Source organism: Schistocerca serialis, chromosome 1, assembly GCF_023864345.2.
Source record: "Schistocerca serialis cubense isolate TAMUIC-IGC-003099 chromosome 1, iqSchSeri2.2, whole genome shotgun sequence".
Lineage (NCBI taxonomy): Eukaryota > Metazoa > Arthropoda > Insecta > Orthoptera > Acrididae > Schistocerca > Schistocerca serialis.
This window is the reverse complement of record NC_064638.1, coordinates 138,484,855-138,608,380: the sequence shown is the minus strand read 5'-3', so window position 1 is coordinate 138,608,380 and position 123,526 is coordinate 138,484,855. Positions and strand designations below refer to the sequence as shown.

Genomic DNA, 123,526 nt, shown 5'->3' with positions numbered 1-123,526 from the left:
TATAGAGGGAATTAGTGAAGTTCGGTGGAAGGAGGAACAAGACTTTTGGTCAGGTGATTACGGGGTTATAAATACAAAATCAAATAGGGGTAATGCCGGAGTAGGTTTAATAATGAATAAAAAAATAGGAGTGCAGGTTAGCTACTACAAACAGCATAGTGAATGCATTATTGTGGCCAAGATAGACACAAAGCCCATGCCTACTACGGTAGTACAAGTTTATATGCCAACTAGCTCTGCAGATGATGAAGAAATAGATGAAATGTATGACGAGATAAAAGAAATTATTCAGGTAGTGAAGGGAGATGAAAATTTAATAGTCATGGGTGACTGGAATTCGTCAGTAGGAAATGGGAGAGAAGGAAACATAGTAGGTGAATATGGATTGGGGGGAAGGAATGAAAGAGGAAGCCGCTTTGTAGAATTTTGCACAGAGCATAACTTAATCATAGCTAACACTTGGTTCAAGAATCATAAAAGAAGGTTGTATACCTGGAAGAATCCTGGAGATACTAAAAGGTATCAGATAGATTATATAATGGTAAGACAGAGATTTAGGAACCAGGTTTTAAATTGTAGGACATTTCCTGGGGCAGATGTGGATTCTGACCACAATATATTGGTTATGAACTGCAGATTGAAACTGAAGAAACTGCAAAAAGGTGGGAATTTAAGGAGATGGAACCTGGATAAACTGAAAGAACCAGAGGTTGTAGAGAGTTTCAGGGAGAGCATAAGGGAACAATTGACAGGAATGGGGGAAATAAATACAGTAGAAGAAGAATGGGTAGCTCTGAGGGATGAAGTAGTGAAGGCAGCAGACGAACAAGTAGGTAAAAAGACGAGGGCTAATAGAAATCCTTGGGTAACAGAAGAAATATTGAATTTAATTGATGAAAGGAGAAAATATAAAAATGCAGTAAATGAAGCAGGCAAAAAGGAATACAAACGTCTCAAAAATGACATCGACAGGAAGTGCAAAATGGCTAAGCAGGGATGGCTGGAGGACAAATGTAAGGATGTAGAGGCTTGTCTCACTAGGAGTAAGATAGATACTGCCTACAGGAAAATTAAAGAGACCTTTGGAGAGAAGAGAACCACTTGTATGAATATCAAGAGCTCAGATGTCAACCCAGTTATAAGCAAAGAAGGGAAGGCAGAAAGGTGGAAGGAGTATATAGAGGGTTTATACAAGGACGATGTACTTGAGGACAATATTATGGAAATGGAAGAGGATGTAGATGAAGACGAAATGGGAGATAAGATACTGCGTGAAGAGTTTGACAGAGCACTGAAAGACCTGAGTCGAAACAAGGCCCCGGGAGTAGACAACATTCCATTAGAACTACTGATGGCCTCGGGAGAGCCAGTCATGACAAAACTCTACCATTTGGTGAGCACGATGTATGAGACAGGCGAAATACCCTCAGACTTCAAGAAGAATATAATAATTCCAATCCCAAAGAAAGCAGGTGTTGACAGATGTGAAAATTACCGAACTGTCGGTTTAATAAGTCACAGCTGCAAAATACTAACACGAATTCTTTACAGACGAATGGAAAAACTGGTAGAAGCCGACCTCGGGGAAGATCAGTTTGGATTCCATAGAAATGTTGGAACACGTGAGGCAATACTGACCTTACGACTTATCTTAGAAGAAAGATTAAGAAAAGGCAAACCTACGTTTCTAGCATTTGTAGACTTAGAGAAAGCTTTTGACAATGTTAACTGGAATACTCTCTTTCAAATTCTGAAGGTGGCAGGGGTAAAATACAGGGAGCGAAAGGCTATTTACAATTTGTACAGAAACCAGATGGCAGTTATAAGAGTCGAGGGGCATGAAAGGGAAGCAGTGGTTGGGAAAGGAGTGAGACAGGGTTGTAGCCTCTCCCTGATGTTATTCAATCTGTATATTGAGCAAGCAGTAAAGGAAACAAAAGAAAAATTCGGAGTAGGTATTCAAATTCATGGACAAGAAGTAAAAACTTTGAGGTTCGCCGATGACATTGTAATTCTGTCAGAGACAGCAAAGGACTTGGAAGAGCAGTTGAACGGAATGGACAGTGTCTTGAAAGGAGGATATAAGATGAACATCAACAAAAGCAAAACGAGGATAATGGAATGTAGTCAAATTAAGTCGGGTGATGCTGAGGGAATTAGATTAGGAAATCAGACACTTAAAGTAGTAAAGGAGTTTTGCTATTTACGGAGTAAAATAACTGATGATGGTTGAAGTAGAGAGGATATAAAATGTAGACTGGCAATGGCAAGGAAATCGTTTCTCAAGAAGAGAAATTTGTTAACATCGAGTATAGATTTAAGTGTCAGAAAGTCGTTTCTGGAAGTATTTGTATGGAGTGTAGCCATGTATGGGAGTGAAACATGGACGATAACTAGTTTGGACAAGAAGAGAATAGAAGCTTTCGAAATGTGGTGCTACAGAAGAATGCTGAAGATAAGGTGGGTAGATCACGTAACTAATGAGGCGGTATTGAATAGGATTGGGGCGAAGAGAAGTTTGTGGCACAACTTGACTAGAAGAAGGGATCGGTTTGTAGGACATGTTTTGAGGCATCAAGGGATCACAAATTTAGCATTGGAGGGTACCGTGGAGGGTAAAAATCGTAGAGGGAGACCAAGAGATGAATACACTAAGCAGATTCAGAAGGATGTAGGTTGCAGTAGGTACTGGGAGATGAAGAAGCTTGCACAGGATAGAGTAGCATGGAGAGCTGCATCAAACCAGTCTCAGGACTGAAGACCACAACAACAACAACTGAAATAGACCAAAATAAGCTCTTTCTGTATTGGCAACGTCAAGGAATGTGTAATAGGAACATTAGAGATAAGCAAAATTTACATACCTGGATCCCAGTATTCTGATGCATACCAGCAACTTGTTATAAGACTGTGATTCATACAGTATAAGGAAATTATTTTTTCATCCAGTATTATGGCTGTGAAATACACTGTTCATCCTAAACTCACTGTTGTTGTTGTTGTTGTTGTTGTTGTTGTTGTTAGCCACCAGTACCACTACAGAGTATATGTATTGGCATGTAAGTGTGTGAATCATTAGACACCAAAAGAGCCATCTACAAAATGTTCATGTTGCACTCTTCTGTAGAATAAATACTTGTTCATCTTAGCTGCATTGCACCAAGGTACTGATGACTAAAAGTCTGCTGGCAATCCTATCTGCCAATGAATGCAAAGAAAGAAGTTTCTAAGTACAAAGCAGGCAGAATGGAGCATCTTGTTAACTTATCTTCATGATTGTGTCACTATGACTTGTTATCGATCTGGAGGCAAGGTGTCTCATCTGGTGTGTACCCATTCATATCTATACTTCTTACAACTGCAAGTTATCTGTTTGGAACTCTGTAATGTGAATATTTGTAAAATTAAGCTGTTTGCTGTGAACCAGTTATGAGCTTGCTACATTACCCTCCTGGTTATATCAGCAACAACTCACCATGGCACAGAATGTGTCTGTAGTTTCGCAAGTGAGACACATTTTTCTCTGTAAAATCAAGGCTACATACTAGCCATTTATGCAGCAAAGCTCTTTATATATATATATATATATATATATATATATAAAAAAAACAAAGATGAGGTGACTTAACGAACGAAAGCGCTGGCAGGTCGATAGACACACAAAGAAACACAAACATACACACAAAATTCAAGCTTTCGCAACAAACTGTTGCCTCATCAGGAAAGAGGGAAGGAGAGGGGAAGACGAAAGGAAGTGGGTTTTAAGGGAGAGGGTAAGGAGTCATTCCAATCCCGGGAGCGGAAAGACTTACCTTAGGGGGAAAAAAGGACAGGTATACACTCGCACTCATGCACATATCCATCCACACATACAGACACAAGCAGACATATTTAAAAGACAAAGAGTTTGGGCAGAGATGTCAGTCGAGGTAGAAGTGTAGAGGCAAAGAAGTTGTTGAAAGACAGGTGAGGTATGAGTGGCGGCAACTTGAAATTAGCGGAGATTGAGGCCTGGCGGATGACGAGAAGAGAGGATATACTGAAGGGTAAGTTCCCATCTCCGGAGTTCGGATAGGTTGGTGTTGGTGGGAAGTAGCCAGATAACCCGGACGGTGTAACACTGTGCCAAGATGTGCTGGCTGTGCACCAAGGCATGTTTAGCCACAGGGTGATCCTCATTACCAACAAACACTGTCTGCCTGTGTCCATTCATGCGAATGGACAGTTTGTTGCTGGTCATTCCCACATAGAATGCATCACAGTGTAGGCAGGTCAGTTGGTAAATCACGTGGGTGCTTTCACACGTGGCTCTGCCTTTGATCGTGTACACCTTCCGGGTTACAGGACTGGAGTAGGTGGTGGTGTGAGGGTGCATGGGACAGGTTTTGCATCGGGGGCGGTTACAAGGATAGGAGCCAGAGGGTAGGGAAGGTGGTTTGGGGATTTCATAGGGATGAACTAACAGGTTACGAAGGTTAGGTGGGCGGCGGAAAGACACTCTTGGCGGAGTGGGGAGGATTTCATGAAGGATGGATCTCATTTCAGGGCAGGATTTGAGGAAGTCGTATCCCTGCTGGAGAGCCACATTCAGAGTCTGGTCCAGTCCGGGAAAGTATCCTGTCACAAGTGGGGCACTTTTGTGGTTCTTCTGTGGGGGATTCTGGGTTTGAGGGGATGAGGAAATGGCTCTGGTTATTTGCTTCTGTACCAGGTCGGGAGGGTAGTTGCGGGATGCGAAAGCTGTTGTCAGGTTGTTGGTGTAATGATTTAGGGATTCCGGACTGGAGCAGATTCGTTTGCCACGAAGACCTAGGCTGTAGGGAAGGGACCGTTTGATGTGGAATGGGTGGCAGCTGTCATAATGGAGGTACTGTTGCTTGTTGGTGGGTTTGATGTGGACGGACGTGTGAAGTTGGCCATTGGACAGGTGGAGGTCAACGTCAAGGAAAGTGGCATGGGATTTGGAGTAGGACCAGGTGAATCTGATGGAACCAAAGGAGTTGAGGTTGGAGAGGAAATTCTGGAGTTCTTCTTCACTGTGAGTCCAGATCATGAAGATGTCATCAATAAATCTGTACCAAACTTTGGGTTGGCAGACTTGGGTAACCAAGAAGGCTTCCTCTAAGCGACCCATGAATAGGTTGGCGTACGAGGGGGCCATCCTGGTACCCATGGCTGTTCCCTTTAATTGTTGGTATGTCTGGCCTTCAAAAGTGAAGAAGTTGTGGGTCAGGATGAAGCTGGCTAAGGTAATGAGGAAAGAGGTTTTAGGTAGGGTGGCAGGTGGTCGGCGTGAAAGGAAATGCTCCATCGCAGCGAGGCCCTGGACGTGCGGAATATTTGTGTATAAGGACATGGCATCAATGGTTACAAGGATGGTTTCCGGGGGTAACAGATTTGGTAAGGATTCCAGGCGTTCAAGGAAGTGGTTGGTGTCTTTGATGAAGGATGGGAGACTGCATGTAATGGGTTGAAGGTGTTGATCTACGTAGGCAGAGATACGTTCTGTGGGGGCTTGGTAACCAGCTACAATGGGGCGGCCGGGATGATTGGGTTTGTGGATTTTAGGAAGAAGGTAGAAGCTAGGGGTGCGGGGTGTCGGTGGGGTCAGGAGGTTGATGGAGTCAGGTGAAAGGTTTTGCAGGGGGCCTAAGGTTCTGAGGATTCCTTGAAGCTCTGCCTGGACATCGGGGATGGGGTTACCTTGGTAAACTTTGTATGTGGTGTTGTCTGAAAGCTGACGCAGTCCCTCAGCCACATACTCCCGGCGATCAAGTACCACGGTCGTGGAACCCTTGCCCGCCGGAAGAATGACGATGGATCGGTCAGCCTTCAGATCACGGATAGCCTGGGCTTCAGCAGTGGTGATGTTGGGTGTAGGATTAAGGTTTTTTAAGAAGGATTGAGATGCAAGGCTGGAAGTCAGGAATTCCTGGAAGGTTTGGAGAGGGTGATTTTGAGGAAGAGGAGGTGGGTCCCGCTGTGACGGAGGACGGAACTGTTCCAGGCAGGGTTCAATTTGGATGGTGTCTTGGGTAGTCAGATCATTAGGAGTAGGATTAGGATCATTTTTCTTCGTGGCAAAGTGATACTTCCAGCAGAGAGTACGAGTGTAGGACAGTAAATCTTTGACGAGGGCTGTCTGGTTGAATCTGGGAGTGGGGCTGAAGGTGAGGCCTTTGGATAGGACAGAGGTTTCGGATTGGGAGAGAGGTTTGGAGGAAAGGTTAACTACTGAATTAGGGTGTTGTGGTTCCAGATTGTGTTGATCGGAATTTTGAGGTCTTGGAGGGAGTGGAGCTGGAAGTGGGAGATTGAGTAGATGGGAAAGACTGGGTTTGTGTGCAATGAGAGGAGGTTGAGGTTTGCTGGAAAGGTTGTGAAGGGTGAGTGAGTTGCCTTGCCGGAGGTGGGAAACCAGGAGATTGGATAGTTTTTTGTAGAACAGCATGCCACCCTCCACCTCAAAAAACTATCCAATCTCCTGGTTTCCCACCTCCGGAAAGGCAACTCACTCACCCTTCACAACCTTTCCAGCAAACCTCAACCTCCTCTCATTTCACACAAACCCAGTCTTTCCCATCTACTCAATCTCCCACTTCCAGCTCCACTCCCTCCAAGACCTCAAAATTCCGATCAACACAATCTGGAACCACAACACCCTAATTCAGTAGTTAACCTTTCCTCCAAACCTCTCTCCCAATCCGAAACCTCTGTCCTATCCAAAGGCCTCACCTTCAGCCCCACTCCCAGATTCAACCAGACAGCCCTCGTCAAAGATTTACTGTCCTACACTCGTACTCTCTGCTGGAAGTATCACTTTGCCACGAAGAAAAATGATCCTAATCCTACTCCTAATGATCCGACTACCCAAGACACCATCCAAATTGAACCCTGCCTGGAACAGTTCCGTCCTCCGTCACAGCGGGACCCACCTCCTCTTCCTCAAAATCACCCTCTCCAAACCTTCCAGGAATTCCTGACTTCCAGCCTTGCATCTCAATCCTTCTTAAAAAACCTTAATCCTACACCCAACATCACCACTGCTGAAGCCCAGGCTATCCGTGATCTGAAGGCTGACCGATCCATCGTCATTCTTCCGGCGGGCAAGGGTTCCACGACCGTGGTACTTGATCGCCGGGAGTATGTGGCTGAGGGACTGCGTCAGCTTTCAGACAACACCACATACAAAGTTTGCCAAGGTAACCCCATCCCCGATGTCCAGGCGGAGCTTCAAGGAATCCTCAGAACCTTAGGCCCCCTGCAAAACCTTTCACCTGACACCATCAACCTCCTGACCCCACCGACACCCCGCACCCCTAGCTTCTACCTTCTTCCTAAAATCCACAAACCCAATCATCCCGGCCGCCCCATTGTAGCTGGTTACCAAGCCCCCACAGAACGTATCTCTGCCTACGTAGATCAACACCTTCAACCCATTACATGCAGTCTCCCATCCTTCATCAAAGACACCAGCCACTTCCTTGAACGCCTGGAATCCTTACCGAATCTGTTACCTCCAGAAACCATCCTTGTAACCATTGATGCCATGTCCTTATACACAAATATTCCGCACGTCCAGGGCCTCGCTGCGATGGAGCATTTCCTTTCACGCCGACCACCTGCCACCCTACCTAAAACCTCTTTCCTCATTACCTTAGCCAGCTTCATCCTGACCCACAACTTCTTCACTTTTGAAGGCCAGACATACCAACAATTAAAGGGAACAGCCATGGGTACCAGGATGGCCCCCTCGTACGCCAACCTATTCATGGGTCGCTTAGAGGAAGCCTTCTTGGTTACCCAAGTCTGCCAACCCAAAGTTTGGTACAGATTTATTGATGACATCTTCATGATCTGGACTCACAGTGAAGAAGAACTCCAGAATTTCCTCTCCAACCTCAACTCCTTTGGTTCCATCAGATTCACCTGGTCCTACTCCAAATCCCATGCCACTTTCCTTGACGTTGACCTCCACCTGTCCAATGGCCAACTTCACACGTCCGTCCACATCAAACCCACCAACAAGCAACAGTACCTCCATTATGACAGCTGCCACCCATTCCACATCAAACGGTCCCTTCCCTACAGCCTAGGTCTTCGTGGCAAACGAATCTGCTCCAGTCCGGAATCCCTAAATCATTACACCAACAACCTGACAACAGCTTTCGCATCCCGCAACTACCCTCCCGACCTGGTACAGAAGCAAATAACCAGAGCCATTTCCTCATCCCCTCAAACCCAGAATCCCCCACAGAAGAACCACAAAAGTGCCCCACTTGTGACAGGATACTTTCCCGGACTGGACCAGACTCTGAATGTGGCTCTCCAGCAGGGATACGACTTCCTCAAATCCTGCCCTGAAATGAGATCCATCCTTCATGAAATCCTCCCCACTCCGCCAAGAGTGTCTTTCCGCCGCCCACCTAACCTTCGTAACCTGTTAGTTCATCCCTATGAAATCCCCAAACCACCTTCCCTACCCTCTGGCTCCTATCCTTGTAACCGCCCCCGATGCAAAACCTGTCCCATGCACCCTCACACCACCACCTACTCCAGTCCTGTAACCCGGAAGGTGTACACGATCAAAGGCAGAGCCACGTGTGAAAGCACCCACGTGATTTACCAACTGACCTGCCTACACTGTGATGCATTCTATGTGGGAATGACCAGCAACAAACTGTCCATTCGCATGAATGGACACAGGCAGACAGTGTTTGTTGGTAATGAGGATCACCCTGTGGCTAAACATGCCTTGGTGCACAGCCAGCACATCTTGGCACAGTGTTACACCGTCCGGGTTATCTGGCTACTTCCCACCAACACCAACCTATCCGAACTCCGGAGATGGGAACTTGCCCTTCAGTATATCCTCTCTTCTCGTCATCCGCCAGGCCTCAATCTCCGCTAATTTCAAGTTGCCGCCACTCATACCTCACCTGTCTTTCAACAACTTCTTTGCCTCTACACTTCTACCTCGACTGACATCTCTGCCCAAACTCTTTGTCTTTTAAATATGTCTGCTTGTGTCTGTATGTGTGGATGGATATGTGCATGAGTGCGAGTGTATACCTGTCCTTTTTTCCCCCTAAGGTAAGTCTTTCCGCTCCCGGGATTGGAATGACTCCTTACCCTCTCCCTTAAAACCCACTTCCTTTTGTCTTCCCCTCTCCTTCCCTCTTTCCTGATGAGGCAACAGTTTGTTGCGAAAGCTTGAATTTTGTGTGTATGTTTGTGTTTCTTTGTGTGTCTATCGACCTGCCAGCGCTTTCGTTCGGTAAGTCACCTCATCTTTGTTTTTATATATAATTTTTCCCACGTGGAATGTTTCCCTCTATTTTTATATATATATATATATATATATATATATATATATATATATATATATATATATATATATATATATATATATATATAATGATTTCACTTTGGTAAACTACTTTCTATTGTTTAAACTGACTAGTGTAGCTGAGACTGTATGTATGATTTTGGAAAACTATACTTTTCTTAGTTTACCATGATTAATGGAAATTCTTTATTGCTGCTATTTGATCATCATTGGACTCTCAACTCTTTCATGAAAGACACTTCATACATCAGTGACTGATAATTTATTTCTAAATATATGTCATATTCTTGTTGGGAACAAATCAAAGCATAACAACAGTAATTCAAAGTGCCCTTAATCAGAACTAACCAAAATGCAATCAGTATAGAAATATCCTCATAGTGACTTCGCAGTCATTCGTATTAAGACTTGTTAACACACTCTTATGCCTGATTAATGAAATTTAAAACATTTGCTTTTGGGGCCAATCCACAGTCAGAGCTGCTATCTTTTATGTTTCCAAGTCATATTATTTTACAGCACTCAAAGAGTTGTAAAATGCAGTCTCATTTAGGTCTATTGCTTGGGACATTATTCCACTTTTTGTGTATGTAGCCACTCTCATTTCTTTATATGAAATCTAAAGTAAAGTAATGTGATTTATCTATGTTCAGTTCCCACTGAATATAAAAATATGGATGTGAAAGGCAGATATTAAAAATGTATCACTGTGGTGGAAAACTAAGTATGAAGAATTAGGAAACAGCACACCTTATAAAGGTCTATAAGGTCACTGAAATCAGTGCATACTTAAGAAATAAAGAGGGTACAACACAGAGTGAGCTTTGGAGCAGAGTGGTTGCTGATTTTTTTTTTTTTTTTTTGCAGCAAATTCTACATGTTTTTATAATGGGGTGTAAGTTCAATTTATTTGATGCAGGTTTGTATGTCCACACTCAGAATACCTGAAGCACACATTCAGACGCTGGGCTCCAAAATGTTCTGTTTTTGACATTTTAATCAATAAAAGATCATAATAGCACCTGCAGACTTCGTAGTTCTATTAAGTCACCAGTTCAGCTGCAACCTTTCAAGCATAAAACTTTACATTTGAATACTATGTCTGGATAAATTGAATCTAATTCTGTTTGTAAAAATTAATTTCACAGTTGCAAATCATCAAACAGTATAACAGTTTTGCTAAGGATCTGCATATTAATTCTTCTGATTTTAGAAGTATTTCATAGTTGAAAATTTATAAGTGAATATTATACTGTCACTAAAAAAATTAGGAAAAATTTTCGAAACACAAAGTTCTCATAGGACTTCGTAAGTTGTTATGGTGATTTAGTCACTGGTTATCATCGATGATTTAATTGCCATGAAGAATAACAAGAGTCCTACAAGAATGTTGTTTTTAATCTGTTCCTATGACACAATAAGTCAAATTTCATGCTTGAACATGGCACAAATGCTAATGTTGCAATAGTGCATGAAACACTTGCAGCTAAAAGCAAATATGCCGTCATTTAAAAAATTATAGAAGCTGTAGATCCATATTACAAAAGTTAATTATAGTAGAACCAGGGGTGCACTTGAAGTTTTCACATACTGAGACAGCAGTTTTTGATGTAGCTAATCACACAAATGGCAAAGGTTCCAAAATATCAGCTGCGTTATGAGGTGAAGTGCAAATAAAAGATACTTATTGTGTACTAAAATGTAAGTGAAAGTTGTGCTAGGGATTCTTCACATCTTAGGAGATGCAATTTTGGTACCACTCTGTGATTTAACTAAGTGTAACAATGACACAGTTGACTCTTCCATGTTATATTCTGACACACAGCTTTTGTGTACAGGAGCTGACATTTTATTTTTTCCAACTGACAGAGGCACATCCACTCTGCAGGAAGCATCTCAGATTTCTTAGTATTTCTCACTGAAAGTTCAGCTACTTGTTTTAAGTATTGATCATGTAACAAGAGAATTTGAAATAATTTATTTCTAAAGCCAGCTGTTATAAATAGTTCACAATCAACTGTCTTTTAGGTTCATATCCACTGTAACATGAGGTTTAGCTTCAGCATCTTCATGTGCAACAGGTGTAGTATTAACGTCACAGTATCGCTCAAAATAAATGATAAGTTCACAGTGTGGTGTATGTGGGAACATGTCAACAGCAACAGCTCTTACTGGTACTATAGGATCACCCCAGTATGTTTTGGAAGCAGGCCGACTTAATGACAAAAAGTTTTCTCTGGCTGCTTGTGGATCACACGACAGGAATACCATTCGTGTTAATGCCTCTGTCCTGCGAATAAGCTTGATTGCTTTCTGGTCTGAAAACACAAATGAAAGATATTTACTATCATCTACTAACTGGCAATATAAGAATACACACATTCTTACACGAAAACTTCTTACTTAACCCTAAAGCAAAATTTACAAGAAAGAATTAAATGGAATAGATGAAAGCCACCTATGTATTAGTTATTAAAGCAAGGATGATAGTGACAATGGAAAGGGGGGGGGGGGGGGAGCAGTACACACCACATTTTGTGACATGAATGATTTGAGATTCCATACGTCTTGGAAGCTCAAATTTTGCTTCCACAAGTGTGCGTGGCCTATCAATACTGTCTAGTAATTATGTTGTGGTGAGTGAATCATATATACACTTACAATATTTATTCTGGTTCTATATTAGTCTTTGGAATGTGTATTGTGGTGGCAGATCGATCTGTAGCATAACCTAAGGTCTAAGATTGGAAAGTAATAGATTGGTTGTGAGATTATGAAACCAAAATAATTCCACCTCCGAAAATAAGTAGGCACTATTATTTAAATGTAATAATGAACACAACGTAACAGTAGCAGTGGGTCCTGCTAATGTGTGTGTTGACACTGGACAAATCACTTTGCAACCTTACCAGGTAGGTACTTCGATAAACAACGTACTTTCACACTGTATCATCAGAGTCCCCTTTCCAGAAGTAAATGTTATACTTTTTTTAGGAAAAGGATAGACTGCTGCTCACAATAAAGATGAGGTTGAGTTGCAGATGGGTACAATGAAGAGACTGTTAAACATTATAGCTTTTGACCAAAGCCTTCCTCAGAAAAGAAAAGAAAACAAGCACATTCACACAAGCAAGCACACCGAATGTACTTATGATCACTGATCACTGGAAGTTGTGACTGTCATGTGAATAGCAATCTGGAGTGGAGCAGGGAAGGGGGGAGGGAAAAGAAGAGTGCTGTCTGGTAGAGCATGCAGGAACTAGAGGACTAGAGACTGCCAGGTGTAGTTGGGAGGGGGGTGTAGGTACACTGGCAGAGCGAGGCACACAAAGAGGGTGAGGGAATGTGAAAATCGAGGAGATTATTCAATGATTCGGTAGAAACTGTTGGGTGGAGAGTGTGGGAACAATACGTTACTGTCGGTTGAAGCCAGGATAATTTTGGGAGCAGAGAATGTGTTGTAAGATTAACTCCCATCTGGCAGTTCAGGAAAGGTGGTGACGGAGGGGAGGACCCAGATGACCCAGGTTGTGAAGCAGCCACTGAAATCAAGCCTGTTGTGTTCATCTGCATATTGTGCCATGGAGTGGTCTGCTTTGCTATTGGCAACTACCAAACTCCCCCCTTCCCTGCTCCACTCCATATTATTATTCACGTGACAGTCACATTCCATTTGGCATTTTGCTGAAGAAGGCTTTGGCTGAAAGCTATAATGTGTAACAGTCTTTTCATTGTGCCTGTCTGCAACTCAATGAGTCATCTTTAAATTGAGTAGAAATCTATCCTTTTCATATTACTGTTGATATTCCAACCTGGAGTTTCCATTGTTTGTTATACTTCTTTCATTCATAAAGTTATGCTGTGAATATTTATGGCCCTGGTGCTTAATGTTGTCACTGAGCTGATAAAGATTACTTTAAAAGTAAATTTCTTTACCACTTGTTTCAACATTTATGGATATTGGCACAAAGGACAATATATATTCTCCCACATAACACCTTTCTGCATTTAACAGTTACACATTTTTAATATGGGGGCAGGGGGGGGGGGGGGGGGGGGGGAGATAATTGTGCTGGCTTCTGAATATTTATGTTTATTATTTGTAATTATTTATATTTATAATTATATTTACATTACAATTTGTTTATGCTTCACTCTTTACTCATATTTTAAATACTCAGTACAACATTAATATGTGAAAATCTCTTTTCTAAGATTATGTCTTCTTTTCACAGAAAGATCCAATATTTGCTGACTCAATTAAATATTTAATAAAAGTGACTGATATTATAAATACAAATACTTACGTAAGCCAGCACGAGGAGGATCAACAACAGCCAAAAGGTCTTTACAGGTAGCACGACGAATAACTGAAGACAAAATCTCCTCTGCTGCACCTGAGAAGAATTCACAGTTCTCCACAGAATTGATGGATGCATTGGTACGGGCATCTTCCACAGCACGTGTAATCAGCTCTACACCTAGTACTTGCCCACATTTCTAAAAACAGAGCAACAAGTTACAGTTTGTCGCGATTTACAATATACTCAAAATAATTTTGTGTACATGTGTGTGTGCGGGGGGAGGGGGGGGGATTATAGATGGCATACAAATAAATATTAGTATATGTGCCAGAGGGGGGTGAGGAGAGGGTGCAACCACATGGCTCAAAGCCATATTCAAACGGATCTGAAAATTATACTGTGACAAAGCAATATGTAAATTACACTAAATTTTGTCATTGCTTCACAACAAGATAACCCACTTCAAAATGGTCTCAAATTAAAGGCTGGTTGTGGACTTAGATACAGGAAATATCAGCAACTGCAGTGACATTTCATTAATTGAGTATACAGTACTGGAGCAACAGCACAATCTCAACATGGAGAAACTAACACAATGTGATTATGATGATTTCAGATAACGTGCCTCGTGTGCCTCATCACTGATGCTGATCAAATGTGTTCTTCACTTTCTGTGTAAAGTGTTCCACCTGCTGCACAGTAAGAATAAGGCCACATAAAACTATTACTTTACGGAGCCCCTCTTTACAACGTGGTAGCTGTTCTTAAATCAATTGCTCATCAGTGTAATTGTTCATTTTACCAAGAGAATGATACTGAATAGATTAGATGAGACTGATGCCAAGAGTTTTGTCTTCACTTAAATTAATGAAAATAACAAATTTCTGAGGTTTGTAATAGGGTATATAAGACGTATATGTTGCTACAGGCTTGGAATCAATTTCATTATCATGTAAATAAAAAAGCAGATCTAATATAAAAGATTTTCTGATGCAACTGCTTCACGGGTAATTACGTACCTTAGCCAGACAAAGTCCTATAGCTCCTGAACCACAACATACATCCAAAAGAGATGTATCTCTAGAAGGTTGGGCCACCTCTTCTACCGCACCATACAGTACTTCGGCAGCAGCACTGTTCACCTAAAAGGTTACACCCCATTATGAATTTATTTCTACATATATCTTCTGTTAATACAGATTTTTTTTTTTAAAAAAAAAGCACCAAATATGCTGAGAATGATACCTAATACAGATACCAAAATTCAAGTTTTTGGCTCTGCTGACATATTTCTTAAAACCTGAAGACAGAGTGAAGAAAGCAATCACCTAACGATTCCAAATGAGTACAGAGAAAAAAAAATTAAATTAAATGCATGCAGTACCTGTCAGTTTGTGCCATTTACCAAGCTAATGGTGATTTTAATGCAGACTGCTAACTGTATACACACTAAACTTAATTTGGGCACTGATTACTTCATCGTTGAGGACCCCTAATCCACAAACGCACAAGCAGTAATTAAAATTAAGCAAGAACATACTTATATTATAAAACTAATCACACAATTTGTTTCCTTAATTTCATTTTCAATTTGATTTCCGTTTATTTCTTTACAGCCCTTTACAATCTATACTAAATATAATTTACTACTTCTTTCTCAAAAGGGACAAACACATTAAACAGCTGTGTAATGTCTGACTATAAAGTTCCTTTCATATTTGGACTCCCTCCAGCATTTTGAGGTTAGAAATTGTGCTCAGTTGTACTATACTATGTTCTATGTAATTCATATTTATACACAGTCCACTCACATATGTGGGTGTCACCTATATCCAAGGTCAAAGTGCAATTGCGGAGATGTGTACGGGTGAATAGATGTGCAACTGTTGAGCAACTGACCACCTAGATGAACAAAGGGCTATCAACAGTGTCTCCTCAATGACCATTCAGCAAACATTGGTGTGTGTGGACCTCCGCAGTAGGCGCTTGGTTCATGTACTAATGCTGGCTGCTGTTCAGTGGTGACAAAGGCTGGAATTTGCTTGCCAATACCACAACCGGACATCCACTGAGCAACGAAAGGTGGGCTTCTCACGTGAATTCCATTTTATGCCCCACTGGCATGAAATGTCTGAAAGCGAACACACTGTAAGAACCGTCGGAAGGATCCAGGCTGGAAGAGAGAGCGTTATGATCTGGGGAACATTTTCCTGGTATTCCCTGGGTGACCTCTTCATTCTGGAAGGCACAATGGATCAACACCATTACGCATCTATGCTTGGGGACCATGTCCACCCCTACGTGCAGTTTGCTTTTTCTCAACATGATGGCATCTACCAGCTCGCAAGATGAGCTTACCATACTCCTTTGGCCACCAAATTCCCACTGAGAATCTGTGGATCAAATCGATCAGTTTGTTTGCGCCATGGATCCTCTACCAAGAAACCTAGGGCAGCTCATCACAGCACTTGAGTCAGCACAGCTACACGTCGCTGTCGGTACCTTCCAGAATCTAACTGACTCTCTCTTGCAGCGGTCCCCACTGAAAAAAGTGGCAGGTTGTCACATTGATGTGACTAGACAGTGTACATTCTTTAACTCGTTCCACGTCCTAGTGTCTAACACGCACATAAGGAATCTGTGTACAAATAAAATTAATAATAAATAAATCTTAGACTAGCTTCTGAGAGTTTCAACCCCATATCATCTGTTACCTGTATACTGTGGTCTTGGACTATCTCATTAGAAATACATAGTTTTGACTGAACCTTCAGAGTAAAAGGTTATGCTTACATTCACGACGGCCCTCCTGAATAATACAAGACCTCATTTTTCCCTAGTAGCTTTTGAAAAAAACTGTTGTTTACTTTGACAATAAACCAGAGATAAGCTGCTGAAAGAAGACCATAATTATTTTATAACATAATGTAATTGTATTTAAGCTTAATATGAAAGATGGAACATGTTTCAGAGCTAGTGAAATAATAAAAGTTACTAGAGCATTTAGAGTCTTATGTCCCATTGACAATGAGGCCATTTGAGATGAGAGAAAGTTCGAACAGGGTGAGGAACCATCCTGGAATTATATCTAAGTGATTACAGAAAACTTTGTAATCCTAAATCTTGATGATAGGACAGAAATCTGAACCCTGCTCCTCCAGAATGTGAATCCAGTACCCCAACCACGATATCTGCACAATGCAGACAGCTATAAGCATACAATGTGGAACAATAGAAATAATAATAATACACAATAATATGTTATAATTTTGATTATTATTGTATGACCTGAAAGAAGGCTTCTGGTGAAATGCGTAGAGTGACTCCACAGATACTTTCCTCAATATGAGAGGCACCCATCAGGAGCTCTGGTGGAGTGGGATCAGTCCCTGCTTGCCTGTATATAGAAAAATGTAACATAATGTAGACACAAATGCCAGGAAGATTCATTCTTCATTACTATTAAACACAGAAACAAGCAAGCTCCTCATTACCATAAAAATGCAGAAAACGAGCATAGAAAGGAAAGCACTAATACTTGAAAAAATGAGTCCCACTTAGCACCCCTAATCAACTAAGACATAAAAACACAAGGTACACAGTATAGTAGTAAAGGTCCTAAAATCTGATTGATTAAACCAGCCATTTAAGAACTACACTTTAATAAACTGTCTCAAATATTTACTCATTTTTATTGATGCCACAAGCATCTATAAATTGAAGTATGGAAGAATGGTAAAGGACACTCATTTTAGCCACTCAATTTCTTCCTTTTTTATTCATCTTCATAAACATAATCAGCCAGTTAATCTCAAAGAACAATATTCAAATATCTTTGTTCAAGTACAACATCACTAATATTTACTAGTGGCAAAACCATTCACATGCCATGGCCTCACAGTCAGTCCAATTCAGAGGTATATTTATTCTGCCATATAGATTCCAAGGTTTCAGAACAAAACTACGTTTCTGAGCCAAGATTTCCTTTATCTAGAAATTGTGTGTCTCTCGCCATCTGTCAGCACTAATGGTGGTAATTTGGTCTGCAGTTCATTCAATATTCATGTTTTGAGGAGGACACAATGAGATGCTTATTGTGCCTTGAGACTGCACTGTTAAATTAGCTGAAGCACTAGACAAAATATAAATAAGGATCATTCAATATATGTTGCTAATAAAAGTAAGTTAATAGGGAACCCTAAAACAAAACATAACAGAAAGAAATTAAATACCAGCCTGACAATAAAAAAAGCACCCAGGAAACACAGTAGGACATCAGTGTAGCTTTGTACACAAACGCAGCATAGGTTCATATGTTAATGATTAGAGACACAACACTCTGTGACCAATAGAATGGCCATCAGAATGCATTATGGTTGTTTGTGTTTAGTTTTATTACCAAGCTTGGTAAGGATTATAAAGGGGGACGAAAGACACTGATGTCACATACTTGTATAAGTCAGCATTATTTAGCACTTGACAAGAGTTTGAATGGGGCCTCATTGTGGCTCTCCATCTTGTTGGTTGAATGAATCGTGAAATATCCAGACTTTCAGGGCATTCAAATGTTGGACTATTTGGGAAGTTGAGAGCAGGCACATGGACAAGGTTCAGGTTGACCACATGGGAGGATCGGCATATTGTGCACTAAGCACTTCCCAATCCCCTCATATCTGCACCTGCCATCCTAGAATGAGTAACAGGCTCCCTGCAACATTCTTTGTCATCTCGTACCATTGGTCATAGAGTAGCAGCAGCCAGATGGAGAATTACTGTCCCGTGCATGGACAGTTATTAACACTAGGACACAAATGGCTGCATTTCGAGTGGTGTTGGGCCTGGGAAGCATGAACTGCTAATGAATGGCTTTGGATTGTGTTCAGTGTTGAAAAGCAGTTCTGCACTTTCCAGATGACCATCACTGGTGAGTATACCAATAACCTAGAGAAAGGTCCCACGATTCCAATGTTTTGGAGAAGCACAGCCGTGTTACTCTCGGCATTAAGGTATGGAGAGTCAGTGGGTACTTTTAGGTCACTGCTGGTTGTGATTCAGGAAACTGATGGCATAACAGTACATCACAGACATCCTGCATCCTCGTGTGTTACCTCTTGTCTCTATGAACTGTCTGTGCGATGTTAAGGTACTCCTATCATCAGCAATCTGTATTCGACAGAATATGTGTGGGACCAGCTTGGATGTTAACTCCATCCTAGTACCAGTATCCATGATATCAAGGACCAATTACAACAGTTGTAGGCCAGCTTTCCTCAGCAGAGAATAAAATGGCTTTATGACACCTTCTCAAATTAATCAGTGCATGCATCCAAACTGGAGTGGATGCAATGCCATGCTGATAAGTAGGATAGTGCCGCCAAGTTCTTTGAACATTTTATTCAATTTTGTAATTACTGAAATAATATCACATAGCCTTTCAATCTATGAAGTATCATTTCGTCTCCTCCTCCCCTTCCAGATGTTTCGTCATCATCATTATTATTATTATGTCAAGTAGTGTAAACAGAAGTCACTAAAGTAATATTGCTCTGATGGCAGCCTAAAAACGTCTTCATGTATGGCAACAACAAAAACAGTACTAATTTACTTCATAGGCAATGTGTAAATAAATGCTTCTAAAAGTATGTTTTCCACATGAAGCCAAATGTTCATTATTTGATGGAGATTCAAATGCAATCATAGCTGCAGCATGTGCTTATTAGTCTGGGCCCACAGATTGATCATTCAATTCGTTTTTCATGAGGAGCAATGTTTTGTGAAAAGTAAAACAAAAACTGCATGAAGAGAAATTCATGTTGAGCAGTGATAATCAAACAAAAGAACAGAACAAGCCTCTGGAATATTAGTGAGCAAAACAGAAGATGGAGAGAGAAAATATGTTTCAGAACAATCAGCAGAAAATTTTCAGTTGTTAAGGAAGAAGACCAATCTCTATGGCAAGCTGCCTAAATTGGTGGTCCTGATGACAGTGCAGCCTTGTACACTTAAATCAAGTAACAACAATTTTAATTCTTCAAATAAACTTACCTTTTGGAAATCAGTTGAAAGTAAAGTGATGTTACATTGCAATCTTTCCCTCCTCCATGCATGAAAAACTCTTTCAGCTCAGTTTTCACATCGTTCAGCTCATCTGCACTAAGTTGTTGTGGATGCAATCCAACAACAAGCATTAGCTGATCATTTGACATAGACAATCTACATGTCAGCTGCCTCCAATACCCTGATTGGTGTTCTGGTTCAAATACAGGAAGTTTTGATGACCGTACAAATTGCTCAAAAACCTAATGATAACAAAAATACGGATCAGTGTCTCAAAACCAACAAACACATCATTATGAAGTACAATGACCATGTTTCCAACAACAGCAAAGATTAAGTTCACATGGCTTTATGGCTTTCTTGGCTTTTTTCTTTCTTTTTTTTAAAAAAAAAAAAAAAATCATTTCCTCTTCTGATATTCTCTTAGGATGCTAAATAGCTTTACACTTGTAAAAATTCTGCAAATTTAAGGTCTTTGCCTGCAGATCACACCATATAAAACTGACAAAGCTCACACCACAAAAATTTATGCGGTATATTTTGTTCACAATATGCACCTAATGGAGGATTAAGGGAACCAACCAGCAGGCATTCAATCCAGGTGTTCATAACAAGCAGCTATATATAACACTCCTATTGTCAGGAAAGTTCCAGGACAGTTTTCTTTTCTTCTTCTTGTAGTCCCCTTAGCTATCTATACACAGTTGGCAACATTTCAGGAGGTCTTGGGAGCAAGCAGGGAAATTTTCAGCTGTGATGCTTGTAAGCTCATTTGAGCAGCCCATTGGATGCCTGCGATATCTTGATGAAGCTTTCCTTTCAATTGCCTTTTCACTCATGGAAACAAGAAAAAATTGCAAGGCAAGTGGTCAGGGGAATACAGCAGATGTGGGATGGCAATAATAGAATGTTTGGTCAGATACTTGGTAACAGATTAAGCAGTATGGGATCTTGCATTGTCATGAAGTGCGAACAAGTTCTGAAAATGCCACAAATCAGGGAGGTGACATCGGATTGCTTGTCACAAACATTTCAAGAGTTCAATATAAGGAGCTTGGTTCACTTTTGATCTAAAGGAACATACTAATGGTGAACTAATCCTTTATTATCAAAGAATGTGATTAACATTGTCTTTGTTCTCGAATGTTGCCATTTCAATTTTTTCCAGGCTAGTGATCCACAACTCTGACATTCTGCACTTTGATGCCTCATGTGAGGATCATCCCCGTAGCATCAATTTTCATCCCCAACAAATAATCTTTGATAGAAGTGTGGGATCATACCCGGCTCTATAAAGTAGTTCAGCGGAAATTCTATGTTTTTCTTTTCATGTTCATCTGTCAGTACGTGAGTTTAGCATTACGTTTCTGTTTCCCTAAATCTTTGTGTAAAATCTGCACAGCCCTGCCACATAGTGAGTTTGCGCAGAAACATGACCAAGGTCATTTCAAGGAAGCATATGTACCAGGTAACAGAAATAAAAAAACTTGCCCTGCAAATTTTTTGACAAAGGGTATTCATCCCATCTTAAGACATCACTCTGAGGGACAACAAACATAGACAGGCTGCTCATCAACATATACTGTTTGGTGTTCTATAACATGCAATGTAAGAGATTCATCTGGTGTTTGGCAAATAAAATAAAATAAAACAGAATGTGAGAGTGAGCGAGAGAGACAAAATGAAATTAAAAACAGAGCATGTTTTACTACAGAAGAAAAGAGAAGGGAGAAAATTTAGGTGCAAGTTTTACTGTAAACAAGAAAATACTTAAAAAAACACTGATATTTAATTAATCTTGAAAATAATAACAAAACTTACATTAAAAGCAAACAAACATATTCACAGAAAATCCCTGATGTCTATGCAGTAATATTCTCCCATTTCTCTGTGAAAGCTTGACATCTGTGGCAACTGATTCGTAATAATGTCTTTGAATGCAGTCTACTGCTATTATTACACATTATTACAGTCATACTCTTTGGAGGAGATAGAAGAGCTGTCTACAGGAAGTTAAATAAACTCATGAATGACAGAAAATTCCACTATATCATGATGATGGAAGGGTGTGAGGAAAAGTAGGATAAAACAAAAGAATGATCCTTCAGTGGGGAACCTCTGAATATGATGCCAGGAATGACAGAGGTCACACGTTCTATTAGAATTTGCTGAAAACAACAACATGTTTAACATCAACACATTTCTCCAGATGAAAACAAACAGAAGATACATATGGCAGTGACCAAATGACAATAAAAATGAAACTGTAACAATATTATGAAAACGATAGTTGCAACTCATCAAATAGTGGAGATGCTAGATGAGTCACAGATAGGCACAACTGTCGGAAAGTGAGATTTTGGTCAACAAGGCCAAGGACAACACGTACGCACACACGCGCGCGTGCGCGCGCACACACACACACACACACACACACACACACACACACACACACACACACACACACACACACACACACTCTCTCTCTCTCTCTCTCTCTCTCTCTCTCTGTGTCTGTGGTTGCCAACGCCAGACTGAGGGCAGCAGCAGCACCTGATGGGAGAAGCTGCTGGGTGGTGGGGGTTAGGAGGAGGTTGGGGTGGAGAGGGGGAAGGATATTGAGGGAGGGGGAATGAATGGTAAAGTGCTGCTTATGGGAGTATACAGGGATGAGGTGGAGAGAGGACAGGGCAGCTAAATTGGGAGGTTAAATGGATGGTGGGTAGGCGGAGGGGCGGGGGGGGGGGGGGGGGGGGGGGGGGGGAGGGGAGGGGGGGTAGCAGTGAAGGAGAGAAGTAAAAAGACTGTGGGTGCATTGGTGGAACAGAGGGCTGCGTAGTGCTGGAATGAGAACAGGGAAGGGGCCAGATAGGTAAAAACAATTAATGAAGGTTGAGGCCAGGAGGGTTACGGAAACATAGAATATGTTGCAGGGAGACTTGCCACCTGTGCAATTCAGGAAATCTGGTGTTGGTGGGATGGCCTGTGCCATCTGTATCCTTCCCAACACCAGCTTTTCTGAACTGCACAGGTGGGAACTCTCCCTGCAACATATCCTACGTTCTCATAACCCTCCTGGCCTCAACCTTCTTTAGTCACAGTCCTTACCCAACTGGCCCCTTCTCTGTTCCCATTCCACCACTACACAGCCCTCTATTCCACCAACACACTCAGTCTTCTAACTTCTGTCCTCTCCTTTACTGCTACCCCCCCCCCCCCCCCCCCCACTCTCTCTGTCTACCTCTGTCTAACCTCCCAATTGCATCTATCTGCCCTATCCTCTCCCCCCCCCCCCCTCCCTGTATACTCCCACAAACAGCACTTTATTGTCCCCCACCACTTCCCTGGTATCCTTCCCCCTCTCCACACCAGCCTCCTCCTTACTCACACCATCCAGTTGCTTCTTCCATCATGCACTGCTGCTCTCAGTCTGGCCTCAGCAACCAGAGACTGGTCATGCGTGCATGAGTTGCATTTGTGTGTGTGAGTTGGATTTGTGTGCTGCCAATTTCCAAAGAAGGCCTTGTTGGCCAAAAGCTCAGTTTCTGACAGTCTTTTTGTTGAGCCTATCTGTGATTCAGCATTTTCACCATATGGTGAGAAGCAGCTATCCTTTTCATAATACTGTTACATTCCATCCAGGATTTTACATTGTTTAGAAATGAAACTGATTACATTTTATCAAAGAGTACAGGTGTGACGGCCACAAGTCACTTTAGAATTACAAGTGATCAAAGAATTGTACTTCTGCTTCTACTTCTACATCTACATCTATACTCTACAAGTCATCTTATTGTGCGTGGTGGAGGGTACTTAGTGTACCACTGTCACTTTCCCCTTCTTCTGTTCCACTCACAAATGGTTTGCGGAAAGAAAGATTGTTACTAAGCCTCCATGTGAACTCGAATCTCTCAATTTTACATTCATGGTCTTTCCTCGAGATATACGCAGGAGGAATCAATATACTGGTTGAGTCTTTTAGGGACACATACTCTTGGTATTTTAATAGTAAACCACCCCATAATACAGAACGCCTCCCTTGTAGTATCTGCCACTGAAGTTGGCCAAACACTTCCATGTCACTTTCGTACATACTAAATGAGCCTGTAATCAAACACCAAGCTCTTCTTTGGATTTTTTCCATTTCTTTTATCAATCCTATCTTGATATGGATGCCAGACTAATGAGCCATATTCAGACAGTAGTCAAATGAGGGTTTTATGAGATATCTCCCTTGTGGATGTACTTCACTTCCTGACCGTTCTTCCAATGACTCTCTGTATGGCATCTGCCCTACCTGCATTTGGTCAGCCCACTTAAAATAACTAAGTATACAAACTCCTACATGTTTTATGACAGCTTTCAGTGATCGTTCTGCATGTAATCAACCAATAATGAGACTTTCTGCTTATGTGCAATACATTACATTTGATTCTATCGAGGGTAGTTGGTAATCCTTGCACCAAGTTTCAATACCTTGCTGATATCCCTGCATTTCAGTACAAGTTCTTAGTGTTGTGACTTCTTTGATGTAAATGCATCATTTGCAAAAAGCCTTATGGAACTTTAAAAGCTATCCATTAAGTCACTTACATATATTGTGAAAAACAATGGTCTTACAACACTCCATTGAGGTACATGCAAAGTTATTTTTATGTCTGAACATTTCTCCCCTTTGAGAATGACATAATTGTTCTGTTTTCTAGAAACTCTTCAATCCACTCACACTAGCTGGTCTGGTTCCCTACACTCTTATTTAAACAATGGAAAGTCCAGGATGGAACAACAAGTAGAAAAATATAAATTTTCTATTTCAGAAGAAGGCCAGTTGGCTGAAAGCTTAAATGTTAAGCAGTATTTTCACTGTGCCTGTCTGCAACTCAACATCTCTATATGGTGAGTAGCAACACACACTCTTATTTTGTCACTAGGCAGCAGCATGGAACAGCATCGAATGCCTTCTGGAAGTCAAAGACCACGGCATCACCCTGGACTCCTGTATCTGGATGGCTACATCCTGCAGTGGGTGTCAAATTGATAATGATGAAACTATGTATGGATACTTTGGCACCATTAACCTTACTTGTACTTTGAGCATAATTTCAAATATAGCATTAAGAGGACCTAAACAGTGTAACTCAAAGAATAAGATTTGTAATCGCATATAACACTTACCATCTTTTAAGATATCTTTTAAAAACATTTTTATGTATGAACCACAGCTTTAGCTCTCTCACTATTTTTAACTGTATTTTTTTGTTGCAACTGAAATAAACCATGCTAATTCTTTATGTACATCATAGGTACACATTACTCAAAATACAAACAATGCAGAAGGTTTATTTTTTCCTGTAAGTTCTTTACAGTATTATCTATAAAGCAGACTACAGAAAAGATGGTGCTGTCATAAACTGTGGTAAAAAAAGTTTTGAGTATGATTATCAAAAATTTTGGAAATGAATTCAGGGTTTTTCTTCAAAAAAGGATTTTATTTTCAAAGTTAAATCACAAGTGTAGTCTACTATTTAGTTAAGCACGTTTTAAGACAGTATACAGAATTTCAGGTCTCTATCTTTAATAGTATTCAGCCAAAGTGTACCGGAACAAGAAATAATTTAATTTTCGGGAAATTCAAGTTAAAGACAAAACTTCTACATCTACATCTACATGATTACTCTGCAATTCACATTTAAGCTACCATTCCACTCCCGAACAGCGCACGGGATAAACGAACACCTAAATATTTCTGTTCGAGCTCTGATTTCTCTTATTTTATTTTGATGATCATTCCTACCTATGTAGGTTGGGCTCAACAAAATATTTCTGCATTTGGAAGAGAAAGTTGGTGACTGAAATTTCGTAAATAGATCTCGCTGCGACGAAAAATATCTTTGCTTTAATGACTTCCATCCCAACTCGCGTATCATATCTGCCGAACTCTCTCCCCTATTACGTGATAATACAAAACGAGCTGTCCTTTTTTGCACCCTTACGATGTCCTCCGTCAATCCCACCTGGTAAGGATCCCACACCGCGCAGCAATATTCTAACAGAAGACGAATGAGTACAGTGTAAGCTGTCTCTTTAGTGGACTTGTTGCATCTTCTAAGTGTCCTGCCAATGAAACGCAACCTTTGGCTCACCTTCCCCACAATATTATCTATGTGGTCTTTCCAACTGAAGTTGTTCGTAATTTTAACACCCAGGTACTTAGTTGAATTGACAGCCTTGAGAATTGTACTATTTATCGAGTAATCGAATTCCAATGGATTTCTTTTGGAACTCATGTGGATCACCTCACACTTTTCGTTATTTAGCATCAACTGCCACCTGCCACACCATACAGCAATCTTTTCTAAATCGCTTTGCAACTGATGCTGGTCTTCGGATGACCTTACTAGATGGTAAATTACAGCATCATCTGCGAACAACCTAAGAGAACTGCTCAGATTGTCACCCAGGTCATTTATATAGATCAGGAACAGCAGAGGTCCCAGGACGCTTCCCTGGGGAACACCTGATATCACTTCAGTTTTACTCGATGATTTGCCATCTATTACTACAAACTGCGACCTTCCTGACAGGAAATCACGAATCCAGTTGCACAACTGAGATGATACCCCATAGGCCCGCAGCTTGATTAGAAGTCACTTGCGAGGAACGGTGTCAAAAGCTTTCCGGAAATCTAGAAATACGGAATCAACTTGAGATCCCCTGTCGATAACGGCCATTACTTCGTGCCAATAAAGAGCTAGCTGCATTGCACAAGAACGATGTTTTCTGAAACCATGCTGATTACGTATCAACAGATCGTTCCCTTCGAGGTGATTCATGATGTCTGAATACAGTATATGCTCCAAAACCCTACTGCAAACCGACGTCAATGATACAGGTCTGTAGTTCGATGGATTACTCCCACTACCCTTCTTAAACACTGGTGCAACCTGCACAATTTTCCAATCTGTAGGTACAGATCTATTGGTGAGCAAGCGGTTGTATATGATTGCTAAGTAGGGAGCTATTGTATCAGCGTAATCTGAAAGGAACCTAATCGGTATACAATCTGGACCTGAAGACTTGCCCGTATCAAGCGATTTGAGTTGCTTCGCGACCCCTAAGGTATCTACTTCTAAGAAACTCATGCTAGCAGCCGTTTGTGTTTCAAATTCTGGAATATTCCATTCGTCTTCCCTGGTGAAGGAATTTCGGAAAACTGCGTTCAATAACTCCGCTTTAGCGGCACAGTCATCGGTAACAGTACCATCGGCACTGCGCAGCGAAGGTATTGACTGCGTCTTGCCGCTTGTGTACTTTACATACGACCAGAATTTCTTCGGATTTTCTACCATATTTCGAGACAATGTTTTGTTTTGCTTTTCCTATTAAACTTGCATGGCACTAATGCATCCCAGGTCCATATTCATCTTGTTTCCTGTATTGTTCTTTTTCACACTTCTTCTTCTCCTTATTCTTTTTTCTTTGGTGGCTACCATCACTGATTTTTCTGCTTTGAAGAGTCTCCTTCAGTGAATGGCTATTAGAGCTCTGTGGATATTTAGTCCACCATGCACTCCCATCAGTTGACACTGTACCATCATTGAAACAGAGAGCAGCATCTACCACATCTATTTTCAAAGTATTTATTCCCATATATAATTGTTGAAACTTTCATTTGGATTTTGAGTCCTACCATGTAAACATTTTTTTTAATAATCTTGTGTCACTAAGATCCCTATATATAGGTTTTATAGCTTCCATTATAGCAAATGGCAAAGAATGTTTATGATTGTAGGTCTCATCTTGAGTAACAGCTTTCTGGTAACCACATCATGAATCACTGCCAGGTACGCAGAGTGCATGACATGGGTTGTCATCTGTGGAGGATTTATGAAAGAAGGTATCCCATACTGCCTTTTTCATTCCCTCAAGGTCATTTTTATTTTGTCTTATGGCTTGTCCATAATAATACTGCAACCTGTCAATTTCTTCTTTTGTAAGTCAGTCACGTCCACTAATGAACTCACCATAAGTTCTCTTCAAATTCCTCTTCAAGTTCTTTAGTCTTATACCTAACTTTTTTCTAGTCATGACCAAAACATTCCATTTTTCCAATTTTTGTGTCAGCATAAGGTTTGAATTCACAAACTTTTTGGTGCCCTTTTGAGTCTTCATCTCCTGGGTAAGATGTATACATCACACTACATTTCTCCACTGACCTGTGAAATGTCTTCATGACATCATCTGATCCCATCCCTCCACTATAACCATTAAAATTAATCAAACATTTATGATTTCCAGTTCCACTAGTGCAGCCATGACAGTACTTGGCAATAAATTCCACATAAATGATCTTAACACTGTCAAGGATGTAGCTGCCACTACATCATTTAGGGAACAGTGACCTCTTCATTGTCAGGATGCATCCAGGGCTGAGATGTACATGGTATTGCTGTCATTCATGACTACACTTTGCTGAACAGCATTTTTCATATCATTTGGTACTATTTCTAAAGTCTGTAGAATAATTTTATCATACCTGTCAAACCTTGCAGGGGGAGGTTCAAATGGCTCCAAGCACTATGGGACTTAACATCTGAGGTCATCAGTCCCCTAGCCTTGAACTTATTTAAACCTAACTAACCTAAGGACATCACACATACCCATGCCCGAGGCAGGATTCCGACCTGCGACAGTAGCAGCAGCGCAGTTCCAGACTGAAGCGCCTAGAACTGTTCGGCCACAGCGGCCGGCATAGTGGTAGGTAAGTCCATAAGAGCATAGAAAATTTGTGAACTTCTGTAGTCTTTGCCTATAAACCTCATAGCATAATTAAGTTTGTGATATAAACTCTCTGGTTAGTTATGCCATAAGAATAACCACATTCGCTTAAATCACAAAAATTACAAACAATTCTTGATTTTGATGCACTACCTCTTCTAGCATGTATCTCGTCAACAACCTTCACATCACTCTTGTCACATTCCTTACACTGCAAAGCTTTATTTATTAGTTCAGTTAGAGCAGAGAGCTCAACAATAACACAACCCGAATCAATAGTTGGTGTCTCAGTATTATCAGCATTAATACTGTCAAGCCCATTGTCCAAATATTTCAGTTTTAGCTTCGATGTACTTTGAGCAACTGAAGTGTTGTATTACGTTGTGTTTCAGTATTAGAAGAGTTAACCCATTTGGTGAACCAATTTCCATAAAATTTACAGTTTTTAACACTGAACTTCTTAATTCTTCCCATTGCTTTCAAGAAGAATAAGAAACTCATGTATACAATAATGAACTCACGCACACAATTACTTCACTGTAAACAAAGTATTTGTGCCAAAACAACAGCAAGCTATGACTAAACTCTCTGTATAAACAAAAGATAAGCAACTGCAAAGCAGTCACAGGTTAGCCAACTAGTTGTTGTTGTTGTTGTTGTTGTTGCTGTGGTCTTCAGCCCTGAGACTGGTTTGATGCAGCTCTCCATGCTACCCTATCCTGTGCAAGCTTCTTCATCTCCCAGTACTTACTGCAACCTACATGCTTCTGAATCTGCTTAGTGTATTCATCTCTTGGTCTCCCTCTACGATTTTTACCCTCCACGCTGCCCTCCAATGCTAAATTTGTGATCCCTTGATGCCTCAGAACATGTCCTACCAACCAATCCTTTCTTCTAGCGAAGTTGCGCCACAAATTCCTCTTCTCCCCAATTCTATTCAATACCTTCTCATTAGTTATGTGATCTGCCCATCTAATCTTCAGCATTCTTCTGTAGCACCACATTTCAAAAGCTTCTGTTCTCTTCTTGTCCAAACTAGTTATTGTCCATATTTCACTTCCATACATGGCTACACTCCATACAAATACTTTCAGAAACGACTTCCTGACACTTAAATCTATACTCGATGTTGACAAATTTCTCTTCTTCAAAAATGCTTTCCTTGCCATTGACAGTCTACATTTTATATCCTCTCTACTTTGACCATCATCACTTACTTTGCTCCCCAAATAGCAAAACTCCTTTACTACTTTAAGTGTATCATTTCCTAATCTAATTCCCTCAGCATCACTCGATTTAATTCAACTACACTCCATTATCCTCATTTTGCTTTTGTTGATGTTCATCTTATATCCTCCTTTCAAGACACTGTCCATTCTGTTCAACTGCTCTTCCAAGTCCTTTGCTGTCTCTGACAGAATTACAATGTCATCGGCGAACCTCAAAGTTTTTATTTCTTCTCCATGGATTTTAATACCTACTCCGAATCTTTCTTTTGTTTCCTTTACTGCTTGCTCAATATACATATTGAATAACATCGGGGAGAGGCTACAACCCTGTCTCACTCCCTTCCCAACCACTGCTTCCCTTTCATGCCCCTCGACTCTTATAACTGCCATCTGGTTTCTGTAAAAATTGTAAATAGCCTTTCGCTCCCTATATTTTACCACTGCCACCTTTAGAATTTGAAAGCGAGTATTCCAGTCAACATTGACAAAAGCTTTCTCTAAGTCTACAAATGCTAGAAACATAGGTTTGCCTTTCCTTAATCTTTCTTCTAAGATAAGTCGTAAGGTCAGTATTGCCTCACGCGTTCCAATATTTTTACGGAATCCAAACCGATCTTCCCCGAGGCTGGCTTCTACTAGTTTTTCCATTCGTCTGTAAAGAATTCATGTTAGTATTTTGCAGCTGTGACTTATTAAACTGATAGTTCGGTAATTTTCACATCTGTCAACACCTACTTTCTTTGGGATTGGAATTATTGTATTCTTCTTTAAGTCTGAGGGTATTTCGCCTGTCTTATACATCTTGCTCACCAGATGGTAGAGTTTTGTCAGGACTGGCTCTCCCAAGGCCGTCAGTAGTTCTAATGGAATGTTGTCTACTCCCGGGGCCTTGTTTCCACTAAGGTCTTTCAGTGCTCTGTCAAACTCTTCATGCAGTATCATATCTCCTATTTCATCTTCATCTACATTCTCTTCCATTTCCATAATATTGTCCTCAAGTACATTGCCCTTGTATATACCCTCTATATACTCCTTCCACCTTTCTGCTTTCCCTTCTTTGCTTAGAATTTGGTTTCCATCTGAGCTCTTGATATTCATACAAGTGGTTCTCTTTTCTCCAAAGGTCTCTTTAATTTTCCTGTGGGCAGTATCTATCTTACCTCTTAAGGGGCTCCGGAAAGGCTCAAAATCATGAAAAGTTCAATTTTTACTTTTTTGCGTTTTCTGAATCTGCAGACTATTACCTTTTAATAGATATATAATTTATTCAATTCCGAAGACTACAACTATTTTTAAATTTTTTTTGAAATGTGTTCTACATGGGCGTGACCCACTGTGGCACTGTTAAACTGCTGTCAAATGGTGTTATTATTAACGTCCGTGTTTATCAGGTACATTTTAGTGATGTGAGATAAAGTATGTGTTGTGGATAACCTGTGATGGTTCAATATATATCGATGGTGTGATTGTCGATTGTTTCATGTTTATTTACTCTGTCGTTATCTCGAAAATATTCGTAATTAATTCTGTTTCTTGAATCTCTGTTTTGTTGAAGTATAATAATGAGTAAAAGTAAAGTTATTAGAAATCCTCTGAAGGCTTTTAAGAAAAGGAGAAGTGTTGGAAAGCCAAAGGTATGTGTTATTACTGTAAACAATAAAGACGATAACCAAGTGAGTGAACCTAACCTCTCAAGTACACCTGCCCATAGCAGTCAAAGTGGGAAAGAAAATACTTCACAGAAGAAGCTTGGTTCAATGAGTGAAAACTATGAATGTTTTATGGGCGAATCGGATGTGAATGAAATATTTGATATGTCGGTTCTCAAAGGAATTTTTTCAAACTGTGTAAGATGTATTCATTGTAGTGAAGTTGGTCTGGAACTCTCCATAATAAAGCACGTAGGACTTGCTAGTGAAATACAACTGAAATGTGATAAGTGTTCATACATTACCACCTTTTGGAACAGTGTTGCAGTAACTGCAACTGAAGGAAATGGTAGCAAAATCTACGAACACAACAACGAGCGATGCTTGCTTTAGACAAGGAACGCCTTCGGGCTGCAGACAGGGCTGTAAAGAGTCTAGAAATACAAGCAAGAGTAAACAGGAGGAGGAACAAGAGGAAGCTGGAGGAGGAGTTTGCAGAGGATGAAGATAATCCATCCTATGGACCTGGAATGCACTAAAAAGTTAATCCAATCTTTGTCACTCGATTCCCAAAACTTTTATTTTCTCATACTAATTACATGTTTTCTAAGGATCTTCCAAACATATTTGTTTCAAACTTTCAGTAAATGTTACACAGTACCTTTTGCATAATTTAATACAGCCTTTTTCCAAAAAACTATATTTTTGAATATATAAATAAAAAATTGCAAAAAAATGTTGTGAATTTTCATTACAATTGAAAAAAAAATCATCTTTAATAACTGAACTAAAATTTTGTAAAATCCCTATGTTAAGTTGTAGCCCATATTCCAATAAATAAACTGTAAAAAGTTCAACTTCCTACCTCAAATACTTTGTGAGGAAAGATGCAATTTATAAGCGTTATTTTAACATTGCAAGTATAGGGCGTTCCGGAGCCCCTTAAGAGACTATAAAGTCATAAAAATGAAACAAATGAGGGCAAAACTTTATGTTTGGCAGAGCTGACTGTGTGCCATGGGGACACTGGTGCAATGGGGACACTGTGGTGCACGCAGCCACCTTTAAATTCCTCTTATTTTGGCACTTTCTGTGGTCTATTTTCCTGGAAGTAAACTTTTTCTCACTCAGAAAACTACAGACGATTTTTTAAGACATAAATGTAAGAAATTGATTTTTTGACAATTATTCACGTGCAAATCCCTGCAAAGGTGATCTAAAGGAAGTAGTAGCAGCAATAGCCCAGACCCATGTGGAGATTTTACAGTGTCTTGACCAGTCCTGGGTTAATATGGCTGTAAAAGCACACAAGACAAAATCCTGTGATTCCTGGAGCCAAAGGGGGAATATTTTTCAAGTTACAGTCAGGTTACAGATGGAGAGTATAGAAAGGAACTATAGCAGAACAAGACCACAATATATGTAATAGTTTCCAGAAAAAAAATTAATTTGTTTCAATAGAACATTAGGGTGTTTAAAAATGAGACAGATGAACTTCTTGTATGCCTAGAAGATGTGAACAATTTTGAAGTGATAGTTGTTCTGTGCCCCTGAAGACCACATAACCAAACGCATAGAGAAGTTAAATATCAAGTATTGTAGACTAGCATCATTTTCATATAGAGTTAAAATGGAAAAAGGAAGAGTTACAACATATGTAAAAAAAATTAACAGCAAGCCAAAAATACTGAAACAAATAGTTTTTGTTTTGATCAAAACCTAGAAGAATGTGGTTGTTAAGTTGTTGCTGCAGAATATATGTCTGATAATTGTAATAATCTACAGAACCTCTATAAGAAACTTTCAGCCATCTATGACAAATCGAGATACATTATTGAGCTATCTTTCAGACAAGAGGAAACATTTAGTGGTCTGTGGCGATTTCAACGTATATTTTTTAAAAGATACAGATGGGAAAAATGAACTAGAATCTTCATCATTGGGTTGCAATTTAATTTCAACGGTCAATTTTCCAACCTGGGTGTAGCAAGATAGTAGGACACTGACAACATAGACAGGGCTCAGGTTGAAAAAATTACATGTACCCCACTGTTAATGGACTATCCAAGTGTGACGCACACTTAATTGAAACAAACAATAAGGCATCTTACCACCCAAAGGCAGGTTCATACAAAGCAATGAGGCTTATTAAAGAGAACAGGATACGATATTTTAAAAGTAAGTTAAAGGAGGTGGGGGTATATGTAAAAAGAGATGCTAATGTGAAATTCCATTGGTTCCATAGCAAATTTGTGTCAATATTTGTAAGTTGCTTTCCTAAAAAGTTACCCGGGTTATATGTAAAAAGAGATGCTAATGTGAAATTCCATTGGTTCCATAGCAAATTTGTGTCAATATTTGTAAGTTGCTTTCCTAAAAAGTTACCCAAACACACACACACACACACACACACACACACACACACACACGTTAGCTGTGGACAACTGAGGGAATTAAAATCTCACGCAGTTGGTAGATGGAAATTTATATGAAGGTCAGAATACATCAAGATATGACATTACATGCATACTACAAAAAATACTGTGATATTTTACGGAAAATCGATAAAATGTCAAGAAGTATGTGTGTCCTGACAGTAACAAATAATGTGGATAGTAAGATTAAAACTTTATGGGATACTGTAAATGGAAGACAGGAGAGCCATTCAGTATACAAGACACAGCAACAACTAAACTAAATGACAATGTTGTGACTGATAATTCACAAGTTGTGAGTAATTTTAAGAATCACTTTCTAATTGTAATGGCCAAAGCAGTTTAAATGATTTAGTTGAAAGGGTGAGAGAATATATTTAACAATGTCATTCTACAAAACTTTAAGTGCACCAACATCCATCACTGAAATTAATATATGAGGGCTATTCAGAAAGTAGGAAACGTTTTGGCATTTAAAAAAAATAAGTACAAGAAATACATTTTATTATATACGTCTGAAGAGCGACTGACATACTACTTTTCCACATAGTCAGCTAACACATTGAGGTATTTATCATAGTAGTGGACAAGCTTTGAAAGAACTTCATAGTAAAATTCTGTCACCTGAGACTTCAGCCAGTGAGTCACGCCCGCCAGGAGTTCCGTTTTGTCATGAAAGCAAAGCGTTGCAAGCCAGTTCTTTATCTTAGGAAACAAGTGGAAGTTGCTTGGTGCAAGATCAGGGCTGTAGGGTAGATGAGGGAAAATTTCCCATTTTAATGAATTAAGGAGTTCTTTAGAGTGGTTTTCCAAGTGAGATCGGGCATTGTCGTGCAAAAACAAAATTTTGGACATCAGCTTTCTTCGGTATTTGTTTTGAACTGCTCTTCTAAGGCTCCATTATTGTGAAGTGACAGTTTTCACAAATTGTTTCATCAACTTTAGCAACAAGATCGTCAGTCACAATGCTCGGGCATCCACTCTTCTCTTCATCATGAATGTCAGTACGGCCATTTTTAAACCGAATGCACCATTTCCAGACGGAACATTCACTCATTACATTGTTTCCGTACACTTCGCACAGTTCATGATAAATTTCTATAGGTTTTAGGTTCTTTGTCAACAAAAACCATATCACAGACTGCATCTCACAACTGGCAGGATTTTCAGTTGCAGCACACATTTCAAATTCGATTATCAAAGAACCAGACATGCAGAGACATTCCCATTGCCATGGATGGATGCTGACTGAGCTGCCGAGCACACACATACCAAAATATACGCGATCGGCGCTCACCTAGCGGCATCAAACGGAAACATTCCTACTTTGTGAATAGCTCTTATAATAATACAAATTTTAAAAAATGAAAGCTAATGTGGTCTTGATGGAATTTCAAACATAATTCTGAAATGTTGTTCCAACTTAATAAGTAACACCTTTAACGATATATGGAATGCATCACTAGCACTGGGAATGCAACTGTTAAATCGCTTCATTGGGAAGGTGACAAGAAAGACTTAAACAATTATCATACAATTTCCTTGCTGACATCTTGCAAACATAGCTGGTGAGAGAAATGGGGCAGCAGCTAGGAGGAAGGTGTTTGTCCTTACCAGGCTTAGGTGTGGGTATGAGTGGCTTCACACCAGCACCTGGGAAATGTGCCCTCTGCCCAGATGTGGTTGTACGTATGAAGCAGAAAGTGCTTGCCTGCAAGACAAAGGTGCTGCAACATCTGAATGTGAACAATGTCCGGCCCTGGGGCGGAGGACTAAGATGAAGTGAGAGAGTGAGCTAGCTCCTTCATAGCACCCACGATTCTGAGAAGAAAATGGTATCACCCGAGTCTCCTCAACTCGTTACCAATGGAAGGAGGCAGGGTGATAGTGGGTGGAGCTTGAAATCTCCACAAAACAGCAGCCCAGGGTGTTGGAGAGGATCCACTAAGATATCACCTGCTATGATTAGGCTGGAAATTTGGGAATGGACCTTAGTCCCAGAGAACTGTCAGAGGTTGGCCCACACAACAAAACAGGGTGTGGAACTGTTAAAAGAAGTAGTAAAAATGAAATCCAGCTACCTTTTTTGCATTCCTGAAGAATGCAATGACACTGTGCATGCAACTGTTTGTAACAAATGCAGTTTGCCACTGTAAGGTGACAGTTAAAAATGCAGAGAGCATATGTCTGCACGCGAATTGCATTGTGCCATGCCTCACTCCACCGAGGGACCACAACACGGTGCGGTAAACATGAAGTGTGAGGAATGGAATGTTGTACGGCAGTAAGGATGATGTTTGTAAGATATTCTACCTGGTCATCACAACTGGGGAAATGTTGTTCATCGAAGGTCACTAAAGAGGAGCAAAGCCTCCACTCGGCCTTAGAAAGCTGCCATTTGGGTGTGCACATAGGTGGGCTAGGAGTCAGCAAACAGATGGCACACAGAAATGGTTGCGCGAGTACGTGTCAGAGAGAATGGACCACTTGAGATGACGGGCAAGCTGGGCAGTGCAGCAGGAGAGGTCCAAATGGGAATAGGTGTGAGTGGAGTCTGAAAGGAGCGTGGGTGCTCTTGTGTTAAGGCAGATGAGGTTAAGTTGACAGAGGAGGTCAGCCAACAGGGCATCTCTCTGACAGGTTCTGGGCAAACCCCAAGAGGGATGGTGCACATTAAAGTCACCAAGCAGCAGAAGGGGATAATGGAGTTGCCCAATAAGCTGCAGGAAGTCTGCCCTGGTGATACTGAATGCCGGATGGATGTAAACAGTACAAAGGGAAAAGGTGAAGTGAGAAAGGAAAACGCAGACTGCAACAGTTTGAAGTCGTGTAGTCAGGAGATGGTTTGGCTATAAACATCTACCCAGACAAGCAGCATGACTCTCCCATAAGATGTAATGCCATCCTCAGGGGAAAGGTCATAGTGGACCAGAAAGAAATGTGAGAGGTCAAAGCAATTGTGTAGATAAAACTTTGATTCCTGGAAGCAGAGAATAAGTGGACGCTGTGATTTCAAGAGCAGCCATAATTCCTCTTTGTTTGATCTAAGGCCGTGAGTGTTCCATTGGAGGAGAGTCTTGAGAAGGAAATGGGAGGAGGGAAGAAATTAAGGGGTGTCACCTCGGCTGCTGCTGAGTGCTAAGGCTCATAGCTAGAGGGCACAGAGGCTGGAGGATCACCCTCCATGAGATCTACTGAGATGTTGGCATTCTCCCTCGGTTGGTCTGTGGAGTGCAGGGCAGACAAATGGTTCGTGGTGCACACTGGCGACACGGAGATCAGCTGGGTGAATATGTCACGCAGCAACATTGTTGAAGAGGATCTGTGAGTTGCCGAAGAAGAAGACCATTTGCCTTTGATTTCTTGGAGCCTTTCCAGTTGTCAGAGGGAGACGCAGATGTTTTATGGCTGGAGGGACATAAAAAAGCTTTGCGGGAGTATTCCTTCTACCTTTCCCAGCTTGCTGGTTGTGTAGCAGGTAACTTCGTCCCATGAGGCAAAAGTTTGGTAGCTTGTTGCACAGCTGGAGGAGGAGATGGGGATGCTATTGAGACACTGTATGATTTTAAAACTGTGGTGCTGAATTTGAGGTTGCATGTCTGCATGGCCATGTCCTTCGTGGAGTGAAAAGCAGTACTGTAAGTGCTGGATGGTAGAACGCAGGGTTTCCAACTAGCCAACAACTTGCGAGCAACAGGGTAAGGCACTTTTGCCTGCACCCAGATCTCCCGGTCAGCCCACTCATCGAGATACACTGGACAATATCGGAAGGAGGCTGCATGGTCGCCACTGCAGTTGATAAAGCAGGGAGAAGTAGGTGGACAATCGCCGTCGTGAGCATCCCTACCACAGGTTACACATTTGACCGGGTGTTGACAAGACATTTGAGTGGGGTATAATGATGACATTGGTAGCAGCCCATTGGGTTTCTAATGTACAGTCAGATTGTGATAACTTCATAGCGTGATGGAAGCATTACTCAATCAAAAGTGAGAAAAAGAGTGCATGTAGGCACTGAGGATGCATCTACCTTTTTTATCACCCGATGGACTGCAATGACACCCTGATCAGAAAGGTACATTTGAATTTCTGCCGTGGTCGGACCATTGAGCAGCCTAGTCTAAACAACACCATGGGAAGAATTCATTGTTTGATGGGCTTTGACACAAAGAGGATAGCTGTGGAGGAGCAAAGCTGCAAGCAGTTATTGTGTTTGACAATCAGTAGTAGTCTCCAAAAGCAAAGTGACATTGTGTAAACAAGAGCAGAATTTCACAGGGCCGGCAACTGCATCAACACCTTCCTGAATAATAAACAGATTTACCGTAGCAAAGGAATGATTGTCTTCAGTATGTGAAACCACAAGGAACCATGGCGTAGCTGGAAGGGTCTTTGAATTGTGAGCGTCATTCCATTTACGCTTGGCAGACATTGACTGTGAAGAAGGAGATTGGCTCATTGTGAGAAAATCCCTCATGACTGCCAGCATCTCCAATGGCACACTCCTTCCAACTAGGAGCCTCTCCTCAGAGAGTGACGCATCCACTTAGGTCATTGCTCACACCTCCTGAACACCTGAAAGAGGGACCAATTGGCAATTTGGGAAGGTAGCAGCTCAGGCAATTATCCCTCCCTAGGCCTGGCCTGTACCAAGGGATACGTGCAAACCCTATCTGTCAAACCAGGGATGGGAATTACAGATTACCCAGTATATTCGCTACTGAAATTCATCACAAATAATCCGTCACAATTTAAGAATAGCAGTAAGCTCCATGCCTACAACACAGGAGGGAAAAATGACCTTTATTGTTCACTATTAGTGCTGTTACATGTCAGATGCATGGACCAGCCTTCAGGAGCACACAGGGAGGAAGAAGAAAGAGAGGAACCTTAAACGCCAAAGCGGAGGGAGGATAGGAGAAGTAGAATGAAGAAAGTAAAAAGGAATGAAAAACAGTGGAGAGACTTCCAATGTCTGCTACTGAAAATGCAGAACACATTCCCAAAAACATCCCAGACACATCAAAGACTGGGGGCCCGTGGTAGCCAAGCAGGAACCCACCAAAGAATAGCGAGCTCCCTGGGTTGATCATGTAGGTAGTTCTTCAAGGAGTTAGGCATTTTTAGTGCATCATCACAATACCTACATTCGATACTGAAATTAATCACAAATAATCCATCACAATTTAAAAAGAACAGTAAGCTCCATGCCTACAACACAGGAGGGAAAAATGACCTTTATTTTTCACTATTAATGCTGTCAGCAGGTCAGAAAGGAGTTCAATATCCAGAAAAAAGTACTTTGATCATTTTCCCCAAAACATAAAATGTCTGACATGTAGCAAATCAAATTTTACATCTAACCTAAAACCGTTTCTCCTGGACAGCACCTTCTATTCCACAGATGAATTTATATTTAAACACTGATAGAATTTATAAAGAAAAAGGAAACTGTTTTTGAGTGTAGTTGCATGAGTAGAACTAAAATATATTGTGTTCATTAATGTTAATGCTAATCAAATAAACCTATCCTATAAACTGATTCATTGCGCATCATTTCAAAAAATGAATTATTCAAATGATCAAAGGAACACGTAACTAACCAACTAACTCTATTTTTTTATCAGACATGGCATAAACGGGAGACACAAACAACATGGTCAGATTATGTACTGTTGTTTTTTAAAATGTGTGCCCATTCCCTTTTCCACCTGCAGTAGACAGTTTACAATATAAATGGGTATTGCACACTTGACTAGAAGAAATTCTTATTCTGCGCTGCCATCAGAATATCAGCACCCCATCTTTCGCTAGAAAACAGAGCAAATCAGACTTGACAGAGGAATAATTTTCCATCATTCAAGAACACAAAAAACTTGAAATTTTCTAAAAGAGTTTCCTAATTTCATGAAAACCAAAATCATAACACCAAATGACATCTTACCAAGCAAAGTGAAGGGCAAGTTAAGAAATAACATTTTTTTTTTTGGTAATGGAGCAATTACAGTAACCCTCTGGTGTCACGTCAAAAGCTCCAAATGTCAGTCAACAACAACAGATACATAATTTTCCTTACAGATGGAAGTATTCGCATACCACAGAGCAAACAAATTCTGCAGACTTCAATAAGAGATAGAAAATAATTTAAAAATACATTTACCTTTGCAGCAAGCTTCATGCGCTGAGGGATATGTACTAAACTATCAACTGGTCCTACAGCAGTGCTACCCTGAGCATAACTGCTCACTCGGAAGCCAACAGTTCCTTCACCTGTTACAGGGTTTCTGCCTGTTGAAGATGAACAAATCACATTAGCATATTGTCATTGCAGTTATACTGTATTTATGAGGATAATCCCAAAAGTAAGGCCTCCTATTTTTTTATAAGTACAGAGCTCTGTTTGTATGGCAGCTGGTCACACTGTTATGAAGAGTGCTTCACACGCTGTGTGTAAACATGCACATGCTGCACTGAGGCGCTCTGTCTCGGCTTGGCAGCCATTGAGAATGGAGCTTCCGTTGGATGTTGCCGCCAAGTGTGAAATGCACGCAGTTATTTGGTTTTTGAACGCAAAGCACACTGCGCCGACTGAAATCCATCGCCAATTGATGGAAGTGTATGGTGAGTCGTGCATGGATGTCAAAAATGTTTGTAAGTGGTGTAGAGAGTTTGCAGCTGGTTGGACCGAAACTCATGATGAACGAAGGAGCGGAAGACCGTTAACTTCTGAGGAGACGGTGTTGAGCAAAGCATGCGTGAAGATCAGTGGATCACCTTGGATGATCTCTGCACGTTGGTTCCTGAGGTTTCGCAAAGCACCACTCACAGATTTTTAACGGAAACATTGAGCTACCAGAAGATGTGCGCACGATGGGTGCCACGCATCCTGACTGAGGACCACATGTGGCAACGAGTTGACACTTCCTGCACATTTCTTCACCACCTTGCAGCCGAACAGGACAACTTTCTGGACTCAATTGTCATGGGTGATGAAACCTGGGCATACCACTTTACACCTGAGACCAAGCAATGTCAGTGGCAGCATCCTTCTTCACCAAAGCCGCAGAGCTGGCAGTGAGCTAGTATGACATGGGCATACAAAAACTGCCACAGCGTCTACAAAAATGCATCGACAGAAATGATGATTATTTCGAAAAATAGCTAATTTTTCAAGCTGTAAACTAATGTAAACCATTGTAGAAATAAATAGGAGACCTTTCTTTTGGGATTACCCTCGTACTTTCTCACTTTTTAAACTTTTGTGCTATTAGACAATAAATTTCATTAAATTGTATTACATACTGCACATAACTTCTTCCAATTTCAACTTGTGTAAGGATATTCATACCACTAAATATTGTTTACCAGAAATCAGTAAGAACTTTAGATAAACAATACTAACACGGCACAACACAACAACTATAACAAAACAAGACTACAAGCTGTCTGCCTAGAAATTATCATGTACCATCAAAACAAATAATGACAGCAATGAACAAAACACAGAGAGAAAAATGACGGAGTGTGATAAACAGCAGAAAGAACTACAATGGAGACTAACTGCATAGTAAAGAACACTCCAAATAGAAACTATGGGCACATTGTTGTTGTCTTCAATCTGGAGACTGGTTAAATATACCTATCCATGCTACTCTATCCTTGAAAGCCTCTTCACCTACAGATAACTCCTACAGCCTATGTCCAACTGAACCTCCCTACTGTATTCATCTCTTGCTCTCCGTTGACAATTTTTAATTTAAAACCCCACCCACTCACCTACACAAACTTTCCTCTATTACCAAATTGGTGATTCCTTAGTGTCTCACAATGTCTTTATCAACTGATGCCTTCTTTAAATGAAGTTGTGTCATATATTTCTTTTTCCCCCTGATTTGATTTAGTATTTTCTCATTAGCACTCAGTCTACCAATATTATCTACAGCATTCTTTTGTAACACAAGCTACAACTAACTTCTGTTCAAAACTACTCATCATGCACATTTGATTTTCATAAAAAGCTCAAAACCAGACAAATATCCACATAAATACCTTCAGAAAAGACTTCCCAACACTTAAATTGATGCCAGACGTTAAAAAATTCCTCTTTTTTCATAAAAGCTTCCTTGCTACAGCCTGTTGGCATTTTATACTTCGTAACTTTGGTCATTAAACAATAGAAAATCCAGGATGCTATGTAACAATATTATGAAAAGGAAAGTCGCTACTTCCCATATAGCGGAGATGCTGAGTCACAGATAGGGACAACAAAAAGACTGTCACAAATAAATACAGCTTTCAGCCATTAACACCTTCGTCAACAATAGACGTAGACACACACACACACACACACACACACACACACACACACACACACACACACACACACACACACACACGACCGCAGTCTCAGGCAACTGAAACCACACTGTGAACAGCAGCACCAGTGCGTGATGGTAGTGGCGACTGAGGGTAGGTAAGAAGCGGGTTGCCAAACATGACATCTTTCATTTCAATGACTGCTTTACAGCCTGTACCATATGGATCCTTCCCACCAACACCAGATTTTCTGTATTGCGCAGGTGGGAACTCTCCCTACAATACACCTTACGTTCCCGTAACCCTCCTGGCCTCAACCTTCGTTAGTCACTGTTCTCACTCATCCAACCACTTCCCTGTTCCCATTCCAACACTTCACAGCCACCATTCCACCATCACACTCAGTCTTTTTATTTCTCTCCTTTTCCACTACTTGATCTCCCCCCCCTCCCCTCTGATTCCCCACCTCTCTCCTGTCCTCTGTCTAACCTGCAGCACCCCCACCATACTATCTCTCACCCTTCCCGCCCCAGCCCCCTTCTTACCCCCAGCCACTTGCCCCTCCCATCATGCACTGGTGCTGCTGTTCACAGTGCAGTTTCAGTTACCTCAGACTGCGGTCGTGCGAGTGAGATGAGTTGCATTTGCTTGCACGCGCGTTTGTGTGTGTGTCGGGGGGGGGGGGGGGGGGGGGGTGTTGTTGACAAAGCCAAAAAGCTTTATTTATCTGTGACAGTCTTTTTGTTGTGTCTATCTGCGACTCAGCACCTCTGGTATATGGTGAGTAGCAAGTTTCCTTTACATACTTTACATAATATTGTAACTATGTTCAACATCAGTTATTTTGCTGCCCAAAACGCAAAACTTGCTTATTTCTTTTAGTATCTCATTTCCTAACCTAATTCCTTCCAGAGGGAGATCTATATATAGCGCCACTAGGCATGCGTCTAGGGGCAGCAGCTTGACAGGGTAGCATTTTTTTGCACTGTATTTATCTTAACGTTTTACATTTTGAAATAACTGCACTTACAAATATTGTGAAATAACTTGATAGTTTAAACAAGACACAAGAACAAGAGTCAAGAATATTAGGTTTAAAACATCATTAGTTTATCAGGTGACTGAATGGAAATTCAAATGCCCAATTCCCATCTGGAATCATATTTATGAAACTGTTCAATAATATTTTAAAGTAAGCCATCAGAAAAACAATTGACAATCTGAGCTTTGAAATGTTATTATTCTCAGAATGCTGTCAGCTTCTAAGTTCTGTTCACTGAGAATAGGGAAAGAGGTGACAATGAAATTACATTATTCTGCATTGTTTTTTTTTTTTTTTTTTTTTTTTTTTTTTTTTTTTTTTTTTTTTTTTGTCTTAATGATTTTATTTCACAGTACAGTTCGGTCAAGTAATCTAAGCTAGTCACTTGATCACTCTCGTATTTAAAGTAAAAGACTCTGTACATGTGTGCCACATGGTACGATTTTGAACTGTATATTCTTTATTTAAAAACCTATTTTCTTTTGTATTGGTGGACAATTTTGTAAGTGTCTTTAATATGAACAAGACCTACAAAAACAAATGTGCAAAATTAAACGGAGCGTCATGTCAGAAAGTAGCAGAGGAGAAGCAAGAATGAGAAGCTAGTGTTCTAGAAAAAGGTTTGGAAGAGTAGACAAATTTTTCACAAAAAATGTTGCTTTTCGACTTTGAGTTCTAGTAGTACTAATGATAGGTCTAGAACTACAGCTGTAGTGAAAGAAGTAAATGTGAACAAAACAATACCTAAAATGAAGAAAAACAAATTGTTCCTGAATTCAAGTCTCACAAAAACATAAGTGTCGAATCAGACATTACAAAAGAAATAACCTCATTAGTGATGATTCTGCAGAATGGTGTGTTAATGAATCAACAAATGACATTCTTTTACACTGTGGCATTAACCAAAATTGTAACGGTGATTTTTATACATCATGAAGGTCTGTAGGCAGTAAAACCAGAAAACAAAAATTTATTTAATTGTAAACTTTGTGTAGTGACTTATTATACTCTTGTAGCACCAGTGCTATTCTTTGGGCACCAAATTAATTTTTCAGAGGTATGATTGCTACTATAGGAATTTCAGACTGGAGAAATATTTCTAATATTTTATCTCGTCATGAAAATTTACTTGAACATAAAGATTTTGAGTTATTGGGTTTAACAAGGGAAAAATCACTTGAAATAGTAGACACCAGTTCAAGTCATATGTTGAGTCAAAAAGTACTGGTGCAATGTTTTGAAACGGTGTCTGCAGTAGTCAAGAAGCTAACAAGTCATGGACTTCCCCCCCATATATTACATACGAGGGTCATTCAATAAGTAACTCCCCACAACTTTTTTTAAAAGCAATTAATACACACAGACAAATGTCCTTGTTTGTGGTTCACATTCGCTGTTTGACCTGTGTGCCAGTGAAGATGGAAGAGCAATAGTACAGCACCAAAATGATACCTACATACGACTCATGTTACAAGCACCATGCTGTTATTGAATTCCTGTGTGTAGAAAAAGAAACTGTGGTGAATATCCATAAATGTTTGTATGCAGCGTATGGCAATGGGTAAAGAACGTTACAGCCTCAGGAAATGCAGAAACAGAGTTCCATGATCAGCCACGCTATCACTTTGTTTCATTCTAATTACTCCTGGTATTGTTATAATCCCCCCCCATGAACCATGGACCTTGCTGTTGGTGGGGAGGCTTGCGTGCCTCAGCGATACAGATGGCCGTACCGTAGGTGCAACCAAAACGGAGGGGTATCTGTTGAGAGGCCAGACAAACATGTGGTTTCTGAAGAGGGGCAGCAGCCTTTTCAGTAGTTGCAGGGGCAACAGTCTGGATGATTGACTGATCTGGCCTTGTAACATTAACCAAAACGGCCTTGATGTGCTGGTACTGTGAACGGCTGAAAGCAAGGGGAAATTACAGCCGTAATTTTTCCCAAGGACTGTATGATTAAATGATGATGGCATCCTCTTGGGAAAAATATTCCGGAGGTAAAATAGTCCCCCATTCGGATCTCCGGGCGGGAACTACTCAGGAGGACGTCGTTATCAGGAGAAAGAAAACTGGCATTCTACGGATCGGAGCGTGGAATGTCAGATCCCTAATCGGGCAGGTAGGTTAGAAAATTTAAAAAGGGAAATGGATAGGTTAAAGTTAGATATAGTGGGAATTAGTGAAGTTCGGTGGAAGGAGGAACAAGACTTTTGGTCAGGTGATTACAGGGTTATAAATACAAAATCAAATAGGGGTAATGCAGGAGTAGGTTTAATAATGAATAAAAAATAGGAGTGCGGGTTAGCTACTACAAACAGCATAGTGAACGCATTATTGTGGCCAAGATAGACACAAAGCCCATGCCTACTACAGTAGTACAAGTTTATATGCCAACTAGCTCTGCAGATGATGAAGAAACAGATGAAATGTATGACGAGATAAAAGAAATTATTCAGGTAGTGAAGGGAGATGAAAATTTAATAGTCATGGGTGACTGGAATGCGTCAGTAGGAAAAGATAGAGAAGGAAACATAGTAGGTGAATATGGATTTGGGGGAAGGAATGAAAGAGGAAGCCGCCTGGTAGAATTTTGCACAGAGCATAACTTAATCATAGCTAACACTTGGTTCAAGAATCATAAAAGAAAGTTGTATACCTGGAAGAATCCTGGAGATACTAAAAGGTATCAGATAGATTATATAATGGTAAGACAGAGATTTAGGAACCAGGTTTTAAATTGTAAGACATTTCCTGGGGCAGATGTGGATTCTGACCACAATATATTGGTTATGAACTGCAGATTGAAACTGAAGAAACTGCAAAAAGGTGGGAATTTAAGGAGATGGGACCTGGATAAACTGAAAGAACCAGAGGTTGTAGAGAGTTTCAGGGAGAGCATAAGGGAACAATTGACAGGAATGGGGGAAACAAATACAATAGAAGAAGAATGGGTAGCTCTGAGGGATGAAGTAGTGAAGGCAGCAGACGATCAAGTAGGTAAAAAGATGAGGGCTAATAGAAATCCTTGGGTAACAGAACAAATATTGAATTTAATTGATGAAAGGAGAAAATATAAAAATGCAGTAAATGAAGCAGGCAAAAAGGAATACAAACGTCTCAAAAATGATATCGACAGGAAGTGCAAAATGGCTAAGCTGGGATGGCTAGAGGACAAATGTAAGGATGTAGAGGCGTGTCTCACTAGGGGTAAGATAGATACTGCCTACAGGAAAATTAAAGAGACCTTTGGAGAGAAGAGAACCACTTGTATGAATATCAAGAGCTCAGATGGAAACCCAGTTCTAAGCAAAGAAGGGAAGGCAGAAAGGTGGAAGGAGTATATAGAGGGTATATACAAGGGCGATGTACTTGAGGACAATATTATGGAAATGGAAGAGGATGTAGATGAAGACGAAATGGGAGATAAGATACTGCGTGAAGAGTTTGACAGAGCACTGAAAGACCTGAGTCGAAACAAGGCCCCAGGAGTAGACAACATTCCATTAGAACTACTGATGGCCTCGGGAGAGCCAGTCATGACAAAACTCTACCATCTGGTGAGCACGATGTATGAGACAGGCGAAATACCCTCAGACTTCAAGAAGAATATAATAATTCCAATCCCGAAGAAAGCAGGTGTTGACAGATGTGAAAATTACCGAACTATCAGTTTAATAAGTCACAGCTGCAAAATACTAACACGAATTCTTTACAGACGAATGGAAAAACTAGTAGAAGCCAACCTCGGGGAAGATCAGTTTGGATTCCATAGAAATGTTGGAACACGTGAGGCAATACTGACCTTACGACTTATCTTAGAAGAAAGATTAAGAAAAGGCAAACCTACGTTTCTAGCAGCATTTGTAGACTTAGAGAAAGCTTTTGACAATGTTAACTGGAATACTCTCTTTCAAATTCTGAAGGTGGCAGGGGTAAAATACAGGGAGCGAAAGGCTATTTACAATTTGTACAGAAACCAGATGGCAGTTATAAGAGTCGAGGGGCATGAAAGGGAAGCAGTGGTTGGGAAAGGAGTGAGACAGGGTTGTAGCCTCTCCCCGATGTTATTCAATCTGTATATTGAGCAAGCAGTAAAGGAAACAAAAGAAAAATTCCGAGTAGGTATTAAAATTCATGGAGAAGAAGTAAAAACTTTGAGGTTCGCCGATGACATTGTAATTCTGTCAGAGACAGCAAAGGACTTGGAAGAGCAGTTGAACAGAATGGACAGTGTCTTGAAAGGAGGATATAAGATGAACATCAACAAAAGCAAAACGAGGATAATGGAATGTAGTCAAATTAAGTCGGGTGATGCTGAGGGAATTAGATTAGGCAATGAGACACTTAAAGTAGTAAAGGAGTTTTGCTATTTACGGAGTAAAATAACTGATTATGGTCGAAGTAGAGAGGATATAAAATGTAGACTGGCAATGGCAAGGAAAGCGTTTCTGAAGAAGAGAAATTTGTTAACATCGAGTATAGATTTAAGTGTCAGGAAGTCGTTTCTGAAAGTATTTGTATGGAGTGTAGCCATGTATGGAAGTGAAACATGGACGATAACTAGTTTGGACAAGAGGAGAATAGAAGCTTTCGAAATGTGGTGCTACAGAAGAATGCTGAAGATAAGGTGGGTAGATCACGTAACTAATGAGGAGGTATTGAATAGTATTGGGGAGAAGAGAAGTTTGTGGCACAACTTGGCTAGAAGAAGGGATCGGTTGCTAGGACATGTTTTGAGGCATCAAGGGATCACAAATTTAGCATTGGAGGGCACCGTGGAGGGTGAAAATCGTAGAGGGAGACCAAGAGATGAATACACTAAGCAGATTCAGAAGGATGTAGGTTGCAGTAGGTACTGGGAGATGAAGAAGGTTGCACAGGATAGAGTAGCATGGAGAGCTGCATTAAACCAGTCTCAGGACTGAAGACCACAACAACAACATTGTTATAATTAGTTTCATCTGAAGATAATGCAAAGTTAAGAGAGTAAATAGAGTAAAGTTCTTATATAGATGTTTTCAGCTCTGAAAAATGTAACAGCATGTGGTTTCTCCATCACTTACTATACAGCCCACAGGCCTTCAATTTCAATGACCATCGGTGTTCTGCACAAAAGAAATCCTACATGGAGAGTAACAAATACATTGTTCAGTCACCACTTCCTAAAAAACTAGGGTGACATTCCAGTTGTTACCTCCTTTTTTCTGGGGGGAGGGGGGTGGGGTGGGCAGAGGAGGGGGGGGGGGGGGGGAGGATCATACCAGTTTTCTCACACCATCCATTTTCTCTCTATCTATTCATTTTTATAAATGTTGAAGTGCATGGGGAGACAAGTATAGAAGTGCAATCTCATTCTATCCTGAACTATTTATGCTATATGTATTGCAAGCTTGTCCAGCTGGAAACAGATTGCTCCCTCAGAATATACCAGTACTTATCACACTACTTATAATTTGACTACAGTAGGAAGCATCAATCCAACCATGTACCTTCTGAAGCATTCCAAGTTCAAAGAACAAGATTTAACCCCACACTACAACAGACACAAGTCATTGCAAGATGGCCCACAGAGGTTTTTAGATTAGATGTGGACACCTTTCAGCCTATAATTTTATGGGATAACTTATTCCTAAGAAAAATATCAATTCATCAGAATTTTGACACGTAAGATACAATGCAAACAATAGCCAATAAAATCAGTGTTAATATACTGTCTTCTTCAGAGCCACAAATTCCTTTTGTGGCCCATCCTTCTGAAACTGATTCTGAACAATAAAAAGTGCCCAGGGAAAAGATGTAACGTTTTTCAACTGCTCTGCCCTTAACAATGGATACTGTCATGCTGTTTTCACCACTTCATTATTTTGGGATGATTTTGTAACATGCCAAAGCCCATTCCCACATGCCTACAGAATTCTCCAGTTCCCATTATTAACCTATTAGCACCTATGTAGAGCCCTAGCTACCAAGGATGACAAATTACCTTCCTCCATGAGGTACGTGATACAACTGTGATGAATGACTTAATGACACTAGGGCATGGCTCACGAACAGAGTTGCTGGACTCAATGTGAGGTGGTGCATAGATATCTGACCTTGAATCTTGTACCATCATTGTCTGCTATAGAACAAATGATGTGCTTACAGACATAGGTAACTCAACTTTATAGACTGTCATTATATGTCACATGTAGGATAAAGTCCACAAGAAAACCACCACATAATGACATTTCAGTTTGGGTGAATTATTCACATTTGAAAATTTAACACTCTTATCTCTCCAACATTTGTTCATACGCAGGATGATTATAATAGAAGTTCCAGTTTCAAAAAGCAGCAAAAAACAGAACCATGGATTAGAATGATGTCAAATTTGAATGGAATGTTATCTAGCAATAGAGAACATTATGAAAAAAACAAATGCAACAAAAATTTTAGCATTAGATGGTGCCATAATTGGCAGAATACACAAAATAAAAGATGTGAGGTACAGGGCTGTTCCACAGTTTGCTTATGAGGTTCTCAGAATGACTGTCTCAATGCAGGATTGTATGCTGCTGGTAAAGCTCTTTTACAAGAATGATGACTGCACACCAGTAGCTCTGCAGAAGTTCCAGACACTCAAGAAAGCATTGATCCGATGTCTGAAAAGGATCTGGAGAAAATGATTATGAAATTCAACACGACAGGTTCTTCCGAAATGCAGTGTGGCAGAGGGAGGAAAACAACTGATCCATTGTCAGTAGAAGATGTGGCCACAATCTGCGGGGAATTGTCCAAACTTTGGAAATGCTGTGAGCATGGTGCATAAAATACTACAAAATATCCTGCATTGCTATCCATCCAACATTACGCATGTTGCTTCATGCTGATGTTTGCTCTTGAATTTCTTGATTGCATGGAAATGGACAACAAATGGCCAGGGAACATTCTGTGGAGCTCTTTTCCACATTCAAGGTCACGTCAACAGACAGAATTGCAGAATATGGACAACTATGAGGGTCTTTTGTGCATGAACATCATTCCAACAGTGAGGATGTGTGGTAGGATCATTTTTTTGTAACAAGGAGCTGCTCCATACTTTGTACAATGAGTGAAGCAGCTGTTGCAGAGGCATTTTGGAAATGCTAGAATTATCAGCTGTCATTTTCCTATAGCCTGACTGTCCAGATCAACTGATCTTAATCCGTGTGACTTCTGGCTGTGGGGTTATCTGCTCCAATTACAAACATAGCTGAATTGAAGGCACACATTGTCCATCACATTCTGAATGTGACCCCTGACACACTCTGCTGTGGAACATGCTGTTTCTCAATTTAAACTTGTGGCAGAAAACAATGGACAGGGCACCGAACATGTCTTGTGCAAGTTTCACAACAATTAAAAACCTATTTTGCTGTTGCTTTTTATGCAGTTTTCATCCTCAGAACAACAAAAACTAAATTCATTGTTGCTTTTTGTGCAGTTTTTGGTCCTAGGACAATTAAAAACCAATTTCATTGTTGTTTTTTATGCAGTTTTTGGCCCAATTTTTCACATGCGAGTGGTACAGCAATGACTTGGAGGATAGACTTCATACGTAACCGTGCCACAGCTGTTGAATGCCAAACTTGTGTGTTTATACATCATGGTATGCTTGGTTTAATGTGCAATTCTCACCACATATGTTGTATTGTGATTTGTCTGTCATTTGTAGCCAAATCCATTTACGTTATGATGCTTACACTGCTATCCAATATAAGCATCCCCCGATGATGTTTCTCTCTTCTTCTTCAATAACATTCCATTCAAATTCGCTGTCATCCTAAGCAGCAGTTCTCTTTTTACAGTATTTTTGGAGCTATGACTTTAATTATAATCACCCTGTAGATATCCTTTGCAAGAAAAAAAATTTCTGAACATAGTATGCTCATATGATCTGTATCTAATGCCCTATAGTTTGGGAGTTTCGGAGACAAACATACACGGCATCAGGCAGTAGTATCTAACTCCGTGTTTCAAAGTCCCTTCTAATATTCTACATTAATACAACACTTTGTAAAATATTACAAAAGCACAGTTTTACAATTTTTTGAACAAGCAATAAGGGTATACCTCTTGAGGACAATTTTATTAGCATATACTAATCACAAAATAACAGTCTGTTGAGATCAATGACATTTCTCAAGTAAGTTATTTTGAGTATCACTCCTCTCACATATATTATGCCCTGTTGCTCAAAATAAGAGTGTGTTACAATGTGTGACTAACTGTATGAAAATACAGAATTTTTTCTACAAGCAAAACTAGAACATGAAGAGTGTAATGAACAATGTCAACTGCAACAATTCCCTATGGTATTTGATTTCAAGTGCATTATTATTACTATTAAGGCTAGTATACACAATGACATTGGGTTGCACCACTCGTTCTGTGGAATGAGTTGCATGCAAGTGGTTTCATATATGACTGTAGACACAGCAACACTAGTATACACTTCAGTTTCGTTGTTTTGTAGGTCCCCAAGTCGTATCTGAAATGAAAGTTTTGGCATCTGCACATTGCATGAGCTGTGATGAAGTTAAAGCTTGTTGCGTGGAATCGCTGCATAAGGAAAAAAATAAGAAACGTGTTTTGATTCGTGACTGGATGAAGAAAAGACGTCAGCTCGGTTGCTCAGCATCCTTGCTAAAATAATTTGTAATGGAAGATCCAAGAAGTTCTTTTAATTATCTTAGAATGTCACCAGAACTGTACACATTTCTTCTAAATAGAGTTAATTATGCGATAAGGAATAAAGGCATTACAATCGAGAATACTCGGCATGCTATAAGATGCGGTTTTAGTTGGTGATGACGCTTTTTCATTAACACCAACAATTACTGACATTAACAGTAATAATTATTAACATTTACAGCAATAATTATTCAAAGCAGGCCGCATTAAGAAGAGAATGGTTTGCAAACTTCTCTCTTGAAGATGGATCTCAACAGTGGCAATATTTCAAACTTCTAAAATATGTGAATGGGGAGCACTGCAGCGACGTTTTAAAGAGATGAATATTGAATAAAGAATGCAGCTTCTTGAATTTGTATAGCCTTCCCTCCTGTCAACAATACTGCTTAACAAAGAGTTGGCCAAATTGAATGATGGGATTTCAGTCTTGTAGACGAGAGCACTGAGACAGCAAGAATTACACTTGCTTGTATTTTTCTTAATTCGGTTGTATATGTGTTCCTAACTCAATAAATTTTGCCCTGCAGCTCAGATATTGTCAAACCGTCTATGTTATGATCGCATATGACGGTCTCAGCGGCAGCAATATGTTGCTTATTTTTGTAATCAGCATCACTGACATCCCACAAACATCTATCCAAAGCATAGATATCCAAAAACCTAACATCATTATCCATTCCCCACTTCATATTTTAGTTTGTCTACACTCTACGAACACACATAACCTCAAAAACTCATGCAACTAGTGTCGGCAAAGTTGGAACACACCGAAAGTGTTTAGTTTCACTAACGAGTTGCGCAAACGCACAGTGCGCATGCGCAGTGGCCTGTAGTGCAGTTGCCTGCAACCTAGTGTCGTCGTGTAAACTAGGCGCCTTATTGTTATTATTATTATTATTATTATTATTATTGTCATTATAGTTGTAACTACACTGTGACACAGAAGAGTTATCATGTCATTAATAATAATTCTTTCTACACTACTGCGAGGTCATGAGAACAGCATATCTCTCTCTCTCTCTCTATCTCTCTCTCTCTCTCTCTCTCGCTAAACAAGATTCACTCTTTCTCACAGCTTTACTTCCACCAGTACCACTTCCCCGTTTCACATCCCAGTCTGGCACACAATTTTAATCTACCAAAAAGCAAAAAGTATCAAATCAGTGCACACTCTGCTGAAGAGTGAGAATTCACTCTGGAAACAATCCTCGAGGTGGTTGCTAAGCCATGTCTCCATAATATCCTTTCATCCATGAGTGCTAGACCCACAAGGTATGCAGGAGAAGTTCTGTGAAGTTGGAGGGTAGGAGATACTGAACAATGCTTCAATCTTCCAGAAACGGAAGGATACGTACAAAACTGTCATTGAGGATAGATAAAACAAAAGCCAGGGAGGTACCAAAGCAAATCTTGGAAACAGAAGCAATGAATTGAAATATCTGAAAAGGACTGAACTTCTAACTCCACCACATATACACATTTTTCCACTCATGGCTTCCCCTGGACGATACACCGGAAGGGATCGTATCATGACCTCAGGAAGGACTGCACTTGTAAATTACACAACAAGCCATTCCCCAGACAGAGCATATCTCAACCACTAAGCACATTAATGACAGACTGATGAAAGCCTAACTCAGTTGTAACCATATGTAAACAATGTGTGCTCATTAAAGTTATTTTTAAATGGGAATACCTAAAGGAAAATGGGTTAGAACACTGTTGCAGAAACAATGAAACAAACATGCCAAATTTAAACAGATGCAAAAACCCCAAGATTGGTGATCTTTTACAGAAGCTCGAAATGTAGCGTGGACTTCAATGCAAGATGCCTATAACAGTTTCCACAATGAAACTTTGTCTCGAAACCCGGCAGAAAATACAAAGAGATTCTGGTCATATGTGAAGTATGTTAGCGCGGTGGAAAATCCAAAGAGATTCTGGTCGTATGTTAGCAGCAAGAAACAATCAATGCCTTCTCTGCGTGATAGCATTGGAGATACTATCGAAGACAGTGCTGTGAAAGCAGAGCTACTTCCAAAATGCCTTCACAAAAGAAGACAAAGTAACGTAGAAGTAAATATTCTCGGAGTAGTGAAGCAACTTAAATCACTTAATAAAAGCAAGTCTTCTAGTCCAGACAGTATACCAATTAGGTTCCTTTTGGAGTATACTGATGCATTAGCTCCCTACTTAACAATCATATTCAACCGTTCACTTGACGAAAGATCCGTACCCAAGGACTGGAAAGTTGCACAGGTCACACCAATATTCAAGAAAGGTAGTAGGAGTAATCCACTAAATTATAGGCCCATATCGTTAATGTCGATATGCACCAGGATTTTAGATCATATATTGTGTTTGAACATTATGAATTACATCGAAGAAAATGGTCTATTGACACACAGTCAACATGGGTTTAGAAAACATCATTCCTGTGAAACACAACTAGCTCTTAATCCACATGAAGTGTTGAGTGCTATTGACGAGGGATTTCAGATCGATTCTGTATTTCTGGATTTCCGGAAGGCTTTTGACACTGTACCACACAAGCGGCTCGTAGTGAAATTGTGTGCTTATGGAATATCGTCTCAGTTATGTGATTGGATTTGTCATTTCCTGTCAGAGAGGTCACAGTTCATAGTAATTGACGGAAAGTCATCGAGTACAACAGAAGTGATTTCTGGCATTCCCCAAGGTAGGCCCTTTGCTGTTCCTTATCTATATAAATGATTTTGGAGACAATCAGAGCAACTGTCTTTGGTTGTTTCCAAATGAAGCTGGCATTTATCGACAAATAAAGTCATCAGAAGATCAAAACAAACTGCAAAACGATTTAGAAAAGATATCTGAATGGTGCAAAAAGTGGCAGTTGACCGTAAATAATGAAAAGTGTGAGGTCATCCACATGAATGCTAAAAGGAACTCATTAAACTTTCGTTACATGATAGATAAGTCTAATCTAAAAGCCGTAAATTCAACTAAATACCTAGATATTAGAATTACAAACAACTTAAATTGGAAGGAACGCATAGAAAATGTTGTGGGGAAGGCTAACCTAAGACTGCGTTTTATTGGCTGGACACTTAGAAAATGTAACACACCTACTAAGGAGACTGCCTACACAACGCTTGTCCGTCCTCTTTTAGAATACAGCTGCGCAGTGTGGGATCCTCACCAGATAGAGCTGATGGAGTACATCGAAAAAGTTCAAAGAAAGGCAGCACATTTTGTTTTATCATGAAATATGGGAGAGAGTGTCACAGAAATGATACAGGATTTGGGCTGGAAATCATTAGAAGAAAAGCGTTTTTTGTTGCGATGGAATCCTCTCACGTAATTCCAATCACCAACTTTCTCATCCGAATGCGAAAATATTTTGTTGACACCGACCTACATAAGGAGGAATGATCACCACGATAAAATAAGGGAAATCAGAGCTCGTACGGAAAGATATAGGTGTTCATTCTTTCTGCGCGCTATACGAGATTGGAAGAATAGAGAACTGTGAAGGTGGTTTGATGAACCCTCTGCCAGGCACCTGAATGTGATTTGCAGAGTATCCACGTAGATGTAGATGTAGATGAAAGACGATGTGCTTTTAACAAAACTCTATTGAGATAATTTATGGAACTGGAGTTTATTGTTGACTGCAAAGTGACTCTACTGTCACTAACATGCATGTTGTGTAATGGCCACAAGGACAAGATAAGACAAATTAGTGCTTGTCCAGAGTCATACTGGCACGAATTTTACCCTTGCTCCCTTTGCAAATGGAACAGGACAGAGGATGACTAACACTGGTACAAGATACCTCCTGCCACACACTGTAGTGTCTTGTGGAGTATGAATGGAGATGAAAATGCAGATGCAGCACCATTTACTTTGTGCAGCATACTAAAAAATAAGAAAGATTTCTTAAATGCTGAAGCTAACAATTATTTTGGATTCAAAGGGGGAGGACATTCATACATCTACATTCAATGATATGGAAAAAAATTCCTTTGTAGTGATTTCAAGGAATGAGGAATGACAGCAGTCCTATTTGCAGAAACATTCTGTGGCTTGTGGAACTGTATTGACAATTGGCACTGAACATTTCTGTGCACTGAAAAGCTCGTTGGATCATTTTAAATAACAACAGAACCTGTTGTTTCATAGTGTAAGTGGAGAAAGTTAGGCTGTGGATATAGAAAGAGTAACCTATTGCAAGAACATTACAAAATCACTAATAATACAGTGTTGTGAGTACAGAAATATTTTCAATCCCGATGAAACTGACATCTTATATAATTTAGTTTCTGCAAAGACATATTCTGTAAAGGAATAACAATGCCAAAGATGTTAACAAAAAAGTAAAGAAAGTATGACGATGTTAATGGCAAATAGTGATGGAGGGGAAAAGTTACCTCCACTAACAGTAAGAAAATTTAAAACTTCGTGGTGTTACAAAAAGGTAAAAATGCTATCCTGTACTTACAACAGTTTCCCTCCGTTAATGTCATTTCATAAAGTGTAAATGGTCCGATATTTATAATTATGAAGATGCAAAAGTGAGGCTGAGAATCAACATTTTGAACATAGAAAATTTGACAGGACTGGCAGAAAATGTAATAAACAGTGTGAAAACATTAATTCCAGGAATTTAACAGTAAGGTTCTACAGAATAACCAAATTATAATTCCCAACAACAGCTTGCAGCCCTGGCAGAACCATAGTTACCCCTTAATTAACAATTACATTAGTTGGCAAATTAACAACATAATCATCATCATAGCTTCAGCAAACTGCATCTGTGATTAGCAGAACACTACAATGGCACTAAAAGAATACAACAGTTTTAAATGTGAATAGGAAAAATAAATATAAAAGGAACATACCAATGGTGAATTCACATTTATTGCGGTAGCTGTCCTGTTGAGGAGAAGAACGACAACCAAGCAGCTCACATGGTAATCCATTGTACATACTTTGCTGCTTCTTCAGCCATGCACCCAGTGCTGGGTTACAGCGTACCATATCACGGCCCAGACGCGTGAGCAACTGGCGCATGCTTTCCAGCTTCCGGTTCACCTATCGACACAATGTCTATGCACTGCACACATTTATCAGAGAATAATTAAGTTCCAGCTAGTTTATTCGCACAAATGTTTAGCTGTCACAATCACACTAGACAGTTATTTCTATTGTAATATGTTTCAAATTTGGCCTTCACTATTGAATTATTCAAACATTAATCTTAAACCTAAAGCATTAAAATAAAATACAATACAAGCTACATTCATACAGAGACCCTTCTTTACTGGTGGCAGTAAACACTGAACATATTTTATTACAATACCTTTCACATTTAGAAGTGCCATCACAGTTTTCTACACTTCAGATTATGGTATTCTAAGTTCTGATTCTAGTTTTTGGTCTGTCAGTCAGCAATCCTTGCTGATTTTATGTAATGTGCATTCAATATTTTCCACAGGTCTACTTTATTGTTGTTGTCTAGAGTGTAGACAACTTTCAACTGATTCTCAGACATCTCAGACATCTGTCTCATGTCATTATTCATGGTCGTCTCAACCCATTACTTCTAAAATCATCTTAATATTCTCTGCAAATGAATTTTCCAGCTTTACCCAAGATTAGATGCTAATGCAGTGATCACATACATGCCCTGACTCTCTAGAACGTGGCTGCTACAGTCATCCTCACTCACATATACACTTTGCAGTCCACTTTCATGAGCTACCACCAAAATTGATCTCTATATTTTTTAAACAGATTTCATACCTACGATACCAACAGACAAGATGATCATAATATCTCCATGCCAGCAGATTAAATACCTTAAAAGTTGTCTCACTTGGCACATGTATAAGTGTGAGTTACTGCTCCATGACTTTTCACACTCTTAATGTCAGGTAGTGAAAAGCCACCACCACCATGCTCACTTTTAACGGAATCTCCCCCTTGGCAATGACACAAGACATTAATCCAATAAAAATTCACAAATCTTTTCCTAACGGTTCTGATATCAATGGACCTCCTAATCACTGAACCAACAATCAAGTGGGGTGACTGAAGGTAACCTCCATCACAGTAAATGTGATTCCGAATGCATGATTTCTTGAAACAAAGAAACTGGAACCAAGTATACAGCAATCAATATGTTACTATGTTTTTTGTAATAATGTCACACATAGAGGTAGGAACCTTCTTGTTTTCTACGGTTAATATGATTCATACCAGCACAAAATTCCCCTTACTAGAATATAAGGAAAAACAGTTTTTCTTGAAGTGCTAGTCAAGACATAGCACCCAAGGGAAATCTGCTCCAACTGAACTTCACTTCCTTGATCCAAGCCATCACCATCAGTCTTAGTGAAACAATGCTGAGGATGTTGCTCCATTGGTCCCAAATTCCTTCAATTAAGGACAGTCTCAAAAAGGGAATTACAAGACCTGTGTATTACTTTGAGATACGAAAGCAATCAAACTGTGCTTGTGTACTAGATGACGTACAAGCCAATCATGATACACTCAGGATGCTGAAATATTCTTATTGTACTGGAGGTCTTACTGAAATCAGGTAGAGTGATGGAAATTCTATGTTAAATATGAGGTGTTACAAAAAATATCGGGAATTTTGTAATTTCACAGGTTGTATTAGTCTAATTCATGTGGTCTTTCATTGTGGTGTTGGTCAACATTTCTGAAATGTATCTGTCATCAGTTGTCAAGAAGGTTATATGTGTTTGCTTACGAGTGGTGATCACTGATTTGTTTAAAAATGGATCAGAAAATTTTGCTATAAAAATGGAATAAACTGTAACAAACTTTAGAAATGTTGAATATTGATTTTGGTGAGTCTGCTATAAGCAAAGCCAGGGTTTACAAATGGCACAAGCATTTCCAAAATGGCTATTATGATGATGATGATGATGATGATGATATTCTGGACAACCCAGTACATCAACAACATATGAAAACACAGAAAAAGTGAAATGAATGATCATCTAATCACAAGCGGAGAAGTTTCTGATGGGGGCATATCAAATGGCTCAACTGGCTCACACCATGAAATCTGTTTTGATGTTTTTGATATGAAACATGTGACGAAAAATTTTGTGCCAGATGCACCCGCTCACACTTCATCTACTGTTGAAGCAAATATACGACTGCTTGGGTAAGTCAGATGATGACAGCAGTCGCAGTCTCATACACTGTTGACTCACAAGTCACTTATTTCACTACAATTTTTGTGGCATTTTCTTTGTGGTTTTGGAGCAGAGAACCACCATCTTTACCACGAATGTACTGCTTGATCAGCACATGTGCTGCAATATATTGTTGGCTTCTGTCATACTTATTTTCAAATATTTTGACAAAAACATAAAAAAGTTCATATAAACAAGAAATGAAACAAATTTTACAATGAAGGATAAGCATATGATGTGCAACTGATTACGTAACATTCACACACTGATTTGTGGTTAACTTCATGAATTAACACAGACAAAAGCACAGAAAACTGGTGTATTGTGAATATGCATATCCACTCAGGCCACAGCACTGCAACTGCTTTTGCATTGGTACACAGCGCACCCCACACACTAAAGTTGAGTCCCCCTCCCGCCGCCTCCCGCCTCACCTTCTCTCCCAGTTGTTTGTACCATCATCACCAACAAATTTACATTAATACAGAATCGACTATGCTGACCAACCCACAACATGGCATCCCCCTGCCCCCTCTTATGTTCTTACTGCAGCTGTCACTGGCTGTGGCCCGTGGCAGAGTATCAGGCAGTCAGAAGTTAAACTTACAGTACAGAAGAAAGGGAAATATTATGCATGCTCACAAAGTAATTGTAAGGGAGGAGTGGAGGGGGAGGGTGGGTAGAGGTAGAGGGAAGGGAGGGGCTGAGAAGACGAAATGGTTTCTGATGAGTCAAAGGGGACTGCAGGTCCTGAAAGTGAGACATTCTGGTACAACACGCAATAAAAATATAAAATGATTCCTTGAAAATAAAAAAGACATGAATGATTTACACAGCAGTGATGCTTCAAAACTATGATGTGAAAAGTAACTACTGGGCAAGTTTTCCGTAACTGATACAACCAAAATAACAGACCATCCAATTACCTGTTCCTCATACGGTATGTCCCACCATGGTGTTGTAGAGTTTTTCAACATTTCAGTCAATGTTTCAGACGTGAGCTTTACTTTCTTAGCAGCAACATCATCTGTTTCCAGCTGCAATGATCTCTTCTGTACCAGTGGATCAGGTGCAGCTCTCGCCTCCTTCAAGTAAAAACATGTTTGTGAGCATACAGCACATCTTCAGCAGAATTTATTCTCCTAAATCTTTTCTGGTCCTGCTTGTGTATGAGTTTCAGGACTTATGTGGTCGATGAACATTCTTACAAATTAGTTAGGATAAATGACGTGATCCGCTATCTTCTTCCAATAGCAGATACAGGTAAGCCAAACGATTTCCCGCCAGTCCATGCCTTGTGTCTGAAGGGAGAAACAGGTTCAGACTGGCATGGCTTAGTTTTCAACACAATGAAACATTATCTTTGTACAGCAATAACAAAAAGTACTCTTAGTTCTATTTTATTTAGGCACAGTCACAAGAAATAATTGCAACCATTACCAGTTTTGGCCATACATTGTCCATTTTCAGAATCTACATACACCTGTGAATTATGGATACTGAAGTTGCTGATGTAGGGTCAGAACAGGTATTGATTGTGACTGTGTCTGAAAGAAATAAAAATAAGACCCTTTTCTGTTACTCTGTACAAGGAAGAAGTTCCATTGTGTTCAAAACCAATCTGTCTCTGACCCTCATCAAAGGCACTAATCTAAATAATAATAATAATAAGTGAAAGTACGTATGTGTATAGCTATATTACTTCACAGTGCAAGGAAGGAAAGTGAAGGTACATATGTGGATAGCTATATTACTCCAGAGTGCAAGGAAGGAAGGCTCTGCCACCAGTATTATGCCAGCATGAAATGATACCCTAGTGCAGGCATAGCCAGGAAGATGATAACAAGAACAGATACATCTGTATTGTTATTCAGTGGAGTAAGACATTTACTTCCGTCACACCTCATGGTTCTGAGCATAGCACAAGACCAGACTGGCCATGTACTATTGGTGAGAGAAGTCTGCACACCGAATCACTGCACTGTCCAGTGCACATATACACACCTATGGGTGCACATAGAGAATGCAGATGACCTGCCAGTCAATGTGCAGGAGTGCCATTATGAGTACAATATCATAGTGTGCTGCGTTTCCTCTGCAGTCTCTCTCATGTGATTTTACAGAAAGTATTTGGTACCAAAAAAAAAAAAATAAAAATAAATAAATAAATAAATAAATAAATAAGTAAAAACTGTTTTACTTCTAGCTTTACACATCAGCTTCATGGTGAAGTGCTCAGATTTTCATGAATGATCTTCGTTATTTTGATATTTCACTTGGATGAGTAGCTGACACGGGTCCAAAAATTATCAATGTGTTCACAGCTTCAGAGTAACGAAACAGTTTTACTGTCTCAATTACATTCTGTAGTAAAAATGTGGCATTGTTCAACCAGAAATAGAAAATTTGATGCCTGTTTATCTGTGCATAATAATACTATAAGAACACTGCCGAGTGAAACTGTGAGGGTCGGGAAAAACCCACTGTGGTTCCACAACAAAGTTAGGAAACTACTGCAAAAGCAAAGAGAGCTTCACTGCAAATTTAAACAAAGCCAAAACCTCTCAGACAAACAGAGGCTAAACAATGTCAAAGTTAGCGTAAGGAGAGCTATGCGTGAAACGTTCAGTGAATTCGAAAGTAAAATTCTATGTACCAGCTTGACAGAAAATCCTAGGAAGTTCTGGTCTTACGTTAAATCTGTAAGTGGATCGAAACAGCACACCCAGACACTCTGGGATGATGATGACATTGAAACAGAGGATGACACGCATAAAGCTGAAATACTAAACACCTTTTTCCAAAGCTGTTTCACAGAGGAAGACCGCACTGCAGTTCCTTTTCTAAATCCTCGCACGAACAAAAAAATGGCTGACATCGAAATAAGTGCCCAATGAATAGAAAAGCAACTGAAATCACTCAACAGAGGAAAGTCCACTGGACCTGACGGGATACCAATTTGATTCTATGCAGAGTACGAGAAAGAATTTGCCCCCCTTCTAACAGCCGTGTACGGCAAGTCTCTAGAGGAACGGAAGGTTCCAAGTGATTGGAAAAGAGCATAGGTAGTTCCAGTTTTCAAGAAGGGTCGTCGAGCAGATGCGAAAAACTATAGGCCTATATCTCTGACATCGATCTCTTGTAGAATTTTAGAACAAGTTTTTTGCTCGCATATCGTGTCATTTCTGGAAACCCAGAATCTACTCTGTAGGAATCAACATGGATTCCAGAAACAGTGATTGTGTGAGACCCAACTCGCTTTATTTGTTCATGAGACCCAGAAAATATTAGATACAGGCTCCCAGGTAGATGCCATTTTCCCTGACTTCCGGAAGGCGTTCGATACAGTTCTGCACTGTCGCCTGATAAACAAAATAAGAGCGTATGGAATATCAGACCGGCTGTGTGGCTGGATTGAAGAGTTTTTAGCAAACAGAACACAGCATGTTGTTCTCAATGGAGATATGTCTACAGACATTAAAGTAACCTCTGGTGTGCCACAGGGGAGTGTTATGGGACCATTGCTTTTCACAAAATATATATATATATATATATATATATATATATATATATATATATATATATATAAAAATGACCTAGTAGATAGTGTTGGAAGTTCCATGCGGCTTTTCGCGGATGATGCTGTAGTATACAGAGAAGTTGCAGCATTAGAAAATTGCAGCAAAATACAGGAAGATCTGTAGCGGATAGGCACTTGGTGCAGGGAGTGGCAACTGACCCTTAACATAGACAAATGTAAGGTATTGTGAATACATAGAAAGAAGGACCCTTTATTGTATGATTATTTGATAGTGGAACAAACACTGGTAGCAGTTACTTCTGTAAAATATCTGGGAGTATGCATATGGAACGTGGAATGATCATATAAAATTAATTGTTGGTAAGGCGGGTGCCAGGTTGAGATTAAATGAGAGAGTCCTTAGAAAATATAGTCCATCAACAAAGGAGGTCGCTTACAAAACACTCGTTCGACCTATACTTGAGTATTGCTCATCAGTGTGCAACCTGTACCAGGTCGGGTTGACTGAGGAGATAGAGATGATCCAAAGAAGAGCGGTACCGTTTCGTCACAGGGTTATTTGGTAAGTGTGATAGCGTTACGGAGATGTTTAGCAAACTCAAGTGGCAGACTCTGCAAGAGAAGCGCTCTGCATCGCGATGTAGCTTGCTGTCCAGGTTTCGAGAGGGTGCCATTCTGGATGAGGTATCGAATATATTGCTTTCCCCTACTTATACCTCCCGAGGAGATCACAAATGTAAAATTAGAGAGATTCGAGCGCACACGGAGGCTTTCCGGCAGTAGTTCTTCCCGCAAACCATACGCAGCTGGAACAGGAAAGGGAGGCTATGACAGTGGCACGTAAAGTGCCCTACGCCACACACTGTTGGGTGGCTTGCAGAGTATAAATGTAGATGTAGATGTAGATTTATGGTCTGCTAGAGACCGCTCATTAATGTGAAAATAGATTATAAATATATATAATGAATGAAACTTTCTGGCAGATTAAAACTGTGTTCTGGACTGGAAATTAAACCTCAGCCTTTTGCCTTTTGCATGCAAGTATTCTACAAAAAGAGTTACCACAGCACAAATCATGACCTGTCCCCACATCTTTATTTCCACCAACAGCTCACCTCGTACCTTCCAAACTTCATCAGTCTCCTTTGTAACTTAGTGTTTTAATCTGCCAAGGAGTTTCATATCAGCACACATTCCCCTGCAGAGTAGAAAGGTCATTCCATATATGATCTCTGTTTAACATATCAAAAGATATTTAAAGTGAAGTAGTTCATCACTTCATTCTGAATGGGTATAGGAACAATGAGATTATACACTATTTGCTGTGAATCATTTTCATATTTCTCACATAATTGAAGGGCAGCAAGATAATCCTTTGTTAAGTTTCCGTTTCACACATTCAATGTTAAAAATATAATGGGTTACGGATTTCTGGCAAAATTACAACAGAATTGTCAGTTTATGTTAGTCTGAATTGTCTACCTTTTTTCCTTTGAAGAAACCTGTCAACAAGAGAAATGTAAACATTAGTAATAATTGATGATGCATCAATAATGAGTAACATCTACATTTCTCTTGTTGAGAGGTTTAATTTTGCTTCTTTTGCAAAACACATGTTAAGCTGCACAAACTCAGCTTGCTAACAGACTAAACACTAGCTTGTAATGGACTTGAGAATAGGGGTCTGTCCACTGCTACTCAAGGTCACTGCCTCTATTGCATGCAGGCAATCGCTGACTGATGGGAGGGCTCTCCTCCCCCTCTACCTCCCCCCCCCCCCTCCCCCAGTAGGCAGCCATTACTGTACAACAGAATCCGGCTGAGAAGAGGAGAATGGACCCATTATCAGTTGAAGGAGCACAGAAGACAACTGGAGGCCCCTAACAGACTTGAGTGACCAATATGAAATGGATGATATGCAGTTTGCTAAAGGAAAGAACACTTGTTGTTAGTGCCTTTTAGTGTCTGCAAGTGCTCTTTTGCCAAGGCATGTATGAGAATGTTAGGGGAGGAGGAGGATGTGACAAATGAATGGGAGACAGGATATGCATTCTTGACTGACATCCTATAGTTTGCTAAGTGGAAGAATTCCACCCACAATAAAGTCTATTTGTGGTCTTTCTTTCTTACAGTGAGAAATTTGAGAATTGTGAGTGGTACAAAAATATTTCACAATGATGGTGACAATCATTTGACTGACCAAAAGAAGACTATGAGCCAACCAATTAAGTGTGCGGCCATGTGAAGGAACAAAGAGTTTGGGAGAATGCAAAGAGATTGCGGGGGGAAGGGGGGGGGGGACACACTTGTGATTTAGGCCAAGAAAGAAGACACTTGTAGTCCAGGCGGAAAAGGGAAGACTTCGTGCTGAGGGGCACCAACTACATGCTACCACCAAGATGCTGCCAGCCTTCTGCAGCACACCTTCCTCCATGCTGATATCAGCCAGATCACTGCCCAGTAAAATGCACTTCAAGCACTTGTCCAAGTCTGCATGCCATTTCCGTTTGTCTCACAGTAACCACAATTTAAATACCCAGGTAATGAACCTAAAAACCTTGTAACTGATAATGAGCATTTTATTTCCTTCTTCCTAAATTAAAGTAACTTGTCAATTGTATCTGAATAGCCATGGTCCAAAGACATTTTTGTTTCATAAAGTAAATATTTATGATTAATTTCCTTGCAGTCTTGCAGCTGATGTTCCTAATTCTTTTATATAATTTGCAATAGCTACATTCAAGTGCAATTTCAGATGCTGGGGTTAGTTTATATCCAACAGACGTATGCCACAATCAAGGGCAATTCAAGATATTGTGATTCCTTAGGGAAGGTAAACCTTTCCTAGTGGACGTACACCATCACTAAAATGAAAACCCGGATAATTAATGGTGCATCCAAGAATGCTACCACGCATCAGCATGAATGTAACTGTCATCAGCTCATTATTGTTATGTTATACAGCAGTGCAGTTATGGTTGACAGTAGTGCAGTTATGGTTTACAGTAGTGCAGCTGTGGTTGACAGTAGTGCAGTTACGATTCACATCAGTGCAGCTACAGTTGAATCTGTGAAGTTCTACGAACATCTTTGAGTGTAACAGGGAAATCCCAGTTCTAATTTTGTATTCATGGACAGAGAAAATACAAGTCACTTATCAGCACTGCAAAATCACTAAAATCTGGACAAAAGAGGGATGGCAATGACTACAAGTTTTTGAAGAGATATGAAGTGCTGGAAATGAATAGATGACATTCTGCACGATGCCACGGTGGTGGATGCAGCTGAATGATAAATGCTTGAAGTCAAAGTTCTGTAACATAACATACAAAAATTTCCAAATTTATCTTAGTTTGTGTAAGCCTTGTTTACAAAAGTAAAAAGGTCTGAAAGAAGGAATAGTAGTGAAGCCAATGCTGTTCAAGCAGCTAAATTCCAGATGTCAAGTTGATCTCACTGACTTCCAATCACAACCAGATGGAGATCACAAATTCATAATGGTGTAGGGGACCACCTCACTAAATTCGTTGTTCTCAGGCCACTGAAGTCCAAAACAGCTGAAGAGGTATGTGATAACATTATTGACATTTTTATATTGTTGGGTGCTCCCTCAGTATTGCAGTCTGACAATGGTAGAGAGTTCATTAACAAAATAACGAGCAGCTTAAATGAACTATGGCCCAATTTTAAGATTGTCCACAGTACACCTAGACACAGTCAGGATCAAGGCAGCATAGAGCGAGCAAATCAAGACATGGAAAATACGCTACTGCATGAATGCAGGCGCACAACACTGCGGAGTGGAGACATGCATAAAGATTTGTGCGCCTAATGAAGAATAGCACTGTACATTTTGGATTTAAAAGATCTCAGTACGAAGTGATATTTGGCTGCTCTCCTAAACATAGTTTGTCTTCAGCAAGTTTACCTCCTGAAGCATTAATGAACATTCACTCTGAGGATGATCTTGAAAATATAATTAATCAGGTGAGTATTAGCACCGAGACAGGGACTGAAATGTTGCAGGATAATGATCACAGTAAATCTCGAGTGCAAGAGGGTAACGTACCAACAGGAAAAGAGGTTGAGAACAGAGAGAAAGAAAGTATTCCTGACAATAGTGACTACTTTTCGACATTTAAATGAGTTAACTCGTGCTATTAAAAAACACAGAACTGAAGTGTACAAGTGCTTAGAAGAACAAGTGCAAAGAGTGCAGCAGTGTGCGATCACTGTTTTTCAACAGTGGAAGATGGCTATACTGTGATAGTTCCAGTTCCCGACTTTGATAAAGCAAGAGGAGATGCTGGGTTACCTTGGGTGTCATCCTCAAGACAATGGCCAATGGCTTCTACCGAATTGGGATGAGAGATGGTGTGCTGAGCCAACTATATGCACGGTAATAAATTGTTTGTTTTTAAATAATTATGGAAGAGAGAATACAATATGGCACTGCAGCTACAACTACATTTTGTTTCAGGTCCCAGTTCAGTACTTGCCCTCTAAGAATAATGTCAGAAGAGGAAGTTCCAGCAGAGAAAACTGTTGCCCTGAGGACAGTTGCGACGTCTTGGTCAGTGGGAAGCAGCCAGGGATTCTTCAAATGCAACTGCCACCAAAAATGTCAGACTCTGAGATGCTTTTGCAAAAACAAAACTGTGTTGTGCAACTCAAAAGTGCCATGGTGCACATCATTGCTGCAATAAATGAATTTTACAAAATATGACTATGTTTTCAAACTGCAGGTGATAAATGCAACTTACAAAGTACAACTGTTTTGTTATTACAGCCATGGTTCACTTTCCTTACCTATTGGCAGTGAAAGTATACATTCACAAGTGATAGTGTACTATCCCTAGTCAATGTGTATTGTTTGACAGAGCTGGAATCAGTAATTCACTTTCACTAACTGGGCCCGTGAAGGTGCACTATCACCCGTGATGGTATACTTTCCCTGAAACTTCCACTTCCATGATAACAAATACATAAATGCCACATTCAAGTGCAATTTTAATAATATATATGTTGTAAAAATTCTGATCACTACAAGCTACTGCGACAGAATCCTAAAACAAGAGTATCTTATTGAACAAGCAACTGGTCACCAGAAAGGTCAATAGCTTACAGAAATCTTCTGTATGTTGGTTTGCAACAACATAAGTCAAAAAATTTCATGTTTATTTTCATGCTAGCAACTTCTCTTTTCACTAGCTGTCAACAATCTAAAAAAATTACAGTACTCCAATGGAGGGAAAAAAAACTATAACTACTGCTATGTCATCATAGATACGAAAGTTACGTGTATTAACTAAATGGCAAAATTCTCACCTGTTTGCTTGCTATTTGCCACATTTGGAGAAAGATTTTTATGATGTTTACTGGAATAAACTCCTCAAATTTCTGAAGGTAGCAGGTGTAAAATACATGGAATGACACATTATTTACAATTTAGGAACCAAATGACAGTTATAAAGAGTTGAAGGGCACAAAAGGGAAGCAGTAATTGAGAAGGCACTGAGAACAAGTTGTAACCAATCCCCAATGTTATTCAATTTGTACACTGAGCAAACTGTGAAAGAAAGCAAGAAGAAATTTGGACAGGGGATTAAAGTTCTGGGAATAAAACTTTGATGTTTGTCGATGACATCATAATTTTGTCAGACACACCAAAAAATTTGGAAGAGCACCTGAAAGAGATGGGCAGTTCTTGAAAGGGGGAAATAATTAGCGTGTGTGAGTGCAAGGGAACCCACTGCATAAAATTCATTTTCTGGGGATTGGTACTACATGTAGATTGGCTCCCAAGTTTAAAGAAATATTCACCATGCTAAATGTAATATGCAGCAATGTATGATCTAACATGCACCAAACCAAAAATCTCTGTATGTCCATCTTTTCAGAGATGGTTGTGGGGCTTGGCTGTTTGCTAGAGGATGTCAAAACAAACACCTTTCAGTCATCTAATGTCCAAACTTATTTTATTTGGCTACCAGTTTAGACAGTTTACTATGCCATCTTCAGGCCCCTGACTGACGTGCAGGAAGATTCCACCTCGGTTCTGGTCAAAACAGGGGCCAGCATTCAAATGATGGTATCTGTAAATTTTTGCTATAGTGATCACTTCAACCACCATCTGCCAGCCAAAGCCAAAATGAGCGACCCCTATTTTTCATTGCAAACTTTTTGAATTTCGTACAGTGTGTTACTTAAATGCAAACTTAACAACTATGACCATTAAAGAAATAATGGGCATTTCACTATGAAGTGACATATAAAGCTATAAGTAATACAATTTTTTTTACTGATTAATTTCCATAAAATCTTTCTCAAAGATTGTAGGGGATGCTCCTCAATTTTGTCAGCACAGCATGTCATCTGCAGGTGGTGCAGACACTGGCAACCAATGTCTTGTACATTCTGGTTTTCTGGCAGGCACGTGTCCAACCCAGTCAGCACTGCCACCGGGCTATCATTCCATCATGCTCCAGTAGATAACAACGGGTTATTCTTCACGCAGGTTCAACCTGACTCCACTACACAAGTAACCTGGTTTCTCTGTGTGTGCACCTTTAGGCAGAATTCATTCAATATTTGATGAATTAAAACATCATCTATTACACGCTACGTTGTTCCTTTAGTCTCATTCTCGATAGCTTTGTATTTCTTCTTTGAGCTTTTCTTAACTGCATTGGCAGAAACTATCTATCCAACACAACTTCCAATCCCACAAGCCACTGGCTCAGTCTCCAATAATATCTGCCCCCACACCCTCTGCACGAGCACCTCACCTCTAACGATATGTTTTGTGCATTAGTTACCCTTTTCCTATTATTTCTTCCCATCAGGACTCCACTTCTTTACAACACACACATTCTAATTATACTCATATTTCTGTGTACACACTCAATTAGTGTCCTTTACCCACTAAATTGTTTCCTTAATGGGCTCGCTCTACTTACTCCCCCCCAACATTCTTGCGCGTAATACACTACTATTCCTGTCATACTTAAAGATGAAGATAGGGCCTTCTTTTGTCTTTACTACAGTCTGTTCTGCTGTCATCCCAACCACTCCATTTATATGATGAACACACAACTTTGAAATCTGTGCCTATCTACTGGTTAAAAATTCTGACGTATGTATTCAACAGTTGAAAATCTGGGATGACATAACAATATGAATATCAGGATACACTGGTACAAACCACATAGAAAAGATGCTGAACAGCAGACAGGCACATTTAGAAGCAGAATCTGAGATTCTAGCTATATGAAAAAGTCCATTATCAGACAGAGAAAACTACATGCACAGGGCCACTGTCATCTCTAGGGCAAGTAGTGATCTCGGTTGGGGTGACACACACACACACACACACACACACACACACACACACACAGAGAGAGAGAGAGAGAGAGAGAGAGAGAGAGAGAGAGAGAGAGAGAGAGAGAGAGAGAGATTGGGGGGGGGGGGGGGCTGAGGGAAAAAAAAAAGATTTTTTAAGACTTACATCATCCAGATATCTCAATATCTAAACAAAGAAAACATAAATTCAAAAACCTTTTAAGTTTGTTCATTAATCTTCTGCTAACTGATTTATAGATGTTACTTCTATCCCTATTTGAATTCAGGAAGATATACCTGTGCACTTAATATGCTGTTCTTCCAGTTGTAGCCACTCAGAACTTCCAGAGCTTTCTTTTTATCTTCCTCTGTTCGAAAGCAGATATATATCCATCGACTTCCTCTAGCTGGAGGTTTCAGTTTTGTTGTTGAAAGTTTCAGTTTATCATTCAAGAGTTTTTTAAATTCCTAGGATAAAACATAAATTAAATGAAAAAGCCATAATTCTCCTCTATTCACTAAATTTTAAGTGTTTACAACATTAAAAAATTTTTTATTTTGAAGCAGTTATAATACAGACAAGAAAAGAATGATGGACATTTTACACAACACCCAACTTATAAACAAAGATAATACCTCTCCTACAAAGTACTCCATCTCTCTAGCAACAAACTTAGTAATGCAGTCCCAGAAATCTGCTTTTGTAATATCTTTCATCACCTGTGGTGAATTATTTTTAATGTCATTGACTTAAACTTTGAAAAGAAGAGACAGTCACTTATAGTGAGATCTGGAGAGTAGAGTTGCTGCAGACAGACAGTCATCTGATTTAGGTCACAAAATTTTCGGACTAAGCTGGGTGACTAGGTACATTATCATTGTGAAGGAGACACAAATTGTCTTGCCACAATTGTAATCTCTTCCTGCAAATTTCCTCATGCAACCTTTCAAAAACACCTCCAAAGATGATTACGGTTGTCTGCCTGACCTTCAGGTAAACATTTAAAATACAGCATTCACTAACAATTCTTTCTTCTTTTACTTACAAGAAGTCCCCAAGGGTGTAATCAAGTTTTTGAAACTATCCATATGGTGATGTAACTTAGGGTCCCAGGTACCTCACTCTGCTGCTATTCCCTCTGGTGGGTTCTCATTTGTTAGTAATCATGGGGGAAAATTTCATAATTTTGTATGTGCTCTAGAGCCCTCACTTTGGTAGAAGTAGCATAGTGGTTAGCATATGATTCTGATGTGCAGAAGGTTGTGGGTTTGAATCTTGTCAGGTGCTTCAATACCTTTTTTTATTTTAAAATCTTTATTGAAATGATTTTAAACATTATTTTTATTCTTATAACTGGTTTAAATACATTTTTTTTAAAAATTGTAATTATTTGTCATGTTATTTTAAACACCATACTAACTTTTTCATTTGTTCTCATTATTGCTTCCTACCTTCTTTTTTATTTGGAACATTTTTGCATGTGATTTTATTGACTTCAATTTAGTTCTATCCATTTTATCATATTATATTTTCATACATGTTATTGCAGTCATTATTTCTATTCCTCATTTTGCTTGACTGTCATTTAATTTATAACCCCTTCTTTCACTCTAATCTCCATCTGTATTACTTTCTCCATAGAGCAACATGAATTTATGTTTCCATTATTTGTATGACTATTGCCACTCAAAAAAATGTTCATCTTGTACATAATGAAACGTATGTTTCTGACACCACCGAAAAGCCAATACAAAAACAGATTATTTCCTCTTTTTTTAGGTTGACATTTTCAAACATGTATATATTGTGATTGATAAATAAAATTATCACATGCACAAAGATTCCAAATGAAAAGAAAATGACGAGAAGGAAAAATAAGGGCCAAACCAAAATTTTTTACAATGATTAAAATGACATAACAAAAGATTATAAATTTTAAAAATTGTATTTAAACCAATTAATTAAATAAAAATTTTCACGGCCTAAAGTTAGCACTGAAATACCACTTGGGAATGACAGAAAAGACAAAGCTGTTATAAGAAGTCAGACGATCACACTCTGACTGACCTCCCTTCAGGACAACAGTGCGACAGCAGTTGCACCTAGGTGAAGACAACATAAACGCCATGCCGATTGGTGGCAGCCCACTTTGATAGCAGCTTCAACATTAGCCACTTCATTATCTGACACATTGTAGCCTATTCATTAGCACTCTCTACGTAGCACAGTTAGAGATCAGCAGTCATTGCAGTTCAGTTGAGAGACTTTTGTTAGAAGCGGTTGCTAGGACCAGAAGTGTTACTTGCGTTTGTCTATTCTGAAGAAGACTGATTCAAAATTAAGTATTTGCACTTGTCTTGTTGTAATAGAACTCATTTATACAAGTTGTTCAGTTTGTCTAATGAACCGAGTATGCACGATTCCTAGCCACAACAATATGGCAACGAGATGTCTGAATAACATGGTGCCGATGATGTAGGAGGAATAACACAGCGACAACCTGTTAACGCTTTGAATCCAGAGCCACCAGCTGCCACAGATTGTCTTAGTTTTGTTTTGTCGTGGGCTTTTGTGTTTTGCTGGTGCCTTAATTCTGTATATTCTGAAGAAGATTGATTCAAAGTTAAGTATTTTCACTTGTCTTGTTGTAATAAAACTCATTTATACGAGTTGTTTGATTGTTTGTCTAGTGAACCGAATATACAGGATTCCTAAACACAACAAAAATATTCACCACAGTCATTTTGATTCAGTATAAAAAATAAAAAACATTTGAAGCACCTGATGAGATTTTAACCTGCAACTTTCTGCACATCAGGCTCATATGTTAGCCACTACACTACATAGCCAACATTCAGACTGCTGTCAATTTTAAGGCTCTGAAACATCACACAGCACTGTGAAATGGCTGCAGGGGGAGGTATATGGGATCTTAACTTACATCACCATACAAATGATTTCAAAATGTCAATCCCACCCTGAGGACGTCTCATTGTTGGCGTTAATACAGTACAGTACAGGGATTCACTGTATTTATGTTCCGTTAAATTTATTTTATTTAACTCTGCAGCCGAATGCCCTTCCTGTCACCGCAGTCATCGAGGTAGCCTACGGAAGGGAAGCCATGTGTGCCACCATCCTGAGAATTGTGTAAACTCTGTTGTGTTTGTGATCATATTTTAACTGTTTGTGTACCTTATTTCATTACATAGTTGAGGTCGAGCAGATAACAGGCACATAAAAAAGACTGACATCACTTCAAAGCTTTTAGAAAACGCCCTTTCTCAGAGCTAGTTAAGTAAAAAGTACACATACATGCAAACTGTAATGATTCTGCTATAGAACACCGTATTGTTCTTTTTTTTTTAACTTTCATCAATAAAATTGTTTTTTATGTGTATGGACTATTAATGATTCTCTCCACTCTGTTGGAATGTTCTCTGGTTTCCAGATTATCTGTATAAGATGAAATAAACTACTGTGCAATGCTTCGCCTCCATATTTTAGTATCTCAGCTGGGATACTGTCATGGCCAGCTGCTTTACCACTTTTTAGGCATTTGATACACTCTACCAGCTCCTCATATGTAGGTTCTGGAATTTCCTCACAGTTGTGACTGTTGCTGGAACTAGTAATTGGTGCTTCTGGATCAGAACAATTCAGTAGATTATCAAAATACTCCTTGCTTGTCACTAAAATTTTTCTTAGTTCAATCATCATATAGCCATTTAAATCCTTCATCACCGTGGTTTTGTAATTAAAACCTTTACTAATTTTGTTGATTATACCATAAATTTTCTGGATGATGTTATTTTGATTATATTCATGAATAGATTCAATCTGTTATTTTAGGAATTGTTTCTTTTTCTTCCAGTTAATTTTGTTTGTCTGCATTTGAGCCTGCTGATAAGCAAGTTCTATTTCAGGATTCTTATTTGTTTGCAACCATTTTTTCTGTAGTTTTTTTTCCATAATTTCATAAAAAGGAGACAGGGAAGATCTCAGAAACTATATAGGAATATCATTGGTCAATACAGGTTATAAGATCTTATCTTGTTTTTGCTATGCCGCTTAAAACCATATGCAGAAAATATAATTGGGGATTATCAAAATGGCTTCTGCAAAAACACATTCACCACTGACAACATATTTGCAATCAAATCGATAAATGAAAAAGTTTGTGAATATAAACAAAAGATACATTATCTGTTCATCAGATTCATGAAAGCTTATGACTCCATCCATAGACCAAGCTTGTGGAATGTAATGACTGAATTTGGTTTCCCAATTAAAGTGATAAATCTCTGGAAAGTATGCATGGATGAAAATACAAGTAGGGTTTTACCAAATGGATTAAAGTCTGACCATTTTAAAAATAAAACATGGTTAAGACAAGAAGATGTTTTGTCTCCCTTCTCTTCAATATAGCTTTAGAAAGAGTTGTGAGGAAACTCAAACTGGTACCTGCTGGGATCCTCCAAGAAAGCAAAATTAACATGTTATCATAAGCAAATGATGTAGTGCTCATTTTAAACAGTGAAATAGAGATTAGGCAATTATTTGTGGAGTTTGCGACAGAAGCATCAAGACTTGGCCTGAAAGTAAATGACAAGAAAATGAAATACATGATAGTTCAAAGATGTAGAGATCAATGGGATAACCAATCACATCTAATAGTTGGTGAACACAAATTCGAGCACATTGAACAGTTCAAATTTCTGGGATCAGTGATAGATGAACAAAATCAGAGACAGATAGAAATAAAAGCGAGACTGCAGAATGCTAACTGAGCCTGTTATGCAATACAAAATCTCTTAGGGTCCAAACTACTGACTAGGAAAACTAAAATAAAGTTATATAATACAATCATCAGAGCAGTTCTAATCTATGGGGCAGAATCATGGAGCCTAATGAAAACAGACCACCACCATTTACAAGTATTTGAGAATAAAGTTTACAGAAAAATATTTGGTCCATAGTATGACAATGAATCACAATGCTGGAAGAGAAGACATAACATAGAAATCCACGAACTATCAAAACAACCAATGATAGTAAACATAATAAATGCTAGAAGACTGCAATAGGCTGGACATCTGATGAGAATGAAAGAAGACCAAATTGTGTTAAGAATATTTAGGGAGAAGCCATATGGCAAAAGACCAAGGGGGAGACTCAGGAGTACTTGGCACAATAAAATTGATTCCATATGTGAAATATAGGGAATAAATAATTGGCAACAGGAGCATCTAGAGGAATCATATGAGATTGGCACAGGAGCTTTGAGTCTCTTAGAAGCCTACTACTACTACTGCTACTACTATTACTACATCAATAAAATATTGAGCAGCACTGATCAAAAGGTACAAAGGTGGATGATTATATTCATCTGAAATGAAATGCGTAAATAGTGGGGAGAGTTACTCGAATCAACAAGAAACACTTCATTTGTGACAAAACTGAGGAGCAGTTCCAAAAATTCAAATTCTATACATCCTTAATAAATGCAAAATCATTCTTTATTAAAAACTGGTAATCAGTAAAGATAAAAATACACAAAAAATTATCATACTAAATTTTGATGTTTTCACAAATCACAAAATGTATAAATTTAATTTAGGAAACAAGAATTTTGGCATCAACAATCAGAAAGTATCTTGAGGCAGAAGGATGGTGTAACCACTGCTACAAAAGCCATTCCTTGTCACACAGCAGTGAAAAGCTGTGCTAGTCATTTTCAGGAGCTGGTGCTGTTAGAAGTGCAAGTACATTGTTGTGGAAGCCACAGGTAGCCACCATAAGAGAAAGCGACTGCTGGAGATGTCAACATTAAAGCTGTGCCAGCCCATATACTTTGGCACATCAGTTAGAAAAGTTGCAACTAGTTAACACTCATTTTAACTGAGACATGGTTGCGCCTAAAAGTGCCAATACTTAAGTTAAATATAGCTTCCATTCACACACTGCAGAAGTACAAATGAAACTATATGATTCCAGAGAACTTTTCTAGTTTCAAACATCTGTGATGTACATATATATGCAGACTGAAGCAACAAATGAAAATTTGAACCAATAACTGGATTTGTACCCAGGTCTCCCTGCTCACTAGGCAGATGCACTAACCACTATGCCATCCTGGCAACCCCGATTTGGCACAACTGCATGGACTACCCTAACACGCCTCCCTCCTCAATCCAAATTCCCATCCATGCCCCAGCCCACTTGGCATTTCCCCTAAACTCAAACAGCACTGCAGAAGCTCTCCAACTGTGCTGGAATAGCACTTCAGCATCAAACAACATGGGGGATCTTGCCTGGAACCCAGGTGAAGGTGCTTCAATCAAATGAAATTAAATGATTTCAGAGGCCTTCTCATAACTCACACATCTATGACATACATATATGCAGGCTGGAGCAACACTGAAAATTTGTACCAAGGCTGGGCTTCGTACTAGGGGTCTATTGCTCACAAGGCGGATGTGCTAACCACTATGCCACGTTGGCGCACCACATCACACATCAGTACCATCATACACAAAATATATCAGTACATATTGTTTTATCGATACACCATAGATGTGATTTGAAAAGGTCTCTGAAACCATATAGTTCCATTTTATTGAAGCATTTATGTCTTGGTTTCATGCACCATCCCCAGTGTCATTCCATGCTGAGGTGCTATTCCAATACAGTTCGAGAGACTCTGCAATGCTGTTCGAGTTTAGGGGGTTGCTTAGTTGATCACACGTTCCACAGATCATTTGAATGATTCTTTTATCTAAATGATGTGGAGTGAGTCAGTTTACAGGATATGTGCAGGCTATTAGTGTTAAGACTAATTAACACATGATCACTGATTCCTCCTTGTGGAACTACACTTAAAATTTTTTTTGTAACGGCTACCAGTTTTTGAGCAGATATTCATCAATGGAATAGAAGGAGTTGTCCAGGAGAAATTATTTTGAATTAGATTTAAAGCTTACCTCGCTACCTGTCAGACATTTTAAGTTACTGGGCAAAGAATGAAAATTGTTTATTGCTTCAAACTGAAATCCTCTCTGAGCCACTGGCAGTTTTCAAAATGGATAATGAAGGTCATTTGTCCATCTAGTGTTGTAGGTAGGGACATCACTGTTCTTCTCAAATTGTGAGTTATTATTTATGACTACTTTGATTATCGTGTACAGGTATTGTGATGGTGCAGTTAAAATGCCTAGCTCCTTAAAAAGGAACCTACATGATGTCCGTGGGTGAACACCACATATTATTCTTACTGCTTGCTTTTGTGCAACCAATACTTTCTTTCTAAGTGATGAGTTACCCCAGAAAATTATTTCATAAGAAATTATTTGAGTGGAAATATGCAATATATTTCAGGAAGTTAATTCATTGGTTTCCAAGATTAGCAATTGTATGAGGAGAAAAATTAGTTGACTTTAAGTGTTTTAGAAGCTCATAACATGTTTCTCCCAGTTCACGTTTTCATCAGTATGTGCACCCAAATTTTGGAACATTTAACACTGCTTACTTACTCTTGTTCATGCACTACATCAATTGTGGGTATGACTATTTGTTGTACAATACTGAATATAGTGTGCTTTTTCAGAATTTAGGGAGAGTCCATTTTCTGAAAACTACTTCGTAATTCTTTGGAAAACATCATTTACCATCTATTCTGTCATTTTCTCTCCAATGGGATTTGCTATAGCACTTGTATCATCTGAAAAAAGTACCAGTTCTGCATGTTGAATGTTAAGTTGAAGATCATTTACATATATAACGAATAGGCATGGACCCAAAATTGAAACCTGTGGGACTCCGTTTGTAATTTTTCCCCAGTGACTAAAATTTGTTACTCTTCCAACATTGTTTGAATAATTTGGCACAATCTTTTGCATTCTGTTTGCCAAGCATGATTCAAACCGGCTGTGTGTAAAACCATCAGTCCCATAAAACTTGAGTTTTTCTAGGAGAGAATCATAATCTACACAATTGAAGAACTTGATGAGATCACAAAAAGTACCAACTGGTGATATATTATAATGTAAGGCTTATGCTAATTGATGGGTGAATAAATAGTATTCTCAGTCAGGCAAACTCTCCAGAACCCAAACTGTGATACGCTAAGCAAAATGTTTTCAAATGTGTGTTACTGGTCTTGAGTACATTACTTTTTATATTGTCACCTCTTTTATGAAGTGGTTTAACAACTGCATATTTTAACCTGCCTGTAAACATTCCCAGTGCCAATGCTGCATTGCATATATCACTAAGGACATTACTTATTAAGTTGTTACAACTTTTCAGAAATATGCTCGAAATTCCATCAACCCCATAAGAGCTTTTTTTATTTTTTAGAATTCTTATAATTGTATTAATTTCAATGGAGGAAGTTGGTGCTAACTTCTAGTTGCTTAAGGTTTTATGGAATGACATTTTAATATATCCTCCTGCTTCTTCAACTGAACCATTTAACCCTATATTTGCTGTTACATTTAGAAAGTGATTGTTAAAAGCTTGTGAAAATGTTGTCATTTAGTTTAATTGTTATGGAACCCTGTGCAGTGACTGGCTGTTCTGTTTGACACTGTCTCGTATAATTTTAATCTTATTATCTGCATTATTTATTTTTTTCAGGACATGCATACTTCTGGACATTTTAATGACTTTCTTTAAAATACTACATATTTTTTGTAGTATGCAAGTAATGTCAGATACTGACTTACTCTGGCCTTTACGTAAATTTCAATCTTCCTCTTACATGAGATTTTAATTCCCTTAGTTACCTATGGCTTGTTTTTTATTGATCTTTTGGATAACTTTTTAGGAAAGCAACTTTCAAATACTCACAAATTTACTATGGAATAAACTGATTTTGACATTAGCATCTCTGTCGGCACATAACAAGTGGGCCAAGACATAAATGGGAATTTGGATTGAGGAGTGAGACATGCTAGTGTAGTCCGTATAGTTGTGCGAAGTCACTTGCCTGGGTGGTGTAGTAGTTAGCACAGGAGACTCAGGTTTGAGAAGCTCAATTAACTCCAGTTGCAGTCACTACACGAGAGGCGTCATGTGTCACAGAGACGGTTACTGTCGAAGTAACCGTAATGTAAAACTCAGAATTTCTGTCATTTAAGGAATAACATGATAGTGCAAACAGAATTGCATCAGGCAGATCGTGCACGTAGTAGAACTATGCCAGACTGGACATAAGAGGTGTCTGCAACTACACTACCCAGACAAATCAGCAGTAGCTGAAATTCCAATGAAAAATGGACACAAAATTACATTAACAATTTCTCCATAATCACAAATGCTAACAATTTCTGAGTGTAATTAAAGACACTCTAGAGATAAAAATATCTATTAACACAGTAGCTTGCAGCTGCATACAGCACTGGAGCACAAACACTGTGAGGTTCAAGTAGATGTGACAGATGTAGGACAAGACATTGCCTTATGCTGCAATGGACTGAGCACCATCCAACAACAACAACAACAACAACAACAACATAGCATTCAGTTACGATTTGACAACAACTGAGAATCACTCAGCTGCAAGCTTGTGGATCTATTAACCATTTGGTGTGGCTGAAGCCCAGGAACTGTTTTCTGAATCTAACTTTCTATTTTTGTTAACATTTTGGTGAGATTTTAAAATATGTACACATAATTTTCCTCCCATACAACCAAGACACTGGTTATAACCAATAACATAATTTACACCAAACACAAATAACAGGTAAATGTTTGAAGATTATCAAACCTTACACCAATTCCATAGTATTTAGGTAGTCCTCTAACTTCTATTTTGAACCTTTCAGAAGTAAACTCGTTTCTTTCCAGATATGCATATGGATTCAAAGGGATAACTGGAGCTGCTGCAACAACATTTTCACCATTGTTATTGTCATTATTTAAATTTGATGGTTGTTCCTCTTCCTGCTTGCCACCTGGTACATCTTCCAGAATGACATTTGTTTCCTCAGCCATAACCTAGAAGCAAAAAGTAAATGTTAAAATTAAAGATAATTTGACAGATACATTATAATAGTAATAAAATCACAAATATCGATAGAATATTCTGTACTGCATTAACTGAAGTTATTCTGTTGTGACCACTGCTGAAAAGAGCTCATATTTGCTGAAACCCAGCAAAAGTGTTTTGATAGAGACCACACAAATATTTGTTGTTTGTTATCAAAAGAAGCCATGGAAAATGGCACAATGTAGGGGCCACAGAGCACAGAGAGGTGTGTGGGGTGGGTGGCGTGGCGTGGCGGTGGGGGGGGGGGTGGGGGGGGGGGGGAGTGGAAGAGTGGTTGGACACATCCAGGGGAGGGGTACCAGGAAGGGGATAGGTGTGCACTGGGAGGGGGGGATGGCGGGGGGGGGGGGGGGGTGGCATATGCATGCTATAGCTCATCAAGGGATTTATTCCAAAGGCTAGCAAGTCTTATTTCAATTTTGTGTGTGGTAGTCAATAACTTGACATTAGAGCTCTTAGATCAGTATGATAAGCAGTGCACTAATCTGAAGGGAATAAGACATACAGAAATAACGGGAAAAACCTAACACAAAACATACAACCTATAGCAAAAAAGCAGAATTGCAAAATAATGGCACACTTCACACTAAATACAGGGTGTATAAAAAAGGATCATCTGATCTGGCAAGTCTATATTTCCAGAATTAATAAACATATACAATTTTTTTTTTTTCATCAGTGGGAATGCAAAACGTTTTTTTTTTTCCATAGGTGTTCATTATGCTCCCTTGAGATGCACGGCATATGTCAATGCCATATTCAAATTGTTCCCACACTGCAGCGAGCATGTCTTCAGTTATAGGTTCCACAGTTGCTGTTATGTGATATCTCAGTTCATTTATTATTGTTGGTAATGTAGCCACATAAACAGAGTCTTTTATAAACCCCCTCAAGAAATCATCATATAAAGTCATGTCCGGTGACCTTGGAGGCCAGTAATGTAAGACTGAATCATTTGGTCCATCATTCAGTAACCCTTTGATTTAAGGATTATCGGAATAGTTCATGCCATCATTTAATGCTTTGTGCTGTAGGAGATCCACACCACAACTAGTACAAAAGTCACGCTGAACACTTATTATTGATGTGCACTGCGCAAAATGTAGAACACGAAACACTTTCTGTTGTCCCAACACCATTTTTACTATAAATGAAGTGGGCACACACTGCTGCTACCTAGCAGGAACCATGTAAAACTCAAGAGTTTGCCCTTTCCAAAAGTACGTTGTTCACACATGTATCTCAAATAACATAATATTTATGATTTTTTAAAAATTGGGTGATTCTTTTTGATACACCCCGTGTATTACTCTGTCTCAAACTGATTGACCCTTGCTGAGTAGAAATGTAAGCGCGGAAAAGCTACAATATACACATCACTTCTTAGAAAATACACAAATATGGCTTATTGACAGGCAATTAATTTTAAGTATTTAATTATGTTTGAGAGAGACTACAGGAGTGTGCAAGAGATGTTGAAACTGTTATACTTAAAAATGTTGTAGGAAAGTTCTTGTAGAAAGTAAATAATTTAGGGTTAAAAGAAACGCATTGAGTCACTGATAGGCACACATAAAAGAAGGAAAACTTTCTATCTTTTGGAGTTACCCTTTGACAAGCTACATACAGTATGCAAACACACACACACACACACACACACACACACACACACACACACACACACGACTGACTAGCTGGCACCACGTAGAGGCATAGGCGTGAGTATGCATGTGTGTGAAAGAATGTGTGAATGTATTTCAGCTCCTCACAGGATAACCCTGAAAGCTAGCAAGTTTTCCTTCTTTTGTGTGTGCCTATCACCAACTTAGTGCTTCTGCTTTTCAGTGCTCCTTTAATCCTAAGTATTTATTCTTATATTCATTTTAATACTATCATAGAGAATTGATGTCAATAGACAATATGTCCAATGTGACCACCACTTTGCTGCTGTTGCTGTTCAAGATGAACACTCATTTTCTGCACTTCTTGTGACAGATACCTTCATCTATAGTGTTGCACACTTCCACAACACTAGATCTGAGATCCACTAGATTTTGTGGATGCTCACGGAAGACTTCTGATTTTAAATATCCCCACAAGAAAAAATTGCAGGGACTGATGCCGGGGATTTGATGTGGCCAAATTTGACCACACTTAGGACACTGAGGAAAGCAGTGAGAAAGTACTCTTTCACCAAATGTTTCATGCAGAAAGTCAAGAACAACATCGGTTGAGTGAGGGCAGGCTACATGCATAGACCACTGCATGTGCATTTGAAGTCAAATGGCATAAATTGCAGGAGGAACTAGTTCTGTAACATGCCCATGTACCATTCAGAACTGATAGTTTTGTCAAAAAAGAAAGGTCCAATTAATCTGTGGCTTGATATGGCAGCCCAAACAGACACTTTATGACTGTTATTGTCCATTTCATAAAATGTCACAGATGTCCAGTAGCCCAAAATGTCACATTCTGTTGCTTGACCACTCCATTAACATGGATGTACACCTCGACGGAGGACCAGATGTCATGCAGGACTCCTTCCACTTTCCTCTTCATAACCCAAGCAGCAAAATTATGCCTGTCTTCTTTCTACTAATAGAGAAGAATATGCAACTCTGTCATTTTGGAGGGAATAAATGAAGGTCTGAATTATGAATGTGCTGAATAGACTGATGTGAGATTCCAGGTTCAACTGTGGCTCCCCTTGTTGACTTATGGGGGCTGCATTGCATTGCCACTCTTACGGCTTTCATATTTTCAGGTCATCAGATTTGAGATACACATGGCTGCTTTGATTCTAACATTACATTATTTTCAAATTGCTGATGCAACCTAAAGACTGTGTTTTTGGTGGAAGCCCAACTTGTGCTAAAATGTTGAAGTTTACTTCTGTGTAATAATTACACTCTTTGTTTCTGCATATAAAAGAACTAACTTGGTTCTCTGTTGAGCAGTCCCTTTCCATTGTCTGCCATATTAATCACCTGAGCTGAGCTGAGCCATAGCAGATTCTTCAGGAACCACTGCATGTGTGACTAGGGTTTACAAATATGTCACATTGACAGAATATCTATGAAATAAATATCAAATGGTTCATCTCATGTGATACTCTATTTAATGCAGCTAGTCAGTATGTTAGAACTTCAAGTTTAACACATATATTTAGGAACAACACAACAACACATATAAGTCACTGAGTAAGTTGACCTGTGTACAAGTCGGCATTCGATTAAACACTGAGTCTCAGTCTAGTGGCCGCTGCTCGGCTGGCCGCTTAGGTGGCGCAGCTGCTGCATGGCTGGCAGACAGTGCCGCACATAGAGGACGTGCGTAATTGCGCGGCGGCACTTTGAATAATCGGCGAGTCACATCACTTATCCCCCCTTTGAAATTGTTGCATTGGTCTTGATGGAGGTGTCCTGGAGATGGCTAACGTCCATAGGCGTTGTTTGACTCGCCGTAAAGTCTCAAGGAGGAGGCTTCCCGTACGGAGGAAAGTGTCCCCGATGATAACGGGTCGAGATGACAGGAGACGTGGGCGATGTGTCGGCGTCCGTTCGCCGAGGAGGAGGCGAGTAGATGTACTCTGACAGAGGATGATCCTCCGGTTCCTGCATGGGCATGTCTCCTGGTGGCGTCCGTTCTGGTGCTGGCATCGCAATGATGGTGAGAGGGCTGCGTTTTGAGTATTGAGAGATGCCAAGTTTAGTGAACAGTTGTTCAGGATGGGGCATAGGGTAAAGTGTCGATGAGGCATTGAGCATTTACAGTGGCTTTGAAATCGCCACAGAGACGAATATCACCATTGGGCTTAGCAACTACAACGACAGGAGAGAACCACTCACTGGAAGTGACAGGAAGCAAGATCCCTGATGCAGTGAGACGATCCAACTCCCGTTTTACCCGATCACGAAGGGCCACAGGAATGGGTCGAGCCCGAAAAAACTTAGTCCGAGCAGTGGGTTTGAGCGTGATATGAGCTTCAAAGTCGGTCGCACGGCCTAAACCAGGAGAAAAAAGGGACGAAAATGTAGTCGACAAGGAATCCAGTTGAGCATAAGGAATAGCATCAGAGACAATATTGACAGAGTCATCTATGGAGAACCCAAAAACGCGAAAGGCATCAAAACCAAAAAGATTTTCTGCGTTGCTCTGGTCAACCACAAATACGGGAATAGTGCGAACGACGGATTTGTAAGATACCTCAGCATTAAACTGTCCCAAGAGAGAAATCTTCTGTTCATTGTACGTCCGTAATTGCCGAGTGACAGGGGACAGGAGTGGAGAACCCAGCTGAAGATACGTCTGAGAATTAATGATAGTGGCGGCAGAACCGGTATCCACTTGCATGCGAACATCTCAACCAAGGATTTGGACAGTGAGGAATAACTTCCCTGAAAGGGAAGAACTGCAATTGACAGACAACACAGAATCAGAATCAGCGTCACGTTCATGAACATCATGTATGCGGTCGGATTTACAAACGGAAGACACATGACCTTTCTTTTTGCAATTGTGACACACAGCCCAACGTTGGGGACAATCCTCGCGTGAATGTTTCATAAAACACCGCGGACATGAAGGAAGTTGCCGGGGATTTTGCTGCAGTTTCGTAGTGGGTTGTTTACGGCTAGGCCGAAGCCGCGCATGGGAGCATACTGTGGCCACGTCGGCCGGAGGGGCCACGCCGCACGCATCATCAACAGCGCACAGAGGTTGTATTTCCCTGACATCACCCCACGCTTCAATTTGCGCCCCAGCGGCGCGAGAAATTTCAAAAGACTGCGCAATGGAGAGAACTTCATCTAGAGTCGGATTCGCCAACTGAAGGGCACGTTGCCGAACTTCTTTGTCGGGCGCCAATCGGATAATAGCATCCCGGACCATGGAATCGGCATAGGATTCTTTGTGAACGTCAGTAACAAATTGACACTTTCGACTGAGGCCATGAAGTTCGGCAGCCCAAGCGTGATAGGATTGATTCGGTTGTTTTTGACAACGATAAAAGGCAACACGAGAGGCTACCACATGCGTTTGCTTTTGAAAATAGACAGACAGAAGTGAGCACATTTCAGCAAAGGACAAAGACGCAGGATCCTTCAAAGGAGCCAATTGCGACAACAACCGATACATTTGAGGTGAAATCCAGGAAAGGAACAGAGACTTACATGGTTGTTCGTCCATGACATGAAATGCCAAGAAGTGCTGTCGAAGACGTTTTTCATAATCAGACCAGTCTTCCGCCGTCTCGTCGTAAGGTGGAAAAGGAGGTACAGCCAACGACGAGAAACGCCCCCCATTTGACGCCGCGACGAAATCGCGAATCGCCGCTGTTAGAAGCGTTTGCTGATTGCGAATCGCCGTCGTTAGAAGCGTTTGCTGTTCAAGTAGATTTTGCAAGAGTTGCTCGACAGTAGCCATGGAACCTGTGAGTCAACGGTGAAAAGGAAAAATCCACTACCTCGTCGCCAATTGTTAGAACTTCAAGTTTAACACATATATTTAGGAACAACACAACAACACATATAAGTCACTGAGTAAGTTGACCTGTGTACAAGTCGGCATTCGATTAAACACTGAGTCTCAGTCTAGCGGCCGCTGCTCGGCTGGCCGCTTAGGTGGCGCAGCTGCTGCATGGCTGGCAGATAGCGCCGCACGTAGAGGACGTGCGTAATTGCGCGGCGGCACTTTGAATAATCAGCGAGTCACAACACTTTTCCCCCCTTTGAAATTGTTGCACTGGTGGTCACCAGTGGTCACCAGCTGGTAAGTTTAAAAGGCTTTCAAATGCTTTTGCTAATATTTGTAGTTTTCAACTGTACACTATGCCTAATACACAAGTGTTCATTTCCAAATACAATAAATAAATTCAGCTGAAAAGTCACTCATGGTTCAGAAAAAGTGGGGAAAAAAATTACAATTTTATGTATGTAACGTGTTTGCCCGAACCAGTTTCATTTCCTGTGAGAGATGCAAAGGTTGGCAAAATGCTCTAAATGATCAGAAATGTATAATTCCCCACTTCACAAAATATACAAATGTAGTATCCTATAGCAATATTATCAGTGACTCATAATTAGAATCTGCAACTCAAACAAATATCTAGGTGTGGATAATTAGGCATTGTTGGAGGAAAAGCAGGTGTCAGGCATTTGTTCATTGGAAGGTTACTCTGAAAAGGCAATCAAAGCAATCAATATACAAAGGACATTGCTTACAAAACACCTTGTGCGACTCACCCTAGAATATTACTTAAAAAAGAGAGACCTGTACCAAATGGGACTAAAAGAAGATACTGAATGTATAAAAAGAAGGGCAGCATGAATGGTCACAGGTATGTTTGACCCATGGAAGAATGTCGTGAAAATGCTGAAAAAGCTGTACAACCAGGTGCTTGAAAATAGATGCTAACTACCAATAAAGATCTATTGACAAACCTTAAATAGTCAGAATCGAGAGATGAATCTAGGAATATACTAGGAGCTGCTACATATTATTTCCATCGGCTGCTCAGATGAACATCAGATTCATTACAGTGTGTACAGTCATTTGAGCAGTGATTCTCCCTACTCTCCACACACAAATGGAATGGGAAGTGACCTTAATATGGGAAGTACACTTCACAATGGTTTGCAGAATATACTCGTAGATGTGGATGTGGTGTGTTCCTTACAAGAACTGCCAGCTATCATGTGCATTCATTTCTTAGAATCCTAGATGGAAACGTATACATCTGTAGGAATGTAACACTACATAACTTAATTAAATAATCACTAAAAAGTTGAGGACTTATGAGTGGGAAGGTTGGGTACTAGTGCAATGAACAATAATGACAAACAACAGGTTTTTTTCCAAATAATTAAATTACTGCAGAGAGCACTGAAATGATCTCAAAAACTAATAGTTCTTAGTGTTAGTTACTTGCTGATATGATGACACCAAATAAACAAGCAGCGTAATGGGATGAGGCTAGAATAGTGCCCTAGTGTTTGTTCGATCAAAAAACAAATGACTACACATGTTCCACATGAAATGGGATATGGAACACAGTTACTAACAAGTAGCTATGTATTCACCAGCATAAACACGACTTTGCCAACATGAGGTGAAGAACTGATGCCTCTCATAAGAGAAATGGCCAGGGTGAGATCCAAAGGATTGGAACACACTTAACTCATGAGTGTACTGGCCATGACAGGTGGGAGCTCGAATCTCAGCCAGTCCCCAAGTGAGCACATGTGACCGTGAGTCCAGGGGAATGTCTTGAGGCATGAAGCACCGATTTATATACTGAGCTGTGTTACTGGTGTAAAGACAATGCAGCGTGGCCAAGTCTCAATACTTTGCACCAAGTGTCAAAGATACAAAGTACACAGTCACATCGCATGACTGTCACAGTCTGTGAAAGGGGCCAAACTCTGATGATGTCGTTGCAAAGGGAAGATCAGAACTGAGAATGAGGTTAGCCCAGAGGAAGCCTAGTTAGAGGTGGAGCTATTGTATTGGTCCCAGAAGCCAGTGACCATAAGAGATGGGTGTCCACCACATGACAGGGCAGAATCACAGACTTTGGGTGGAAGTAAGTGCATGTCACTGCATTAACACAGCTGCATAAAGCTAGGTGCATATGGAATGGAGCTGGACTGCCAAGACCAGTGTATGGTGAAGGGGCTGCCACACAGCTTGCCGCCCCCCCCCCCCCCTCAACTGCCTCTCCACAAGAGGTAAGTGTGGAAGAGGAGTGCGATGGCCACAACAAAGACTGGTGCCAATGGAGGACTGTTGTACACGCAATGAGGCTGGCGATAGCAGCATCTATTTTAGCTGGTGGCGACTTCAATCATCCCACAATCAACCAGGAAAATTACAGTTTTGTTAGTGGTAGGCATGATAAGACATCCTGTGAAACATTACTAAATGCCTTCTCTGAAAAACACTTAGAATATATAGACAGAAATCCTACTCATGATGGAAATATATTGGATCTAATGGCAAGAACAGGCATCATCTCTTTGAGGATGTCCACATCAAAACTGGTATCAGTGACCATGATACAGTTGTCGCAACAATAATTATCAGAGCGCAAAGGACAACTAAAACAAGCAGAAAGATTTATATGTTCAGTAAACTAGAAAAAAAATCAGTAGTCATATCTCAATGAGGAACTTAAAACTTTCAGCACAGGGCAGGAGTATGTAGAGGAACTCCGGCTAACATTTTTTAAAGAATAACGGACCATGCAGTGGGTAGACATATATCCAGTAGAATAGTTCATAATGGGAGGGACCCCCCATGATATACAGTTGCTGTGAAGGATCTACTAAAGAAACAGAGATTACTGCATAATAGGCGTAAAATAAAGAACAGAGCTATGGATAAAGACATATTGAACGAAACGTGTTTGGTTGTCAAGAGAGCAATGAGAGCAATGTGTGAAGCCTTCAGTGATTGCCGCTGCAGAATATTGACAAATGATGTTCCACAAAACCCAAAGACATTCTTGTCATATGTAAGAGCTGTTAGTGGAATCAAATTTAGTGTCCAGTCCCTAGCAAATGAGACAGGAACTGAAATTGAGGTTAGCAAAGCAAAAGCTGAGCTGCTAAACTCTGTTTTCAAATGTTCCTTAACAAAGGATGACCCAGGAGAACTGCCCCAATTTAATCCTCTTACCACTGAAAAGATGAGTGAAATAAGTATTAGTGTCAGCAGTGTTGAGAAACAGCTGAAATCATTAAAATTGAACAAAGTACCAAAGCCCAATGGAATCCCTATCAGATTCTGTATTGAATTTGCACCTGTCTTAGCTGCTCTTTTAACTATAATCTAGTTTAGATCCCCTCGAGCAGAAAACCATGCCCAGTTCTCGGAAAAAAGCATGGGTCTCACCCAACTACAAGAAGGGTCACAGAAGTTATCCACAAAACTACTGTCCAGTATCCCTGACATCGATTTGTCGTACAATATTAAAACTTATTCTGGGCTCAAACACAATGTGGTACCTTGAACAGAATGACCTTCTCCCTGCCAAACAGCATGGTTTCCAAAAACACTAATCATGTGAAACACAACTCACACTTTTGACACATGGTATACCGAAAGCTTTGGATCCAGGCAGGTAGGCAGATGCAGTGTTTCTTGATTTCTGAAAAGCATTTGGCCAGTACCACACCTACATTTATTATGAAAAATGTGATCATATGTGGTACCAAGTGAAATATGTGACTGGATTGAGGACTTTTTGGTGGGGAGGACACAGCATGTTATCTTGGATTGAGTGTCATTGTCAGATGTAGAAGTAACTTTGGGTGTGCTCCAGGGAAGTGTGATCGGACCTTTGCTGTTCATGTCATATGTTAGTGACCTCGCAGACAGTATTAATAGTGGCCTGAGACTTTTTGCAGATGATGCACTTATCTATAATGAAGTATTGTCTGAAGGAAGCTGCATAAATATTCTGTCAGATCTTGATAACATCTCAAAATGGTGCAAAGACTGAAACTTTGCTTTACATGTTCAAAATATATATCTAGGCATAACACTTTGTGAGAATATGAAATTGAATGATCACATAGGCTCAGTCATGGATAAAGCATTGTGATTAGCACTGCAGAATACTGATAAATGATCTTCCACAAAACCCAAAGACATTCTGGTCATATGTAAAGGCTGTTAGTAGATTTTCTTGTGATAGTTTATGTCTCTTCAAGAGTCTGTCAGGTCAGTTTCTCCACATTCCTGTAACTTTCTCCCACTGACCAAACAAGCTGTTTGTTCACTAGGATGTACCCTGCCATACACTCCATAGTGGTTTGCGGAGTATAGGTGTGGACATGTGTCAGCTGGTGGCACATGGGATGAGGAGTGACGAGCTGGCCTGGCCAGCGTTGTTGACAGGTGTTGGGTCAGGGGCAGATAGAATACTGAGGAAGTGCAATCAGTCTACAAAGTATATTACTTACAAATCACTCATGTGACTGATTCTAGAACATTGCTCAAGTGTGTGAGACCCATACCAGATAGGACTAACAGGGGATATTGAACATATATACAGAAGGGCAGCACAGATGAATGGTCACAAGTTTGTTTGATCGGTGGGAGAGTGTTACAGGAATGTGGAGAAACTGACTGACAGATTCTTGAAGCTAGACATAAACCATCCCAAGAAAGTCTACTAATAAAGTTTCAAGAACTGGCTTTAAATGACTCTAGGAAATACAGGGTGTATCAAAAAAATGTATACACACTTTGAACTGTCATAGACAATTTACTTCCCGTTCTACAAGGTTAAATATCTGTGAGGAAGTAATCTTATGTTTCTTCAACAGGTGGCAGCAGTGGCAAGGAAGTAACTGCAACATGGCAGATGTGTGTTTGAGCTTTGAAGCGTGGAAGCACATGATTAAGTGGTACTGGAAGTTTGAGAATGTAGCTGCAGGTCGAAGACAGTGGAGAAGTGAGTATGGTACAGAAACACCTTCAAGGTTAACAATTATGCGTCTACGAGACAAATTCGAAATGCATGGAACAGTGTGTGATGTGCATAAAGGTCGATCAGGGCGACCTTGTACAGCTACAAGTGATGATTCCACAACTGCGGTCTTGGAACTGTTACAGCGTTTGCCTCAAAAATCTTCAAGGCAAGCGGAACGTGAGAGTAACGTAAGTGCTAGTAGTGTGCTACGCATTCTGAAAAAAGGCAAGTTTCGTGTGTACATTCCAAGCCTGGTGCAAAAGCTAAATGAAGACAATCCAGATCGAAGGTTAGAATTCTGTGAATGGGTTCCGGAGATGGTGAAACGTGAACCAGGATTTTTGGGTAGCATAATTTGGTCGGATGAAGCCCAATTCAAACTCAATGGAACTGTCAACAGGCACAATTGTGCGTACTGGGCTGAAGATAATCCTCAAAATTACAGTTGAAAAGTGAATTTTCCTGGTGTAAATGTGTGGTGTGGTTTGTCTGCAAGGAGACTCATTGGGCCTTTCCACATTGAAGGTACTGTTACTGGAGAAACGTACCCAACAATGCTTGCTGACTCCATATTCCCTGCCATTTGTGCATTATACGGTAATGATGAGTTTTATTTCCAACAAGATGGCGCCCCGCCACATATCATAGGGACATACGAGCATACCTGGATCACAATGTGCCAGGCCAGTGGATAGGACGCAGGGGACCAATCGAGTTTCCTGCACGTTCTCCAGACCTTCTTATGGGGCACAGTAAAAGATGAGGTGTACAAACGTAAACCATGTAACCTGGACATACTTTGGAATGAGATTTAGGCGGTGCGCGCCGAAATCGCATTGGACACTTTGGTACGATGTACGGAATCAGTGGTGACTAGTACTCAGAAATTTATTGATGCTGAAGGCCACCAGTTTGAACATTAATCACATTTGCAAAGTAGATTTATTTTTCCAATTGGACTTTAAGCTTTCCATTTCCAGAAATTTAACATTGTAGAACAGGAAATAAATTTTCTATGACGCTTCAAAGTGTGTATACATTTTTTTGACGCACCCTGTATACTACAACCCCATACATATCGTTCACATAGGGATCACGAGGATAAGATTTCAATAGTTACTGCATGCACAGAGGCTATCAAACAACCCCAACCCCAATAATTGCTACACTGGGCTGCACCACACCATACACTCCATAGTGGTTTGTAGAGTATAGGTGTAGACATGTGTCAGCTGGTGGCACATGGGATGAGGTGTGCCAAGCTGGCCCGGCCAGCATTGTTGACAGCTGCTGGATCAGGGGCAGCTCCATCATGGCTTGGTGGGTTTCCAGCTGTGCCCTCCGCAGTGGTGTGGTAGGCTGGCATCTCAGGGGGATTGGCAGAGGGGCGCGTTGGGCAGTGTCAGCAGTGGTTCGAGAGTTGGCAGCAATGGGCATCTGCAGTGTATTGATAATAATGGTGGGGGGAGATGAGTGTTGTGAGGTCAGACAGCATATTGCTGAGCTTCAGTCTACTGATCGAGGCGCTGGTAGAAGTGCCTCGAAGATGTAGTGTGAGCATCTTGGAGACCCGCTACAGGACCTGGCGGAAACCACAGTACTGTGGGAAAAGCACGGGCCAGTAAGCATCAATATACAGTATGATGAGGATGGGTGAGGTGAGGTCATTGTGAAAAAATGTCCTGTGTTCACCATAGCTCTGGGATAGGAGGGGTCACAGGCGAGCCATGCAGTCCCGCAAACCAGTGACGAAATAATGCGTGTTGTCACCTGTGATCAGATGGCAGGATCTGGGAAGTCAATTGGCATGGCAAGTAGCTGGACGTAGACAAGGTCAATGGATGATATCTCCAGATAGGCCTTGTGAGTGACACGGAAGCCAAGAAGCAGCAGAATCAGTGCAGCAGTCCACCTACTGCTGTGGCAGGCAAGGGCTGTCTCCATGTACGGTGCAGCAATTCCATCATGCTGTTGGCAGCTCAATGTCAAGTGCTGGTCAGACCTGCAAGGGTCCACTAGCACACGAAAGATAGATATTTGTGCCCTCGGCCTCTTGTGATATGGTAAGGGCAGCTGAAACAGGCAATCCATGTGAGGATGAAGGAGGCAGCTACTGGGGCAGTGGTGACGTTGGGTATTGGTGTTGCCTCAGGGCAGTTGGTGAATCTGTCCATCATGGTGAGAAGTTAGTTGGAGGAAAGTAGAAGGCCATTGATGTCCATGTGAATGTGGGCAAAACTCTGCCTGACATTGGTAAGGAGCCAAAGTGTGTGTTGGGAGAAGGGAGGGGGCTATGTGGCAGTTGACCTTGGTGTACAGACAGGTGAGGTAGATACAGGGCTATTGTCTTGACCCTGGTAGCCAGTGACAGTAGCACATGGGTGTATGTTCACATGGCAGAATTGAGAGCTTTGGGGAGAAGTACGGGATGAAGAAAGAAACTCACTGCATTAGCAAACGTCTGTAGCAAGAAGGAACAGGGCTGGCCTGCTAAGAATGATGTGCGGTTTAGGGATGCCACACATCCTTCACTTAATGTGTAAAGATATGGATAACCAGGAGGTTCTGGTCCCCTTTGTCTGCAGGTATATTTACAAAGTGATCTGAACAACAGGCAGATGTGAAAGTTCTTACATAGGTTACGAAAAAAGTGCCATCTAGATCTCACAGGTTCAACATCAATAAACATATTGGTTAGAAAAGTGAATCTGCAACACACTGTCAGCTGCGTACACTACTGGCCATTAAAATTGCTACACCAAGAAGAAATGCAGATGATAAACGGGTATTCATTGGACAAATATATTATACTAGAATTAACATGTGATTACATTTTCACGCAATTTGGGTGCATAGATCCTGAGAAATCAGTACCCAGAACAACCACGTCTGGCCATAATAATGGCCTTGATACGCCTGGGCATTGAGTCGGAGCTTGGATGGTGTGTACAGGTACAGCTGCCCATGCAGCTTCAACACACTACCACAGTTCATCAAGAGTAGTGACTGGCGTATTGTGACGAGCCAGTTGCTCGGCCACCATTGACCAGACGTTTTCAATTGGGAGAGATCTGGATGTGCTGCCCAGCACAGCAGTCGAACATTTTCTGTATCCAGGAAGGCCGTACAGGACCTACAACATGTGGTTGTGCATTATCCTGCTGAAATGTAGGGTTTCGCAGGGATCAAATGAAGGGTAGAGCCACGGGTCGTAACACATCTGAAATGTAACGTCCACTGTTCAAAGTGTCGTCAATGCGAACAAGAGGTGACTGGGGACGTGTAACCAATGGCACTCCATACCATCACGCCGGGTGGTACACCAGTACGGTGATGACGAATACACGCTTCCAATGTGCATTCACTGTGATGTCGCCAAACACGGATGCGACCATAATGATGCTGTAAACAGAACCTGGATTCATCCAAAAAAATGACGTTTTGCCATTCGTGCACCCAGGTTCGTCGTTGAGTACACCGTCTGTTGTGGATTGGCAGGAGACCAACCCACTAAATTTAGAGGAAGCCGAAAGGCACGCGTTTTAGCTCACGCAGGCTGGCGTGAGGTCTGGAACAGGACAAGGAAATTAGAACTTAGAAAAACGGACACAGATGGTGGAATACTTAACTTTAATCCATTAATGTTGAACGTAGCTCTTGTCTGTACATTATTTACAATATCAATAGCAACTGATAATGGCGCCTTGCTAGGTCGTAGCAGATGACGTAGCTGAAGGCTATGCTAACTATCGTCTCGGCAAATGAGAGCGTATTTTGTCAGTGAACCATCGCTAGCAAAGTCGGCTGTACAACTGGGGCGAGTGCTAGGAAGTCTCTCTAGACCTGCCGTGTGGCGGCGCTCGGTCTGCAATCACTGATAGTGGCGACACGCGGGTCTGACATATACTAACGGACCGCGGCCGATTTAAAGGCTACCACCTAGCAAGTGTGGTGTCTGGCGGTAACACCACACCATCGCAGGTGGTCCAGTCTGTGATGCAGCGCAAAGGGTAACCACAGCCATGGTCTCCGAGCTGATCGTCCATGCTGCTGCAAACGAAGTCGAACTGTTCATGCAGATGGTTGTTGTCTTGCAAACGTCCCCATTTGTTGATTCAGGGATCGAGACGTGGCTGCACGATCCATTACAGACATACGGATAAGATGCCTGTCATCTCGACTGCTAGTGATACGAGGCCTTTGGGGTCCAGCACGGTGTTCCGTATTACCCTCCTGAAACCACCAATTCCATATTCTGCTAATAGTCATTGGACCTCGACCAACGCAAGCAGCAATGTCGCAATACGATAAACCGCAATCGCGATAGGGTACAATCCGACCTTTATCAAAGTCAGAAACGTGATGGTACGAATTTCTCCTCCTTACACGAGGCATCACAACAATGTTTCACCAGGCAACACCGGTCAACTGCTGTTTGTGTATGAGAAATCAGTTGGAAACTTTCCTCATGTCAGCACGTTGTAGGTGTCAGCACCAGCACCAACCTTGTGTGAATGCTCTGAAAAGCTAATCATTTGCATATCACAGCATCTTCTTCCTGTCGGTTAAATTTCATGTCTGTAGCACGTCATCCTCGAGGTGTAGCAATTTTAATGGCCAGTAGTGTAACTGACAGTGTTCTAATACTTAGATATAATAGAGTAAATAGATCCCAAAGTTGTAGTTGATACACACGAAAAAAAGCTTGAAATGTCTGTTTAAAATCATAAACAGGAGCAGCAAAATTCTCTGTTCATTCAGTTTCAAAAGCAGATGACTTCTTTTGGCAGAACAGATTCATTGATTGTGCCACGCTTTGCACCCAAAATCAGAAAAGTAGTACAACAACGATTTAACACAACAGACATATTTTCTGTTAAAGTAAGCTGATAGATCTGAGTGAGTATGAAGACTGAAAATTATATGGAGCCCACAAGTTTTGATCATTTCATCAGACGAAGGAAGATTAATGTACCATCTACATCAAGATTATTAGAGGAGGAGGACAAGCTCTGAATGCTTTAAGGATGGAGAAGGAAAATGGCTGTGACCTTTCAAAGGAATCATCCTGGTACATGCCTGAAGCAATTTAGGGAAATCAGAGAAAACCCAAATCTGGAGACTGATCTGAACTGTCATTGTCCCAAATATGAGTCCAGTATGCTCACCACTGTGACACCTTGCTCGATCATTCGATCAGAGGGATTCTTCACAGGAATTAAACATGCTCCACTGTTAACAGCTGTACTCTGAAGTGAAAAGTCATTCTGCTTGGTCTAAGAAATTAATTGGAAGGAGCAACCAAGCTTTGTATGACCCAATGGGTCAATGGAAGCATCCGATTCCATCAGTCTGCTTTGACTCATGACGTAAGGGTGTTGTGGTGTGTGCCGTCATTACAGCACAGTGTTTATGAGTTGGTTGTTGTAGAAATCGTCTTGTTGTGTTTCATGGTGCCCTCTGGTGGTGGTGGGTGTGCTGAGTACAATGTGTTATATTGCGTTCATTTGAGCCTTGGTGTTGGATGTGTGAAGCCGTTGGCAGTGTTTGTAAATCCAAATGTAAGGTTTGGAAATTTTTTCAATGAGTTATCAATTTTTTAGTTTACGTGTTTGGCATTTTCATTAGGTGTTATTGGCTTGTTGTTTGTACTGTGGTAAGACGTTTAATATGTGCGCATGTGTGGCCAACCTAGTTTCCAGTGCCAGAATTTGTTGGTGGTAATTAATGTTTTTTTTTTTTTTTTTAGTTGTGGTGTTTTGTGCATTTATGGTGTATTGAATGTGTTTTAAGTTATGTAGGGATGTTTGATTTGTGGATTTTTGAGGTTGGGATTTTGGTTTCATTTTTCGTACTTGTAGGTGTTGGTTTTTTGGTATCAATAGCTGTGGCTAGCCTATGTAGGTCACCGGAAATGATCGATTCCCATTTTCATAGTTGTAGGTGTTGCTGTTTTGGTATCATCATCTGTGGTACACCTATATAGACCAAGGGACATGTCAGATTCCAATTCTCGTAATTTTATTTGTAGGTATTGGTGTTTTGGTATCGTCACCTGTGGGTGACCTATGTAGGTCAAGGGAAGTGTCGCATTCCTTGATATTGGAGAGGAATGTTGTAATTTTTCTTTTTGTTCATCATTTTGTGTGTTGAGATCATGTTTTTTCTTTTCAAGCTTGTTCTCACCCTAAAACCGCAATTTCCCGCAGTTGTCCCATTAGTTTATATTTTTGGAGGGAGATGTTATTGTCTTATTTATAGGTATTTTCGTGTTTGTTGCCATGCGTATGTAGTGACGTCATAGGTGCCATATTGAAGACGCTTAGAATAGACATTTCCGCCATATTGATGACATCATGGGTCAAAGCAGATGGGTGGAATCGGACACTTCTGTAATCCCAACCCAACTATTGTCCTTCAACTACAGCAGTGTGTGTCAATCTCAGTTCAGCTAGAGTTCAGCAGTAGAATGACCCAGTGGAGATTGTACGGCAAAGTCCTCACATCGTGATGCTGCCCACAAGCCATTAATCACATGAATGAAACTTAAAACTTCCGGGCTGATAGGCCGTGGCCAATGTATAAAACCCTCCCATGACGTTTCGTCTCCGACTGCCAGAGACATCCTGTGAGATAAAGCAGCAAACTTACCTGGGAGGATGTCTCCCGCAGTCAGAGACGTCAGGGGAGAGTTTTATACATTGACCACTGCCTGTCAGGCTGGAAGTTTTAAGTGAAGACAATACCGGTTGTGAAAGCCTACATTGTATTATCACATGAATGAAAATACAAAGTCAAGTATAGTTACAGAGTTGTCCAAAAAATGCAATTGTTGGTCTACGTCTTTGACCGAAGACATTTTTATGGAGTGATGTCTCAGTCAGATGTGCAAATGTTAACCTGAAGATAACTAGGAAATGGTATTTACCTGAGTGTGTTGTAGCACCAGTGAAGTATGGTGGAGGTAACAATTTTCTTCCCTCCTCTGTGCTCTGATCAGTACACCTTACTAGAAAGTCTGCAGTCCACAGTCTCAGCAACTTTCCACAAGTACCAAAGTAGATAAAAAATACTTACAGACACAGCCTGCTAAATAATCTGGACGATTAAATGAACAAGAGTAAAAACAATAAAGAAAATTCTCAGATTTCGTAAGTACACCTATAGTTTCAGATCACAGCATGGAATGGTTAGCCTACACATATTATACTTCAAGGAGATTAAAAATCATATCACTAAGCATATAACAGAACTGTACAAATTAATTACATCAAATTAGTAACTTTGAATTACTGTTACGAACAGTTAATGTTTCTAGCTTTAAATAAAGTACAATTATTAAACATGTCAAGAGTAGAAGGAATTTGACATTTTAAATGCAGGCAAATCAAACTATATAAGACACAGGTGCCTGAAATTATCTTTCCACATTATGGCAGAAGGCTGTACAAGCAAGTTCGCCCAAAATGTTTATCAGCTAATCAACAAACAAGCCATTTTCGACATTTTCAAACCAAAAACCATTCCATTTAGGCCTAGTCTTTGTCATAAATAAATAATGACTCATGATACATTACATTGACTGTCATTTCCGTAAATGTCATTAAAATACGGTAACGGTAGTCCTTAGATTAAGAAAAACGACAAAAAAATAGATTATGTCTGGACTCAGAGCTTTGCATTCACTGATCCACGCTGGAGCGTATTCGTTCTAAATTTTTAATGGTACCATAATGCATGTGATAGCGCCTTGAAAAGGATTTAGTAATTTCTGGGAGGGCAGTTATTATAGGCGATGATTTTCTTATATAGTTAGATGCTACACATAATATGTTCAAGTCTGCTATGGCATGCACTGCAGGTACTGTTGAATAATAAAGAATCACACGATAATGGCTATGGCCCCGAAAGTGCAGTAGTGTCCATATAACGCACGATTTACCGATAAATAAAGAGCCTTATGACATGTCAACACACCTTTTCCAAACCAAAACATTCACGTCTTACCACGCTGACAATCCCGATATAAACAAACAATTCCAAAGACTTTCACACACATATCATTGGTGCCAACTCTTTAAAGCAAACTTGTATACCTCTTAGCTGAGCACCCACAGGCATGAATAAATTACACGTGCAACGTCCCTCCCTTCCCCCGCACAGAGCAACTAACCTTACTGTGAACCTATACCTTGTTTAAAAATTACTGATTTCAAAGCGCATGAAGTGTTACAGCCCACCATCTTCTTGTTTTCCTTTTGTTTTGCAAAGACAAAAATAATTAGTCACGTTCGATAACACAAATGCACAGTCCTAGTTCCATGCACGATGCACGTTTACGTTGGCTATGGACGATTTCTATTGAATGTTGGCTCGCTTTGGCGCTGTCTCATAACCTGAGAACCTGCAAATGAAAACTGCAGGTACAGTTCACCTCTGACTGTTGGCGTAAGGTGAAGAAGTACCTGTGGGCAAAACCACAGGACAAATGAAAATGTAAAGTTGTGTGGAGTGCAATACTTCCTTTTTCAAGTGGAAAAAAGTTTCCTGGAAAAAGGAAACGGAGAACAAAGTCTAGTGTCGAAAATATAGAACAGAGATCAAGTGGATATGATAGAAATGAGTTTTCACTATGTCTAAATATTTTCTGTAGAGTGCTCACCTTACAAGCAGTTTTCAGCTTGTCTACATATATTAAAATTTTCAGCTGTATGGCAAAGACATATAGCTTTGTAAACTTTCCTTGTGTAATGCAAGAGTGTTGTGCAAATTAATGCAGGCTATTAGTGTGTATTGGCGGGTATATTTTCGTCGGGTAGAGCTACCTGTACTTAATAAATATGAAGACACGCACTGAGAATATACTTGAAGAATATACTTGAACGTTTTATTACTTGGTATTACAGAAAAAGATGCACAGTTGCTGTATGTAAGTTGTAAACAACAAAACAGTAACCAAGGAACAGAATAAACATAAACATAAAAGTTATAACTCCAAGGAGTAAGCACAACATTATTAAGCGATCCATGCAGCAGATTCAAACTTGGCGGTTTACGCCATTCATTTGTTGCCTTGCAGTCACTGAATTCGCAACTGAACTGTATCTATGGATGGAGTGAACGGAACTAACGTGTGCGGACACAGCAGTCGACATGAGTAGCGGTCGCTACAGGAGCTCGCTTTGTGAAAGCGGAGAGTGGTGCGTCTTTTCTGAACCTGACTGGGAAGTGGACATTTCGTCTGGAGTGGGTGGTGCGTAAAAGTTCTGCATCGACCTGTTGTGGCGGCGGTGCTGGAAGTTGAGGTGTTACACCTGTCAGGCGTTGAGCTCTTGACCATAAGGTGGGTGATGCCTCCTTGCAAATGTAAGCCGCCTTCACTCTGCTAAGAGACACGGTGGCCTCTTTGCCATTTATGATGATGACCATTTTGTGTGTGTCTCAGTGCAGAACGCGATAGGGGCCAGTATACGGTGGCTGTAGTGATGGCTTGACGCAGTCTGTACGTAACATAACGTGCGAACAGCTTTCAAGGTTGTTATGTACAAAAGCTGTTGGACAACCATGCTTGGAGGACTTTGTGGGTTTGATTTGGCTTACATGTTCCTGTAACTTCTGAAGAAACTCTGGTTGGTCGTCCATTTCAAACAGTAGGCCTGTATCGACAAACTCCCTTGGTAAGCGCAGAGTCTCGCCATAAGCCAATTAAGCTGCCGAGGACTCTATATCTGATTTGTCTGTGGCTTGTAGACCCAACAGGACTGTGGATAGTGCAAACGTCCAAGATGTCTCATGGCACATTCACACAGCCTTCAGTGTTCAATGCCAATGTTCAAACATGCCATTGCTGGCCAGATGATAACTGGTCGTTTTGTGATGGACATAGCCACAGAACTTCGCCAGCTGTGTGAACAAATCTGACTCGAACTGTGTCGGTGGCAATATGGATGCACAGCCGAATCTCGCCAGCCAGACTGATGTGAAAGCGGCGGATAGTGTTTCTGCGGAGATGTTGTCCATAGGTACTACTTCAGGACATCGTGCATATCTGTCAATCATTGGGAATATGTATCGCTGGTCATCCGATCGAGGGAGTGGCCCCACCACATCAAGATGAACATGGGCGAAGTGTGAAGAAGTGTCTGGGAACTCTCCTATTGGGGGATGAATGTGACGAGTGATTTTGCAAAACTGACAATGCTGGCAAGTTCTCATCCATTTGTGGCAGTCTCTTTCTATCCCTGGCCACACGAACCTTTGAGACACTAGCTTGAATGACGACCAGGCTCCTAGGTGGCAAAGATAATGTAAGGACTCGAACACTGGCCTGTGATATGCAACGTGAATAAAAGGGCGTGATCTGCCATGTGATACTTCACAGTACAATTTCATGCTCTCTTCAGGAACGTCGACTCGCTGTAACTTGAGTGCTGCAGTGTCATCATGCAATACGGCATGTAGCTCGGAATCTTCTTGTTGCACCCTGTCAAGCGCCATCATGTCCACAGGCTGTGAGACATGAGACACTCTAGAGAGGCAGTCCGCAACCACATTAGTGGTGTCTGATAAATGGCGGATGCCCATACAAAACTGGATAATAAATTTCAATTGGCTGTACTGCCATGGAGAACAAGTGTTGCTGTTTATCTTGAAGGCATATGTTAAAGGCTTGTGGTCGGTGTATATCACAAACTCTTGTGCCTCAACCTGTGGTCGAAAGTACTTGATTGGTTGATATATGGCTAAAAGTTCCCGATCATATGTGCTCCATATTTGTTGTGCAGGTGACAGCTTGTGCGAGAAATAACCCAGCGGTTGACAGGCATTTTCCACCAACTGTTGGAGGACTGCACCAATGGCTAACTGACTGGCGTCCACCACTAATGCCAGTGGAGCTTCAAGCTTGGGATGCATCAGCGGTGCTGTTTGTGCTAGGCTCTTTTTGGTTACTTCAAAAGCTGCATTCATCTCCTCGGACCACTGCACAGGAGAACTGCTCTTAACCTTGGGACCAGCCAGTGCCATGTTCAACGGTGCCTGCTGTTTGGCAGCACATGGTAAATGATGGTGGTAAAAACTGAGCATTCCTAAGTATCTGCGTAGCTCTTTTATTGTAGATTGCTTGGGTAATTGCAGTACTGTTTCAACCTTCTCAGTGAGTGGTAATGAGCCTGATGAACATACACTCCTGGAAATTGAAATAAGAACAAGGTGAATTCATTGTCCCAGGAAGGGGAAACTTTATTGACACATTCCTGGGGTCAGATACATCACATGATCACACTGACAGAACCACAGGCACATAGACACAGGCAACAGAGCATGCACAATGTCGGCATTAGTACAGTGTATATCCACCTTTCGCAGCAATGTAGGCTGCTATTCTCCCATGGAGACGATCGTAGAGATGCTGGATGTAGTCCTGTGGAACGGCTTGCCATGCCATTTCCACCTGGCGCCTCAGTTGGACCAGCGTTCGTGCTGGACGTGCAGACCGCGTGAGACGACGCTTCATCCAGTCCCAAACATGCTCAATGGGGGACAGATCCGGAGATCTTGCTGGCCAGGGTAGTTGACTTACACCTTCTAGAGCACGTTGGGTGGCACGGGATACATGCGGACGTGCATTGTCATGTTGGAACAGCAAGTTCCCTTGCCGGTCTAGGAATGGTAGAACGATGGGTTCGATGACGGTTTGGATGTACCGTGCACTATTCAGTGTCCCCTCGACGATCACCAGTGGTGTACGGCCAGTGTAGGAGATCGCTCCCCACACCATGATGCCGGGTGTTGGCCCTGTGTGCCTCGGTCGTATGCAGTCCTGATTGTGGCGCTCACCTGCACGGCGCCAAACACGCATACGACCATCATTGGCACCAAGGCAGAAGCGACTCTCATCGCTGAAGACGACACGTCTCCATTCGTCCCTCCATTCACGCCCGTCGCGACACCACTGGAGGCGGGCTGCACGATGTTGGGGCGTGAGCGGAAGACGGCTTAACGGTGTGCGGGACCATAGCCCAGCTTCATGGAGACGGTTACGAATGGTCCTCGCCGATACCCCAGGAGCAACAGTGTCCCTAATTTGCTGGGAAGTGGCGGTGCGGTCCCCTACGGCACTGCGTAGGATCCTACGGTCTTGGCGTGCATCCGTGCGTTGCTGCGGTCCGGTCCCAGGTCGACGGGCACGTGCACCTTCCGCCGACCACTGGCGACAACATCGATGTACTGTGGAGACCTCGCGCCCCACGTGTTGAGCAATTCGGCGGTACGTCCACCCGGCCTCCCGCATGCCCACTATATGCCCTCGCTCAAAGTCCGTCAACTGCACATACGGTTCACGTCCACGCTGTCGCGGCATGCTACCAGTGTTAAAGACTGCGATGGAACTCCGTATGCCACGGCAAACTGGCTGACACTGACGGCGGCGGTGCACAAATGCTGTGCAGCTAGCGCCATTCGACGGCCAACACCGCGGTTCCTGGTGTGTCCGCTGTGCCGTGCATGTGATCATTGCTTGTACAGCCCTCTCGCAGTGTCCGGAGCAAGTATGGTGGGTCTGACACACCGGTGTCAATGTGTTCTTTTTTCCATTTCCAGGAGTGTATTTGATGACCAATGAAATCGACCTGATGTTGGCCAAATATCCATTTAGCTGTGTTTAGCACCATGCTTTGGCCAAATATCCATTTAGCTGTGTTTAACACCATGCTGTACTTCTCGAAATGCTGAACAACTTCTCTCAGGTGCTGGTGATGTTGCTGCTTGGACGATGAATACACTAACACATCGTCCAGATAGGCAAAATAAAAGTTCACCCTCACAACACAGACTCGATGAACCTCTGCCAGGTTTGTGCAGGATTACACAAGCTGAAGGCCATAAACTCGCTTTCGTACAACCCAAATGGCGTAATAGTAGCAGTCCTTGGAATGTCCTCTGTTGCCATAGGAATCTGGGTATACTACAGCCACCATATACTGGACCCTATCGCGTTCTGCACTGAGACACACACAAAATGGTCATCATAATAAATGGCAAAGAGGCCACCGTGTCTCTTAGCAGAGTGAAGGCGGCTTACATTTGCAAGGAGGCATCACCCACCTTATGGTCAAGAGCTCAACGCCTGACAGGTGTAACACCTCAACTTCCAGCACCGCCGCCACAACAGGTCGATGCAGAACTTATACGCACCACCCACTCCAGACGAAATGTCCACTTCCCAGTCAGGTTCAGAAAAGACGCACCACTCTCCGCTTTCACAAAGCGAGCTCCTGTAGCGACCGCTACTCATGTCGACTGCTGTGTCCGCACACGTTAGTTCCGTTCACTCCATCCATAGATACAGTTCAGTTGCGCATTATGTAACACTGAATGCAGTGGCTCCATGCAGTGGGTGGCTATAGTCTTTTAGTAATGGCACTGGGTAGCGACAGGCACGGTCCGTGAGTTGAGCACTCTGTAACCGCCACACGGGCCCCGGGTTCCTCCCTTTTTGGGTAATAAATGCAGTGCAGATGACCATGAACTATTTGAGGGTTCTATGATACCCTCTGGTAACATCGTGTCGAATTCTGCTTTAGCTATGGCGAGGCGTCCTGGAGCCAATCGTCTCGGCTGACAAGACACAGGCGGGCCGCCCATAGTTTTTATGAGGTGGACCGTATTGTGCAATACTTGCTGTGGCTCGCCTGGAGGCCTCGTTAAGGTCGTTAACTCATGCAGCAGTGAGCGACACTCCTCATCTGCAACGAGTATGACCTTGATGTTGTATGTTCTGGCATCATGATGGCACCCAGTGGTTGTTAGTCTGATAAGATTGTCTATTCGGCGGGAATTCACTACATCCGGTAGGAGCTGATAGTGAGCTAATAAATCGGCACCGATTATTGCTTCAGCCACGTCTGCTACAGTAAAGTCAAATGTGAGTTGGCAGCAGAGCCCCAAATTCAATTCTTCATGCCACGTGCTGTACGTTGCAACTGCTGAATTATTTGCGGCAGACAAGCTAAATGCAGTGGATGGCCTGCAACAGTGACACTCTGGGCAGGATACTAAGGTCGGACCCTGTGTCTATTAAATACGTTCGGCCTGATACCCTGTCAGTAATGAATAGGCGTCGGGATGTAGTTGAGCAGTCGGCTACGTCTGCGTCCGACCGCTGTTTATATTTGGGTAGACTCACCAAATCTTCTGTGGTACCAGCAGGTGGTTGGACCAGCATCTGATACAGACTGAGTCGAGGAACGGCTCCTAGATCGTTTGTGGCTATGTCCTCTGTAGCGACTAGGACCTCCTTGTGGCAATAGTGTGCCAATCTGTGCGCTCAGTGCATCAACGTTGGCAGACAGAGCGTCGTAATCTGCACGTGAAACGGGAAAGGCCATGGACACGACACCACCAGACATTGTCTCAGCACTAACCTGTTGGTTCAGAGCGACGGCATCTTGGATGCAGTCGGCCAGTCCCACAACAGCATCCAGAGACATCTCTGTCTGCGATGCGACGATCGCGTTTACCTGCGGCGGCAGACGGCTGCTCCATAGTGTCCATAGAAGCTTGTCAGGCATTGTTCTGATGTCCACCTTGCTTCAGAGGTGACGCAGGTACTGAGACGGTTTTCTGTCGCCTATATCTTTCTGAGTCAGCATTTGTCTGACACGGTCTTCCTGCGATGCTGAAACTCTATGAATAAGCTCAGTCTTTAATCTTTCGTATGCATTCTCTGTCGGTGGTGCTGTGATTATATATTGAACTTCGGAAGCATAGCGTTGCTCTAGCTGACTCACTGTTAAAGCAAACTTAGTTGTATCCATTGTAGTTCCAGCATAGCAAAAGCTGGCCTCAACCTGAGTGAACCATAGAACTGGATTATGTGGCTAAAACATTGGGAGGTGAACAGCCAGTCTCGATACTGCAGGCGATTCCATTCTGCAATCAGTTTTGTCGCGGGACCGGTTTTCTCAGGGCTGATCACGTCGGGGTCACCACTGACGGGTATATTTTCTTAATGTAGAGCTACCCGTACTTAATAAATATTCAAACATGCGCTGAGAATATACTTGAGCGGTTTATTACTTGGTATTACAGAAAAAGGAGCACAGTTGCTATATGTAACTTGTAAACAACAAAACAGTAACCAAGGAACAGAATAAACATAAACACAAAAGTTATAACTGCAAGGAGTAGGCACAACATTATGCAGCGCTCCAAGCAGCGGATTCAAACTTGGTGGTTTACACCATTCATTTGTTGCCGTGCAGTCACTGAACAATTGTATCTATGGATGGCGTAAACGGAACTTACGTGTGCAGACACAGCATTATGTGAGTAGCGATCGCTATAGTATCATCGCTGTGTAGTGCTATTAAATATCTTCCAGTCCATATGTGGCATACAGCAAACCAGTGCTTAACAGTATTGGTTAAAAACTGTCTTGGTTGCTATTTTATTTTTTTATTTTTCAATGACACGTTATTAAGCCTAATAATTTTACTTGTATTTTATTAAAAAAAAGTTTTCTTCCTAGAAGTTCTAGCTCCGAATGATGCAGTATTGAGTGTTATATGGACGGCCTCTTTATCTGAAATTATGGTCCTATGTTTTTAATGTTCTGGTTCTAGTGGTATATGATACGAAAAATCTGTTTATGTACTGCATCCGTGTGTTGTATTATGCACCTTGTTTTTTTCATTTTAAGTTTACCACTTTCATTTATATTTTACTTTGTCAAAATTTTAGGATAAGTTATTGCACAGGTGTTGCCTCTAGTAATTCCATCTTATCAATGTTTTATGTGCATTACATTTATAAAGTTTTAGTGGGTATCTATATCCAGTTTACGATCTCTCATTCTTATCACTGCTGCATCACAGCGCCACTTATTGCGGTGATTCTGTATTAAGCTCCAGTACTAGCACACAATGCTGTGGTGCATTATGCTTACTACCTAAACCCCCATCTAACTCTGTTACCCGCTCCTGTGAACGGGAACGCATTATGCAGATCTTGGTGCTTCTCGTGTCCATCTAGAAAAGGTAATGATTTTACTATTTTATATTTCTAGTTTTTACTGAGTTTAACGAAGGCGATCTTGGCCTGATATATTTGATGATGCCCTTTGGCTACACTGACTAAAGGATTCTTCTAATAAAAACCAAATTACGATATTTGCGCTTTCAATAGTTGATCTGTTTATACATGCTTATAGGTTATCCAAGTCTGCACAACGCGATCGCGATTCTTAAATAGATGTATTTGTTTTCTATGTAGATAACCTGAAGATGCCAAAATAAGGCGAAACGCGTCGTTGAAAGATAAAAGACTAAAATTGCAACCAAGACTATTTTTATCCAGTACTATTACATATCTGTCTTACGATAAAATGATATTTCAAAAAATTTGTTTTTATGTGTCAGTGACTAATTTCGAAGATATTTGTTTTACTCTGTATAAAACTGGAAACTTGACATATCTAGTATCACTGTAACATATGATGTATGGTCTAAAAGTTAAACTACATTGACCAGTGTTGGCGCCAACGTTGTCATCAATGTGTGGACGAAGGGCCAAGTAGCGTTTCCATTTGCCGAAGTTGGAAACGCTACTTATGCGACTTTGAAGACCGCTAAAAGTCACGCTTTTCGCAGTGACGAGCTTCACGTGAAATTAGCTTCTCCCTGTGTGAGAGTAGGAGCCCACAAATGTTGAGAATAGGTATCTCGTAGGCATCCAATATGCTAATAAGGGGCTATCTGCTGAGGAAGAAAATCATTTTCGAATGTAAGAAACAGAAATCTAATACAGGTAAATGAGAGGCAGCACTGATTCGCATTAAAGTTACAAGAAACTTTGCGATATAGGGCAGCTGAAAACACTATTATCACTGCAATACACATATTGCATTCTGAAGATCGCCATTTCTAAAATGTCATTTTAAGTCGATTTAAGCGTTTGGAAACTATCTACAATTCCCCATAGGTACATCAGAAAGTAATGTATTGCCTAAGCAATTCTGTTTTGTTTTTATTTTTAGAATTAGTCAAGATACTGATAGATTGCAGCTGCTGTAAATATTCTTGAGTAGTATGGTCATTAATTTTGTAATCAACCTTGGTACTACTGTAAACAACAGTCATTATTTATTGATTGCAATAATTTGAATATTGTTATATTTTTATAGGATTTTAGTTAGGCTCAAGAATAGTTTTAAATCTCTAAAAGCACAAATCAGTTTTATATTTTCACTTCAGTTTTTAAACTCAGTGACTGAAGCAAAAAATGATCTTCATTATACAGAAATAAAAAAATACCTTTACAATATTGACTCTTTTCAGTAATATGAACCTTAGCAAGTCCAGACTTTCAGTTACAACACTTTTCAAATCCTGTTCATCTCTTCAAGCTTGCTATAAATATGTGATTTTAAGGAATTTGTGAATTCTACAGTGAGATTCCTATAACACGGTTGAAGTACAGTTTGTACTTCATAAAGTATTTCTTTATTTAACTGAAGACAAGACCAATTATTTTGTAATGATGCTAGCTATTCACATATGTAAGCAAATAATTCAAGACATACACTGTCCAATAAATGAGTTCATTTGTGAGCAGATCCACCTAATGTCAGATGCTGAACCCAGCACATAATCATAGTCAATTTTCTGTGTTAAGCAGTTAGGCAGTTCCCACAGAGTTATTTTTTAATTAATATTTTATTGACTTTTTGTAGGAAACAAAACAGCCATTACAGTTGCTTAGGTTTGGCACTTCAGTTAAATTTGAAGTACAACTCCTATAAACATACATGAAATTACAAAATTATAGTTACAAACTTAGTATTTTATATGTCAGAGCTTTATCTCAGCCTCTCATAAGTAATCTACACTACTCAACAAAAATTTGGAATACTATCGTAAAATATAGTGTACAATACTAGGGGGTCTCACTGATCTAGGCAATTCATGTTTTATCCAGTTAGAGCCCATATACTGGACGGTGTTTACTGCTGGTATGCTTTGTGGAAGTTCCCCAGTCATGTAAACATACTGCTGCTGCAGAAGCACACTGCAAGCATCCCAGTATTAACAACAGGTTCATTCAGTTTGTGTTTAGCACTGCAGTAACAGGCCACGTGGAGGCATACAACACTTTGATAGAGTCAGGATAGTGGCTTAACTTTCAGCAGGTCATACACAGCAAAGATGTTGCTGATCGATTACATGCCACTCAAAGTGGTGTCTAAGGTGGGGAGAAAATACAGAGAGACAGGAAATGTTAACGACAGACGTCGCAGTGGTCGTCCTCGTATGACAACACCAATGCAGGATCGTTTCCTCCAACAGTCGGCTCACAGGTGCCCAACATTAAGTCACAGAAATATGGGAAATGACTTTGCCCAGGCAATAGGGATACATATCTCAGACCAAACAGCGCCTAGAAGATTGCATCGGTGTCGTCTTCATTCAAGAAGCCCAATAAGAAGTTTTGCACTGAACCGAAGCAATTGAAGGACCTGTGCTGTTGCCCTTCAATGTTGGATTACTGCCGCATAGAGTAATGTCCGATAAGTTCAGGAAGTCTATCTGTTTGCAGGTCAAATGTTCTGGGCGGCAATAATGATGGGATGGTAGACCCTTCTAATTCCTAGCTATGGCAATTTGACTGGCCCCCAATACCTCCAAGAAGTCTTACAACGACTGTAGGCCCTACAGACGTGAAGATGGTGACAACTTCATCTTAGTTGATGACAATGCAAGACCGCACTGTACTCCACCAGTGTCTTGGTATCTTCAAAGACCCAACATCAATCGAATTCATTGACCAGCACAGTCCCCAGAAATGAACGCGATTGAGCATGCTTGGGACTTAGTGCATGTGGCCATTGCACAGTATCCAAATCCACCTGATAGTTTTCAGGACCTCACTGAATCTGCCACTGGGGTGTGGAACCTCATACCCCAAGATAAACATGATGTTCTAATCCAGAGCATGCTTCACAGAGTGGAAGAACTCATCCATTTGGAAAGAGGACATGTCAATACTAAAGACTGATAATAATCATCATGAGATAAAAGATTTTCGTTTGTTTTTGTTTCCAAGATGTACACTTAGGACAGAGTTTGCCTTGTTTTGTAATTTCTTTTTTGTAACTGATAGAAATCGGTCTTATTTTCTGAAGGAATTATGTTTATTTTGTTAATAACATATTGCACAAACCTCAGTGGTTGTACTATAAGAAGTCATCATAGTAAACGCTATGATATTGCAAACTTTTGTCAAGGTGTGTATTAAACTATTGCTTTTTTGGTTGTTCTCACTCATAAAATTGTTAATATTTGTTGATAAGGGAATCTTCATTTTTACAAGGTTTTTGCACAGTTTTTTTGATGTGAATTATATATGGAACATCCCAAAATGATATGGTCAAGATCCCCATTGTCTTCTGGATGTTCATCGCATGTGAGAGAGCCTGTCACGCCAATCATGTAGAGGTGTATGAGGAAACATCCATGTCCCAATCTTGTTCTAATAACTGATGTTTCCTTAAGAGATGTTTCTGACCGTATCATGGGTTTTTTGGTATATTCCATTGGCCTGAAGCGAACAAAAAGCACATGGAGAAAATCAGAATATGGAAGCTGTATAAATATTGGGTCTCCTTCTTTGATGCTTTCTTTTGCAAGACCATCTACTATTCCGTTAGGTCAAATATCTGCCGCCCCCGGCAGCTGAGTGGTCAGCGCGACAGACTGTCAATCCTAAGGGCCCGGGTTCGATTCCCGGCTGGGTCAGAGATTTTCTCCGCTCAGGGACTAAGTGTTGTGTTGTCCTAATCATCATCATTACATACCCATCGACGCGCAAGTCGCCGAAGTGGCGTCAAATCGAAAGAATTTGCTGCCATTGGCCAGTTGTATGTCATAAGGTAATTTATTTGATCATTTCCCAATGCCATGGATGTAGAACATTTAAGTACCATTTCTAATCCTTGGATTGTAAAAGGTTTTGTAAATAATTCGCTAGATGCCTTTACTTCTTTGTGAATACTCTTTTCAAACTGTGATATTTCTCCGTCTGCTAGCGGAGGTACAATAACAATACTTTCACAATCTTTTTACCAGGAAGATTTATTTTGGATTTTAAGGAATCGTTTAGCATTGGCATCCTCTTTCTTATAGAGGATGGCAATTATTGAACTACACGAAAGCCAGCCACAGTGGCCATGCAGTTCTTGGTGCTTCAGTCTGGAACCGCGCGACCGCTATGGTCGCAGGTTCTAATCCTGCCTCGGGCATGGATGTGTGTGATGTCCTTAGGTTAGTTAGGTTTAATTAGTTCTAAGTTTTAGGGGACTGATGACCTAAGATGTCCCATAGTGCTCAGAGCCATTTGAACCATTTTGAACTACATGAAAACAAATGTAAATTAGTTACAAACTATGGTGTGTACACACTTTATACGACATTTAAACATCACTGCAGATATTTGGATTTATGTTATGACATGTTCGATATGTTTTCCATAATATGCGATGATGTGACGAAGACGAATATCGAAATTCTGCATCATCCGCTGAAGTGACGGAACATCGATGCTGATAATGACGTCTTGAATGGCCGTTTTCAGCACAGAAAATATTTTAGGGTTATTGCTGTACACCTTTCCTTTAATACAGTCCCACAAAAAGGAGTCGCATGTGTTCATATCCGGAAAATATGGCGGCCAATCGAGGCCCATGCCAGTGGCCTCTGGGTATCCCAGAGCCAAAATGTGGTCCTCAAAGCACTTTTCTAGAATATCAAACACTCTTCTGCTTCACTTTGGTCGAGCTCCATTTTACATGAACCACATATTGTCGGAATCAGGGTCACTTTGCACAACGGGGATTAAATCATCTCCAAAAACCTTCATGTACTGTTTGGTAGTCACTGTGCTGTAAAGGTATGTTGCACCAATTATTCTGTGACTGGACATTGCACACCACACAGTCACCCATTGAGGGTGAACAGTGTGGTGTCACCGCCAGACACCACACTTGCTAGGTGGTAGCCCTTAAATCGGCCGCAGTCCGTTAGTATACGTCGGAACCGCATGTCGCCACTATCAGGATTGCAGACCGAGAGCCGCCACACGGCAGGTCTAGAGAGACTTCCTGACAAAATACGCTCTCATTTGCCGAGACGATAGTTAGCATAGCCTTCAGCTGCGTCATTTGCTACGACCTAGCAAGGCGCCATTATCAGTTGCTATTGATATTGTCAATAATGTACAGACAAGAGCTACGTTCAACATTAATGGATTAAAGTTAAGTATTCCACCATCTGCATCCGTTTTTCTAAGTTCTAATTTCCTTGTCCTGTTCCAGACCTCACGCCAGCCAGCGTGAGCTAAAATGCATGCCTTTCGGCTTCCTCTAATATTCCTGGGTTGGCTCTCCTGCCAATCCACAACAAACAGACTGTTCAATCGCGTAATGCGTATTATCAGTTCTCCAAATGCGCCAATTTTTGCTTATTGATGAACCCATCCAAATGAAAGTGGGCTTCATTGCTAAACCAAACCATACATGAGCATACTAATTCCCATCAAGGCACATGGTCAACTGTACAGTTTCAACGTCCTAACACAGACTGTCACCCTGCTGCTGCAAAAATTTTCACATGTGCTATTGTGCTCGTATTGTGTGTGCACTAATATACAGTAGTAACTTTATTCATCTGAGAATCTCGTTTTACAAGGATATAGGACATCTCAAAGTATTTAAAGTTTAAATTGATTTGAAATAAGCTAATTCGTATTCACATACATTTACAGACTTCTAGTTAGAGACAAACACACACACACACACACACACACACACACACATACACTCTGTAGTGAGTGAGATGTTGAGCTCAGAAAGAGGAAGAGGTGTTAGTATTGTACCTATACATAGCTTGGGTGTAAGTATTCCTAAAAAGGAAAAAAAGACATAATGTGGAGGTGTTATAAGGAATGATGGATGTTTTATAATCATTATTATTATTTGTTTGTATATGATTTTTTTATCAAACCTCTACTCTCTTTTATCTAAGTTATCCTTCAATGTATAAAATGTATTGCATAACAGGTACTTTTTAGCTGCCTTTTTAAATAAGTATATTTTTGCAATTTCTTTAATCTCTTTTCGTAATTTATTGTACAGTTTTATTCCTTGATAGAAAATGCTGATTTGAGTTTTATGTTTATTTTTTCGTGCTAAATGTAAGTTGAGTCTAAATCTTGTTGCATGGTCATGGAAAGAGCCGTTTGTGCAGTAATTACCACTGTTATTTTTGATGTGTGCAATTGACTGGTAAATGTATTCACATTGGACAGTATTTTGAACAGATCTTAACAATGAGCTCATCTAGTATTTTTGGTTCTTATTCTTATGGCTCTTTTCTTCAGTTTGAAAACTGTGTTCATATTTTGTGCATTTGTTGCCCAAAAAAGAATGCCATAACTAAGAACTGAGTGTACATATGAATAATATGTTACTAAAAGACGCTGCAGGTTACACACTGATGATAGGATTCTAAGGGCATAACAGGCTGATGACATTCTGTTTGCAAGTACTTTTGTGTATTGACACCACTTCAGCTGAGTATCAATATTCATTCCTAGAAATTTTGCACTTGTTTCACAGTCTATAAAGGAGCCATCTACAATTAATTTAACATTGTAATTTTTCCTCTTCAAACTGAAATTCGTGCCATTAGATTTCTTTGTGTTCACTGTCACTTTATTGCTTATTGACAAATCTAAAATGGTTCAAATGGCTCTGAGCACTATGGGACGCAACATCTGAGGTCATCAGTGCCCTGGAACTTAGACCTACTTAAATGTAACTAACCTAAGAACATCACACACATCCATACCCAAGGCAGCCTTTGAACCTGCGACCGTAGCAGTCGCACGGTTCCAGACTGAAGCGCCTAGAACCACTCGGCCACTCCGGCTGGTATTGACCAATCACAAACTTCCTTGAGAGTGTCATTTGCTTTCTCTGCAAGGACTTCTCTTGTTTTCTCAGTGACTTTAATATTGCTGACATGAGTGAAGAGAATTATTTCACCATGAGTAACACTACTGGGAAAGTCATTCATGTATATCAGGAATAGTATTGGTCCTAATATGTTACTTTGTGGAACCCCTATATTAATGTATTTTGTTTCTGATAAGTGTTTTACTAAATGTTTGGATCTATTTGAAGTGTGTGTTATCTCTACTCTTTGTACCCTATCTGCTAGGTATGACCGAAAACAGTCATTAGCTACCCCTCTTATTCCTAATGCATCTAATTTATTTAATAGAATCTTGTGGTCAACTGTATCAAAGGCCTTAGAGAGATCCAAAAATATGTCTGTGACACACTCATCTTTATCAAGAGCATCAAATACAACTTTTGTAAATTCTACTATGGCTGACTCCGTATTTTTCCCACTTTGGAAACCAAACTATGATTCGCTTAAAATATTGTATTTATTCAAATAATTCATTAATATGTCTTTCGAAATTGCTTCTACTACTTTTGAGAATGGTGACAGCAGGGAAATGGGCTGGTAATTTTCTATGTCTTCTGCATTATCTTTCTTAAGCAAAGGTACAACTCTTGCCTGTTTTAACTGCTCTGGAAATGTCCCTAATGTGAAAGATTCATTTATTATATTTGTTAAAATGCCTTGTGTAATCTATAATCCCTATGCATTGTTTTAGTACACGTATTGGTACTTCATATAAGCCTACTGACTTTTTATTTTTTAGTTTTTGAACAGTTTTATTGACTTTAATCTCTGTGGTTGGAAGTAACATCTTTGTATTTACAGCAACATCATTTACAGGTGTTATATTTGTTTTGAGGAATTATTTTTGTAACTTCTCTGCAATACTTGAAAATTCTCGTTTACATAGTTTGCTAAGTGTTGTGGATCATTTATTACCTTATTCCACTCCCTTAGCAGTATGTTATGCTGCATTTGTTTGCCTCTCCCCATTTCCTTTTTTATAACATCCCAGACTGCTTTACTTTTAGTCTCTGCATTATATATTAATTTGTCATTAAATGACTTTTTTCAGCAATCAGCACCTTCCTATAGATCTTTTTGTATCTATGATAGAAATTCAAGATTTCTGGATCATTGCGAATCTTTTTCATGGAACTGAGGTGTTTAAGTGTTTGTAAGGACTTCTTAATACCTGCTGTTATCCATCTATTTTTGTGAGATGTTGATACAGACATGCATACTTTCGGAAATGCCTTTTCAAAGTTCAGTTTAAACAATGTGGAGAATTTAGAGAATTTCCTATTCACATTGGATTCCTTATCCACTTTATCCCAGCTCTGTTTTTCTAGTTCTTTTGAAAAATCTTTTATTTAGATTTCTGATAGATGTCGTTTGTAGGTTTGTAGTTTAGGGAAGGCTACATGGTCAATTACTGATGCAGTCATTGTAGTAACTCTTGTTGCACTATTGACCAATAGGAACATGCCAAAACTTCGAAGGATATTTATGAAGGTGCTGCTGGATTCACTTATGATATTAGTGTTGATGTTAATGTCCCCTCACAGAATTATGTTGACCTTTGTGCTTGAGACTTTATCTACAACTTGTGTTTGAAAAAAATGTCCACACTACCACTGGGAGATCTACAGGGTGTTATAAAAAGGTACTGCCAAACTTTCAGGAAACATTCCTCACACACAAATAAAGAAAATATGTTATGTGGACATGTGTCCGGAAACGCTTAATTTCCATGTTAGAGCTCATTTTAGTTTCTTCCACCTACACTTAATGGAGCACGTTATCATGATTTCATATGAAATACTCTACCTGTGCTGCTAGAACATGTGCCTTTACAAGTTCGACACAACATGTGGTTCATGCACGATGGAGCTCCTGCACACTTCAGTCGAAGTGTTCGTACGCTTCTCAACAACAGATTCGGTGACCAATGGATTGGTATAGGCGGACTAATTCCATGGTCTCCACGCTCTCCTGACCTCAACCCTCTTGACTTTCATTTATGGGGGCATTTGAAAGCTCTTGTATACGCAACCCTGGTACCAAATGTAGAGACTCTTTGTGCTCGTATTGTGGACGTTTGTGATACAATACGCCATTCTCCAGAGCTGCATCAGCGCATCAGGGATTCCATGCGACGGAGGGTGGATGCATGTATCCTCGCTAACAGAGGACATTTTCAACATTTCCTGTAACAAAGTGTTTGAAGTCACGCTGGTGCGTTCTGTTGCTGTGTGTTTCCATTCTATGATTAATGTGATTTGAAGAGAAGTAATAAAATGAGCTCTAACATGGAAAGTAAGCATTTCCGGACACATGTCCACATAACATATTTTCTTTCTTTGTGTGTGAGGAATGTTTCCTGAAAGTTTGGCCGTATCTTTTTGTAACACCCTGTATATACAAACAAAATGGTTAATTTCTTAATGATATCAGCCATGTTAAATCAATAGCTGATATTTCAAAGTGTTTGCCTTCACTTTCTGTACTGAGGTCATGTCTTGATTTGAACTGTGTTCCTTTTCTGATATAACTGCATGATCCTCCACCCCTTGAAGCAGTTCTGCAGTAAGAGTTAGCCCCTTCATACAATAATAATACTAAAGGTTGTATTTCTGTCGCTACACCAGTGCTCAGTAACACAAACTACTGTGCAGTTCAAAGATTGGAGCTTAACTTCTAATAGTTGTATTTTATTTTTTATTGATTGCATATTTTGATGGAGGATTGTTAAGTCTGTGAAATGCCCCATGTTACTCTTACCAGTGGTTTGTTTTTCTTTGTGACATCTGGTATGTGTGATATTTGAAGTTTTAAAATCTGTCTTGTAAATGATTGTTTCAGTATTTTTTAAACTGCTGAAGATACTCTTTAGGAAGGGGAAACTGTTGTCTGGATTTATCCTTAAAAAAACGACTTTTCCCACCCATGTGTGGCCCGAGATCCACCCCCTATACTTTTATAAATCAGCTGTACCAATTTTCCCCCTCGCAGTCCTGTTTAGGTGTAGGCCATGCCTAGTGAAACCCCATCAGTTGATAGTTCCGACGGGCACCAGAGAAACATGAGCAAAGCTGGCTATTCTCATATTCGTCACTAACCCCACACTGATTCACCTCACAGCTCCATTAAGGTGTGTTCGTCCATAATGCCAGAACAGCTCAACAAAGTGTACTTTGTTGCCATGAGGCAGGAAAGCTATCTTGTCCAGGTCACCACCTATGTCATATTCCCCATCCCTGTCCTAACTGTTTCCTACCCCACCCACTATCACTACATGGTCCTCTTTTGTAGAGTCCTTACATAAAGACCTTAAGTCCTCTATCATGTGACTTGGCCTTGCATTTGGTTTGAAGATACTGGTGGCCTGGTACGCTGCCCCTAAACTTTCCTGTAACTGCGGGCTTACACCTCGCCCATGGCTACTACCTAGTAGCAGCACTTTCTTCTTCCTAACACTTTGTACATTCCTAGGCTTCTTGGCCTCGATTGAAGTGTGCTGCACATTTCCTGCTGCTCGTTCTACTCGAGGCTCTTCTCTAATTAACTATGGCAGTGGTCGATACCTGTTTCTGGTGTTGATGATAAAACTGTCAGACAGTGTTCTCATTCTTCCTATCCTCCTACCAGCTGCCAGTTCCCAACGACCCTCCTCCCCCCTATCTCCCTTGATCCTTATCACTTCCCTCCTTGCTTCCTCCAACTGTGCCTGAAGGGCACAGATTTTCCTTTCCTGTTCCCCAATCTAAATGTGCCTTCTGCATACTCTGAAGTTCCAGGAGAGAACCTCTTCTCTTCTCCCAACATTCTCCCCACTGCAACCCTCCAGTGAAAATATTTTCTACAAGACTGGCAACGAAACACTCTACTCACTACCCTATAACAGCTCCCACATTTCTCACTCCTCGTCATTTTCGAAAGAATAATTAATTTAAAAGAATGTTTTAAGTTTGTCAAGGACGCGAGATTGGTTGTGTGTAAACAAGAAACGACACAAAGGTCTTATGTGCGGTGGTTGTTGTTCTTGTACTGATTTAGAGATACAATGACAGAAGAATGAATTTTTTATTACTTTGCTTTTAGAGAATTTACGTTATCAAGCGTGTTTGGTCAGGTTTGTAAACGTTTATAGCTCGGAAAATTTCGGCCTAGATCGCGTCTACCTAACTAGTAAACAATACGAAATGTGGTAGTTAAATACGATTACGGAACGTTTAATTACACTTTTATTGCGACAATATACACTGATGAGATTAGCAGCTGTCTTTTTTAAACGAATTTTGCACCATCAAGAAAACTTCATTAGAATTTTTTGTGTTTATGTCAGGAAAAATTTCGGGTTATGTCGCCATTATCGGGACTTCAGCAATACCGCATGAACACTTAGCATTCTACCATGATATAGGATGATATTTGGGATTTCTTGTCGCCTTCTTCTAAGGAATGGAGGCTGATGCTGCTACATTGATCATATTTACAAATTTTCTGTACGTACTATGGCACCCTTCTAAAAGACCAAATGTACTACATTCTTCGTCTAAAATTCTTTGGTATCTAGGTGAGTTCGCTTTCCTTACATTCCGCCTCAATTATGGTTCATAGGTAATATTAAATTTGGAATTATATACTGATATTTCAATTGAAAAGTAGTGATAGGAACCTATTGGATATGAGTTAACTTTCTATTCAAATGTGTCTCCTAACAATTCTGAACAAGCAGATAAATCAACAGCCGATTTTTTCCAGTGTGGTACAGTAAGCATTGTCAGGGACCCATCATTTAATATAAATGAATTCAATTGATTCATTACTTCCTAAATGGCTTCTCCAAAACTGTTGATTTCACAGCCTCATGAAGAATTACGAACATTGACGCCTCTGCATATTAAAAATAGTGGACTTAACAGATTAAATGATGAGTACCATTCTGTCGTTGTTAGTTTAGAACTCAGTAGACAATCCATTGAGATTATAGTTAAAAATTGTGATGATAATGTACTTTTGCTGCTGCCACTCAGAAATTATGTACATTGGTAAAATCTATTTACTGTATGGCAAAAGCCACAGAAGATCTTATTAACAAAGCTATGTCTTCTTTTCTGTCATTTATATCTTGGTGGAGAACACAATACCCTTTGAACTTAAAGGGAGGTTTACTATCTTTTGGTCCAAAAAAACGATTCCTTTAAATGGCATTTTTGGATCCATGAAAGTGTTTAGAACCCACCCCTGAAACAGTTTTTCCAAATACAGAATAGAAAATGCACCTACCTGAAATTGACCTTTTTCACGCACCAGTTTCTTTCTTTCGGAGTACGAGTTATTGTACCAGTGCTTGGGAGGAAACACACAAAATTCAAAAGAAAGTTTGAACTCGTGTGGCTGGAAGTTAGCCTCCAAGCATTTGCATTTTGGTGTGAATACTGTGGAGATTGCGACTCTCCCCGCGGTGATCAGCTTCAGCGAAGGAGATTCAGCAAATCTGAAGACTATGACAACGATTGACGTCACCCTGGGACTCTATTCGACGCAGTTCGCCAAGCATTCAGACGACCACCTGTTTCAAGCCGCCGAAAACCTCTTGTCACCGGCCGTACGAGCGGCTCTCGAGCGGTGCAGGATGGCCCAGATCGAGCAGAACGCCCTCTATGAGGAAGAGGAAGGACTAGTTTATGGACCCGGGACAGCAGATTGAACGTTCGTTGCATGATATTGCATTTATATGTAGTCAAAATTTGAAATCCGTTTTTCTCGAAATAACATTTTTTTATCGCACGGTATGGTAACTTCAAATCTACTGAACCTATTGGCATGATTCTTTGTTTCTGACGAAGCTAACTAAATTGTCTAGGAACTGTACCACTTTTATTCCGATCCATCAACAATAAATATTTTTATTTGGTCGACGAAGTCGAAAAAGCGATGAAAAAGAACCCTGTTTTTTTTCAAATGGCTGCCATTTTGTTTCCTATGGTCCAAAGAACTTAAGCGAGGTACAACTCCTAAAGAATCTTATATACTTCGTTAACGTCAATTCAATTTTGATTTCAGATAAGTCGGCTGACCTTAGACATACCGCGCGTGGAGGTCTACATCGAAATTTTGTTTCGTTCCGACGTCACTTCCGCTTTTGCTCTTCGACATTTCAGGTGGAAAAAATTCCAGTTTGTAGACGAAATATCAGTTAACATTTTGACCAAATTTGACATTGATATCTATAACATATCCCGAGAAAAAATTCTGAAAGAAAATGCTTTTTTCGGGCCAAAGATAGTAAACCTCCCCTTAATATTCGATTACGGATTGAACAACGTTTCACAAATCGCTGCAATATTGACATTTTTCAGAAAAAGTTCATGCTATAAAGTGTCCTTGTTACAGACTGCTGGAGGGTCTTTCACCGTAAAATTTTCATTAAATGTATTTTTTTAAGATAAAATACTAGCAGGTGTCTGTCGTACAGCTAATGAGTCTATCAACTTTATGTTTGGTGCCTGGGCTTGTCTTATAAGTCCTGCAATAAGGTTCACAAGTTTTCAATAATTTTCGTTTTGCTTGGCACATCTGAAGGAGAATGGTGCCTGTGTTTGTTTCCTTCTGACTAGGAAATTTATGATACTGTGGGCAATATGGATTTGCTGCAAGGGGTTCTAATGGTAGTACACTTTGATGATGAACAACTGTGAATCATGATACAATAGAAGTTACTGGATGTTTTGTTTCTTGTCAGCTCTGCCTATATGTTGTGAACCTGTGATTTGTGTTAGGTAAGCTGGGGTAAGCTTGATGGCCTCTTCTTACCATTGAGCTGTCACGACTTTTGCATTAGGTCTGAAGTAACTGGATTACTAGCTTTAGTGTATATAATGCTGAGGTCAGCAGAAGCTTTCTTTATTTTTCTTTGCTTCTCACACTCTGGACACCTCTTTTCCATTAAGGTATGATTCCCTTTACAATGAACAGACATGAAATTGCGATATGAGCACTTATCTGCTGAATTATCACTACAAATTTTACAACGTTGCTGAAAACGACATTGACTATTAGTATGGCTGAATCTTAGGCAACTGAAATACTGCGTGGCTGTTGCTACATATGATCGTACTTGATACCTCATCCAGCACTCACTTATGTGTTCCAATAAGCTTTGTGAAGCAAAAACTCTAAACACAGATTTTGTGTGAGAAAGATTTTCATTGAAAGCGCCCCTGACCTTCCTTCTGATGCTGAGAACTTGTGTTGGTGATTATATGGCTCGAAATAATTCCTCTTTAGTAATTTTCAGATCAACATTACATATTATACCACACTGTGGACGGAAATGAAGGCTGACGATTCTACTAAATTATTTTCAACTTTTGATGAATTCCGTTCTAATTCTGTTTCTGTCTACAGATCTGATGCCAGCTATGTTCTTTCGGTAGTCTGGTTTCGCTTGAAAAACAAGTTTTCCCAATGCGATCAGGTGCATGGCCCCAACATTTCTGGCCTTTCCCTCTACGTGTATGTAAAAGGACCTGATGAATCGAGTTTGTATCGATAGTTCGTGGATATAATGTACACAGATTCTATGTCTGTCATTCTTACTGAATCAGTGCTGTTGATCACACGATGCACTGAAGTTGTTTTTACATCGGTTTTGGAAGAATTTCCAGTACACAAAGCAATATAACCAGTATCTTGTTCCACAGTGTGTTCCATGTTATTGTCATGCAATACGTTTGAAGTTACTTCGCCAGTTTTATTCCGTAATGTCTTTCGTTTTGCCTGCCGCTTATCTTTATTTCTGGCTATCTCATAACGTTTGATTTGCAACTTGCAATTTGTGGTATCGACATCCATGTTAAAGGTTTCGGTATCTTCATTCTAATTAATCAGAGACACAGTCTCGCTTAGTGTGTACCATGACCCCTGTGTTGCCAGTTCCCCCCTATTTAACCGTAATTTTAAATGACCGCCTTCACCACATCGTCCACTGTCCATAGTAATAATGTTCGCTAAAGAATGCGAAACACAACAAAAAAGCACCACTGTGCACTGCAGCTGGCTTTAGTAGTTGAAAACTTATTTCACAAAGCAAGAAAATACAGAGCGATGTAAGCACATAATTTTTGGTCTGAGTCTTATTCGGCGTTGTTGTAGGTACCCCCCCTGGCTACGCCGTTACAGCCAGGAGTAACCAGACTATGGTGCGATGATGAATCACGAGAGCGGAAAGGGGAATGCGAGGCATGAGAACCGATCTTATTCGACGGTAAAGATGTGGGGGAACCATTAGAATTCTGGGTAAAGAGTCGATTTTACTTTATTAAATACCGGTATTAAAGATCAAAATCAACTTTCCGTGTAACTGGTACTAGGAGGAGCTTAAGGATCATCAAGACTTCGCCATGATAATAACAGTACGCAGAAAATTAGTAAATTCAAAAAATAAATGAATATTTTTAACTTACTCAAGAGGTACAAAGGGATGCGAAGTATTATGATCTAAGCTAGAAATATCAGCTGTACACCAAGCTCGCCTGTCAGTGATAGGAAGTACTTTGAACCCGTTCATATATGACAGTCGGCGATTGAATGTAGACTGATACTGTTCTTTTATAATATTCAGCTATATACCATGCTCTCAGAACTTGTTAACTTCGTGAAAGGAGTCGTTTAATAATGTTAAAACGCTACTATTTTACGGTGTTTGCAAATAAATGCATCGTAATGGCATCCCATGACGTTTGTCGTAGAAACTAGGTGCTTGTACCACTAATTGAAATCACAGGTCGCTTGATTCCTTCTTCTGAAGTATCCAGTGCGCTACCAGATCTGCGTTTGAGGACATCGGCTATGAGAGTTCCACAAAGTGCGGGTGGGAGGAAACCCTATATGCCGAGATTCACTAAGATAATCCAAGAAAGGATCATTTCTTAACTAGTGCAGTCTCTCGTGGGAAGTCTTGACTAATACACTGAACTTAACCTATACCACTTTCTACAGAATCGTGACTGAACTGAGAAACTTCCATGGAGATTCAGATATACTAGGGCAGTTTGCATATGTCATCTCTATGCTGGAGATAACCAGGCTTTAGAACATGTTGTCGTGGACAGTGGTACACATGATGAATTATTCACAACGACTATTTCGTCGAAAAATCGGTGTTGTGGTGAAAAGATTCAATTTGCAATCAAGAGCGTCAAAAGGAAAAACAGGAAGCAAACTGTGAACTAAAACAGACTGAAATCTGTAGCTCCAAGGTAAAACATCGAATTAAAATTGTGCATATCATGCTTTGTGAAAAGTATGTCGTGAAATGGAATAAGTTCATAACAATGAGAAGTCCCTCCTCCCCCCCCCCCTCCTCAAATGGACCATGGATCTTGCCATTGGTGAGGAGGATTGCGTATGGAGGAGTATCTGTGGAGAGGCCAGACAAATGTGTGGTTCCTGATGAGAGGCAGCAGCCTTTTCAATAGCTGCAGGGAAAACAGTCTGCATGATAGACTGAACTGGCCTTGTAACATCAACCAAAATAGCATTGCTGTGCTGGTACTGCGAACGGCTGAAAGCAAGGGGAAACTACAGCTGCAATTTTTCCTGAGGGCATACAACTTTACCGTATGGTTGAATGATGATTGTGTAACCTTGGTAAAATATCCCATTTGGATCTTCAGGCAGGGCTGCTCAGGAGGAAGTGGTTATCAGGAGAAGCAAAACTGGCGTTCTATGGATCAGAGCATGGGATGTCAAGATCCCTTAATCGGGCAAGTAAGTTAGAAAAATTAAAAAGGGAAATGGATAAGTTAAAGTTTGATATAGTGGGAATCAGTGAAGTTCGGTGGTAGCAGGAACAGAACTTCTGGTCAGGTGAATATACGGTTATAAATACAAAATCAAATAGGAGTTATGCAGGAGTAGGTTTAATAATGAATAAAAAATAGGACTGCAGATAAACTACTACAAACAGCACAGTGAACTCATTATTGTGGCCAAG

General features: G+C 40.4%; 1 protein-coding gene across 2 annotated transcripts; it reads right to left on the bottom strand.

The window, feature by feature from the left end:
• Positions 1 to 11,304: 11,304 nt before the first annotated feature.
• LOC126464286 (tRNA (uracil-5-)-methyltransferase homolog A-like) lies at positions 11,305 to 98,616 on the bottom strand. Of its 2 annotated transcripts, none has more exons than XM_050096223.1 (11): positions 98,474 to 98,616; positions 79,743 to 79,967; positions 70,265 to 70,435; positions 60,012 to 60,170; positions 56,755 to 56,947; positions 39,962 to 40,089; positions 19,699 to 19,952; positions 16,942 to 17,050; positions 14,673 to 14,795; positions 13,657 to 13,849; positions 11,305 to 11,667 (listed from the first exon to the last, which is right to left on the bottom strand). In XM_050096223.1, exons 2-11 carry the CDS (start codon positions 79,962 to 79,964, stop codon positions 11,363 to 11,365), a joined length of 1,857 nt encoding a protein of 618 aa, XP_049952180.1. In that variant the 5' UTR covers positions 79,965 to 79,967; positions 98,474 to 98,616; the 3' UTR covers positions 11,305 to 11,362. The 2 variants fall into 2 exon arrangements, with proteins under 2 accessions (XP_049952180.1, XP_049952181.1); XM_050096224.1 differs by lacking the exon at positions 98,474 to 98,616 and adding an exon at positions 97,425 to 97,548.
• Positions 98,617 to 123,526: the final 24,910 nt, after the last annotated feature.

What these genes read in the sequence shown, in the direction of transcription:
- LOC126464286 (XM_050096223.1), bottom strand. Translation starts at nt 79,964, where the DNA reads ATGGCTGAGGAAACAAATGTCATTCTGGAAGATGTACCAGGTGGCAAG. An exon ending in TAAATGTGAATTCACCATTG is followed by an intron (nt 40,090 to 56,754) that starts GTATGTTCCTTT and finishes CATCTTCAACAG; the next exon opens with GCAGAAACCCTGTAACAGGT. An exon ending in TAGGACTTTGTCTGGCTAAG is followed by an intron (nt 13,850 to 14,672) that starts GTACGTAATTAC and finishes CTCTGTTTTTAG; the next exon opens with AAATGTGGGCAAGTACTAGG.